Source organism: Megalobrama amblycephala, linkage group LG23, assembly GCF_018812025.1.
Source record: "Megalobrama amblycephala isolate DHTTF-2021 linkage group LG23, ASM1881202v1, whole genome shotgun sequence".
NCBI classification, from domain to species: Eukaryota; Metazoa; Chordata; class Actinopteri; order Cypriniformes; family Xenocyprididae; genus Megalobrama; species Megalobrama amblycephala.
The window spans coordinates 13,865,908-14,010,086 of record NC_063066.1 but is presented as its reverse complement, the minus strand read 5'-3'; the positions used below and the strand labels follow the sequence as shown (position 1 = coordinate 14,010,086).

The 144,179-nt window shown below is 37.7% G+C and overlaps 1 protein-coding gene and 3 long non-coding RNA genes across 7 annotated transcripts; 1 reads left to right on the top strand and 3 right to left on the bottom strand.

Annotated features, from left to right (window-relative positions):
* Positions 1-69,588: 69,588 nt before the first annotated feature.
* On the bottom strand, positions 69,589-123,538 carry LOC125259178. The gene is made up of 4 exons (XR_007182740.1): positions 123,142-123,538; positions 122,525-122,659; positions 77,112-77,185; positions 69,589-70,643 (listed from the first exon to the last, which is right to left on the bottom strand). It is a non-coding gene; the product is annotated as an uncharacterized LOC125259178 (long non-coding RNA).
* glra4a (glycine receptor, alpha 4a) lies at positions 99,116-143,204 on the top strand. Of its 4 annotated transcripts, XM_048176625.1 has the most exons (9): positions 99,116-99,473; positions 128,614-128,747; positions 130,179-130,246; positions 130,865-131,088; positions 132,636-132,718; positions 135,543-135,680; positions 135,923-136,137; positions 136,651-136,800; positions 142,258-143,204. In XM_048176625.1, exons 1-9 carry the CDS (start codon positions 99,406-99,408, stop codon positions 142,549-142,551), a joined length of 1,374 nt encoding a protein of 457 aa, XP_048032582.1. In that variant the 5' UTR covers positions 99,116-99,405; the 3' UTR covers positions 142,552-143,204. The 4 variants fall into 4 exon arrangements, with proteins under 4 accessions (XP_048032582.1, XP_048032581.1, XP_048032584.1 ...); XM_048176624.1 differs by lacking the exon at positions 99,116-99,473 and having other exon boundaries at positions 128,294-128,747; XM_048176627.1 differs by lacking the exons at positions 99,116-99,473; positions 128,614-128,747 and adding an exon at positions 129,214-129,271.
* Positions 100,011-101,584, bottom strand: LOC125259180. Its single transcript, XR_007182742.1, has 3 exons — positions 101,117-101,584; positions 100,925-100,990; positions 100,011-100,839 (listed from the first exon to the last, which is right to left on the bottom strand). It is a non-coding gene; the product is annotated as an uncharacterized LOC125259180 (long non-coding RNA).
* LOC125259179 lies at positions 128,754-129,835 on the bottom strand. The gene is made up of 3 exons (XR_007182741.1): positions 129,698-129,835; positions 128,983-129,072; positions 128,754-128,886 (listed from the first exon to the last, which is right to left on the bottom strand). It is a non-coding gene; the product is annotated as an uncharacterized LOC125259179 (long non-coding RNA).
* Positions 143,205-144,179: the final 975 nt, after the last annotated feature.

Below are 144,179 nucleotides of genomic sequence, written 5' to 3'. Positions count from 1 at the left end.
TTAGAAGCTGCACCTCTGTTAGGGTTATAGCTGCTTCAGGCCTTGTTGTAAGCTTAGTGTTTAGACCGGGAAGATAAAAAGAAATATGGTGTTACATTATTTATTTCCTTTCTATCACACTTCATAAAAGACCCACTGACTCCAATGGCTGGAGCTCTGGAAGAACTTGAACCTCTTGCAACATTTGCAGTGAGCAGACATTTAAAACTTTTTAGTGTTTCACCTTTCAGAGGAGATGCCTCAGAAACACTTAACCCTTCACTCCAGGGTAAATGTCTCTATTTGTCATTACTTATTCAGCACTGAGAAGAGGCCACTTTCTGATAACGGAGAGACTGGAGGTAGCTCAATACATTGAGTTCAGAGTAGTTAGGTGCTCTTTCACAGATGACTTGTCACTGCAGTTGTTGAAGGTATTATCAATAACTGCTGAAACAACACCACCTGGGCCTCGGGAATTAGCTTTGTGTTTGTAAAAAGAGGCGTGGAGTTGACGAAGGTTTGGGAGTGCTATGATGTGGGCATTTGTTCATTAAGTGCCACAAATGGTCAGCTGTTAACCATGTTAATCACCAGTGTAATCACTCGTACTGAGTCAGAAAGGACAAGAACCTATTCATACTGGGTAGGAACTTTCTATTCATCAAATAATCCTGAAAAATTGTTTACAAAAAAATATTGATAATAATAAGAAATGTTTCATATTAGCTCATACTTCAATCCAAAGAAATGTACAGTACTTAAACGCCTTAAAAAGAGAAAAATTAAAAAAATTAAATTCTGTCATTATTTACTCAGCCTCGCAACATTCCAGACATCAATTCCTTTCTTCTGCGGGATACAAGAAGATATTTCACAATGTCAATTTTGTGTTTGTGTCTGTATAATGAAATTCATTGTGGTCCCATGTTGTTTTGGATACCATTGACTTTCATTGTACAGACAAGAACAGTTAAAACATTCCTCAAAATATCTTCTTTTATGTTATGCAGAAGAAAGGAAGTCATACAGGTTTGGAAAAACATGAGGGTGAGTAAATGATGACAGAATTCTCATTTTAGGTGAACCATCCCTTTAATTTAAACACGCCTGGCATAAAAACACAGGTTTTTGTTGTTTACTGGCTTTCAAATGTGTTCCACTCAGCCACCATACTAGAAACCACTTGAAAAGTCTGTGGTAAAAGAGAGATAAATTAAACAAGAGAGCATATTTTATACATCTTATTCAGTCTACCTGTGTATTAGAACTCATATCAGTTCATTTTCATAAGCATGAAGTGCTATAGCACTATAGAACGTGGCATCTCATTGACTAAACAACATCAGCTTTCTTAGCTTAAGTAACACCTTATAAGATAATCGACTGCCCACAAACACTTGTGTGCTTTACCTCAGCAAGAATCAGGGCTACGAGGTTGCCATGGCAGCCGGCTACTTGAGGATTCTGCTCTGGGCCACTTTTCCTTTTGTACACGTGACCAAGAAGAGAGATTTGAAAAGTTACATTTACAGCTGAGTGCTAAACTATAAGTGAATCAAATTCTTCTACTGGCAACAAGGGTTATTCCCGCAAATATACTAGAATTATTTTGATTACATGATTCCTTCAAGTGTTTGGATGACATTTCCATTTCCTTTACCAGTTAACATGCCTAAAAATAGATGTATAATTGTACTTGAAAAGGAAACTGCTCTTAGAGCAGCATTTATCGTCTCATGATTTCTTTGTGCCTTTGGGAACAAGTTTCAGGTTCATCAAGTGTTTGGGAGTGTTGCAACTGTTTGTGGACATTATGTTGGTATGTTGTTTACTCACAACAGTTGGTCAAAATATAGTTCCTTAGAGAACTTAAAGTGGGAAACTCCTCTATGGGAGTTGGGTTTCCTCCCATATTGCATAAATCACCAAAAAAAACAAAAAAACAACTGTCATATGAAAACTGTATCCTGGCTATATTTTAAAGAGGCCCTATTGTTTAGGTTGGGATCAGTTTAAGCAGGACATACTTTCAACACAACAAAGTTTGGCAAACTATACAGACACACTTCACACAATTTCCTCAGTTAAAGAGTCATTATTGTACTCAAGATTAAATTTTCTTGGAAAGGAATGCTTGCAAATAGGACTTATGTGGCGACTTTGTATAATTCCATTATATCAAGCAATGAGACAGTGTGCAAGGGAAAAGCCTCAGCTGTTGTTTCTAATTTGTGAAAGTCATTAGTCTCTGTGTTGTGGGGGGCTTACAGAGGAAAGGCCACATTGCTGCTTTTATTTACAAGTAGAACTGAGGAAACTACTCAAACTGTATTTTCCTGGGCAAAAACTGCACCAGTGCACCTCTTAATTAGAAATCACTTAATGCTTGACATGATTGCAATCAAAAAGCTTTAATTAAAATGCAAATTTAGGGTCTGTATAATTGTTGCTAAGAAAGTTTCTGTTTCACTAGAGGATGATTTTTATTTATGGACATTCTCCAGAAATATATGCTCCATGCACTCTTCATAGTTCACACTGTATTGCCACAGTGTGGAAGAATGGGCCCATGTGGATTATTAAAGGCTTTTGTCTCAAAGACAGAAAAAAGCAAATTGCTTCAGGGTTCCATGAATACATTGTCTCTACATTCTCTGTATGCATGCAAAACATATCAACACAACCTTGCAGCTATTGCCATGATAACAGAGGATCGGAGTAAAATACACATAGATAGATAGATTACTCTTTGACTTGATGTTTTCATTTTGAAATAACATGTTTCAATCAAACAGGACTTTCACTTCCCATCACACTTTGCAAAGGAGCTTAATTGTGAGAGGAAGGGCCCTATCGTACACCCGGCGCAATGCGGCACCAGGCGACACAAGTGTTTTTTTGCAAGTTTCAGCCCAACGCAGTTATCATTTTCACGTCCTGCACCATGTTGTTTAAATAGCAAATGCATTTGACCCCATTTGCACGCCCATGGACGTGCTGCTCTGAAAACGAGATGTGTTCAGGTGCATTGTTGGCATGTTACTATTTTGAGGCAACTGAAATAGACTGCACTATTGACCAACCGAAACCTGGTCTACAGTCAATGGCGCAATATTTGTTTTGTTATTTAAAGAGCGCTTTAGTAATATGCTTCATTCAAGTTAAATGAACATCATTGATTCTAGTTAATTTTACATGGTTGATTGTATTTGGATTTACTTGTTTTGGTCACGTGGAACCACTGTCCATGATTGAATCATGTTCAGCCAAAGAGCTATTTTTTTTAGTGTAGATAGATAGATAGATAGATAGATAGATAGATAGATAGATAGATAGATAGATAGATAGATAGATAGATAGATAGATAGATAGATAGATAGATAGATAGATAGATAGATAGATAGATAGATAGAAATACAAAATATTTTCATATATAGTTTTTCTTTGGAAATCTTTTAATCAAAAGATTTCAAATTTTGGTTATCGATGAAGGTGTGCAACCTTTCCCATTGCGATGAAGTGAAGAAGTCCATGAACAGGAAGGCCAGATGGATTCTTGGTTTAAGAGAAGTGGTTCAAGATCAACAGGAAAAAGAAAGCAGAGACTGCTGCCACTTCGACCTCCCTCTCGTATCGTAAACTTCATTGTACTGCACACTAAACTCTGACTGAAGCAGAACACTTTCACACATGCTTTTAAAGACTTTTAAAGGTGCTTTGAACTGCTCAGGTTGTAATTCATCTATGGCTCCACATCGTCATACCTTTGTCTGGGGTTCATTATTAATGAACATTTGAAAGTGGATCTAAAAGCCTTTGCAGGAAATTACTGTTGGTAATCAGACTGGATATATTTGATTGCATTAGTGATCTACATTTTTTGCAATAACAAGATAATGAGACTCTGTCCAGTTGCTAGAGTGTTCCAATGTGTACCTGAAGATTTTGATTTAATTTCATTTAACGAGTATCCAAATTGATGCTCTAAATGGTCATCTAATTGGTAGACTGCTAATCAAAGAAAATAAAAGTGTAATAGAAGAAATCATCAAGTGGTTTAAGTTTACCAAGTAAATATGTTCTGTTGTCTCATTTGGACATATAAAGATATGTGCTTTTTTTCACTGGTAAATTAGTAATAAACTCTATACTAACCACTGTTATAGTTAGGATTGCAACATTTATACAGTGGTTTTATTCAGAATGCAGCATGCTTTTAAATACCATGCAAATAAAGGAAATATAAATAAGGAAGACCCAGAGTGTCCAAAAGATCCCCTTCAAAGGGCGGAAGAAGGAAGCAGCACAATCATGTGATCATGCTTTTATACAACAGTTCAATAAACAAATAAGTTAACGTTGAGCAACTTAGTCAACAAAAATAAATTTTGAAAAAGGCACAGTAGAACTGTCACAACACTAGCCCCATTTCATTTCTGAATGTTTTTTTTTTTTTTTTACAAATCGTTTGAGTGAATAATTCAAATTACTCCTTAATACTCTACTTTTTTTAGTTCCTGAATGAATCAGCATGTCACTTGTCACCACCTATTGGTGCAATGTTAATTTATTGAACAGAACTGAATCAAAACTGATCTGACTTGAGCTAAAAAGGACATTATTGCCTTCTGTAGATCTGTATCATTGGTTTACATCATTGAACAATTATTTCTATTACTGTAAAACTGTTTTAAAACAATCTGTATTATATATAGTGCTATATAAATAAAGGTGACTTGACTTAACATGACTAATGATGTAATCCGCAGAAAGATTTACTGAAAAATCCCCACCACCACCACTAAGGACTGATTCAAACAGAGAAAAAAGTCCCAGTGCTGTTGTGCTGTTAAATGAGCAATCTTGGAACACTTTTCGACCAATCAGATTCAAAGTATAACTGTTAAAAAAATATAAATAATTATCAGATTTTAGGTGAATTTTGTTTTGTGCAGTGAATTATAGCCTATGTCATATTAACAATATAGCATTTTGTTCAGCCTATGAAATGTTGGTGTTGGGACACCACTTGATGTCCTATACAAAATCAGGATCCTGAAGCAAAACCACTGCTCTAAAAGGCCACTCGATTTTCCCCATAGCTCTCATTCTCTGTGGGTCTCTCACCCCCTCTCTCTTTCACTTTTTTCATCAGAACAGTGCTGTCTCTCTCTAACTGGCCCTTCCAATGACCTCCCACCTACATTCATGATGCTTCCTGCATTCACAATGCCTGTTAAACCAATCCACTGAATGAAACTTCCCTAGAAGCTAGACAAAGTTTGCTTTCAGTGTTCCACAGATGGCTTTGGAGTTAATCTGATAACATTATCACCAGTGTAGGTATTGATTTGCAGATACTGCTATTACGCTATGCGTTCTTTCTTTTACAGCCTTGGCTCTAGTGGTCTGAGAAAGTCACAGAAAGCTCATGAGCTTTGCAAAACCGATTCTGCCATGGGCTTTTCATTTTGTACAGCGCCCCTATAGGGACACAGTGATGTGGAAAATAATGAGATGGGAGGATAAATTATATGTCAATGATTTTGCATTCTCTCGCAAATGTTTTGTGTTCCCCCGAGAAACTTTGCATTTGCTCACAAAACTTTCAAGTTCTCATAGCGCAAAGGTTTTGCGAGTGAAAGCAAAGTTTCTCGGGGGAACGCAAAACTTTTGTAAGGGAATGTGACAGCAATGAAATATAATTTTTTCTCTCATCTCATTTGTTTACATCACCATGTTCCTTTAGGGGCTCTGTAGTTTTGTGGAGTGTTACTACAACAAAAAAAGTCAACATATGGTTTGCCTCTAGTGGTTATGTGAAATATATTATTATGCTATAGTTGTATGCTAGCTGTGTATAAATTGGTGAACATGATTTCACCAAGTACATATACCTGGATCAACATATTTGTTGTTCCTGGAACAACATTCCAATCAACCAATTTTTTTGAGGGACAAGTTTACAGTTCATGTCCATTTTAGGCTTAAAACCAGGGTTAGGTGCTTCTACATCAGTGTTATTCATCATTTCTCTCTGATTTTAGGGATAAATTATGGGGTAGGGATAGGGTTAGGACTACATTTTCCAACAAAATATGTTGATCTAAGAATATGTCTTACTTACACTGCAAAATCACGATGACCGTGTGAATTATAGCATTTGAGGTGATCTCAATATGGCCAACATCCTGAGATAAAATAAAATAAATAAAATAAAAAATAGGTTTGTAATGCACTCAATCAAATTGTTATAACTTGTTCTTTCTCTGAAACAAATTTCCTCTTGGGCCAGTCTATTGTATAATAGTCTATCACAAACTCATGCTCTGTTCTGGTATGTAACAGCCATTAAATCAATTGTTTCACTCTGAAATACATCAGATTACGGAAGTAAAATGGGTTGCAATGAGCAATTCATGTTGAAGTTAATAAAGAACTGCACCTTTAAAAGTATTTCTACATGGTTGTGCAGATTGTGTCTCAGAGGAATTCGTAGAAAGGGGTGTCTAGCTGCATGAGTGCTGGTAGAAAACAATTTATCACAGGACCATTACAGAGTTTAGACTTTCTGCTACCCTTGCACACCTATTCCAGCCGCTCACAGATAGGAGAATTTATTGATCATGACATTGATCTCTGTCTGTATAATTCAATGTAAGCGTCTCACTGCAAGACAGAGGGGAAAAACTGTTCTTTCTTCACTGTAAAACCATTTTATGATTGATGCAACCCATGAAACACAACAAGTGAAAAAAGAAACTATCTAATTGAGGGTATAAGTGTGAAAAAGCACAATTCATAAGAAGATGAGTGTTAAGTTTTCGAAGTGAAATTCATGCACATGACAGTATATTATCACAGTTTATCTCACAGGCTTCAATATTTGTGGAAAAAACAATAACAGCAGGGAGTGCATTAACTCCATGCTGATTTCATGTACTTTGCCAAGTGCATATTGTCAAAACCAGATTTACTGGCAGCACAAACAGTGGACTAATATCAATTACCATTTCTTTATTTTATTTTTTTTCATCAGTTGGAGTGAGAAGTAACATAAAATGCTATTAAATAGTGTATTACAGAGAATCATACATTATAGTAGTGCACACAGAACAATTAAGGTCTCTATATAAAAGACTGAATGTTATGTTACAGCACCACTGAGAGGACAAAATTGAAATTACAGCAAAATAAAATTCAGAAAACAGATGTACATATGCTTAAAACATGAATATATGCACATATGTACATATTATAACTTATTTAATAAAAATATATAAATAATATGCATACAGTACAATTAAACTTACAATTTAACTGCTAAAAGAATAACCTGGTTATTTGCTTTAGGCTATTTTTGTGCCAATGCACTCATCTGGCACCGTAGCAGGGGAGCGTTGGCATTGGAACATGGATTCTATAAACCCATTAACTGTGCAGTCTCAACCCACCCACTTAGTCACACACTACAATAAAGCACCGATCAGTGGCCTTCTCTCCCAGGCTAGAAATAATACACCAACCAGCTACATGAGCCATTTCCAGCCAAATGACAACCATTCGACTGCAAATTACAGCGTTTAACCTTCATGAGGTCAAGAGTCTCTTCTAAGACTGGCTAAACTTTTTTTTTTTATAAGGAAACCTCTGGGCATTACACGTGAGTTGCTAAATATGTAAGACAACTCAAAGCTTATGGGATGACTTGAAGCCATAATAATAAGTAAATTCCCTCTGCATTAGATCTATGACAATATAGTTTAATATCTTTCTTATGCCTTCATTGCCCTCTAGGGGTAACTAACAAGCTGGCAAAACAAAGCTTTATTGCAGTGTTTTAATACTATTAGCTGCTCTCATTGATTTTAAAGTGCTTGAGATGTGACAGAGCAGCTCCTTTAGGAGAGCTTGTGTCTGGTTTCTGTCAAGGTCAGGAGTTATCAGTGCTAGACCGTGGCTCCTGTTAGTTGGTCCGGGTGGGAGCTATTGCCCGTTTAATGTTTACTTTCCTTTACGATATTAGAGGAGTTCAGAGTCTGTGCTGGTCCATTAGGATTAGATCTCTCACTCTCTATCTCCGTTTTTTCAATCTTTTCCTTTTTCCTTTCTCCTTGCACCTGTCAGCAGTTTCTACACAGGACGGCTAATCCCAGCCCCAGAGAAACTGTCACTAATGGCTTCAGGTACCACCACCAGGGTCTAAATAGAGCTAAGACCTCACAACCATTCACACGTATACATAAACCCCTTAGCTATATTCTTTAATCTCCCCTCTTGGAACAAACCCCCATCGTCATCGCCATTCGCTCCCATTCGCTAGCCCGTCTTGATGGTTATGGCCTCGGGTCTCTGTGGAGAATGGAAGTGCAATCACAGCCTTTCTGAAGGTTATTACCCAGACCTCACAGGCTTTTCATGGCCCCTCGGACGCGGGTTGGGAAATGACAATGGTCAGCTCTGCCGAGTCAGAGAAATGGTTGCGGTAGAACAAGCGCTTCACGCGTGGAGAAGCCGGAATTGCAGAGCAATAAAGGAGGGAGATGACTCTTTCCCTCATTTCGGAGCTGTATAGGTGCATCTGCCAGCACATCTTCGGTGGAACACAACAAAAACGGCGGAGGAGAATGTGTCAAGCCAGGACTTGAAGAATTGTGATGGAGTGCTTTCATTAAGGCGCAGAGGAGACTAAATCAGCATGACCTGTGAGATGAACAGGGATGTTTTGCTCACATAATGGCTGATGACACAATTTAAAGCTCACAAGACAGCTGGTCTAAATAAGGGGTTTTCAAACTAAAATATAAAAGCTAAAATTTTCATGTACTGTATACATGTCTTGTTTGAACAAATCAAATTGACAAATACTATATGATTATTAGAGTAGATAAAGTAGATAAATTATATGTATTATATCACTTATCATGTTTAAAATTTAATTGAATGGAGCTTTTTACACCAAATACCATTTCAAATCATTTACACAGTTAATTCTGACAGGCCTAAAATATATTTATTATTTAATTTTAAAAATATATACACTACTGCTATACTATGCTCATTACGGCTGCATGTATTTGATTAAAAATACAAAAACAATAATATTGTGAAATATTACAATTTAAAGGGTTAGTTCACCCAAAAATGAAAATGATGTCATTTATTTCTCACCCTCATGTCGTTCCACACCCGTAAGACCTTCTTTCATCTTCGGAACACAAATTAAGATATTTTTGATAAAATCCGATGGCTCAGTGAGGCCTCCATTGCCAGCAAGATAATTAACACTTTCAGATGCCCAGAAAGGTACTAAAAACATATTTAAAACAGTTCATGTAAGTACAAGTGGTTCAACCTTAATATTATAAAGCAATGAGAATACTTTTTGTGTGCCAAAAAAACAAAATAACAACTTTTCAACAATATCTAGTGATGGCCGATTTCAAAACACTGCTTCAAAGCTTTACAAATCATTTGTTTTGAATCAGTGTTTCGGATCGTGTATCAAACGTTACGTGAACTATTGAAATTTCGAAACACTTATGATGTAGCGAAGCCTTGTTTCCTGAGATCATGTGACTTTGGCGCTCCAAACCACTGATTCGAAACAAAAGATTCGCAAAGCTTCGAAGCTTCATAAAGCAGTGTTTTGAAATCGACCATCATTAGATATTGTTGAAAAGCCGCTATTTTGTGTTTTTGGCGCACAAAAAGTATTCTCGTCACTTCATAACATTAGGGTTGAACCACTGTAGTCTCATGAACTGTTTTAAATACGTCTTTAGTAGCTTTCTGGGCATTGAAACATTGTTAATTGTCTTGAAACATTGTTAATGCAGGCCTCACTGAGCCTTTAGATTTTATCAAAAATATCTTAATTTGTGTTCCGAAGATGAATGAAGGTCTTACGGGTGTGGAACGACATGAGGGTGAGTAATTAATGACAGAATTTTCATTTTTGGGTGAACTAACCCTTTAACATAACTATTTTCTATTTTAGGCTAAGTGTAATTTATTCCTGTGATGGCAAAGCTGAATTTTCAGTAGTGATTACTCTAGTCTTCAATGTCACATGATCCGGCAAAGTGGGCAGGCAGGCATGCAAAACCAAAAGTAGAACACAAAGCAAAGCAGAATATAACAATTTATTATTACCTTCCTGCAGCACAGCACCTTGGGGGTCCCAGGATCATGGTTTTGTAAACCCCTAGCCTTTAAACGGACCATAATCATGCTTTTTTTTAAGAAGCAAAAACTCACATAGCAGACCCGGGAAAATAGTCCCTCAGTTGTCCAGACATAATGTATCTCATCTAAATGTTTTTTTTTTTTTATGCCATTTCTGCCATTGCACCAGTGAAGGAAATGAATGATAATAGCAGGAGCAGAGAGAGGCGGCGGACTGCTACCCCTGGCTCAGAGCATTGAGGCAATAACTCAACCTAAATTTACATACCGAAAAAAAAAATATCTTACCAGACACTTAGAACTGAAGCCAAGCAGCTCCCAGTTTCACAGCCTCCACCAAACATCAATTATTACATTTTTGTTTGGATCAAGCTTTCAAAAGCCACCCAGATGAGAGGAAACGGCAAAGGGAGGGGCCTGATTCAGTCCACCCCAACTACCTATTACTTTTATCAGCCACACTAAGAAAAGCACAGACGATCAACGTTTCACATCCAACTGAAGCGGGGTGGAAAATCAATATTTGACGTGCAGCGTTGGGGGTGGGGGGGGGGGGGGGGTAAAAGTTAAAAATTATCCTCCCACCAACCAGTGTTTGTTTGTGAACTCGATGCATAAACACAAGAGACGACGAGCGAGCAGAGGGGGAGCCCCTGCCGAGCTTCTGACATCTGCAAACTTAGAAGTGAGAATCTGTGCTGAATTATAAATAAAGGCTGCAGGCAGTAAACATGGGATTATGAGGTAAAATATACGGAAAAGAAATTACGCCCGCGATATTGGAAAGCAAACCAAAGTGCAACCAGAGCTCTTGATGCATACTAGATAATTAACATTTTCTAAATGACTTCATCCATTGACAGCTGGATGCTTTTGTTATTACGCAGACGAGAATTTTTTGCCCCCACAGACTTGTAATCATCCTGTGGAGATGTCTGAACTGAGAAATCTAGCTTTGATTAATATATATGACCAAGATCATTGTCGGGTATTGATTTGTGTTCCCTTATGCAATTAATGCCTTCATGATCAGTTCAGAAGGGGGAAATTCAGCTCCGACACATGAGAAAGCAATAACGTGAGAGCACGAGAGACAGAGGAAGAGCAAGAGAGACCTGACAGGGGCCATAATGGAGCAGCTGCCTATCCATAAATTCACCTTTGAACACAACATCTGACTTACAGCCTATCTGCTAGAAAGATTCATTTTATCAAACACAATAACCTGGCAAATCAATGGAAATGAATTCACCCCTATTATTGTGCTTGTCATATCAGTGCCTTTGAAATATGTAATCGCCTGGTTTCACCAGTCAGTCTTCTAGAAAATAAATAAATAAATAAATAAATAAATAATGTCACCTTTACACAACGAGTTTGCCTAGGTTTATTTAGATGAACTAAGGACACGCTTACAGTAAAGGGTTAGTTCACCCAAAAATGAAAATTCTGTCATTAATTACTCACCCTCATGTCGTTCCAAACACAAATTAAGATATTTTTGATGAAATCCGATGGCTCAGTGAGGCCTCCATTGCCAGCAAGATAATTAACTCTTTCAGATGCCCAGAAAGTTAAAGACATATTTAAACAGTTCATGTGACTACAGTGATTCAACCTTAATGTTATAAAGTGACGAGAATATGTTTGTGCGCCAAAAAAAAAAAAAAAAAACAAATAACGACTTTATTCAACAATATCTAGTGATGGACGATTTCAAAACACTGCTTTGTGAAGCTTTGAAGCTTTACAAATCTTTTGTTTTGAATCAGTGGTTTGGAGCGCGTATCAAACTGCCAAAGTCACGCCCCCCAGTGGTGAACCACTGAAATTTCAAAACACATGACGTAACGAAGCCTCGTTTACTGAAATCATGTGACTTTCACGCTAAAAGTATTTAAATCACTTCATAACATTAAGGTTGAACCATTTTAGTCACATGAACTGTTTTAAATATGTCTTTAACTTTCTGGGCATCTGAAAGTGTTCATTATCTTGCTGGCAATAGAGGCCTCACTGAGCCATCAGATTTTATCAAAAATATCTTAATTTGTGTTACGAAGATGAACGAAGGACTTACGGGTGTGAACTAGCCCTTTAACAGACAGATGTGCAGGTAATTTAACATTATGTATTTAATTATAAATATAATCTTATAAAAACAAATCAAATATATATTTTAATATCGTTATTATTATACTATATTATTATATTATTAATATTACATTATATTATGAAAACTGGCACCATGGCCAACACGGCAATACTTCTAAAAGACTGCATAGAATGTGTGCACTGAAATATGTAATTTTAAGCAATGAAAGAGAATTAGAACCAGTATTATGTTTGACATCTCTAAAACTTTCTTGTCATTTATGTTCTGCTCAAGAGGTCCTTAAAATCAAGGTCATCTCTGCTGGTCGCCATTTCTCTTTATTTGTAAAAATCAATATAATCTATTTCTTAGTCCATTAAAAACCTAAGATGACAACTTTTTTGATGTGTGTGAAACAGTGTTGTTTCAACTCTGATTCAAGATGAGACTTGTTTAAACAGCCTTGAAATGATGTATTTGCAGCTCTGTTTTCACAGTTAATCTGTTATGTACTGTGAATAGGGCCTTGTCCTTGTGCAGCAACACACTAGAGACCTCTCATACACAGGCTGCATTTAATCAAAAGAGAGATAAATAATTTTCTTGATGTTTGAAGGTTTTCTGATTTGCATGTCTTGAATCAATTTAGAGATGTGGAGAAAGTTTTAAATCGCATGCATTTTGAAAGCACTTTCCAAGAATATTGTACAAAAGGCCTAAAACTATTACAAAAACAAGTTTATGTTTTTTAAAACAAACAGTCACTGAAAGGAGCTGCTTAATGTTGAAATTATAATTGTCAAATTTAGTATGGCTCAAACTAAATTTTATGAAATTTTTATTTTCATTTTCATTTTCATTTTATATGGGGTTTGTTATTTGAAGTAGCCTAACAGGGTAACATGAAGCAACAGGGTGCATACAAAATGCAGGACATATCAAAACATGACATTTTTGATCATTGAAATGAGCAAAATTAATATTCCAAAGATTGTCAAAATTAAGACATATGATTTTAATTGCATGGATACAGCCAAATGTCTCACAAAAACATGTGATTTGTGCCTCTAATGAGACAGCAAAGTGTACAGTTTTCATGGTATGTGTCAGTTTTACTAATTTTATTTATCAAGCCATAATTAGCAGTGCTTTTCTGACAGGTTTTCTATAATTATATGCAATACTTGTTTTATTCCTGTCTTTAAATGTAGTAATGAATGTAGTAATAAACAAGCTGAATGGCTTTCATTTGGTATATTAGAAAAGAGAACTAAAGTTTACTTCGGTGATTATATAAAGCTGGTGAACAAACACACACACACACACACACACAAAAGTCTTCTTATATCTTCTCCAGCTCTCAGAACAAGTGGACAGACAGAAAAAAAAAAAAAAAAAAAAATGAAATAAGGCTGATTTTTGTGTCACAGTGCCATCTAGTGGTTTCCTGACAAAAAAAAAATGAGATTTTCCCATGTAGTCTACGTGAATCTTTAACAAATCCTTCAGTATCTCTATAGTTCAGGTTAATTGCAAGCCATTGCTGTGTGGAGGGCCTGTGTACATTTTCTCTGAAGCACACCAATAAGCAAGTTACCAGTACAGTAGCCTATATACATGTATCCCCAATTATAATTTATTAGCGTTGCATATAAAAAAAAATGCATAAACTAAACTCTAAATGAAAATAAGGTAGGTCAAAAGGTGACTGCGGAGCTTATATGACATAACATGAGAAGCCGGCACATCCAAAAATGTATGAAATGTAGGTGCATGACCAAAAAAGGCCATAAAAATGAATATATATATATATATATATATATATATATATATATATATATATATATATATATATATATATATATATATATATATATATATAGGAGGGTAAATAAAACTTTTTGTAAAATCAAGCCAAGCTAACAAAGATGTCAGTGTTCAATATGGAGACACACACACACACACACACACACACACACACACACACACACACACACACACACACACACACACACACACACACACACACCATCATTTCAATAAATAATTAAAATAATTTCAAGGCCAGAATCTGAGCTTGGGTTCTGTGATGGTTTAAAGTATGTCATGGGTCAAACACCAAAGGACAATGACAATATGGTGGATATGTCGATCTACATACCTGCACACCTAAAGAATATACTTTATACATTAATAGTCAAGAAGTAGAAGTAAGTGGTTCCTCAAATTCATTACTATGAAAGCACATACAATTGAAAGCAGCTGGCAGAAACAAGTTTATGCAGGCAGCAAACATACAGAAGTGGTTCATCAATAAAGCAACTCAATTACAAACTCTTTCGCATGTGCCACCACTAGATGGCAGACTTTCTATTATTATCACACAGAATGAAAACTCAGGAAGAACAATAATGTATATATATCAAGGTGATATAATGTGCCATATATATATAAGCAATGTTTGAGATTTTGTCTACATATTAAAATAATAATAATGATAAAAAAATGCTTCAATCTTTAATTTTCCAGTGTGCTCTCTCTCATTTTTGGCATGTTTTAGCTATTACTAGCAACACTTCGGTCTGGCAATGGATGTTTTATTGCTAACAGTGCAGTGGTGCCAGACTCAACACAAGGGAGGTAATCACAACAAAGCAAATGTTTGAAACAGACCTCTGATTTGAATCAAGACTGCTCATTTAAAAAAAAAAAAAAAATTCTGGGTAGATTCATAATTTGTAACTGTTAAAAGTGTAAATGTGGCACATATGAAGCATTAATCAGTGATTGATGGGCTGGCAGGACATGAGCATCTCTGTTGTTGTTTCACATGGGCTGAGACAACTGGCTCTGTTATACTGGGAAGCTCTAACATCCATCTGTCCTATTTTCTGCATATGAATGCCAGAGACATACTCTTGAGATTCCAGAGAGGAAAAACCAGTTCCACACACCTGCCATCACATCCTGGTGGTACCAAACATCAGAGACAGGCACTGTGTAAGACCCATCCATGCTCACCGACTCCAAAATACCTAAAATAAGGGAATAAAACAAGTTTAAAGCTTTAACGGTAACACTTTACATTAAGGTTCCCTTTGTAAAGGGTTTATAAAGGTGTGTTAAGGAGTAATAAGTTGTTACAAATGCATTATAAATCATTAATAATGCAGTTATAACTGCATGAATAAAAAGGGCGACTTTAATGCAATACCTGCCAAATAGTGAGCTGTTTTTAACTCACATGTTATAAATGCTTAATAAATGTATTTATTAACACTTATTAAACTCAAAACCAGATTTCTGGATTATTTCATGATGCAGCAAAAATTTACTATCATAATTAGACTGAAGGGTGTTGTATTTGTGCTTTTCTTATTAATATCTCATGACTGCCACTTTTCTTACTATGTTGCTTACCAGAAGTTTCTGTCTTACCCATGATACTCTCCAAAAAGGTCATGATGCCTATCCACAGCAGTGTATAAAAACTGATTTCTTGTTTTTTAAAGATGAAATTCCAACTTTATTTTGAAAATAAAACAAAAGATAATAACCATAACTTGACAAGATATTAATAATGAAAAATTTAATTCCAGTTTTAGTTACCTGTGAACCTTAATGTAAAAACCTGTCAACCATTTATTGAGTTATAAACATTAAAGATGCCATCGAACGTTTTTTTACAAGAAGTAATATAAGTCTAAGGTGTCCCCTGAATGTGTCTGTGAAGTTTCAGCTCAAAATACCCCATAGATTTTTTTTAAATAATTTTTTTTAACTGCCTATTTTGGGGCATAATTATAAATGTGCCGATTTCAGGGCTGCGGCCCCTTTAATTGCTCCTGCTCCCCGCCCCCTCCCGAGCTCTCGACTCTATCATTGCATAAACAAAGTTTACACAGCTAATATAACCCTCAAAATGGATCTTTACAAAGTGTTTGTCATGCAGCATGTCTAATCGCGTAAGTACAGTGTTTATTTGGATGTTTACATTTGATTCTGAATGAGTTTGATAGTGTTCTGTGGCTAACGGCTAATGCTACACTGTTGGAGAGATTTATAAAGAATGAAGTTGTGTTTATGCATTATACAGACTGCAAGTGTTTAAAAAATGAAAATAGCGACGGCTCTTGTCTCCGTGAATACAGTAATAAACGATGGTAACTTTAACCACATTTAACAGTACATTAGCAACATGCTAACGAAACATTTAGAAAGACAATTTACAAATATCACTAAAATATCATGATATCATGGATCATGTCAGTTATTATTGCTCCATCTGCCGTTTTTCGCTGTTGTTATTGCTTGCTTACCTAGTCTGATGATTCGGCTGTGCACATCCAAACATTAATACTGGCTGCCCTTGTGTAATGCCTCGATCATGGGCTGGCATATGCAAATATTGGGGGCGTACACCTTGTTGAGATTCGCCTGTTCTTCAGAGGTCTTTTAAACAAATGAGATTTATATAAGAAGGAGGAAACAATGGAGTTTGAGACTCACTGTATGTCATTTCCATGTACTGAACTCTTGTTATTCAACTATGCCGAGGTAAATTCAATTTTCAATTCGATGGCACCTTTAATAACCTATGAAAGTGAACCTTAATGTAAAGTGGAAACCTGTGAACCATTTATTAATGAGTTATAAACATTAATAACCAATGGAAGTACAGGTTCACTTTCACAGGTGATTAATGTTTATAACTCATTAATAAATGGTTCACAGGTAACTAATACTGGAATAAAATTTTTCATCATTAATATCTCATCAAGTTATGGTTATTATCTTATATTTTATTTTCAAAATAAATAATTTCATCTTTAAAAAACAAGAAATCAGTTTTTATACACTGCTGTGGATAGGCATCATGACCTTTTTGGAGAGTATCATGGGTAAGACAGAAACTTCTGGTAAGCAACATAGTAAGAAAAGTGGCAGTCATGAGATATTAATAAGAAAAGCACAAATACAACACCCTTCAGTCTAATTATGAAAGTCAATTTTTGCTGCATCTTGATATAAACCAGGAATCTTGTTTTCAGTTAAATAAGTGTTAAAAATACATTTATTAAGCATTTATAACATGTGAGTTAAAAACGGCTCACTATTTGGCAGGTATTGCATTAAAGTCGCCCTTTTTATTCATGCAGTTATAACTGCATTATTAATGATTTATAATGCATTTGTAAATGACTTATTACTCCTTAACAAACACCTTTATAAACCCTTTACAAAGGGAACCTTAATGTAAAGTGTTTTAACAGTGATAATGTACAAATTCTTTGCACGTATACAAAGGGAAAAAAAGAGATGGTATGTTAATAAATCTTTTAAGAGTTCAGGGACATGTATTCTTGGTCACAGAGAGCTTGGAACAATCACAAAAGACACACTTTCATTTAGCCTGGCCTATTTTCCTGTGGAGGGACTTTACATGACTATGAGTCACATCACGGTTCAATTCCTTCATTTCTGTGACACAGTGACCACCTAGCATACCCCCCACTTCCACATCCTCATTTTTTATAACAGATGTCTCTGTTTATGTTTTTTTCAATTGGGCAGAGGATGGGGCAAAAGTCAAAGAACAGCTCTGCTGTGTGCCTTTTATTGTGGGGCACTAATGAGACAATAACAAAGCACAAGTGTTTCCATTCTGATTAAAATAGATGCTTTACATGGTCCTCTAGAAATGTTCTCATTTAGAAAACAAGATGGAGGTTTCGTTTTGGCATATACCTTATGAGCTACCGCTGAAATATTTCCATTGGGGGAAAAAACAAACAAAACAACAACAATACAGCCCAAGTGCTGGGCTTTCAAGGCTGGCTGAATCGAGACAGTTCGATTTGATCATTATAGAAAAGCCTAATGTACAATACTCACATTAAGCAGCCCACAGTCCTAGAATATTGATTTCCTTCACTGCAGAGAGCAACTTTAAAATTATTACAATTCATCATATGCTTTTTACATCACCACAGTCATCTAGAATTTCTTTCTAATAATTTGCTCAATTTTTTTGCTGTACAAATGAACTTCTCCTCGCTTCCATCAGTAGTAGAATGAGACTGCGACCTGAACATATGCAGATACAGTGAAAAACAGACACAGGCTTTACACATTCAAAGCAATGCAATACATAACTTGCAATACATTATATTTTATTCAGCGGCTATTATTACTGGAAACTTACATTTGCGAGTCAATTTGCCATGAACGTCCAATCATTTTTATAGCACAAATGGCAGGTGCCTTTAGGAAGTGCTTGGATTGCTTTTCTTATTGGTGGGGGCACATAATTCTCACAGATGGTCATTATATCTACTTCCTCTCCTCTGCAATAATGTAGCCTCTAGGAGTAGCGCAGGGGTTACTGCTGGTTATTAGGCAGTTCGTGGCTGACATATTTAACAGGCCAATGAGAAGAAAGAGATAACGTTTTTTTAGATTTGAGAATAGCTAGCCAGCTGAGGTCATACATTTGTTTGCCTGTAGAGGGCTCAGCTGCTTTAAAATAGTTTAACTGTGCATTTTCTCTCTGCTGTTCACACCAGAGCCATTCAGCTTCATATTACTTTGCTCCACCAGCATAAAATGTGCATGCTTACAGGAACACTAATCTCTACAATGGTAACTTTAAACAACACATTATCTTTCGAAATATGAATCAATTAAGCGGAGTGGCTGGGCGAGGCTTACCTTCCCCTGACCAGCAGACTTCAGACTATATAGTTATGGGTTATATAGCCTACTTTTCTCACTCAAACCAATGCCTACTGCTGCTGCTTTTGATTGCTTTTAGAGGGAAAAGCTGTGCGTAAACTACTGCTCTAGAATCAGTTTTCACTGTAATATTAGCATAATGGCAAAATATTTTGCAATCAAGCCAGTGCATATCTGTGCATATTTGCGCTCTGAAGAACGACAAGCTTTACAACATGTTTGTACAACACTGAGCAATGTAGCCAATCACAAACATACCTGCTGATTTCTTGAACACAATGACCAATCAGAGGTGTTTAAGTTAGCACTGAATAATAACTCTGGCGTTTAGAGAGGCGAGTGGATTCTGAGTTCTGCATGCTGGCAAATATCCCTTCATTATAACAAACAAATATGTAAATAAGAGAATCAGTGTGCAGCCAGTTTAATTTATTGTTCCAGAACTGTAGCAATAAATGTGATGAAATAAGATGAGTGACATTTTTAGTGCTCGCTTTCTGTCATGCCAAATCTTGCGTAACGTTTCACTTGTAACGTTACGTAATCTGTTAAAATTAACAGTGGTTTGTGAACATAGATGCTTTATTGACAAATAATTTATCCGTAGTGTTTATGTTGGGATTTTTAGGTTGTGCAGTGGCAAGAAACTTGAAACTATTTCAAGGAAATCTATTTAAATGTCTTTTTAAATGGGAAGCTTAGACTTTCCGTGGAGTCTCTCTTGTTACACATCAATGCAACATATGTTGGCTAGCCTAGCCTGTTTGTATTGCTATTTGGTATCATTTTTATTACTGTGTTGTTCTATGAATTGAAAAGCTTTGTGAAGTATATAGGCATAAATGCAAAAGAGTTTCATTTTTGGTGTAGCTTGGTCTAATTATGGACTAGCCTATTGGTGTTAATAGAACTTTGTCAATTTCAGTAATAATATGGGATGTTATTGTTTTGGTGAAAGTCTGTTTCTCAGATCATAAAAATGTGTGCCTCCCTATGAAAACAAAATGCCCCCCATTCAATAGCTGTGTTCTGGCGACGGCCCTGTGGCGATGTCACTTTGTAAAGAAACATTACACCTGCGCATGACGTCACTGTTTTCAGAATTTCGCATTTTTGTAGTTTACACCGAGACTACAATGGTAGCGTATTCAAAAACTTGTACTTTCAAACCTGTTTTCAAAAGTTTGCATTTTCAGGCCCCCAAAACGCAGCTGTCATGTAAATGAATGACCAAAACGTATAAAAAAATTTTCTGTTTTTAGTTGAAAACGTTGTGTTGTGTAAATGCCCCTAAATTTTATTGTGGCATTTAAGTTGATTTTAGTTTTTAGCATATTATTTTAATTTGTTTAATCAAAAAAAAAAAAAAAAAAAAAAAAATATATATATATATATATATATATATATATATATATATATATATATATATATATATACACACACATATATATGTCATATATATATGTACACATATACATATACATATATATACATATATTTAAAATAAAAGCTTTAATTACTTAATTAATGTGGCGGCTCAAAAATTTGACTAAAAGCTTGATTCAGTCTGTGGGCAGTCATACTTCATGCTTGGTGAAAGGTGGAATCCATTGTATTCATAACTTTTGTTTGCAATGAACATTCGCTAATCAGTTTTGCCGTTATGAAAGTGTAAGTGATCAACTGAGTCCTTGCAGTGCAACTGTTCCAAGTTCATTCTTAAGGTAAAGATGAGTAAAAAGTGAAAAAAAAAATTACTATGACATTATTAAACATTATTATAATTAGGGATACACTATTAAAAAATATGGCTACAGATAAGCAGATAATTATTTTCAATGTATGACTGTTAACCTATAAATTGCAGATATTGAAATTCTATAAATATCTATCTATCTATCTATCTATCTATCTATCTATCTATCTATATATATATATATATATATACAGAGAGAGAGAGAGAGAGAGAGAGAGAGAGAGAGAGAGAGAGAGAATCTCCAATTTATCAGTTATCAGGGCATGAAAATAATTATCTGCTTATCGGTATTGGCCACACTTTTAATATTGGTGCATTGCTAATTATAAATTTTATAATTTTAGCTGGAAATAAAGAAAGAATGATGTCTTACCCTATCTGGTTGTCTCTATCCCATAAATAGTTTGGCAGGCATATACAGTAGAAACAGCAGTGGTCATGGGGGAATCTCTGAATGTTTCTCCGCTCTGTATATTCTTATCTGGAAAAAGGCCTGCCTCTCACTTGCCAGTGTTTGCATCCCATGTGCCTCCCTGGCCTGGTAAAGGTTACACAACAAACAGCACTTGCTTTCTCTGCATATAAATGGGCAAAATGAGCTGGAGAGTTTCCAAAGTCACATTTGGAGATTCAAAACTGGCTAACACATTTCCCCGACACATCCCACTGCAGATTATTCATTCACAATGCATTTCCACAGCAATATGATGAGATAAAAATACTATGTGAAATGTGAAAAGGCCACAGTGAAACAGACCACAAGACGGTTGAAGGACTTTGCTGGTAAATACAAAGGTTGCTTTCATTAAAAGTACCTTTGAGAGACATATAGGAGGCAGCGGGTCACATGCACAACACTGACAGCATGACAATCTGTCTTAGGTTTAGCTAAAGTCCTGTAGCCGAAACAACTAAACAACACTGCAAGTGACTTAGTACACTGTTACAGAGCAAAACAAGTGCTGCCAAAACTCATGTGATGAATGATTTTCCTTTCTCAGATTCTCCCATCTCCCCTGTATTGTTTGTAGTGCGGAGATCAATATCTTGTCCTTTTTTCTTTTTTTATCTGTCTCTTTGCTGCCTCTGTGTACTCTTTAAAGGCCAACATGGGACCCCCGATCTTCAGCCCTGAGGTTCCTCCCCAATTATGAAGGCACTTTAATGAGAATATTCTTTTATCTCCTGGGGCTGGTCATGGGAAAGAGCTGAGCTGAAGCTTTTGGTCCAAGGGGTTTTTTGGCATATCTCTGATATATTCCAAGGAGAGCGTTGACTAAACTGTTTTACGCATTTTACTCATCTTAACCTTGAGAATGACACTGGAACAGGTGCACTGCAAGGACTCAATTGATCATATTCACTTTTATAATGCCTGTTCACACCAAGATCAAATAAATAGTGAATGTTCATTGTAAACAAGAGTTATTCCTACACTGTTAAATATTATTGTTGGTTTAACTTTAAAAAAAGTAAGTTACCTGGTTGCCTTAAAATTTCTAGTTCATTGAAATTAAACATTTGAGTTAATACAATGAAGGAGATTGGTTTGACAAATTGAAACTCAAAATATTCTATCTGAATCACATTAATTATCTAAGTTGATTTGACAAGAGATGAAAAGTTGTGATAACAAATCACGAAAATAATTGTATGGACCTATTCACATCAGACACGAAAATATGTGTGCCGACAGATTGATATGGTCATGATTTTGGTCACGTTTTATTGCATGATATCCCAGTAAAAATGGCAATAAACAAATGTTATGTAAGCTGTTTAATACATGGATACTTGTGGACATGAAATAATTGTTTTATAATTTTACTTGTACAGTCTCTTAAAGTTTCCTCTAAGAAAAAATAGTCATTGGACACACACAATGAATAAAAAATCAGCCTAGCAACAAATTGAACACTGCACCACTAATATTAAAACTGAAATCCTCTACGGTCATTTTCACTGCAATCAATAACTGAGACGCAAGATGACAGCATTTGCGTTTTTATAAAACAAGTGAGAATGAGTCAGTGTACAAGATATGAAACCAGTAGAGCCTGTTTCAGTTAACAGGGTGAGTGCGGTCTGATTTAATGTTGCCATGGACAACATCAATTATTTGGAAATATCCTTATAATAAGTAGTCGTATTCAAGACATTTCAAGTAAAGCATTTCTGACAGTACATACAGTTGTTTGTTTACATGTCTATTTAATTAGGTTTATGTATATTGTGTAATTTCCAGGTAAAAGGTCAATGAACAATAACACTGCATTTGCATGTCATTTTGACAGTGTGTGCATGTATGCGTCTTCTTTCTTAGCGTTCCTTCGGAGTTCTCTAATGGATTAGGCTTTTGTTAACAGGAGATGAGATAGAGAAACACATCCCCTACAGACCAGAAACCCTGAGGCCTCTGTGTGTTTGTCTAACAGCAGGGATAAATCCCTCATATTCTTCTGTACAAAAACAAGTCAAACTCAGGAAGTTTGCCCTGCAGGCCTTGTCATAAGGAACATCAGAAAAAAAACACTGAGAAGGAAAGAGAGAGAGAGAGATTTTTTTTTATTATTTTTTTTTAAAAATGCTCACACGGTTGACTAGCATCTACACTGGTAAAAAAAAAATACATACAAGTGGAATATGGTCATAAAAATAGCTCAAAAGACACAATGCTTCAGCTCAAATACCTTATTTATTGAAGCCAGAAATCAACTGTTATGGTCCTTTTTATATGGTTCACTCTACAATCATAACTCTAATCCTCTTATGATACAATACTTGCTGCTCATGCATTTATGAATGCAAGACTCAACACCGGCTATTCATGTTAGCTAGGAACATACAAATAACATAGATAACAATAAACAAGTGTCAGTATTTGGCCCACTATTGAGGAATGAGGGAGATGCTTTGCATTATGAAGGCTTATTTACGGTCGGTGCCATCAGAAAGCAATAAATATAGTGAATGAGTCATTTTAGGCGCACAATAACAGCTCCATTATAATCCACTAACTGCTGTCTGAAGGAACAATTTAGCTTTGATACATACAGTAAATCTCCGCAGGAAAAATGTATTCAGGTTGGACATGTGTTTACGCTGAAAGCTGTTGGAAATCAGCTCGGGTGTATAGGCAATGTGGCTTATTATATATCTCTATTGATCTCCTCAGTCAAAATTAGACTAGGAATGGGAAGTGGTTAAAAACTGTTTTGAAACAGGGGGACAGTATAGGATTTTGATCAGTTGTAGGGTCTACCATGCTGCGGCAATTATTTTAATTGAAGTTGCAGAGCCAATGACACTTAAATGTCATATATAGCTTCGAATAATGATGTATACAGTGCCACATTGTTTAAAGTCGGCGGACATGCAAAGAAAGAATCCTAGTTAAAATCCTAGTGTTTAGTCCATTAAAGGGATAGTTCACCCAAAAATGAAAATTCTGTCATGTACTCACCCTCATGTTGTTCCAAACCTATTTGAATTTCTGAACACAAATGAAGATATTTTTAAGAATGTCAGTAACCAAACAGATCTCGCCCCCATTTACTATCATAGTAGGAATAATAAATACTATGTAGTAAATGGGGACGAGATCTATTTGGTTACAAAAATCTTTCTTTGTGTACAGCAGAACAAAGAAATTCAAGTAGGTTTGGAACTGCTTGAGGGGGAGTAAATCATGACAGAATTTACATTTTTGGGTGAACTATCCCTTTAAAGGTGCCCAAGAATGCTTTTTCACAAGATGTAATATAAGTCTAAGGTGTCCCCTGAATGTGTCTGTGAAGTTTCAGCTCAAAATATCCCATAGATTTTTTTTTAATTAATTTTTTTAACTGCCTATTTTGGGGCATCATTAACTATGCACTGATTTTTTCAGCGCGCCGCCCCTTTAATTCGCGTGCTCCCTGCCACACGAGCTCTAGATTATATTACAGCACATTTACAAAGTTCACACAGCTAATATAACCCTCAAATGGATCTTTACAAGATGTTCGTCATGCATGCTGTATGCATGCTTCGAATTATGTGAGTAAAGTATTTATTTTGATGTTTATATTTGATTCTCTATGAGTTTGAGGCTGTGCTCCGTGGCTAACGGCTAATGCTACACTGTTGGAGAGATTTATAAAGAATGAAGTTGCGTTTATGAATTATACAAACTGCAAGTGTTTAAAAATAAAAATAGCGACGGCTCTCTTATCTCTGTGAATTCAGTAAGAAACGATGGTAACTTTAACCTCATTTAACAGTACATTAGCAACATGTTAACGAAACATTTAGAAAGACAATTTACAAATATCACTAAAAATATCATGCTATCATGGATCATGTCAGTTATTATTGCTCCATCTGCCATTTTCGCTGTTGTCCTTGCTTACCTAGTCTGTTGATTCACCTGTGCAGATCCAGACGTTACTGGCTGCCCTTGTCTAATGCCTTTCATAATGTTGGGAACATGGGCTGGCATATGCAAATATTGGGGCGTACACCCCGACTGTTACGTAACAGTCTGTGTTATGTTGAGATCCGCGTGTTTTCTGGAAGTCTTTTAAACAAATGAGATTTACATAAGAAAGAGAAAGCAATGGAGTTTGAAACTCAATGTATGTCTTTTCCATGTACTGAACTCTTGTTATTTAACTATGCCGAGGTCAATTAAAATTTTGAATCTAGGGCGCCTTTAATGCTGGATAAATGGAATCAAATGCATTTGATTCCATTTGCAAACCTAAACAGGCCCAGTGCAGGCTTGCCCAAGTGGGGCCCACAGCTTAGGGCTCTCTGTGAGCAGTCCACACTAGCAGATTGCCCACATTAAGCCCATGATGGCCCAGTGTGAGCCAGCCCGTTCGGGCCCAGAGCAAGTTTTGTAACTTTGGGCCCATGCAGGTTTTGTGTAGGCAGCTAACAGATCTGTCTAGATCTCAGCATCTTTACTTATTATAATCCAGTTTGACTATTTCTTTCATACAAAACTTTTAGATGTTGATGTTTTATTGAAAATAGTACATTTTATGGAGCTTTAGTTGGGCTCTTGACCCTTGACTTTTCAGCATCAGTTGTGCTCTGGCTGTTGTAACTCTGATTTTATGAAGTATATTTGTTTCAGCAAAAATTGCAAGAGAAATCCTAGTTAGATGAAGATGATTACTTATTGATGATTCAATCATCATGTAGTGGTCAGAATCAAAAGGGTTTACATTTTACAAAGTATTTAAGTAGCATGTGCCCCTGCCAGTCATTGACCATTTCTTTTTCTTTTTCTTTTTTTATTGATCTTCACCCAAAAAGGGCCAATGTTTTTGCCAATGATCAAATTCTCAGGGGCCCTGCGCAGGCAGCTTGCTGGGGGCCCTTACGCAAGCCCTAAGTGGGCCCGTAAAGGGCCAGTGAAGGCTTGTTTGCAGGGTCCACACTCTGACAACTAGCTTTGACATGACCATGCATGACCAACATTGTGAAAGTATTTTCTAAACAACCTGAAATACCACAAGGAGGAAATTTCTAGTATTTCTGCATGCATTTGTAACATGAAAAAATAGAAAGTCACAAAACCAAATCAATGAAGGGAAAAGGAAAATCAGCTTTAATTGGCTTTTAAGGAAAGCAGTGAATCACATTAGATCTAGTGTCAGCTCCCACCAGGCTGTTGCTGATAACAGCAGAAGGACTTCATGGCTCTAAACTCCTCTGATTGCTCTAACACCCAGAGTATTTACCATTTAGATCTATCAAGCCTTTCCTTGTCCAAAAGACAGAGAGGGACACAGAGGAGAAAGAGACGTGGCATGTGACAGAAGAGGACTTCTTCTCTCTATTCTTAAAGCACAGAGGGTCAAGTCAAGCAGAAGAGCATGCTAACATAACGGACAATCCTTTATGACCACAGCAAACCATGTTTATACCAATACAAGCATTAAAGAAGATGCTGCATGCTCGCATTTACAAGTCCTGAAAACATGATTTCAATTTTTCAATTTCCTATAGTGCAGCAGAGCAGTAGTGTTTCATCACAGCAGAATATTGAGCTCATGATGAAAGAATTGTGATTGCATTTATAAGGAATTATAAGGGTTTGTTTTGTTAAAGTTATTTACATGCATCACACTAATAAGTAATCAAAGAGTGATCAAAGCATATAACCTATGTATATTGTACTGTATATTAAAAGCACACTGTAAAATGACAAGAGCAACACTGAGGTTACTCCCTATAGGAGCTGAATAACTACAATAATCAATCATGCAGTGGCCCTTATCAGCACTATATAAAGGTAGAAAGAGGGACGCATCTGGTCATGGTCATAACACAACCATAAAAAGACCAATCAAACTATGTTACAGCCTGAAAAACATGTGGCTGACAATTTGTCAAATCCCAAGCAAACAGAGAAATCGACTGCGAGCAGCACCGCTCTGCCATGTATAAGCTTTGCCTGTAATGCTGTGCAGAAAATTAAATGTTTTTCAATGTTTTCGAACTGTTGTGGTATGGAGCACTCTGGGAGCACTCTCAGTGCATTCTGTCATCAAAAAAATAGTAGCCAGTTTTAATGACCAATTAAGTGTGTTTTTTGCTATCAAAGTCAGGACTTGCTGAACCACTGCTGCACTGTCATGAGATATGTCAGTACTATTTTGTTTAAGATATAATTTTAACATTACTTATTTGTAATCTTTATTTAAATATTCATGAATTCTATGATAGTAAATAAATAAATAAATAAATAAATAAATAAATAATACGATCCAAGGAGAAGGATCTCTCTGAAGTAATTCTTCAGGAAGTAATGAAAAACCACTATAGCAAAAGAGAACAATGTACATCTCAAAAGTTGGTAATTCTTATAAAATTACTACAAATGAAAAAAGAACTGATTACATTAAAATTAGACATTTGAGAGTTACATTTGATTATAAAACAAATGTTTCCAGGGTGCCATTATTCTCTGTGATATGGTCCAGTGCTGATTGCCAGTGAATGTATAAATTTGCAATTATGTATTTAAATCCCTTTGCTAATCCTGACCATTAATGCTGTTCCCCAGGGATAAAAAGCCCATTAGTGAGGTTCAGTTTTTTTTTTTTTTACAATACTTTCTTTTTCACCTTTTAAATTCTTTCTTTTCTCATTTTCCCAATATATTAAGATCACATGAAACAATAAATGAATGAAGTTCAATCTAAGTAAAAAAAAAAAACAAAAACAAAAAAAAAACACTGTGTACTGTACTGGTGTTAACTAAATGTGGATCATTGGGTAATACGTTACATCTCACTGACCTACATACCACTAGTGATTCTTCACTTGCTCTGTGTCTTCCACCAATTTGCTTTGCTCAACAGTGTGGAAATAAGAAACGATGGGCCCTAATAAGTGTCCAGTCTCAAAGCAGCCGTTTCAACCGCCATCTTTTACATGCACACTGGCTATTTATAGTTGATGAACATGGTGGATTAACGAGGATCCCAAGAGTCCAGTTGGAAGAAATTACTTTTAGGGTTTTGGCAAGGTCCAGTAGTCCATTTCAATGTTCACAGCCCAGCTGAGCATCAGGGTTGGGTTTAACATTGTTAACGCTGACTATATATAGACAGACACCATCTGATCGTGACTCTATGAGAACGAAAAGTACTGATAGAAGTCGACAGTAAAAATCAGCAAGAGGGAGTCCAGGTCTGGATTCTAGATTCTAAGTTTGATGGATTGTTTTGTGTTATGTCTGACAGCACCTATTGCATCAGCAATGTCAGTGCATTGTCTGGCGTAACACCTATTCAGTCTTGCATGGAATTGCACAGCAGTCCCTGAGACTGCTTTTAAGCATTCCAGGGCAGTGTAAGCCTGGAGAATTAGCTGGAACAGAGAAGTGCTCGGAGGACAGAGGGCAACCCTGATGTTTTAGGCAGCTTCGAGCCCTCATCATTAGCCCTGATGACTGTCTATGGCATGATCCCATGGTTGAAGTTTTTTTTACTTTTTTTTTTTTTTTTCATTTGTAATAACTAAAGAAGAGAATACTAGTTAGTAGGGATGCAACAATGCAGTTAGCCCACGGTTCAATACATACCTCGGTTTTTTAACCACGGTTTTCGGTTCGGTTCGGTTCAGTTCAGTTTGTTATTCTATGCTTAGGCAATAGGAACAGTAAGAGGTTAGTAGAAAAAGTAAAAACGATTTATTGCAATACTCCTTTATTTTATTTAAAAGCAAAGAAAAGTCCACTAGTTTCTAGTGTATTGTATAATATAAAATAATTTTTTATTTTAAAATTAACACTGACATCTCACAGCTGTTGGTAGCCCATGTACAAACTGTACAAACAAATTCTCCAAAGCTGTTTACCAAGCTTTCGATTAAATTTAATATTTGAAATCACCAATAAAATCTGACAACAACTGCCTCATTTTATTTTATTTTTTTTTCTCAAACGCTGGAATCATGACAAAAAATCTGTACTTTTCAGGCTGGATCAAGCTAATGCGCATGCGCAGACCTAAATGCGCGTCTCTTGTGCCTCATTTCGGAGACACTCGTCTGGCTGTTTCTATAGAAACCGGTGCTTCTAATGGCCGCTGCAGTGACGCGATGACTTTATCAGTCAGCGATTGGCTCTTATTTAGAAGGCGGGACTTATTCCACCATATTGCGCGTTTCACTTTCTCCCATTCAAAACAATACGAGTGACGCGTCTTGTGTTATTCTATAGTCTTTGATTATACTCAACGGCAAAACCGAAATGTCTCCACACTTTGAAAGACGCCGGCGCTTCCTCGTACTGTAGCCTCACTTCCCCGCCGCTCGCCATGTTAAAGTGTGGAATGATGGTTCAGCGCCCCCTAACTTTAGAGCATAGTGATTGAATATTTACTCGCGGGGAGGAGTACTCGTAGACTTACAGGCACACACAAACAGTCAATTCGGAGAGAAATAAAACGCACATAAATTATTTAAACGTAAAACCGAAAAAAACGCAATTCACAAGCGCGTATTGAACCGTGGATGTCGTACCGAACGGTTCAATATTATATTGAGAATTGTGGCATCCCTACTAGTTAGTCAGAACTGGGGAGCTATAAGTAATATAATAGTTATGTTCTGTTTCACTGTCTTATTTAGTTTATAGTCGTGCCTGTGTTCAAGTCATTCATTAGTTACATTAGTTATCCCTGTTCTGTTGATCATCATCCTGTTGTGTACATTGTCCCTCTGTTCCTTCAGTTCATTGTCTTGTGTTAACGTTATGTGGTTTTACTTACAATGATAGAATATAATTCTGCAAATTATAATTCACAACTCTGCATTCAACCATAAGGCCATTTTGTCATGAGCATTAAAAAGCGAATGTGAACAGTATAAGACAAACTGCAGGCTCTCTAATATTTAAAATTGTATTAATATAAAAAAAATCAAAACACCTTCAAGTGTTGCGCATCTGAACACAGAGTAGTTTTTAATGATTAAAAATGTACAGTATTGTTGAACAAATCATTAAAGTGAATGATTAAGTGATTCACTCATAAAGACATTGGCTGCATCCAAAATTGCTTACTCTTTTGAAACAAGTACTTACTTTGCGGGCGCTAAAAAAAGTATGTTCTTTTCATTATGAATGTGTGTAGAATGAAATTCGGACATACTACATTCGCCATGTTGTCATTATTATGTGACCTACCAGCATCACTTGTGTCACTGCCATTCACAATTCTTCTTCATGGTCTCATTGGATTGTAGTGTCCATCATATGCACACACTTTTCGTCAGAAAGAGTAGGTCATCCTGGTACTTTCTGCATACTCTTTTATGAGTACTGTGAATTAGGACATACTTCTTTTTTTTTCCATCTACTATATAGTAGGAAAGTATGCGATTTTGGACTCAGCCACCCACTTGATTCCTTCCTGAATGAATCAGTGTTGGTGAATGAATCGGTTGAATAAATGATCACTTGTCGCCAGGGCTCGATTTGAGGGGGGATGGCATCAATCCCCACTGTAAAGCCACCATCCCCCCTTACCATCCCCTTTAGATTAACAGGGTTATGTATTATGTAAATCTTATCATGTAAACGAAATGTTAAAATTCTTTCTATGATAATAAACAAACTATAACAGTGATTGACCAATCAGAACTCAGTATTGTAACGCACTGTGCGCAGTCTCGCCAGAGCTCTGATTCAAGCCAAAGTCCCTTTCAAGGAAAGTCTGTTCACTCGGCGGCCATATTTGCAACGCCTCCGGGCAGTTATTTCAGGCATCCAAGATAAAGTCCTATCTATTTGAATGGGAGAATCCTGAACTCTCAAAAACTGCTTGGCGAACATATTTCAAATCAGCAACAAAATCTACAATGAACTGAAATGTTGTTTCTTATGAGGAAAATAAAGTGAGTTGAATCCAAGCAACTCTAAAAGTTTTTAGAAAAGTTATAGAATAATCTGGCATCCTTCTGGAGGCACCAGTAAAATCCACAGAGTTAAATCAACTCTGCTCAGATAACATTTGGTCCCTCTCTGAATAGTGTTAAAATAACACTGAAGCAGAGTTAAAGTTAATGAGATAATTAAGCTATTAATTCAGGGATGATTGAAGATTAATGATGAACACCTGCTGTTAACAAGCAGAATAACTGAAGAAAAGAGAAACACAAGAACTACAAGTGACTTCAGCCAAAACCATTTAATTGAAATCAACTGAAGGTAGAAGACATTAAATCTCTCAAGATCTGATTAAAAGATCTGATTTACTTATTACTAACCAAATGGTTTTGGCTTCAGTTATTCTGCTTGTTAACAGCAGGTGTTCATCATTAATCTTCAATCATCCCTGAATTAATAGCTTAATTATCTCATTAACTTTAACTCTGCTTCAGTGTTATTTTAACACTATTCAGAGAGGGACCAAATGTTATCTGGGCAGAGTTGATTTAACTCTGTGGATTTTACTGTGCACCTGCACTTGAAGTATTGAGTGGTGTTGAATGCTCTGTTGATAATTTAAACATGTTAATTACACAAATAAAAGCTACTCAAATTTTCATCCAGATGATGAAAAAATTAAGCGTACGAAACCCTAAACGACCATGGAAATCAAGATACAAAAAATAACAATCCATGGCCTTAAGAAAATAACTTGCAATCACAAGAAAACAAGATAGAAAAAAATTATAATAATCCATGGCCTTTTAGGGCTTCCATACTAAACTACAATGATAAACACAGATATGAGCAATCAGCGTATGAATCTCAACAATGGTGACAACAAAATATTCAGACAATCAGATCAAAAAACAGAACAAAAACCACAGAAAAAAAAATAAAAGCAAATAGTTAGAATTAAAGAAAATAATAGGACAATTCAGCTGCATAATTTATTCATGCTGTGATGCATGCTGGGAGTTTTGTACTACGGTTCCCAGCATGCATTGTGGTATGACACTTTTGATTGTCACCTTTGTTGAGATCCATATGCTGATTCTTGATGTCTTTGTGTGTCATCTTAAAATAATTTTTGTGCTTTTTAATTTTCTGATCGATTTTGTTCCATTATATCATTTCAGTGATGTTCAGTTTTGTTCGGTTGTGAAATCTCAGTCGGTTTTATTTTGCTACGAGATTGCAATGATGGTCACTTTGTTCCTTTACGAAATCTCAATAGCAGTTTCGTTCCTTTACGAGATTTCAATGACGTGTTTTATTCAGTTATGAGATCACAGTATGTTTTGTTCTTTTATGAGATTTTAATGATAATTGGTTTTGTTCCATTAACAGAGTTCAATGATGGTTGGATTTATTCTGTTGCAATATTTCAATAACGGTTGTTTTATTCGGTTATGAGATTTCAATAACGATCAGTTTTTCTGTATTTTTGATCAAATAAATGCAAAACAACTAAAAATAGTAATGAAAAAATAGAGTGCTTCTACTATATCATTTTTGATGTGAAACTAGCAAACTAACTACCTGCATGGTATGTGATGTAATGTAGGGATTATTTTTGGCCCAGGGTTACACCCCTTATTTTCTGGGGTTTATTTTAACCCTTTATTCAGTACAGTTTATGGCAACTGTACTGGGGTATTGGGCAGTATGTGATGTATGGAGTGTTTTACACCAGGGTTACACCCTTTATACCGTACAGCTTACTGCAACTATACTGGGACATTAGGACCCACTCAGGCGACAGGTTGATCAGACCTGCTGGCCCCTCTAACACCTCTTCCCGCACTTAGTCTTCTATCCAGACAAAGACTGGGCTCAACCCTGCTTAGCTTCAGCAGGTATGAAGGTGAAAGCTTCATGTTGACTGCTACAGAGCTTCTCAAGCATTTTTCCAACCAGAGACCCTCTTACGTAGAAATATAAATTTCAACAATGGTGACATGCTTCAGACCACTAGATGATGACAACCTCTTCATCATCATGCCACAATGCATGCTGGGAACATAGTACAAAACTCCCAGCATGCATCACAGCATGAATAAATTATGCAGCTGAATTGCCCTTTTATTTTCTTTAATTCTAAATATTTGCTTTTATTTTTTGCTGTGGTTTTTGTTGTCTTTTAGTAGCTTTTTGTGATGTCCAGAGTTGATCTTGTCTGAATATTTTGTTGTCAACATTGTTGAAATTCATACGCTGATTGCTCATTTCTGTGTTTGTCATTGTAGATTATTATTTTTTGCTCATCTTCTAAATGATTTTTACAATACAGTGTGATCTCATGTTTCAGTAAAACAGGGTTTGTAATTTAAATGTATTAAGGTCAAAACACAATTATTACATTTCAAATGACATCAGTAATTCATGCTATTTTGCAATGATTATTATAAGGGCTAAGAGCCCAACTAATAGAAACACCAATCACCATTATGGTGACTACAAATGAAACAAATATGAGTGTTAACTTCTGTTAATTTTCAATAAGAACTTCTGTAGATGAATGACAGAAATAAAGTCAGACTAGTTAATAATATGTGAAGCTGGAATGCTGTTTGTGGAGTTGTTTAATCCTCTTTAGCTGAGATCTGTGGCCTCATTTATAAAATGTTGCACAGAAACCATCCTAAATTTGATCTTACGATCATTTCTCAGATGTACGTATGTGTGATTCATAGAATGAAAATACACACAGAAAACTAGCGTACGCCTTTCTTTCAGATCTGAAATCTATAAATCGCGAATGATCTTAAACTTGCGTGCAGCTGGTTTCAGTTCTCCGCGTTGTAAACAACACCTAATTAATGCCATTTACATATAAAAGATCACCAGTCATCATCCAAATCCTTTAATTTAGAATGACGAGCAAGAATAGCTTAGATTTCCAAAACCTGCAGTAGCTTAGATTTCCAAAACCTGACAAGGAAAGGTGCTTGTCGCCACCTACTGGCAAAATTATGTAACCTACTAAAAGAACAGGAAAACATTAACACAGACCAGCAAAGTGAAACATCCCAATGCTGTTGGACTGTAGCGTATCACCTCCTCTTCTATAGTTCTGCACTTTGACAAGAAGCAACAAAGAATTTTTTTAAATCGCTATGGGAAAAAATACCTGGGGCATTAATGCATTCTATAAAATCAGATGGCATGTGACCTGTTAGATTCAATAACTTACCCAATTTCCTTCTTGGTTGATGCTGTCATCCAGATGTATTGCTTATAATTGCTGGGGTTGAAATGCTTTCAAATGCTTTGGCTTTCTGCATCAAATTACGCTCAGAGGCCTCATTTATAAAGCGTGCATATGCACAGTACGCTTAAAGGTGCTAAAGAGGATCTTTTCGTCGACTGAGAAACCAAAGACTGTTACTGAGTTTTTGAAATGAGCGCATGCGTAAGAATTTTGAGGGAACGCCTCCCAAAACTCGTGCACGCGTATTGGAACATGAGGGTTTACCACCGGCATTCGCTGTGTCGTGTTAGTGGATTCATTATGTCGGACTCACCGCAGGTAACTCATAATCAGCAGTTGTTACTCCTGTCTCCTGACAAAAACATTGCATGCGGTGCCTGTGGAGTGTGGAAAATTACTGGAGCGCGCAGTTGCGCTCGTCTCTCACAAGGAACGTCATGGCAGTGATTGACAAGCCAGAGGGCCAATCCACGCACGTCTCTCACAAGGAACGTCATGGCAGTGATTGACAAGCCAGAGGGCCAATCGTTTAGGCGATGATCGCGTAAACGATTGGCTGATGTTTTTAAGGCCCTACCTCATGCACAGATGATGTATATTAATATTATTACTTTCAGTGCACCTAATAAATAGTCTTTTATCAGTTAGTAAAGACAGTTTCACGTAATATTGCAAAAATGTATAAAGCAAAACATCCTCTTTAGCACCTTTAAATCCACACCAATGCTCATATTTATGAAAACGGTCTTTGACGTAGAAAAGTGCTTAGTGCCACGTCAGGGTCTGTCTGAGCAGATGTACGCACCTTTCCTTGCCAGATTATTGCAGGTTTTTGGAAATTTATGTTCTTGCATCTCACCATTCTAAATTAAAGGATTTGGACGATGACTGGTGATCTTTTATATCTAAATGACATTAATCAGGTGTCGTTTACAACGTGGATTAATTAAACGATTCAGCTGCGCGCAAGTTCAAGATCATTTACGATTTATAGATTTCAGATCTGAAAGAGAGGCGTACACTTGTTTTTTTGTGTGTACGTTCATTCTATGAATCACACATATGCACATCTGAGAAATAATCTTAAGATCAAATTTAGGACGGTTTGTGTGCAACATTTTATAAATGAGGCCCCTGGTGTAGGTCTTTGCCAATTAACTCCAGCTTTTCTTTTTCTTGAAAATGGTGTGGATAATAAATTAGCAGCGATGTCCTCCTCACTTCGATTTTCCCCACAGCTGGCAGAACTTTTCATAAAGTTGGTGATAACAAGCCCACCCAGTTAGAGAGACCATATGATTGGTCAATTTTAAATTAGTCTCTCATTGGCTTGCTATTGCTTGACCCTCTGTAATTTCAAAGCTGGACCACCAATCAGAGAACTGAACGCGTTAGGCGGAAAAATTGTAATATGTCTACACAACACAACACAAAGTAAATAGGCAGTTTTGAAGGGTTTATTTTAGATTTAGAATTTATGATTTCCTAAAAAAACATTAGAACTGACAACTTTTTAAACTATTATTTAAAAGTTTGTGAATATTATTTTTTTACAATGGTTTAGGGCCTCTCTGATTGCCTAGGGCCCTGGCGGTTCCCCTCTGCTAGACTTCCTCTTTGTGGACAGGTTATGCTGCCCTTGTGTTTTGTCCTTTCACTTGAGAGGACTGATACAGTGACCAGCCATGCAAAACAGTCCATTCGCATCCAGGGACTGAGGTGATATTTTATATTTATCAGCTATTCACTGAAGATGCTGGGCTTGCTATACAGTCATGGCCTAGGGTAAAACACTGAGAGGTCTCTGGAAAGACTACTTTTACAAACAAGACTTTAAAGGTCAGTTTTTGAATATAAACATTACATTTTTCAGGCATTTACTAACAGATAATTAACCATGCGGACCAATATCTGAAGGGAAAACATTCAATACCAAACCTCTAAAAGAGGGTTATCAGACAGAAATCTCAGAAATCATTACAAAAAAATGTAATGAAAAATTAGATGCCAGCCACAAACAGTGGGAGGTGAAATTTTAATATATAGAAATCTATAAAGAAAAAGAGTCAAAAGCTGAATGCAAATCCAATGCATGAATTAATGCAGTTCCGTGCAGCAACGGATGTACTTTTAGTATTTATATGCTGTATATTGTGGAAGGACATATACCTGTATTATGCAAGGGCACGCATACACCTTGAAATATAGACTTGCAATTCCCATCCGTCCCTGTTGGGATCAGTCTGTCTGGAATCTGATCTGTAATAAGCTGCTGGTGGGACAAAGGGGCAAAAGGAACAATGTTCAAACGCAAGCATGTGAACATTAGCCTGTAGTAGGACAGTGTAACATAACACTTTATCTCCAGAGACTGTTCTTCTGAAGGGATGCTCAGGCAGCATTAAAAGCAGAGCCATTCTCTCTTGGTGCTTAAGCATTCACCTCTTTCATCTCATTGTCTTTGGATCGTACCCCGTGCCTCTGGCATTGTTTCAATTAGCTCTAAAAGGGCATCCCTTTGAGGAGTACACCAGGTCACATGCTGCCACCTCCGTTTCAATGTTTAATGGTGGCTGGCGAAGCACAAGGTCGAAGCAAAAGCCACCAGAAAGTTCAGACAGCTATTAAGATTATTTCCTGGCTCATTTTCTCCCGTATGGCAGTCTCCCCCTCCCTTCTGTTTAAAAAATGTCTTCATTTTGTTACTGCTTCCTCCTCAATCCATCTTTTCAGAGCAGCAGATTAACAAGGCAGAGCCGAATCTGCTGGCTGTGTGCATTTTCTTTGAGTACAGGGGTAGAGAGTCCTTATTGTGGGCTTATACAAGCTGTTCCTCCATGCATGAGCCGTGCTCCATAACTATGGAGACATTAAATATGCAGTAAAATGTGGCTTCAGGTACAGGAATATTCAGAAACATGTTGATTATTCAGGCTTGATGTCTACATGATGCACAGCTCTAATGATGTGTACTGTACCTCAGAGTTACTATATGGATTCTGAATGGAAATATTGAAGCGAGAGGTCAAGATTTGGTTGGTTGGTGTGGTCCAGATAGATCCTGCTGGTAGATACTACATCATGTCTTCCCATTTATTCTGACCAGAGGTCATGTTAACCGAATATTTTCTGAATTTATTTAGCAGTGATGGAAAAATCTGAAGGCCGTCCATCATTTTGACACTGAGATGATCTATTGTCAACCTGGTCTCATGGAAACACATACCTGTGGGAACGGGTTGTTTCCAACAGAAATGAACACTAGAGGCAGGGTCAGATTATGGATTAATAAAGACTTGTTTTTACGTCTCTTTGCACAATATTATGTTATGACTTCAAAATGCTTTTTACCAAAGTGCACAATTTGTAAACTAATATATTTTGGACTTTGCATCGCTTAACCAGCTCCATATGTTTCGCTTTTCTGACATAACAAATTTGCTCGATGGCTCAGCTGATACGGAGTTGTAGGCTATTTAGGACGAGAAAGCCTTGGGTATGAATCCGGGGAAAAGCGAGTCACAGTAAAAGAGCTCAAAGATGAGAGATCAAAACAAGCTAAAACGGCATGATTACGGATGCTTTTTATGTAACATTTGCTTTTGTTAACACTATTGGGTAGATTTAGGCGTAGTGTTGGTGGTATGTTATTTTAAAACGTAATGGAGCATTACACTTTTAGCGCCACTCACCAGACAAATTTCAAATCAGAACTGCGGTGATTCGTGTAAAAACCAACATCATAAAAACATACCATATTCATAACACGCTTTTAGCGCCACTCAGTGGACATTTCACAATGAAACTGCAGTGATATATACGTATTGGTACGTATTTTGCGACTCACAAAACCGTTCCCACAGGTACGTTTTTCTAACGAGACCAGGCTCTCTATTGTAACGTATAACTGCAATTCCCACCTCTGTCCAGTTGGTGGCGAGTGCGCTCTATTGTGGCAGCAAAGTGCGGGTTCAGCCTCCAGAACAAAATTAAATCTTCCACAAGAAGTCATCTGTCTGAGGTAAAGATGCAAAATCTAATGGCAATTGCCTCTGCATCAGTCTCACTTGATGCATTTGATTGCGCTCAGTCGAGCATCCAGTTTAAGTCGATACGGACCAGAGGAAAGATTTGAGTTAAAGGTGTAGTGTGTAAATTTTAGAGGATTCTAGCGGTGAAGTTGCGAATTGCTCAGTCCACCGCTCACCCCTCCCTTTCGAAGCACACAGAGAAGTTACGGTGGCCAACCCAGGACAAAGATGTTGTCTTCTGAGACAGCAGAGAGTAGCCAGTCAAGCAATGAGGTTTCTTCTTACTTCTAACAAAGAACAGTCTAGCTTCTAATAAACCAGACGACTGCTACTAGTACTTCTTCTTCGTGCGTATTCAACATAGTGACGATGCAAGCCGCCTCTAAAAACACCAACGAATAGGTGACAAAACAGAAACGGTGACGAAACGCGCTCTGTAGAGCAGTTTGTCCGTTTAGGGCTACTGTAGAAACATGTTGGCGCAAAATTCTAAGGTAATAAAAACATAACGGTTCATTATGTAAGGTCTTTATACACCACTGAAAACATAGTTATGTATAATATATTGCATTTCTGTCAGTAGATCCTCCTAAAATTTACACACTGCACCTTTAAGGCAGATTCAGAGCATCAATTGAGTTTAGTTCAGGGTTGTTGTTTTTGTTTACGTTTTGTTCGTATTATAATCTGAATTGTATTTCGTAATTTATTGTGTTCAATTCAGGCACAAAAGGTCGTGTTTATGGTACGTTTACATGACATAGATGTACTAAAAATGGTTTTCCGTCTTTAGTTGAAAATGGTGTTGTGTTAACAGCCCCTTAGTGGCCTCCTCTGTCACTGTAGAAAAACAAACACACAAACATTTATCTGCTTTGTGTGGTGTTGAATATGAAATGTGACGCAGTCTCTCTGATCATCTGTTCTCTTCATAAATAAATAAATGCATAATCTAGTTTATATGCTCGTGTTTTAGGTTCATGATTAAAAATGAAAACATGAACAAAAACAAAAGCTATTAATGCATCCTTGTTGAATAAAAGTGCAGATTTCTTTAAAAAAATAAAAAAATCTCGATCATAAAATATGTATTTTTAGCTGTAGTCTTTCTACTGCTTTTACTTTAAGTCAAAACTCACTCCTAGAACTTCTAGTTCTCCTGGGCCCTTGCACACAAACTTAAAACTTAAAATAAAAAAGCATAATTTGTATTCACATTATCTGAACAGTCTGCAAAGAGAAAAATAATATGACTCATCTTCTACAGAGTGTAAAGCTGTGCAGGATGGATTGGCAGAATAAGTACAAATGTCTTATCAACTCAAATACATTCGAGTTGGGAAGAATTGAGATTAGACAATGGAAATATGCATTAGAGACTCCATAACGTGTCGCAGAATCAAACCACTTGGAATCACAAACAACAGAACTGCAGTGGGTGCCATATTGTGACCCCATACTGATAAAATTGCACTGCAAAACCACTATCCAAAGTACTGATGCAAGAAGTAGGAGAAAACTTCTCTCTCCTTCACATATGTAAATATGGAGGCAAATAAGCCAGTCCATTGGTTGCGTTTCTCACTGTGTTCAATTCATTCCTCCCTGGAGCTATTTGCTGCATTGAATGAAAGGGGCCCTCAATGCTGTAAAATGTAATTTCTTCACCAGCCCGCCTGCAGCATGCACAGAAACACATTTCAATTTAGAAAGGCCTAAACAGCTTCATCAATTACACACTATACAGGTAACTCGGAGCATGCAAGGTCATCATTTATGTAATCAGAAAAACAATTCAAAATGAACATGTATATCTTATCCTGTTTTTTTTTTTTTTCTTCACACAGTGAAGGTGTTCATAACAAAACAAAGGTTTCACAAAGAACAATATGTGCAATCATTTCGAAAATGTCTAAGTTTAGGTAATGTTAAGGTTATTTTTCCTCAAAGGAAGACAAACTGAGCTGCATATTGTAATACTGTATAGGTATCTTTGTTGTTTAAAGTCATTTTTATACACATTTTATATTCAGTTTGGCTTTAAAGTAATGGTTAATCCCTAAAAATAAATTGTCATAATTTACTCACCTTTTAGTTGATCCAAAACCTTATGTGGAACAAAAAAAAAAAGAAGAAAAAAGTCAGTCAAGTCAAGTCACCTTTATTCATATGGCGCTTTTTACAATGACGATTGTTTCAAAGCAGCTTTACAGTGATAGCAGGAAAATTATGTAAAAATTTAGAAGCAAATAGTGTCATTGTCCAGCTTAAGTAAGCTCAGTATTGATTCATTTCCATTGTAAAAATTATTAGTTATTAATTTATTTAAAGGATTAGTTCACTTTCAAATTAAAATTTCCTGATAATTTACTCACCTTCATGTCATCCAAGATGTTCATGTCTTTCTCTCTTCATTCAAAAAGAAATCAAGGTTTTTGATGAAAACATTCGAGGATTATTCTCCTTATGGTGGACTTCAATGGACTCCACTGTTAAAGGTCAAAATTACAGTTTACAGCGATCCCAGATGAGAAATATGGGTCTTATCTACAGAAACCATTGCTCGTTTTCTTTAAAAAAATAAATAAAAATTATACGTTTTAACCATAAATGCTCATCTTGAACTAGCTCTCTTCTTCTTCTCTATTTGAATTCCAGCAGTGTAGACGCTGATAAGTGTATTACTGACTAAATTGTCTAAATTACTAAAATAATGCTAGCAATTGTATATTATATAACAATTAGTTATTGTTAAACTCTTTTTATTTTTTTTTATTTTTTTTGGGTGACCTATTCCCTAAATCTTCTATTCTCCAAACCATCATATTCATTTGCCACACATGAAATGTCAATATGCCAAAAGTACAGGGATCAGCTGATTTATTTAGCTCATGATTCATTCTTATACATCATAAAGAGAATATGGCAAAAACATAATGATGATTTCATACTGTAGGCAAAAGTACATACCTCATCTTTCCAGCTCATATAATTTCCAAATGGTTGCATCAATACAGTGTTTATCATTTATCGTTCATCATGCATTGTGGAATATTGATTGCCAGCATCTCTTCATATAAAATGCTAATGAAACAGTCATCAGGCATGAGTCAATTTCCACTGCGATGTAAAAACGGGCCCTTTTTTCCAATTTTAAACTCAGTCAATAAGTTCATAGTGCTGTGAGATGTTGTGTCTTAATGTGGATGTAGAACACTTCCACTTGGATGAACACTAAGCCCGGTGTGATGGCTTTCTCAGTCAATTGGTTCACAGCACCGTAAAAAGACCAAATCAATGTCCACAGACTTGGGCTGAAGTGCGTTTTATTGAGGTACAGACACAGTGGTGTGTCTGCTGATTGTCAATTTTTCAGGGCTAATTTCCCAGCATGCTTTTATACCCGAATCAAGGCTTTGATAAGGTAACAAGAGTGATAAGAATGATGTCACTGCCGAACTGTTCATTCAACTATAGTCGCATCATTATGGTGCACATTTGCAGTAAGCTGCTCTCTTCCAGTTTTGCTCTATATCAAATATGTGTTTTTCAAAGTTTGCAAATAGGTATAAACTTTTGGTTGTTGTGTATTATTAACTGTAGATGTCTCAACACTTATGGACAGCCTCATTACATATACAAAGCTAAGGAAAAAAGCTGATGAAAATGTATTTCATCAGCACAGATGTTTAGGTCTTGATTAATAAGGTAAGGTATTGTCTGATAGATAACTGTGCTTTGTCCCATTGCTCTCATTTTAGTTGCTTGCCTATAAGCTGATTAGTAAAACAGTGTTGGTAAGCGTGATGACTTGGGTTAATAGAATAATGCAACACAGGGCGTAGCAGCCTGAGAAAACATTATGCAAATATTTACCTTTTCACTTCAGCAGAGCAAGGCAGAGGAAATCTGCATCACATTTACATCACAATGCCTGGAGTTCAGGACCAACTGTTTCGAGCCAACAACAAAAAGTGTAAAATTAATATTTAAATAAATAAACAAAGCTGTTTTTTACTGTTAAGCCAACATTGCACATTTTAAAAAATACTGGGGGATTAACCATCCAGAGTTTTTAATTATTTTAAAGTCACCCTGAAATGATTAAGTCTCTAGGTTCAGGGCTCATTAATTGTTCATAATTTAACCCTCATTACATTATTGATGTTTAATGTATTTATCAGATACATTTTATGCCAGTATAACCTCTCAACACAGAAGCATCATGCCCAATGATTGAATTCAACTTTCTTATATATATATATATATATATATATATATATATATATATATATATATATATATATATATATATATATATGGGCATGATGCAAAACCCGCCCAATTGCGTTTCATGGGGGCTCCCACAGTATAAATTGTTTTCCGGGAGATAAAATCCACATTTTTGGTGGTTTTCCCTGGTAAAATTCACATTCCAGGGGTTAAATATTATGTTATTTGGGGTCGCTTCAACCTGTGGACATGAAAACCATCCCACAGCAACAGTGTAAAAGTAGCCACTGGCATGATGCTTCTGTGTTGAGAAGTTATAATGGCATAAAATGTATCTGATTAATACACTAACAACACTTCAATGACACAAGGTTTCTTCCTCATATACGTAAAGGGTTAGTTCACCCAAAAATGAAAATAATGTCATTTATTACTCACCCTCATGCCATTCCACACCCGTAAGACCTTTGGTAATCTTCAAAACGCAAATTAAGATATTTTTGTTGAAATCCGATGCTTCAGTGAGGCCTGCATAGCCAGCAATGACATTTCCTCTCTCAAGATCCATTAATGTACTAAAAACATATTCAAGACAGTTAATGTGAGTACAATGGTTCAATATTAATATTATAAAGCGACAAGAATATTTTTGGTGCTCCAAAAAAACAAAATAACGACTTATATAGTGATGACCGATTTCAAAACACTACTTCATGAAGCTTCGGAGCGTTATGAATCAGCGTGCCGAATCAGCGGTTTGACACTCGATCCGAATCATGATTCGACACGCTGATTCATAATGCTCCGATGCTTCCTGAAGAAGTGTTTTGAAATCATTATTTTGTTTTTTTGGCACACCAAAAATATTCTCGTCGCTTTATAATATTAATATGTTTTTAGTAATGGATCTTGAGAGGAAATGTCATTGCTGGCTATGCAGACCTCACTGAGCCATCGGATTTCAACAAAAATATCTTAATTTGTTTTCTGAAGATGAACGAAGGTGACGGATGACGTAATAAATGACATTATTTTCATTTTGGGGTGAGCTAACCCTTTAAACATATTAGGCATTTCTTTGCAAACATTATTTATAGTGAGAAGTACCATACATATAAACTGAATTGAAATTAAATTGAATTGAAAACCTTTGCTGAAGGTTTCCACAAGGCTGACACAGCCTGTCTATCCTTTATTGACATGCACCACAAGTCTATTGCTGTGGCATTCCTCCACTCAATGTCACTTTGAATCAAATTAGAACTCTTATAGAATGTCAATAAATGACCCTTGTTTGGAGCCAAATAAAAATAAATATCATACCATTAGGAGGCAGAAAGGCTGGGTGAGGATGAGGTGCTTTTAGAGGCTTGCATTACCTCATCCCATACAAATTACAATGATTTTTATCACTCGTTTTTCTTCCTTTGTGTTCCCGTGGGACTTTGACAAGGACTATGGACAAAGGGATCTACATCTCAGGAACCATTTAAGACTAGCTAACTACATTTTTCACTTTTGTGGGAAAAAAATGCTGTCCATTGCTCCCCAGTCTGCTGAGGATACATTGATATGGGAAGTCATTTGTTAAATCTAGTGGGGGAAGCTTAATGAACTCTCTCAGCAGCCTGTCAGATGAGTTTTGAGACAACTGCATTTCTGAAGTACACAGGAGCCATCAACTCGAACAATAATAAACCAGGTCCATCTTTTATCAGCGATTCAAAATGAAAAATGCAGAAATTAACTGGGGGGTTTGGCTGAGGTGTAACTGATGATGTGACACTTCAAGCTATTTGAATACAAACACATACGCAAAGGGGGTTCTCAATCTACACAACACCTGCAATGTTTTCATGTCTAAATTTGCTTATGCAGAATTTTATAATCTCCTTCCTGTCAAGTTATGCCTCACTTTTCTTTGATGCAAACCTAAAATGATGATTTAGCTCAAGCAAATGACTAGTTTGCAAGAAAACAGCTAGGTTTTGGATGCGAGGCATTTTATTGTTTTTTTGGCCTCCTTTTCTGAAAGCTTTCAAGTCTCCGCAGGAAATTTCTACATGTCTGAAGATCAAACGGAAAGGGCAGGAAATGCTGGTGTTCACATGCCCTTTATAATATACCTCTTCAGGCCATGATGTACGCAATCAGCCCTGCTCATTCACTTTGATCAGAGAGAGAGATCTATGTTACTCAGACATGGCAGCAGAGTTACATTGCAACACTCATTTTCTTCTGTGAGGTAGAGAATATGAGCACTGAACAAAGAAAGAAGAAGTGCTGGGAAATATAAGATAATCACAGCCAATGGCAAATCCTGTGGTAAGAAACACGACCAACACAAACTTAAAGCATTTTTATAATGTACATTCAACTTATTATACAGTATTATCAATAACACCTTTCCATCCCACAGCAATATGCTTAAGCTGCAAGGAACGATCAAGCTTTGAAGTGCAAAAATATGTAAGGAAAATATGCAAATGATTATTTTTAACTTTAGTCACAGCTATCCTACTAAACTTTTAACCCTAGTTTCTTAGCCAGACATTTGATTTGTGCATAAAATTTGGGCATCACAGTGGCGTATTTAGTCTTTTATATACTGTAGAGCGCGCCTGACTGACATGTAAAGCATCTAAAGTCAATTTGTTGTGTTTTTATGTAACGTTTTGGGTCGGGTTTATCTGGAATAGATTACACCAAAGAAGTCTGTAATACCTGGAGAAAGCTATCTGGTAGCATTCCCATTCATATCAATGGCAGTTTCTTGGCTGAAAAGTGAATTTGGAAATATGTGATTTCAGCCATTGCTTGCCATTTTTGTGTGCAATATGCATTCAGTGGTCAACGCCATTCATATGAACATCAAAGTCATACAGAATCAAAGTTTTATTCTATATGACTAGAATCAAAGTCGGTGTAAGTAACTACTTGCGCTTCTCACCGGCATTAGCAGCTTACTTCGATCATTTTCCAGTCTACATTTATAACTTCTCCTCACATCCAGTTATTAATATGCACAGGATAAACTAGTGTTGACCTAGTTTATTTCCAAGTGAGAATGTCACTCACGTCACCCCTAATATGCTCACTGTGGTACATTCCACATAAAGATGGACGTTAAGGTCGTATATCACTGAAATGGGAGACTATGAAATATGACTATTGATTGCTGAGGGGTGACAGCAGTCTTGAAGGCCTTATTAATCCTCAGAGAGCATTCAGTCGAGCAGGGCTTTTGAAACCCTGAGAAATGGGTCGTCATTACCGCTCAATTACCTCGAAGAACAATTTAGCATGTAATTACTAAAAGGGTTCATTTAACGTTGATAATATACATTTTAGAACAAAGGCATGTGCTAGTGATTAAACAACTATATCAAATTGGAGATAATTAAATGATTACAGAAATGAAATGGTGTTTCCAGGGGGTAAAAGTATTTGTTAAACTGTTAGTAGGCAGTAATTCATTTATCAGAGCACTTCATCAAACACACTTTGCTCAATACATTCCTCATATGAGATTATAAAGCAGTCAGAACTGTAAGATACAAAGTCACATTGAGATTTAAAATCAAAATAGTAAGATTTAAAGTCAAAATTTAATTTCAAGTCACAAATGTGAGATATAATAAAGCCACATTGTGAAATTTAAAGTCATATTGTGATATTTAAAGACACATTCTGAGATTTAAAATCACATTGTGCAATATAAAGTCAATTATATTGCAGTTATAACTTTATATTGCACAGTGTGATTTTAAATCTGATTTTAAATCAAAAGATGTAATAAGTCTAAGGTGTCCCCTGAATGTGTCTTTAAAGGCATCATTAACTATGCCGTAGTACATCTTTTCAAAAGCATAAACAAATGCTAATATAACCCTAATGGATCTTTACAACACTCAAAAAAATGAAGTCAGTTTATTTAAATAAAATAAGGAACCAACACAAATCTTTGTTTTTTACTTAATTCCCCAATTGTATTATGTTAAATGAAATTAAATTTGAATGTGTCTGTGAAGTTTCAGCTCAAAATACCCCATGTGTTTTTATAAAGGGAAATTTTTTTTATTAATTTTTTTAGTTTGTTACGATTTTTTTTGAGGTTACCATTATGCTGAAGTGTAGACCTTTGGGCATGGGTGGCTCATTAACTATGTTGTTCTCAACAAGCTTTAACTGTGCTAAAGCAGTGATGAGAAGTTCTTTACCTGATCATTACTTGCATGCTATAAATGTTACTTAGCATATGAAAAAGTGATATTTTAGTTTAGTTTTTATAGAAATATAAATAAATTAGTTTGAGGGCCAGCACATAATTTACACAGTCTACATATGGTCATCAGATTTATCCCTCTCAATGGTCATGAAACATGTATGTCTGTGTACAATATATATTTTTTTATATATATATATATATACGCTACAAACCTTTTAAATGTTCAAAATAACTAAACATTAAACACTTAAACACTAACAGGTCTTTCCATTTCTTAAAAGTGCAGAAAACTTGAGCAACACTGCACAAGGGCACCAGTCTGAATTGCAATGCACTGGTTGGATCAACAAGAATGAATTATGTTCAGGAAACATTCACAGAATATGTCAAATGAAACTGGTGTGATCTCATTCAAACAGAATTTTACTCATCATACAATAACCTATCTTAAGTTCAAATAAATCAGTTCAACTGTGTGGAAATAGGTGTCATAATTGAATTAAGTTAGACCAACAAGTTATTTTTTTGAGTGAAGATGTTCGTCATGCATACTGCGTGCATGCGTCGGATCATGTGAGTATAGTATTTTTTTGGATGCTTACATTTGATTCTGAATGAGTTTGAGGCTGTGCTCATGGCTAAAGCTAACATTACACACTGTTGGAGAGATTTATAAAGAATGAAGATGTTTATGCATTATACAGACTGCAAGTGTTTAAAAATGAAAATAGCGACGGCTCTTGTCTCCGCGAATACAGTAATAAACGATGGTAACTTTAACCACATTTAACAGTACATTAGCAACATGCTAACGAAACATTTAGAAAGATAATTTACAAATATCACTAAAAATATAATGTAATCATGGATCATGTCAGTTATTATTGCTCCTTCTGCCATTTTTCGCTATTGTTCTTGCTTGCTTACCTAGTCTGATGATTCAGCTGTGCACATCCAGATGTCCTGCCCTTGTGTAATGCCTTGAACATGGGCTGGCATATGCAAATATGAACTCTTGTTATTCAACTATGCCAAGGAAAATTCAATTTTTGATTCTAGGGTACCTTTAAATATCACAATATGACTTTAAATAGTCAAATACTCGAATATGAATACAAGAAATAAGGGGCTTATCTAATGAAGCAATTGTTCATTTTCTAAAAAAAAAAAAAAAAAAAAAAAAAATTATATTTTTTAACCACAAATGCTCGTCTTGCGCTAGCTCTGCGGTGCACCATGCATTACGTAATCACGTTGGATAGGTCACATGTGACGTAGGCGGTACTGCGGTAAGGGCGAAAAACTCCAACTTCAAAATCGTCCAACATCATTGTTTTACCTTTTTTTGTAAAGGCCGTTTGACTTTGCACGATTGCTTTGTAAAGACTTGCTTGGTACTTCCGTCTACGTCACGTGTTACCTTTCCGACGTGATTACATAATGCATGGCGCATCACAGAGCTAGTGCAAGACGAGCATTTGGTTAAAAAGTATGTAATTTTTATCTTTTTTTTTTTTTTAGAAAATGACCGATCGTTTCTCTAGATAAGACCCTTATTCTTTAGCTGGGATCGCGTAGAGCCCTTTGAAGCTGCAATGAAACTGCAATTTGGACCTTCAATCCATTGGTAACTGTTGAAGTCCACTATATGGAGAAAAATCCTGGAATGTTTTCCTCAAAAACCTTAATTTTTTGACTGAGGAAATCAAGACAAAAACATCTTGGATGACATTGGAGTGAGTAAATTATCAAGAAATTTTAATTCTGAAGTGAACTAATCCTTTAATGTTAAAATAATAATAACATTACAGTGTCCACACAGCAGTGGAACCGCAACCATAGGCACCACCTGACAGTGTCTCTTTTTAACCCAAAGGAGATATGTGGCACTGGAGTTCATGATGGATCCCACCAGTAAGCCACCAGATCCACCACATTACACCTTAATCCCCCCACCCACACAGCAACAGATGTATTTAACTCTCTTAATGTTTGTGAAAAAGAGAACGGATAAGACCTTGACATTCACATTCCCTATAATGTTTCATCCTCACCTACATATACATGTATTCACACATAAACTGCCGCTTATCTCACACAAGAGAGCTGCTACCTGTCTGAGCCTCCTGGGGCTCCGGCGTTGATTAATGACACAATCGACTCACTAATTAACACCTGCACTCAGAGTTTCTAAAATAAGCCAAAAGAAGAGCGGAGGGCCAGGTTATCGATTTCCTCTCGCTCCTCGCAGCCGGCAACACCTCCGAAGTTGATTCCAAGCAAGACAGCAAGGATGTAATTATTGTACTCTTTTACAATCACAAGTCTGTTGTTGTTCTAAGGTAGCATTTATCTCTGTGCTCTCTCCATCATGGTGCAATCGGTCAAGCAGAGCACATTGATAAACGATGCTATACCTTTAAATATGAGACATGCAGCAGATAACCACAATCTGTCGTACTATACAGCATCACTCCACTGTTGTGATTCAGAGACCTGAATTGGCTCTTTAAAGATGCCAAAATGTTGAAGAAAGTGTCAACTATCTGTCTAGATATGTGTGGATGCTTATATCTGCCACAAAATAAAGATAATTACCAATTCTGACCTTTTTTTCCCCCTCGCAGTTCTGAGAAAAAAGAGAGAGTTAAGTCATTATTACCTTTTTTTAATTCCGTTGCAGAAAAAAAAACAGGAGTGTGAGATGTAAACTCAGAATTCAGAGGAAAACAATCTTGTATCTCAATCTTGCAAGATGTAAATTTAGAATTCTGAGGGGATTGAAAATATGTACTCACAATTGTGAGAAAAAAAGTCAGAATTGTGAGAATGAGAGTTTTTATTTTGTGATAGAATCAATATTTGATAAATTATTACAGTAAAGCCATGATCTCTAGAAACAATGTTTCTTTTAATCAGAATTCTACTTGCTTTATATTTATTTGTGAACAAGATGAAATCTTTAATGAGCCTAATTTATAAATAAAGGAGGCACTGACAAAATGCAAATGACTTTTTTTTTAATTTTTTTTTTTATATTTCTAAAACGCAGGCTTTGCACTGAAATACTTTGTGCAAAAGTAGCACAAATACAGTTCTGTCATGAAACTAGATGGCGCAGACTTATCGGTCCTTAAATCCATATGAATCGAGTGGTTTAGTCCAAATTTTCTGGAGACTCAATTGCTTTTTATGATGAACATATTTAATTTAGGCTTTTACTCATATATATATAAACATTGATCAGTGAACAAACCTCTTCTAGAAGCTCAAATGTGCTGTGTAACACACGAGAATGAACCTCTATTGATTTGAATTTGAGCTTCCGGAAGAGGTTTGTTCTTGTGTGTCATCTTGTCGTTTATGTTCGCTGATAAAGGTTTATATGTAAAAGCCTAAATTAAATCTGTTCATCATAACAAGCGATCGGGTCTCTTCAGAAAATTTGGACTCGATTCATATGGATTCGTTTTACGATCTCTTTATGAACTTTTTGAAGCGTCAAAGTTTCAGTTGCAGAGGTAGTCCATATGGAAGGAAATCTGACAGCATTCTCATCAAAAAGATCTTCATTTGTGTTCCGAAGACGAACAAAAGTCTTACAGGTTTGAAACGACACGAGGGTGAGTAATTAATGACAAAATTTTCATTTTGGGCTGAACTAACCCTTTAACTCAATCTGATTGCATTCACATCATTCTCTATTGGGCACATGCTGATTGGTTCCTGCTGTATCCAATGAGTAGCCAATGAGCTTGCTACTCAACCTTCAAATACATGGTCAGCATTTGCTATAGCAGTGCAGAGTGCTTTCAGAAACCCTCCACCTTCCCCAGGTCCACTTGTATAGATCTGCTACAGGTAATTCATGTATGCTATATTGGTAACACTTTAGAATACTGATCCTTCATTAATGAGTAACTACACAGGAACAAATGAATAATGCATTATTAACACTCTAGTAACTACTATTAACTAACAATAAACTCTGATTAATGAATTAGTAAGTAATTGTACTCAGTTGTAGGTGGTAGTTCACTATTAACTAATCAGTAACTACTTATTTTTTTCATTCCTCCCAAAGAACTACTAAGAACTACTATATACAGGTTCATAATTAACATGAATGATGCATAATGTATAATTAATTCTAAAGTAAAGGCCTTGGTAACCCACTAGTAATGACTGAAGTATTACTAAATACATAAGGAATTACTAATTATTTGGATCAGTATTCTAAAGTGAAAAGCATGATAACTCTCTAGTAACTACTGAAGTCATTGTAAACTTTTGAGGTTTTTGTAAAGTATTGGATAGTAATAACTCAAGAGTTACTATATAACTCTAAAGTAACTACTTCTTATTAATTTAACTACTGAAGTCTTTGTAAACTTTTGAGGTTTTTGTATGTTTTTGTACAGTAATTCCTTATGATATATTTGGTAACACTTAAGTAATTACTAGTGGGTTACCATGATCTTCACTTTAGAATACTGATCCAAATAAATAGTAGTTCCTTTATAAGGATGTAGTAACACTTAAGTAATTACTAGTGGGTTACTATGATCTTCACTTTAGAATACTGATCCAAATAAAAAGTAGTTACTTTAGAGTTATATAGTAACTCTTGAGTTATTACTATCCAATACTTTACAAAAACCTCAAAAGTTTACAATGACTTCAGTAGTTACTAGAGAGTTATCATGCTTTTCACTTTAGAATACTGATCCAAATAATTAGTAATTCCTTCTTAAGTATTTAGTAATACTTCAGTCATTACTAGTGGGTTACCAAGGCCTTTACTCTAGAATTAATTATACATTATTCATTATTCACATTAATTACGAACATGTATATAGTAGTTCTTAGTAGTTCTCTGGGAGGTATGAAAAAAACAGTAGTTACTGATTAGCTAATAGTGAACTACCACCTTTAACTGAGCACTATTACTTACTAATTCATTCATCAGAGTTACTTGTTAGTTAATAGTAGTTACTAGAGTGTTAATAATGCATTACTCATTTGTTCCTGTGTAGTTATTCATTAATGAAGGATCAGTATTCTAAAGTGTTACCGCTATATTGTCTTATTTGCTCACAGCAGCATGTCATGTATGTATTGGCTCAAGTCCCATATATGCTCTGCAGCAGCAGCAATAACCAACCACAGCAGCAATAGCAGCATAGCAGATCTATTCCACCAAGAACAAATATCAGCTTTGTCATATTCAATACCATGCCGAACACTGAGAGTTGTCATGACAGAACTTTATAGAATTTGCCCCTCAGTCTTGTACTCATTAGTCCTGTTCTCATTAGAGGAAAAGCGTGATTAATGTTTTGGTTGACATAATTGAGAGACTGTTGCATAGAAAATGTCTGTGTAAACAGCAGAAAACTGTTGTTTAGAGATCCATTAGCATTGAGCTAAAGGCAGAGCAGACTTATTCATCATACTGTCACAGGTATAGATCATGGGTCAGAGTTCATCCTCTCTCTTCTGAACCTCATCACCTCAACTCCCTGGGGAGAGAATCTCCTCTATTCCTCCGTAATGAGATTGAGAACGAGGGCCGAGGGACACAGTCTCCAGTAATCCTGTATCATATGTTCGCTTTGCTCTGGAGCGAGGATATAAATGCTTTTCTAGACATGGAATAAAAAGGTAGGCAGATTTGAGGGAATCCAAGAGAAAAAGATCAGATTAAGGATACGCAACATGCAGTGCAATATTACACATTATGCTTAAAGGGATAGTTCACCCAAAAATGAAAATTTTATGTTTATCTGCTTACCCCCAGCGCATCCAAGATGTAGGTGACTTTGTTTCTTCAGTAGAACACAAATGATGATTTTTTTAACTCCAACCGCTGCTGTCTGTCAGTCAAATAATGGGAGTGAATGTTAACACAATCAATAAGAGTCGAAAAAACGTGCATAGACAAATTTTTGTCTAAACTATTTCTTTAAAGATGGTGAAAGGATTTATCAATTGCTAAATATGTATAGAAGAAGAGCATTTAATAAAGCAGGAGAGCTTACCAAAAGGATCTATAGTATGAAGTGTAAAGAAAAAAAGGTATTTATATTATATATCATAGTTACTAAGAAACATACTGTACGGATCTATAACAAAGCCTTAAACAAGACATCAAACTGCAATGTAAAAGGGTCTTTTGCAGCTCTAGGCAACTGAAAAAATGCCTAATTAGGAAGTGAAAGACATTACATTTCCAACACTCAAGCAAAAGAGAAACGTTTGATATACAAAAAAACAAAGCTGCCATAGGGATTTTCAAGAGCTGCAAACACAAACACAGGGCTGATGATTAAAACATTCAAAGCAATGTCCTTTTTTAATCATATTTTCCCACTGCTAAAGGCCCTTCATGAAAAATATACCAAAGTGAGATGTCAAACAACTTCAAACATGCAGGAACAGTCAAGCTTTGAATGTCTGATTAATTCATTTTGATTATGGAAACAGCGAGTTGTCACAAGTACAGCACATAAGAGTCTTGCTCAGTGTCTTCTGGCCTCAGACAAACTAATCAAACACCTTCTGTCCCCTGACCTAATATGCTCTCAGTCCTACAGCTGACATTAGTTTGCTCTTCTAAAGCAGATAGGTGGCAGAGGACCAAGATATAATTAAACTTAATTAACGTCAGCCTCTCCACTCTTTGGTTTTGTTAGTGACTTTATTACCGGGGGCACACAAGGAAGAACTCAGTTAGAGAAGCTTGTAAAGACAGAAATAGGCCAAACGTGGAAGTACTCTAATTTTGTTAACTGCATTGCCCACAGACAAATCTGGCACAGTATAAGCTGTGAAAATTTGCTAACTTTTCCTCATAGATGAAGTTATACGTCCTCATTCAAGCAACTAAAAATTGCCAAGCATCAAACCAATGACTTTGTATTGCAACAAATGCTATTTTCTTGCAATAGGTATTTTTGTGCTTCTTAAAACAAGAGTGCATAACAAAATTGCACAAGATTTGTTTTAATCTTGAATTATGTTAATTTTTCTTACCCTGTTGCAAATCTGTTTTAAGCATAAACTTCATAAAATTTTGCTAAATTTATGCTGAAAATAAACAAACTAACAACTTGCTTAATGGTCTAAGTGCCTCAAAAGAAAAACAAACTCACTCTGAAAAGATTCTTTGAAAGCAGGCCTCACTATCACACGCAATTTTGCTTCTTAGAGGATAGTTTACCCAAAAATGAAAATTCTGTCATCATTTACTCACCCCCATGTAATTCCAAACTCAGGGTACATTTACATGACAACGATATGCTTAAAACGGAGAAGTTTTTCCTTTGAGTTTTTCGCGTACAGACGACACCATTCTCAAAACGGTTCTGTCACGGGAAATAAAGAGGGATGCAAGTGCAAGTCAAAATATCTCATTTATTTGAGCTTCACGCCAGAAAGTCAGATGACAAACACACAGACAGCAGGAGAGCGGCGACACAGGGACCTTGGTGGGCCGCGGTGAGATGATCGTGGTGAAGTCCGTGGGAGTGAATCAGAAGTGAAGAATCCAACGATGAAACAGTAATCCAGAGTGAAGACACGACGAAACAACTCCAAACGGAAGCACACACGAGGAAACCAGGAAACAGAACAGGGAACTCCAACAACGATCTGACAAACACGAGACGAAAGACAAGGGAATAAATAGGCAGTCCAGATTGAACACAGCTGCCGCTGATCGGCAATCAGCGGCGACGCCCACATGAAACAATTAACGTGACAGCACAACATAAACACAGACCACAGAACGAGACTGCAGATCTTCAACCGTGACAGTACCCCCCCTCCTAGGAACGCCTCTCGGCGTTCCCAGGAGCACCTACCTGCCGATTGTAATCATCGATAAGGGAGTGATCCAGGATGTCCCTCGCAGGAACCCAACTTCTCTCCTCCGGACCGTAACCTTCCCAGTCCACCAAGTACTGAAATCCTCGTCCCCTCCTTCTCGAGTCCAGAATGCGATTAACCGAATTGGTGGGTTCCCCGTCTACGGATATACGGGAGGCTTCGACCGGTGGCGATCAGTCTTAGCCTTGGTGCGCGCCCCCACTTGGAGAAGAGTCTCACGGGCTCTCGTCCAAGTGCGGTGACACCTCTGGACAAAGGCGTGAGCGGAGGGGACCGCGACTTCGGATTCCAGACTGGGAAAGATAGGTGGCTGGTAACCTAAACTACATTCAAACGGTGAGAGGCCCGTGGAAGACACTGGTAACGAATTATGTGCGTACTCAATCATAGAGAGTTGCTGGCTCCAGGATGAAGGATTCTTGGAAACCAAACATCGCAACATTCTTTCCAAATCTTGGTTAGCTCTCTCGGTTTGACCATTGGACTGGGGATGGAACCCAGAAGAAAGACTAACAGTCGCCCCAGCAACTTACAAAACTCTTGCCAAAATTTGGACACAAATTGGGGCCCCTGTCGGAGACCACATCCATCGGGAGGCCATGTAACCGAAAGACGTGATCAACGACAGTTACCGCTGTCTCCTTAGCAGAGGGTAATTTAGGTAAAGGGATGAAATGCGCCGCCTTCGAGAACCGGTCCACCACGGTCAAAACAACCGTGTTCCCCTGGGAGGGTGGGAGGGCGGTGACAAAATCTAGCGCAATGTGGGACCAGGGTCTCGAAGGGACAGACAGCAGTTGGAGCAACCCATCTGGGGGACGATTGGAGGTCTTACCAGTGGCACAAATCGCGCAAGCCAAAACAAAACTGCGAATTTCACGAGCCATGGCAGGCCACCAGAATCGTTGCTTGACCAAAAAACTGGTGCGATTAACCCCTGGATGACAGGCTACGTTGGAACAATGCCCCCACTTGATAACACTGGACCTTAACCTCTCCGGCACAAATAAACGGTTCGGTGGGCATCTCGGCGGAGGCGTTACCCCTTCTAAGGCCGACTTGACCTTCGATTCGACCTCCCATGTCAGAGTGGAGACCACTAATGTCTCAGGAAGAATACACTCGGGAGTAGACGGGCGTTCGGAAGGATCAAAAATACGAGAAAGAGAATCGGGTTTGATGTTTTTAGAACCCGGGCGGTACGAGAGAGAAAAATCAAAACGTCCGAAAAAAAGTGCCCACCGAGCTTGCCTGGAGTTTAGTCTTTTAGCCGTTCTGATATACTTTAAGTTCTTATGGTCAGTCCAAACAATGAAAGGTACGCCCGAACCCTCCAACCAATGACGCCATTCTTCCAACGCTAACTTGACTGCCAGCAACTCTCTGTTACCAATGTCATAATTGCGTTCGGCTGGAGATAAACGATGAGAAAAAAACGCGCAGGGGTGGATCTTGTCGTCTGAAGGAGATCGCTGGGATAGAACTGCACCTACCCCCACCTCTGACGCAGCGACCTTCACCACGAACTGACGTGAAGGATCAGGGGCACTGAGGATGGGAGCCGAAACAAAGCGGCCTTTCAGTTTGGCGAATGCAGCCTCAGCTGCATCGGACCACCTGAACGCCGTTCTGGGGGAGGTCAAGGCTGTCAGAGGCGCGGCTAGTTGGCTGAAGTTGCGAATGAACCGCCGGTAAAAATTAGCGAAGCCCAGAAACCTCTGTAGGGCCTTACGGGAATCCGGGCTTGGCCAATCCACCACAGCCTTAACCTTGTCAGGATCCATGCGAATTCCCTCAGACGAGACGATGTACCCTAGGAAAGAAACAGACTGTGCATGAAAATCGCATTTCTCCGCCTTGACAAAAAGCCCATTCTCTAGCAGCCGCTGAAGCACTCGTCGGACGTGTTGAACATGTTCCTGGAGAGACGAGGAGAAAATCAATATGTCGTCCAGGTAGACATATATGAACTGGTCCACCATGTCTCTCAACACGTCATTGACGAGTGCCTGGAAGACCGCCGGGGAGTTGGAAAGCCCGAAGGGCATGACCAAGTATTCAAAGTGCCCCCTAGGGGTGTTAAAAGCGGTCTTCCATTCATCCCCCTCCCTAATGCGGACCAAATGATAAGCGTTCCTTAAATCCAATTTCGTGAAGACGGACGCTCCTTGCAACCTCTCGAAGGCTGAAGACATCAACGGCAAAGGATAAGTATTCTTTACCGTGATGTTATTCAACCCCCGGTAATCAATGCAAGGTCGCAAGGAACCATCCTTCTTTCCAACAAAAAAGAACCCCGCCCCCGCCGGAGAAGAGGAAGGGCGAATGAACTTAGCTGCTAGAGAATCAGAAATATATTTCTCCATGGCCTCCCTCTCGGGAACGGACAGAGAGTACAACTTGCCTTTAGGCGGAGACTTACCAGGAACTAAATCTATAGCACAGTCATAGGGACGATGCGGAGGAAGAGAAGCAGCTCGGGACTTACTGAACACTTCCTTCAGGTCTAGATACTCCGCGGGCACGTTTGACAGATCCGCAGCCTTTTCCTGTAACACAGAAGCAGACACAGAAGAACAAGCAGACACAAGACAAGACTTATGACACTGAGTGCTCCATTCCAAGACAGTGTGCTGACGCCAGTCCACCTTGGGGTTGTGTTGTGTGAGCCAGGGGTGTCCGAGAACAATGGGGGCCAGGGGTGAATCCATGAGAAGGAATGGAATAGACTCAGTATGATTGCCAGAAGTGATGAGGGTAATGGATGTGGTGGTGAGTGTTATGTTGGGTAGATCCTGGCCATTGAGAGCGTTGACGGAAATCTGTTTCGTGAGAGGAATGATGGGTAACTGAAAGCGATGTGCAAACTGTGTGTCCATGAAATTACCTTCAGCCCCCGAATCCAGTAGAGCGTGACAGGTGAGCGTGTGTGTGGCCCACCTCAGTCTAACCGGGAGAAGAGTGGATGGTGAGGACTTTTCAGCGGAGATCCCACCCGATAGTAGCCTCAACGTTACTACCGGGCTCGATCTTTTACCGGGCAGTTGTTCAAGAAGTGCCCAGCCCCTCCACAGTAAATGCACAGTCCTTGGGATCTCCGCGGCTCTCTCTCCTCCCGGGAAAGTCGAGCTCTCCCCACCTGCATGGGTTCCGGATCGAAAGCGGGGCCGACCGTGTCTCTGTTGTTGACTCCTCGAGCCTCTGCACCCCGGGATGCGAAGTCGGAACGAGGAAGATTCTCCAGACGGTTGATACGGGCATCCACCCGTAGTGCAAGATCAATCAGTCCATTAAGACTCTGAGGTAAATCCAAAACGTAGATCTCCTTTTGTACACGGTCGGCCAACCCATGCAGGAAGACGTCCCACTGCGCCTCCTCGTTCCAGTTGCACTCCGCCGCCAGTGTTCGGAACTCGATGGAATAATCTGCCACCGTGCGATCTCCTTGCTTGAGTCCCGTCAAACGTCGGGCTGCGTCCTTTCCTGTGACCGCACGGTCAAACACTCTCTTCATTTCGGCGGCGAGTGTCTGGAACGAGGAACAGCAAGGATCTTGATTCTCCACACCGCCGTTCCCCACAAAGCTGCCTGCCCGGTGAGCAAGGTTAAAACAAACGCCACCTTGGACTCCTCCCTTTCGAAGGTGCGTGGCTGTAGAGAAAAATACAGTGAACACTTGCGGGGGTTGTGGTGGGGGAACGGGCGGTGTGGGCGGCGCAGCGGGACCTCGAAGTTCTTGTAGCTGTTGGGAGAGCTCGGACACCTGTGTCACCAATGCCTGCACGGCGCGTCCGGTAGAGGAAATGCTCTCCTGCAGTTGATCCATCCGTGCAATGCTGTGGTTGATAAACTCCGTTAATGCTGCTGAACTTGCTGCATCCATGTTGTTGGTCAGATCGTTCTGTCATGGGAAATAAAGAGGGATGCAAGTGCAAGTCAAAATATCTCATTTATTTGAGCTTCACGCCAGAAAGTCAGATGACAAACACACAGACAGCAGGAGAGCGGCGACACAGGGACCTTGGTGGGCCGCGGTGAGATGATCGTGGTGAAGTCCGTGGGAGTGAATCAGAAGTGAAGAATCCAACGATGAAACAGTAATCCAGAGTGAAGACACGACAAACAACTCCAAACGGAAGCACACACGAGGAAACCAGGAAACAGAACAGGGAACTCCAACAACGATCTGACAAACACGAGACGAAAGACAAGGGAATAAATAGGCAGTCCAGATTGAACACAGCTGCCGCTGATCGGCAATCAGCGGCGACGCCCACATGAAACAATTAACGTGACAGCACAACATAAACACAGACCACAGAATGAGACTGCGGATCTTCAACCGTGACAGTTTCATTCCATTCATACGAATCTGTGAAAATGACTAAAAACGCTGTATTCTGCTGGCAGGCTATTAGATGGCGATGAAACACTTTAGACTGAACATGTAATACGCATGTGCATTCACGTTTTTGTTGTTTACATGGAGACCGTTTTCAAAAACTTGCACTTTGAAACCCATTTTCAAAAGTTTGCATTTTCAGGCCACCAAATCGCCGTTGTCGTGTAAATGAACGGCCAAAACACATAAAAAGTTTTCAGTTTTTAGTTGAAAACAGTGTCATGTAAACGGCCCCAAGTTTCCTTCTTCTGTGAAAAACAACAAGAGAAATTTTGAAGAACTGTAATTGGAATTGGCTGATTCAAGCTGTCCTAATGATTGATTCGTAAATTGGACTGATCAACTTGAATTTTGCCCTGTTTATCATACCAACTTATTATATGGTTTCAGAAGACTTGGAAAACAGTGTGCAAGTTATACAGGTGCTGGTCATATAATTAGAATATCATCAAAAAGTTGATTTATTTCACTAATTCCATTTAAAAAGTGAAACTTGTATATTATATGCATTCATTACACACAGACTGATATATTTCAAATGTTTATTTCTTTTAATTTTGATCATTATAACTGACAACTAGGGAAAATCCCAAATTCAGTATCTCAGAAAATTAGAATATTACTTAAGACCAATACAAAGGAAGGATTTTTAGAAATCTTGGCCAACTGAAAAGTATGAACATGAAAAGTATGAGCATGTACAGCACTCAATACTTAGTTGGGGCTCCTTTTGCCTGAATTACTGCAGAAATGCGGCATGGCATGGAGTCAATCAGTCTGTGGCACTGCTCAGGTGTTATGAGAGCCCAGGTTGCTCTGATAGTGGCCTTCAGCTCTTCTGCATTGTTGGGTCTGGCATATCACATCTTCCTCTTCACAATACCCCATAGATTTTCTATGGGGTTAAGGACAGGCAAGTTTGCTGGCCAATTAAGAACAGGGATACCAGGTACTGGTAGCTTTGGCACTGTGTGCAGGTGCCAAGTCCTGTTGGAAAATGAAATCTGCATCTCCATAAAGTTGGTCAGCAGCAGGAAGCATGAAGTGCTCTAAGACCTCCTGGTATACGGCTGCGTTGACCTTGGACCTCAGAAAACACAGTGGACCAACACCAGCAGATGACATAGCACCCCAAACCATCACTGACTGGAAACTTTACACTGGACCTCAAGCAACGTGGATTGTGTGCCTCTCCTCTCTTCCTCCAGACTCTGGGACCCTGACTTCCAAAGGAAACGCAAAATTTACTTTCATCAGAGAACATAACTTTGGACCACTCAGCAGCAGTCCAGTCCTTTTTGTCTTTAGCCCAGGTGAGACGCTTCTGACGCTGTCTGTTGTTCAAGAGTGGCTTGACTCAAGGAATGCGACAGCTGAAACCCATGTCTTGCATACGTCTGTGCGTGGTGGTTCTTGAAGCACTGACTCCAGCTGCAGTCCACTCTTTGTGAATCTCCCCCACATTTTTGAATGGGTTTTATTTCACAATCCTCTCCAGGGTGCGGTTATCCCTATTGCTTGTACACTTTTTTCTACCACATCTTTTCCTTCCCTTTGCCTCTCTATTAATTTGCTTGGACACAGAGCTCTGTGAACAGCCAGCCTCTTTTGCAATGACCTTTTGTGTCTTGCCCTCCTTGTGCAAGGTGTCAATGGTCGTCTTTTGGACAACTGTCAAGTCAGCAGTCTTCCCCATGATTGTGTAGCCTACAGAACTAGACTGAGAGACCATTTAAAGGCCTTTGCAGGTGTTTTGAGCTAATCAGCTGATTAGAGTGTGGCACCAGGTGCCTTCAATATTTTTCCTTTTCACAATATTCTAATTTTCTGAGATACTGAATTTGGGATTTTTCCTTAGTTGTCAGTTATAATCATCAAAATTAAAAGAAATAAACAATTGAAATATATCAGTCTGTGTGTAATGAATGAATATGATATACAAGTTTCACTTTTTGAATGGAATTAGTGAAATAAATCAACTTTTTGATGATATTCTAATTATATGACCAGCACCTGTATGTTACTTATGGTGCTTTTGTCCTTTTGAAAAGTTTAAAGTTTCAAAGAAATTGCACAGAAAAGAGCAAGCATTTCTTCAAAACCTTCCCTTACTGTATGTCATCCAAAATAAAAAGCCATACAGATTATGAACAACATAAGGTGGAATAAATTATGACAGAACTTTCATTTTTCTGTGAATTAAGTTTTTTTTTAATGCCAAAAAGCAAGATGCTCACCTTTGATTATGTCTCCCTTTTTTTGTTCTTCATTGCAAGTCTGTGCTGGAAATCTCTGTGCTCCTGTTCCTAAAAAAGGAATTGAGTTATATTGTTTTGATGGCATGACATCATGAACTTACGCATGAAATCACCCCCTGGACTTAAGAAATCAATGTTTTGAGAAAATAAAAAATCCTGCACAGCATATAGTTGCAACTTGCCTTTCCATTCATCTAGATATGGTGCAGAGCATCCTAAGCAAGAAAACATAGAATATTTATCATCACATTTAAAATTGACCCCCCTAGATTTGGTTTACTCAAAAATGTGATTCACTCCACAGAATATTAAACACATAGAATAGTATTTCACTTGCAGCAGACCACAATCCCAGCACTTCGAGAGAGTGAAGACAGTGATGTCTACACTAATTCACACTATATTAATCATTTGCTGCATCCTGGTATATTTGACACCTCCTCAGTATATGTGAAGGTGTCTTATTGAAAGTCAAAACGACAAATGGGTCTGACAGCCAGGGCTCCCTCTGCGTATGGTGAGACCTTGATAAAAATCGTTTTTTTTCTTCTTCTTCTTTTTTTTTTTTAACTGAATCTGAGATGAAACTGTTTTACACCAATTGATTACAGCAGGTTACGTTTTTTTCTCAAAACCTCACAAGAATCAAAGAATGAAACAGAAGCTTTCTACGTTATGCTATAGATCTTTCATGGATATTAGCACTGTGCTAATTAAAGGGACATGTTTTCAAACCATTTAAGGTGAGCCTCATGGGAAATCAAGAGCCCTAACTTAAACTGAGCAAGCAGTGGGGGTATTTGAGTGTTTACATGCCTGTCCTGCAGTGAAGGGGACCTAAGAACTAACAAAGCAAAAGGTATTCATCCGTGTATTCATGCTCAGCTCCACCTACAATTTGACTTCATCTAAAACAAAGTTTATGTTCTCTTGGATAAACTTTGGAAAAAGCAAAGTTATCTGCTGTTTAATGATTATTTCTCTTTATCTGTAAGTTTATTTAAGCATTTCTATTGCAACAATCATTGTCTCTATCTGCTTCACTCCAGCCTGCATACAGTGATGGATACATTTCATCTTATTTCCTGTCAACCATCTCAGCTCCAGAGATAATAAACCAAAGCAGCAAAATGATTTTCTCCAAAAAAGGGCTTGTAATAAATTGGTTACATAAACTGATACATAACTCATTGTTTTCACTGCATGTCTGGCAAAGGCAAGGCATATCTTTCTCTGTTAGGCAGAAAAATCAATGTTTGCCCTTCACAATATGATGAAAATCTAACAAGTAATAAAGCAGACTTTCCACAGTTTATGTGCATAGAAACACAGTTGACACAATTCTTCTCTTTTTAGTGAACAAAATAATCTATCTATCTATCTATCTATCTATCTATCTATCTATCTATCTATCTATCTATCTATCTATCTATCTATCTATCTATCTATCTATCTATCTATCTATCTATCTATCTATCATCTATCTGTGGCTCAGTGGCTTTTCTCAACCTTTATAATCAGAGTGGACAAGAACAGAGAGAAAAAAGAGACTGTACTCATCTATTAGGATGTCCCTGATAGAATCCATTCTGAGAGTCAATGAAAGAAGTTGATGAGCTGTTAGAAATCCAGTCCTGATGAAACCTTCGTAAACTCAGTCTTCAGCTTTAGGGCAGGTGTTTGCACTACAATAGTCCTTCTTTGGGTTCAATCTGTTGGGCTAAAAGTCTATCATTATATATCATTATACAAGCTAAACAAATGGCAGAGCTTGCAACCTGTCTTTAACCATGTGAGCAATATGAGACATTTAAATTGACCAATGAGCAATTAGGCAACTACAGATGGTTCCTACTGCACTACAGATGTTATGTGAGTGGGGAGACCACTGAGAAACAAACAGATCACCCCAGACAGCAGCTTTGTAAGCCTACAGATTCAAAATAGCCTTCTTGATGTGAAGGCAGAAGTGGTGCCGAATAAGTGAATCCTTTTATTATAGTTTCCCTGGCATACTTACTATTGATGGTATTAATTTACACACAATTCCAAGGACCATTCTCTCTCTCTCTCTCTCTCTCTCTCTCTCTCTCTCTCTTTTTTTAAATTTTTTTTTTTGGCCCAATAGTACTGATTTTCCCCTATAGAACAAAAGGACAAAACATGACAACAGTGCAACATCATCCATCAAACAATGGTAAGACATAAAAATGGAAATTAAAAGGGCCTGAAGGGTGAAGGTAAAAATATACCTAAAAAGTGAGCTGCCTGACGTTTTTGAAAATATTATGGACAATTACCTGCATGTCTGCACATTTCAGACAGTTACGAACACTTATTCAATAGCTTGTATCATGGTACACATTGCATGCTAATATGTTTTATTAGGAACTTTGTATATTTTGCTAATCAAATGGTTGTGTCATATATTGTACTGTATGTACTTAAAATATATAAATATATATACTTAAAATATGCATCATAAATAATGTTCAGTTTAGACTGCAGGAGGGAAAAAGCATTTTATGCAATCTATGTAGTTTGCTGGTTTTTAGTTGGTTTAGCCAGTCAGCAAACTGGTTTCCCTGATAAGTGCCCAAAACTCCTTTAAAACTAGCTAAATAGACCACCTAATCAGCTTAGGCTGGTTAGCACTATTTATTTTTTTCAGCAGGCTAAATAAATCTAGCATATATAGTTTATTTCTTGATTTTCATTACCATTTCTATTCATCTCTACCGCTCTGCTACTTTTTGTCTGTTCATGACTCTCACATTTGTGGCTTTCCTCGTCAAAACAATCCAATGTTAATTCCCCAAACTACAGAAATTTTATATAGGAAATGCTGGCACATGTGAATTGAGAACTCTCTAATCATGATGAGCTCTGGGAATTTTGGGAATTAACAGGTCCATGTTGAATTAATCCTTAGAGCTGTTGGTAAATGTCCAAGTGAATGTCTGTCCCCTCCTCACCTTTCCTGTCCCTTCCTCACCTCTCAAGGGCAAAGCTTTATCAGCATGGACCAGCTCTCTCACTTCGGCCGCTTATGCCCCAATCTACTGCTGAGTTATAGGGTACATCTTTCTGGCACCCTTCAAAGGGCAACGTGGTGTAGAGGCAGGGCCCAAGCCGATAGCCGGAGACACACCCCATCTGTCAATGTCAGACCCCACTCTACTTCTCCATCGCACCATTCTCCAGCTAGATGCCGCTTTCATTTACATGCATCTGAGCTGGTTGACACCCCATAATCCTGTCAGGAAAAAAGGTCTCTCCATTTGCTCTGGTATCGTTACGCAATAATAATTGCACAAACAGATACACTCCCATGATATTTCCCTGAATATAAAGAGCAGAAATCAATTAAAAAGAAAAGGTATGATTCAGACAATCAAGACAATTATTTTTAGAATCTGATTTCGATAACATATTAGACCTTTTCACAGTTAAAGTGTAAATTATACGTTTTCATCCCATTATAGGTGGAATAATGACTTCAGACTCCCAATCTTAGTAATGTATGAATGAAGAGACAGGCTCTGGAGATTATTATCTGTTTCTTAATTGAAATCCCAGTTCACTCACAGGCTTATCATATTCTCATCAACACCATAAGGCATCGGGGGTGTTGAGAATGGCATATACATTTCCAAAGCTGGGTAAAATATCCCAATTAAGAGAGATTTTTTTACCGAGACACTCTGCGGTGGGTGTTAATTAACTTCTTGCTGTATTCCGTGAATTAATTAATTAATTAAATAAATAAATAAATGGAGAAAAAAAGTTGGTTGTGAGATCCTGTGTGTCTTCTATTACCTTGCTCAAGTATAAAACCAGGTAAAAATAAACTATTCCTGTTCTGTTTATGTCAGGGTGTGAATAATGTGAGTTTTGTGGTGTTTGAATCAATTAATTAAGGCTTGAACCCCTCCAAATAAAGTCAAACAAAAGTTTGAGAGTCTTAAAAGTATTTTTTTTCTTTTTTTAATGTTTAAATTGGGGTGTAAATCAGGACTCTGAACCGGTTCACGGAACTATAAAAAACAAAAACTGGAAACGAACAAAATTTTAACAGGAATAAAAACTAAATCAAGTTTAAAGATATAATTAATATAATAAATTATTTTATCTTAAGTTTAATGTTTTAATTTGGCAGTCAACAAATTATAAATTCAAATAGTACAGCCTATTTAATGTTACATTGACGCATCCATCGTGAGTGAAATGCCCAAGCTCAGTTGTCAAGTCATCATAAATCGCAAAGGCAAAGGACTGGCATTAGCTTTTGGATCTCCGGAGTTAACCAACCATTAAAGCATTACATTTAAGTGAAAATGAATAGCAGGTAATATCCAGCATGGTGTGTGTTCTGAAACCAGCAAAAATTGCAGGTTAGTGTAGAATTGCTAATCAGGAAATAAAAAAACTCATTGTTTTAGCAAGGGTGAACGGCAAAAAAAAAATCAAATGCTATTTTTTAAACCTGTTTCAATCTATATTCATAAGTGGTTTGAAATGCTATTCAAAGCACATTTCTGGAAATCTGTTTCAGTCTGACTCTGATCTGATTTTGTGTGGTTTATGTGACTTTTTCATGGCACGTAAAATAAACATTTAAATCAGACGTTGTTATTAGGAAACATGCTGAAAGTTGCTGCAGAAACAAGGCTGTGTTGTTGCAAAGTGCCAGAGCAGAAAATTACAATATAATGGCAGTTGTGGCCTAATGATTACAGAGTCAGACCGATAACCCAAAGGTTGCGGGTTCGATTCTCAGTACCAGCAGAAAATGACACCAGGCGCCACAGCAAATGGCTGCCTACTGCTCTGGGTGTGGGTCCATGGTTTGCAGTGTGTGTGTGTGTGTTCACTATTCACTTCTCCTAATGTGGGTGTGTACTAACTTGGATGGGTTAAATGCAGAGGACAAATTCCAAGTGTGGGTTACCATAATTGGCCTTCATATGTCACTTTCACATTTTTTTTAACTTTCATATAATGGAGACATGTTTTCAAACCAGTGGAGATGACAGCATGGACTAAAGTCACACATCCCAGCCTCCTACCTTTCTGCCGCTGCCTCAGAAGATGCAGTGTCCAGCTCGGTGGCTACATATTGTCATGTTGTGAATAGGACAACATCTGTATTGCATATGGGCACAAGTGGATTGTATTGTGTCATATTGGCTACGACTAGACAGCAAATACCAGACACTCTTCTCCACTCCTCAAATACATGAGTCATTCAACGAAACGGGTGCCATTTGGGTCCGCAACGTTTGATCAGATGCATAAGGCACAAAAAATGTCCCAAAGTCTGTTTCCAAAGCTTAAAGTTATTAATTCAAGTGTTCTTTCTAACATGATATATAATAAAATGCTTTTTTTGAAGATTATTACATTTCAATTTTACATGATTTGTGCGCGTCCCTCAGTTTGACTTACCACCCCGTCACACTAACTTAAATAATGCACTGTTCCTTTAAATAACATCACAAAGCCTAAAGCCCCGTTCACACCGCCAGCGACTTTTTCGCTGCATGTCGCTAGTCTCCTACTGTGAAGTCGCTTGTGGGCGTTCCTAGTGCTGTCGCTCTAATGTCATTGGTAGACTGCACATCTGATCATATCTATAGAAAATGCAGTCACAAATGATATATAAAACTAAGAAATCATTCTAATTGGACAAGGAATTAGGTTTAAAATAATTAAAAGTAACATTCTGCTGTTGTAGAGTGTTGTGACTGCAGCTCGGTGCATTAAATAATTAACTAGATTAACGATCGGTCTATCAACAAATTAAACTCACTCATACTGTCAAAAATACTAAAATGTCATTCGAATTTGACAAATAATAAATTTTCTTGTCCCTAATAATCAACACAATGCAGGGGAAACTGTAATATGAACTGCAGCAGTGCTAAATTGCTCACAGCATCATATAATAACAACACAAAATGTATGAATCAAACTCACAAGACTGCCGACCGTTTCTTTTCCACGCATCATTTAATTATATCCATGTATGTACAGTCAAATCATATAAAACAGTGAAATCGCTCCGGAACTATCCCTGTCTGTCTTGCCTGCACTCGAGACGGTGACGTGAGCTCCAGAGAGCTTCATTCCTATTGGCTGTCGCTCGCGAAATTCGCTCCTGATTTGCATAAAGTTGAAATCTGAACTTTTGTCGCTTGTCTCTCGTCGCTTGCCACGCCTACATTCCGTCGCCAACGGTCACTGTCGCTCTTGTCGCCGGAAGTCGCCAGCGCTCCATTGAAATGAATGGGATCCTGTCGCTTTGTCGCTGCTTGTCGCCATAGACAGTAAAAGAAATGGACACAGCGACCCCATTGGAACTCTATTGAGTCAAGTGAAGCCCATTTTTAGCGTTTTTTAGCACTTCCGTTTCTGACGCGCAGACTCAAACTAAGCTTGATGACGTCAGCAACCTGTCTGACAGATGTAAATCTTCTAGTAGCTGTGCGTGCAAACTGCCATCGTTAATCTTGCAGAGACGGCGAGCTTGAGCGGGGAGTTCTTTGGCGTGAGTGAGCAGGAGCAAGTATTCTGATTAATTAGTTTGTATAGTATTTTAAAATGTAACGCCAGTACGCCAAATTAAGATAATCTCCCCGATTGCCTGCGAGCTTCTCCTCCTGTCTGTACGGTAATTTCTCTACTGTGCGACAGAGAGTCGAGTGGTTATGACGCAATCGTTAGCTTATTTTTACAAAAACTGTTTCTACGGGGCCATAATGTAACATAGAAGATAATGGAGCCCTTTATACATTGTCGTGTATCTTTGGAAATAAATAATGGACAAATGGAGTCTTTAAACGCCCCAGATGTAAAGTTATTCGCTGTCAAAGTGACGCCAAAATGAATGGGAGTCAATGGGATGCTAACGCAAGTGAAGTTCTGCTACAAGATGGCAGCACGCGGCCGACTTCAACTTCCGGTCGACTTCCTTGGGCACTGCTTGTCGCTGGCGGTGTGAACGGGGCTTAAGTGACATCATTTGAGCCTTATTGCCACCAAGAACAAAAGCAGGCAACTATGTTCATTTTTTTTTTTATTTGTTGCTTTTTCATGTTAGGCAGGGCCCGTCAAACTTAAACCTACCACCCCATCACGCAAAATAGATAGGGAAAACTGTTTTTTATTCATTTTTTTTACATTATTAATACAAAGAAAATTATATTTCAGATTGAATGCATGTATGCTAGGTGAAAAACTTGACCACATGGGAGATTTGTGGACATTTTTTTTTTTTTTTTTTGGCAGGGTTCCCTTGCTAAAATGTGCGTTCCAAGGGCTAAATACCATGTTATTTGGGCTCGCTTCAACCCGTGGACATGAAAAACAACCCGAGGCAACAGTGTAAAAGTAGCCCAATTACCTTATGTAGCCCCGCCCCTTTTCAGCGCTGCGCTCGTTGTCTTTTGACTTCCGGTTTGTATTTCCACAGCGATCTTACGTATTTATGAATGAAATGCTCATTTTAAAATCTTCCCAGTCTACTAACATTTGTTAAGACGTCTGCTTTAAACATACAATACTCATGATAACTTTTGTTAACTCTACAATAAGTAAATCCACTACACCAGCTAGTTATTCTTTGAAAGCAATGCCATAGAAATATACTAAGCTACCGCGAAAACGGAAGTTCAAAGACAATATTATAAAGATGGCGGCGCACTTGTTTCTCAGGTGAATAAGGTCTATAGGCTATTTTTTCCCAATTTCCACACAAACAACGCTTCAGCTCTTCAGTTACAGACTTCTGTGTGCTTGTTACTAGATTATTATATTTTGTGGCAGCCCACGAGTCATTTCTTTCTCCCACTTCCTGTGCACATTTCAGTATCTTCCCTCCCGCATCCGTACTCAGCAAATTTTAAAATTGTCCCGTACCATGGGATTGCAGATTTAAATGGTTTAAAAAGATTCAAACACCAGAAGCTGAATATTGTGAACAGAAATCATAGTTGCCTTTATGGGGCCAGTTGCCACAAACAAAAATAAATAAATTTAAAACATAATAATAATTAAAAATGCAAAATCTTGTTCTTATTTTTCATTGCATGATTTATTATTTATTATATAGTTCATTAATATTATTTACAAATTTAAATATACTAATTATTTTATTTCATGATTATTTATTGTATTTCAATGAAAATTGTATTTATTACCTAACCTGAGGAAGTAACCATAGCAACAACAGAGTGGTTGAACACTTTAACATCACCATTAGATGAAGCACTGAAAAAAACATAAACATTGCCATTATCATTTTCTTCTAGATCTAAAAAATTACAAACATACCATAAGATCTTTAAAATAGTTTACAAAAATGTGCCTCACCTGAAAGACATTTCCATTCAAACACTGGTTGTTGATGTACACTTTCTATGCTTCTCATAAGGAGAATAAACCAAAAGCTTTTCAATCCACTGATTGGTATGCTAGCAGGAGTGCAGGCTGTCTGGATTGCCGACATGTGAGGACGATTTCCTCATGCAATGTCACAGATTATCCTAAATAAGCCTGTCTAAGCCCATCATACCTGGCCAACCCACAAAGCCAATCAGTGCGGGTCTACGGCAGGTTTTTTCAGCTGGAAAAGACGCCCATTTTGGAAGCAAACATAGTCATCTACATTTCTTTGAAGTCTGATATTCACCTCTCCAGCAAATGCATGCTTATGAAGATTACAACAAGCATAACTTCAGGATATAGTCGTCACTGCGAAGATATGTCAATTTGCAAGCAAAGAAAATTGCATTAAAGGCTTTTCACGTACGCAGAGAGACACCTACACTTGTTCATAGCCTCAGATTCCCTGAGACCTGCCTGCTAACCTGCTGATTTGGGAAAGAGACACTTAAATGACTTAAATTCTCTAGGAAGTCAATTATGAGTTGCGTAATGGAGAGGTCAGGTCTGTGCTGACCAGCCAATTTTAAATTAGATATGGGGAAAAGGAACATGTCAAGGAGAGAAGAATAGAGAGAAAACGGGAGGGGGAGAGAGGTGACTGTGGAGGATACGCACCATGGAAGAAGTGCTGCGGGCACAAAGGCGGCAATAGAAATGGAATCGCACCTCTATCAGACCTCGGGCCCGTTCCAAGCGTGTTACCGTGTCACTCAGAGCCCTGTCAGACACTGAGACCTTGACACCATTAGCACTGTAAAAGAGAACGCAGGGTGCGTTTTAAAGACCTCACACAAACCTATTTCTAACAGTTATGGACTTTTTATGTGAAGACGTCCATGACATATGTGAGGTGATGCACTGTTGAAGTCTTTCTCACTGCATATTAACAAAACCAGTGGAATGGGCTCTTTAGGTGAACCTGTAAATTGTGACAGCAGGAAACTTGTGAAAGCTTTCGGGAGATAGTAGCAGCTATCCGACAATTTTAAGATGCGCGAATTGGTTGAGCTAGGCCCGAGGTGACATAGAAAAGCACTAAACAAATAAGTCCAATCACAAGGTGGAACTTTGAAGTTCTACTTTGCATACTGAATATATCACTCCTGCCTGAAATTGAGTCATCTTCATAAAAAATATTCAAAGAAATGCAGCTGTCATAGTTAGGGTGCATAAGCACGGTACATCTAAGAGTGCATACATAATAAACCGGCACCCAACTTCCATTAAATTGTCAAGAATGTTGGTATGTCGACCAACGATGAATCACATTAGCTACTTTTTAATTCTGCAACTTAGATCGTATTACGCTAAAGTATAAATTTTCACAACCTTACTAAGAACAGTTAGAGGTTCGATTTATTGGGTTAGAGCAATTTCATTCATGACATTTAACCAGATTTGCAGTCAAATTTCAATCACAAGAACATGAATGCACATGCATCACTTAAGATTAAGATGCCGTTTGACCTTATCTCATACATTTATTGTAGGCACAGTTCCCCTTTTTATGTAAAGGTTTATAGCATGTTTTTATTAAACATCCATCTCAGAGATAGTTCCATCCTGCTTTCTAAAGAGCAAAAGAAGAGCGAGCAGCACTGAAATATGGCTTATGATTGCATCTTTCTATCAGCTGCTGGCAAGGATTCTCCTGTTCTGAAGAGATTGAGAAAGGCAGATCTACACTGTTTGCCTATCTTCTGCTCTTAATAAATCTAGGCAAAGCCTGACAGGTAGATCCCCAATTCACATAAACACATGTGGCAAATCTCTTTGGGTTCTCCAAGCATGTGTGGGAGCTCTGTTCAAAAGAGAATTCAAGAGTATTTATTTACTCTTCACATGGTTGCCAAAAATTTGAATTCAAGAACTGTCTTGAAAAGGCCACATCATAAGGATGCTGAAGTGGGATATGAATTGGAGTGACAGGAAGGGGATTTACTGATGGAATCTTCCAACCCGCTTAACGTTGTTTGGCTACATTTTGAAGAGTTTGAAATTTTAAAGAGCATTCTGGATCATGGTGCAAAAAAACCCCAAATGTATTAAATACAACTAAATATTTAAACAAAATTTTTATACTTAAATTCAAATTACAAATTGGAATTAAAATTTTTTTTTGGAATTCTTCATAATTTAAAGGTGCCCTAGAATTAAATATTGAATTTACATTGGCATAGTTGAATAACAAGAGTTCAGTACATGGAAAAGACATACACTGAGTTTCAAACTCCATTGTTTCCTCCTTCTTATATAAATCTAATTTGTTTAAAAGACCTCCGAAGAACAGGCGAATCTCAACATAACACCGACTGTTACGTAACAGTCGGGATCATTAATATGTACACCCCCAATATTTGCATATGCCAGCCCATGATCAAGCCATTAGACAAGGGCAGAACGTCTGGATGTGCACAGCTGAATCATCAGACTAGGTAAGCAAGCAAGAACAATAGCGAAAAATGGCAGATGGAGCAATAATAACTGACATGATCCATGATAACATGATATTTTTAGTGATTTTTGTGAATTGTCTTTCTAAATGTTTCGTTAGCATTTTGCTAATGTACTGTTAAATGTGGTTAAAGTTACCATCGTTTATTACTGTATTCATGGAGACAAGAGAGCCGTCGCTATTTTCATTTTTAAACACTTGCAGTCTGTATAATGCATAAACACAACTTCATTCTTTATAAATCTCTCCAACAGTGTGTAATGTTAGCTTTAGCCACGCAGCATAGCCTCAAACTCATTCAGAATGAAATACATAATACATAATACATCCAAATAAATACTATACTTACATGATCCGATGTATGCAAGCAGCATGCATGACGAACATCTTGTAAAGATCCATTTTGAGGGTTATATTAGCTGTGTAAACTGTGTTTATGCTGTTCAAGGCAAGCGCGAGCTCCGGGGGAGCACAAGAATTAAAGGGGCCGCAACCTATATATCGGTGCATAGTTAATGATGCCCCAAAATAGGCAGTTAAAAAAAATAAATAAAAAAAAATCTATGGGGTATTTTAAGCTGAAACTTCACAGACACATTCAGGGGACACCTTAGACTTATATTACATCTTTTAAAAAGAAGTTCTAGGGCACCTTTAAGTCTCCAGTTTCCCGCATACTGATATAGTGAAAGTTGTTTAAGAGATGAAAAGTCACGAGGGCCTATTTGTTCTGTCTGATCAAAGATCATTGCATGTGTCTAAAATGTTTTGACCTTGTAGTCATGAGCTCAGATGAAGAAAAAAATTGTCTGTGTGTTTGTGTGCAGCTGTTGACAGCAGCCAGCCTAAGATCAAACAAGCAGTCAAACTGTCAACTCATTTCCCTTTTTGCCAAATACGGTACTGTAAGTCAACACTGTGTGACATGCCTGTTGTTTGGAGAATGCCTCTCCAGCTACCCTCATACCACAGATGCACATCGCAATGAATGGCAGAGCAAACAAGCATTCTCACACTGCACTATAAATAATGCTTGGAATTCAAACAGAAATTGAATTTAAAAATACTACAGTCAAACACGTTTAGTTAATAGATAAGAATATATATTTTTTTATAATATAAATTATATATACTATAATTATAATCTAATATAGTTTAAATACAATAATATTTTTTAAATGTGCCCTAGAACCAGTTTTTACAAGATGTAATATAAGTCTAAGGTGTCCCCTGAATGTGTCTGTGAAGTTTCAGCTCAAAATACCCCATAGATTTTTTTTTATTAATTTTTTTAACTGCCTATTTTGGGGCATCATTAACTTTGCACCTATTCAGGCTGCGGCCCCTTTAAATCTCACGCTCCCTGCCCCCCTGAGCTCTCGACTATAATACAGTGCATTTACAAAGTTAACACAGCTAATATAACCCTCAAATGGATCTTTACAAGATGTTCGTCATGCATGCTGCATGCATGCGTCGGATCATGTGAGTATAGTATTTATTTGGATGTTTACATTTGATTCTGAATGAGTTTGATAGTGCTCCGTGGCTAACGGCTAATGCTACACTTTTGGAGAGATTTATAAAGAATGAAGTTGTGTTTATGCATTATACAGACTGCAAGTGTTTAAAAAGGAAAATAGCGACGACTCTCTTGTCTCCGTGAAACGATGGTAACTTTAACCACATTTAACAGTACCTTAGCAACATGCTAACGAAACATTTAGAAAGACAATTCACAAATATCACTAAAAATATCATGAATCATGGATCATGTCAGTTATTATCGCTCCATCTGACATTTTTTGCTATTGCTATTGTTGCTTGCTTACCTAGTCTGATGATTCAGCTGTGCACAGATCCAGACGTTAATACTGCCTGCCCTTGTGTAATGCCTTAAACATGGGCTGGCATATGCAAATATTGGGGTCATACATATTAATGATCCCAACTGTTACATAACAGTCAGTGTTATGTTGAGATTCGCCTGTTTTTCGGAGGTCTTTTAAAAAAATGAGATTTACATAAGGAGGAAGCAGTGGAGTTTGAAACTCAATGTATGTCTTTTCCATGTACTGAACCCTTGTTATACAACTATGCCAAGGTAAATTCATTTTTTGATTCTAGGGCACCTTTAAAAAAAATTGATCCAAGAAGTATACCATTGTCACAGTTATTTCCTGTTTAGTTGTTTCTGTCATGTCTGTATTAGATTTCATTAGTTGTTATGGTGTCTAATAATCTCTGTCCAGCTGTTCCTGTTTAGTCTCCACATTTATATGGCCCTGTCCCATATGGCAGCCTAAACCCTCACAGTCTTCTGAGTCCGCACTTTCGTGACGTAATGCTGCTTTGACTGCCAGGTAGAAGTCGTCTGCGTAGCTCGCAGACTTGTGAGCTCAGCAGAAGTGCGCCTCAAGGGCACATAGTGGCTCGTGAGCACCCTTCTGAAAGCTAAATTGATGAATGGGACACCCTTCTGTCTCGTGGACTTAATGGACATGCGTATGCAGCAGCCATTTTAAGTCCACAAGACCGAAAGTGCACATGAAGTGTGCCATTTGGGACAGGGCCTATGTGTATTTATACTCCGTCCTTTGCTCAGTCCTCATCTGTTATTGTTTGCGTCTATGGGCTGTTTAGTTTGCCTTTGGCTCTACCTGTGTTTGCTTTGCTTTATTAAAGACTGTTGCTACTTAATCTTTCTTCATCTTCATTGGAACTAAACCATGACAGAATAACCAACCATCAAAAAAGACCAGAAAGTTTCTGGGGTATTTGGCCTGGATGCTCCAGGATGGCAGCCTCTCCCTCACAGCCAGTGACCCCGAGGCACCCACCGAGGTCATTTCGGAATCAGAGCCGGATTACATCAAAGCACAGAGCCAGGAATGGACCTAGACCTGATAGATCTGTGGTCCGCGGATCCAGTTCTTCTGCCAGTGCTCCTGCCTGATTCCCTGGTCCCATCTCGACCAGTCCCGACCAGTCCCCTGGATCTGTTGGCACCACTGGTGTTTGTCCAGCTCCTTGGCTCTGTTCCCGCCGCTAGCTCTGTGCGACTCATCTACCTCGCCTCGGGCTTCCCCTCCACTATCTCGGTATGAGGCTGAGTCCCTGGCTGCACCTCGGGCCTCCAGGCCCATGTCTCCACCTTGGCCGATCAGCCACTGGGCTCCCTCTTCACTCCAGGTCAGTGTCCGGTGAGCGATGTCCAGCTTCCACCATGGACTTCCGGGATTGCGGCGGTACCTACACCCTCCACCCCTACGGTGTCATTGGGCTTCTCCCCTCCTTTCTGCTCTGCCAGATCCTCCACTCACCCAGGATCCGCCAGCGTTGATCAGCTCCCGGATGCCGCCCAGCCCTTCAGCCGAAGCTCCACCCTGGCTCCTCCAACCGTCGGCACCACCATGGTGTTTCTCGCTGACTCCTCTGGGTCATCCCTGGCCATCACCAGCTTCATGCCCTTCACCAAAGCTCCCTCACTCCTCAGCTGGACAGTAATGTGCCTTTCCGAGACATGTTTCTGTCATGTCTGTATTAGTTTTCATTAGTTGCTATGGTGTCTTATTAGTTAATCTCTGTCCAGCTTTTCCTGTTTATTGTCCTCATTTGCTTTGTGTATTTATACTCCCTACTTTGTTCAGTATTCATCGGTTATTGTTTGTGTCTCTGTGATGTTTAATTGGATCCTTTGGATCTTCCTATGTTTGCTTTGCTTTATTAAAGACTGTTGCTTCTTCGTCTTCATTGTAACTAAACTGTGACAACCATACAGAAAATCTGCATTATATTTAACAAGAAAATCATATACTATAAAAATCATAAACTTTTGTAGAAAAATCTTGTGAAAAATGCTTTGTGATAAAAGGACATTCCCAGAAGTCACATAACATCAAGATCAAGATTATTTAAATAATGCTGGTATGAGTATATTGAAAATCTGCCAGTATTTTTTATGTATGTGTTTTTTTTTTTTTTTTTTTTTTTGCTGTTTTTTTTTTTTTTACAGTGTGTAATTTACGTTTACCAATACATAATCTACAGGCAGTTATATATTCTTCAGCACAAGTAATTTAGTCAAAAAAAAAATAAATAAAAAAATACTAAAACGTCTGTCACCCTAACTTCACACTGCAGTAAAAGATCAATACAAAAGCAGTAATGGAAAAATTATATATGCTATAACCTGTGGGGTAAAGTAGAGCTCTATTTTGGGGAACACATAGTAAGAATTAACAGCCTCATAAACCATAGAGATCACCCTAGTCCTTATGTGCAGCTTCTTCTAGGATCACATCTGGGGCCCACATCCTTCAGTGTCACACACACAGCTGTAAATCAATCAGTCAGTAACATTCAACCTCATGTTCTCCACACACGTCCATCACCTCAACAGCCACACAGCTGTGGGTGAAATTCCACTCCTCGCAGAGCGTGCTATGGTTACAGTTGCCATAGTGATACAGAGGGCAGGAAATAGCTAAAACAGTTGCAAAGAAAGAAATTTGAAGCTGTGCCTCAAATTATATACATTGCATGCTTTCAGTAAACACTATGTACTCAGCCATTTAATGTATGTATGTACAAAGGGTAGTATCGTCTCTAATGGAACACATTTTTTAATAACAAGTTTTTACAGCAAGTTGGCCAAGTATATAAATAAAAATAAGTGCCCCAAAATGGCATTTTACATATAGTACCTATTACAAAAATATTGAAAAACAACATGGGGTGATGATGATAAAGCATTCAACTTACATTTGTAAAGCATTGTCTTCTCCATATAAGTTTCAGTAGTTGCCACTTCTGACGACTTTAAAATAACTTGCCCTCTGCAACGTAGCAAAAACAGTGGACGTTAAGTACATAAAGTGTCCAAAATTACACATTTCATTTTTTCAAGTGAACAAACATAATCTGGGTACTCTTGGTATATTACATCTCATTGCATTTTAGTCACGCTACTTAAATTAGAATAGAACAAAAAGATGCAAAATGAGAGACCTTGAGTTCTTTTTGGTGGCCATCTACCCACCCACTCTTTATAGATGCAAACAATCATGAGCCAGTGCACAAATAACAAGCAATTTAATCATCTTTAAACAGTTTCCACTCTTCTGATGGATCCCTCAGCTGTCATACTCAGTCTTCCTCTTATTGAAGTGTTTTACCCTGGGTTGGCATGTTCACCCATTAGCCATATTTATTGAGGCAATATCTCACTCTGGAGACACAAGGAATGATAGTGTGGCCCCCAGCTGCTTTGCAATCAGGCCATTAGTCTAAATGTGTTTGTAGAAATGTGTAGAGCTCACACAAAAGTTATTACCGCCAGCCACAATTGCTTTATAATTTAGGCACATTCACTCATAATGAATGGTTTGGGGAATTTTTGGAACCTCGTCTTGGGAAAATTCACAACAATAATCTAATGTTAATATTCACATTCGTTAGAAAATAGCTGATGATACTGTTATGATTACTGTGATAATGGATTAATTGCTGGGATTAAGACAAACCTTTGTGAATGGGATTTTATCTCTCTTTCCCTGCCTTTTAAAACATATACACACAGCTTGTCCCAAATCCTACCTAATGAAGTCTACATCAATTAGGTTATTTCATGCTTGTGTGAAAGGATTATGTGACTTCAAATTGGGATGGTAAGCAGTACCTTCTCCTTGCCTGCAAATCAATTACAGATCCATCATTTGCATGTTTATCTGCTACCCAAATGGACACTGAATGCCACATTCTTCCAGCCAGAGCAGGGTGGTACGTGGACATTCTGTCTAATAAAAAAGATTAGATCCATCTGGAACAAAACTTGTTTAATTCTGCTTATTGAAATTTACTTTGCTTTTTTTCCCTGTTTTATTCAAATTTACTCTGCAGTTTATTTATTATTTAATAGGTTGAGAGGGTAAAGTAATTTGGTAAAAAACAAGGACACACAAGTGTTTTTGTGCATGGATATATAAAATAACTTTTCTTTAGCCAAAAGATATATACTGTAAATAAATAAGCTGTTCAATATTTTTTATCCACAGGGCATTAGGTAGCAAGAGTGTGTAATGGCAGTATCAAAAATTCTCTCTGAGGTGAACATGGTTTGCTCAGGTGAAGTGAGGAACGTGTCTCAAGGGGAGTGCTCATGGTGTGTTGAGGGATCTGGCAATGCTGTGACAGCTGTGGGAGTAAAGTGAGTGAAAGTGTGAAAGAGAGTCTTCTGAGGTGTTTTCTACCTTTCTAGGATGTCCCAGTGGCTCAACGGCCTGAAAGTGAGATGAAAGTGGAAAGTTTGAAAAGCTTGGACAAGAAGAGAAAATATTCAGGAATTCTATGTGGATACATGTCTTTGTGAGTACAACAACTTCTAAAATGAAGGAAAGAATATTCCAGGTTTTGTTCTATGAATATTAATTAGACCTCAGAAACAGTCTCCTGAGACAAAGGACTGCTGAAGTAATAAGACACACTGTTATGTTAAACAAATCAAATGCACTTCAGCAAGCAGAGAGCTCTCGATGGCTTTTCTTCATCAGTTTTTTACTGTACACCACAGTTTCAAACACACACACAACATGATCTCATTTAAGTATTGGTAGATATTCTCAAGTAACATTTATGCATACATTTTTGTATGTTTAAATATAAAATGTACACATATTGACAGCACCTAACACATAAAACTTAAGCTGTGCACGCATATCCATAATGTATATTATGAATGAACAGCTTTAGAAAGGTAAAGACCTTTTATATTTATCTTTTATATTATACATTTATTTGTATACATTTACATATTAATATATTTTATTAGATGACTGATTGATTGATTGATTGACCTTCGCAACAAGATTGTTGCACTATATACAAACCCGATTCCAAAAAAGTTGGGACACTGTACAAATTGTGAATAAAAAAGGAATGCAATAATTTACAAATCTCATAAACTTATATTTTATTCACAATAGAATATAGATAACATATCAAATGTTGAAAGTGAGACATTTTGAAATGTCATGCCAAATATTGGCTCATTTTGGATTTCATGAGAGCTACACATTCCAAAAATAGTTGGGACAGGTAGCAATAAGAGGCCGGAAACTGCAACTTGCAACTTATTAGGTCAATTGGCAACATGATTGGTTATAAAAAGAGCCTCTCAGAGTGGCAGTGTCTCTCAGAAGTCAAGATGGGCAGAGGATCACCAATTCCTCCAATGCTACGGTGAAAACTAGTGGAGCAATATCAGAAAGGAGTTTCTCAGAGAAAAATTGCAAAGAGTTTGAAGTTATCATCATCTACAGTGCATAATATCATCCAAAGATTCAGAGAATCTGGAACAATCTCTGTGCGTAAGGGTCAAGGCCGGAAAACCATACTGGATGCCCGTGATCTTCGGGCCCTTAGACGGCACTGCATCACATACAGGAATGCTACTGTAATGGAAATCACAACATGGGTTCAGGAATACTTCCAGAAAACATTGTCAGTGAACACAATCCACTGTGCCATTCGCCGCTGCTGGCTAAAACTCTATAGGTCTAAAAAGAAGCCATATCTAAACATGATCCAGAATCGCAGGCGTTTTCTCTGGGCCAAGGCTCATTTAAAATGGACTGTGGCAAAGTGGAAAACTGTTCTGTGGTCAGACGAATCAAAATTTGAAGTTCTTTTTGGAAAACTGGGACTAAAGAGGACAAGGACAACCCAAGTTGTTATCAGCGCTCAGTTCAGAAGCCTGCATCTCTGATGGTATGGGGTTGCATGACTGCGTGTGGCATGGGCAGCTTACACATCTGGAAAGGCACCATCAATGCTGAAAGGTATATCCAAGTTCTAGAACAGGGGTAGGCAAGTTCGGTCCTAGAGAGCCACTGTCCTGCAGAGTTTAGCTCCAACTCTGAAAACAACCTTCAGCTGCCTATAGCCTTAGTAATCCTGAAGAGCTTGATTAGCTTGTTCAGGTGTGTTTGATTAAGGTTGGAGCTAAACTCAGCAGGACAGCGGCTCTCTAGGACCGAACTTGCCTACCCCTGTTCTAGAACAACATATGCTCCCATCCAGACGTTGTCTCTTTCAGGAAAGACCTTGCATTTTCCAACATGACAATGCCAGACCACATACTGCATCAATTACAACATCATGGCTGCGTAGAAGAAGGATCCGGGTACTGAAATGGCCAGCCTGCAGTCCAGATCTTTCACCCATAGAAAACATTTGGTGCATCATTAACAGGAAGATGCAACAAAGAAGACCTAGGACAGCTGAGCAACTAGAAGCCTGTATTAGACAAGAATGGGACAACATTCCTATTCCTAAACTTGAGCAACTTGTCTCCTCAGTCCCCAGATGTTTGCAGACTGTTATAAAAAGAAGAGGGGATGCCATGGCCTTGGTAAACATGGCGTTGTCCCAACTTTTTTGAGATGTGTTGATGCCATGAAATTTAAAATCAACTTATTTTTCCCTTAAAATGATCCCAAGAACCAAGGACCACTCACAAAGAGCTCCAGAAAGACTTGGAGGCAGCAAAAATAAAAATAAAAAATACACACACACACACACACACACAATAGGCAATGCGCTCTACTGCCATGGCCTCCATGCATGCTCACCTCGGAAGGCTCCATTATTAAAGAAAAAGCATGATGAAGCTCATTTGAAGTTTGCTACATAACTTGGAAAAACCTGTGAATTAATGTAATCTGTAGTCTGGTCAGATGACACACAAAAAAAAAAAACTTTTTGGCAATAATACCACACAACCATGTTTAGAGGAGAAATGGCTCTGCATATGACTTTAAAATACCATACCAACAGTGAAATTTGGAGGTGGAAGCATCGTGGTATAGGACTGTTTTTTTTCTTCTCATGGTACTGGCAGAATCCATATTATTGAAGCGAAAATTAATGGAGCCATGTACGAATAAATGTACTTAGATTAATCTGTTGCCATCCACCAGGATGATGAGGATGAGATATGAGTTGACCGTCCAGGAGGACAACGATCCAAAGCATACTGCAAAGTAAACTCTGAATTAGTTCCAGATGAAAAATTTAAGTTGTTGGAATGGTCCAGTCTTAATCCCAGGGCCCCCCAGAATATTCAAGATTTAAAGACAGTTTGTTTGGAAGAATGGACCTAAATTGCACCAGAGTACTATGAGTGATTTGTTTATTCATACAGAAATAATTTTGAAGCTGTATTAAAGTATTAAATACAATTTTCAGCTAGCGTGTTCAAAACATTTTTTCCTGCATCATTTCATTTTTTAAAACATTTTTATGGATTTTAATATTATGATTTAACTGTGTCATTTTCTTGAGTTAATACCAATGTCTGGTCAAAATTTCATGTGAATTGCTGAATCGGGAGTGTGTTTAATTTAAAAAAAAAAATGATGTTGAATACTTATTTCCCCCATTGTGAGTGTGTGGGTAGGTAGATAAAGCATCATTTGCATTTCCAGGTGCAGATGGCACCTGGTTTGATATTTTGTTATTCAATGCAAAGATGTTCAGATATTTGAAGTGTGGTTTAAAGGTGGGGTAAGCCATTTGGAAGTTAGTCGAACAACAAAAAACGTTTAGCCAATCAGCATTAGTAGATGTGTTATGGTTGAGGAGACAGAATGAGCAAGAGGGAGATTTGAATAAATACTGCAGAAAGAGAGAAGAGACACAATACAAAAGAGCTCAAAAGAATATCACGTGAATGAAGGTTTATGACTGGGCAAGTGCTTTAGGAACCGTGTTAATATTACAAAAGCTTTCCAGCGCTGGACAGAGCTACATGGTCAGCCTGAAAACAGACACAGAGGCTGCTTTGATTCCGCTTCACATGTAAGTAACTCTGGGTTTGAGTGCCATTGATCGTCTCAAGCTGCTGTGCTGCTGGCTACTAACAACAAACTCTTGTTTGTATTTACTGTTGTGTACTGTACTGTACATTCATTTTTGTGCTTCATCATCTGCACTTTATTTTTCATGAAGCATTATTTTGTTGCGCGTCAGCTGTGATAAACAGACATCCACTCTCACATTGCATGTGTAACACTGGCCAGCTAGTGAGAGTTGAGCAGGTAAACCACTGCACACTGACGACCGCTAGAGAATGCGGTGTTTAGCGTCATTGTCAGTGCACTCGCCTCACCTGCCAGCAGTGATCGGGGCTTGAGACCGACTCGGAGCAGGGTGGTTAGGATTGGAGGGTGAGTTTTGGAGGCGGAGCAATGAAGAGAGGGGTGGGTTTGTTTGGGTTGATTTCAAATATCAACAATGTCCAACAGCGTTTTTGAAATATGACTTACCCCACCTTTAAGTGTCCAAAGTGTTTTTGCAATCCCTTCTGTTTCTGTTTTTTGAATGTATACTGTGACAAATATCAAAGCCGCCTTGAAAGTAAACAGGTTTACTTTCCTTTAATTAATCTCTCCTCCCTTATGAATCTGCAGACAAAAACATGGCACATACAGTGGGGCCTGGCGCGAAACCCAAATCAGCATAACATTCAGCTCTGCATATAATTCCTCCGCACACATCCCTCCCCTCACACTCCTCCCTTTCTGTCTTCTCTTCCTCCTCCTCCGGGGTGTCAGGGGATCTTTTAACAAAACAAATCCAAATGCAACGTTGAATTATTTCCACTTGACTCAATGATGTATGAAGGGAGCACTGCAATTAGCAGCTCTCTTTGATACTTCTCTCTCCAGTGATCCAGCAGACAAATGCATTACTATCCTTGCACCCCCTTTTCACCACTGCGGTCCACATATTTGGAGGTGGGTGGGAGTGAAATCTCAGCTAAACCCAAAAACTCCTTAATGCTAAGAGTTGTGCGCTCCTGGGAGCACCACACGTCTTTTGTTGGAGGCGAATGGAAAAGGGCTTAATGAATTATCCAGCTAAGGTTGGAGGCAATTAACCTACATTAGTTTGTGATGTGTTCCTAGCTGTCAAAGAGTACGCAAGACTGTTTGCTTCTGCAGTCAACTTAAACCAGAATGTGACACAGCGTGGGCTTCTGAAAAGCAAATTGTTTAAAAGTACAGCTTTATACTGTGGCTAGTGAAAGAAAACTGTTTGAGCTATCATTTTTGGCATTTTTATCTTCAATCCAATCTATAGGATGATATTTCCACCATGTTATTTTGTAAGTAATGAGGTCAGATATTGTATACCTACATAGGTCCTATAGTAGTGAGTCATAGGCATCAGCATGATGCCAAGAGGGTTGTTTTCTTCTGAAAGAGCGTGTGAAAATAGCAGACAGAAAACCGTATGCCATGTCAAAAATCGATAATTTAAAGGTGCCATCGAACGTTTTTTTTACAAGATGTAATATAAGTCTAAGGTGTCCCCTGAATGTGTCTGTGAAGTTTCAGCTCAAAATACCTCATAGATTTTTTTTTTATTCATTTTTTTAACTGCCTATTTTGGGGCATCATTAACTATGCACCGATATATAGGTTGCGGCCCCTTTAATTCTCGTGCTCCCCCGCCCACGGAGCTCACGCTTGCTTTAACCAGCATAAACACAGTTTACACAGCTAATGTAACCCTCAAAATGGATCTTTACAAAGTGTTTGTCATGCATACTGCATGCATGCGTCGGATTATGTGAGTATAGTATTTATTTGGATGTATTACATTTAATTCTGAATTAGTTTGAGGTTTTGCTCCGTGGCTAAAGCTAACATTACACACTGTTGGAGAGATTTATAAAGAATGAAGTTGTGTTTATGAATTATACAGACTGCAAGTGTTTAAAAATGAAAATAGCGACGGCTCTTGTCTCCATGAATACAGTAAGGAACAATGGTAACTTTAACCACATTTAACAGTACATTAGCAACATGCTAACGAAACATTTAGAAAGGCAATTTACAAATATCACTAAAAATATCATGATATCATGGATCATGTCAGTTATTATTGCTCCATCTGCCATTTTTCGCTGTTGTCCTTGCTTGCTTACCTAGTCTGATGATTCGGCTGTGTACATCCATACATTACTGGCTGCCCTTGTCTAATGCCTTGAACATGGGCTCATTGGGCTGGCATATGCAAATATTGGGGGCGTACACCCCGACTGTTACGTAACATTCGGTGTTATGTTGAGATTCGCCTGTTCTTCGGAGGTCTTTTAAACAAATGAGATTTATATAAGAAGGAGGAAACAATGGAGTTTGAGACTCACTGTATGTCATTTCCATGTACTGAACTCTTGTTATTTAACTATGCCAATATAAATTCAATTTTTAATTCTAGGGCACCTTTAATGCATTCATTTTATAGGAACGGTAGGTTTAGACACTATTAAATACTGTTTAAAGTTGGGAGTCAGTTACATTTTTTTCAAAGTTAATACTTTTATTCAACAAAGATACATTAAATTCATGAAAGAATCCTGAAAAAAGGCATGATTTCCACACAAAAAATATTACAACTGTTTTCAACTTTGATAATGATAAAGATGATGATAATGATTTCTTGAGCAATGAATCATCATATTAGAATTATTTATGAAGGATCATGTGACACTAAAGACTGGAGTAACGCATAATTCCCAGTCTGAGGACGTGAACAGCTCCGAATATAATGTCACATGCGATCTCAAGATTCCGGTAAATACGAGACGTGAACGCAGCATTATGGCTGCTGGAAATTCAGCTTTGCCATCACAGGACAAATTACATATTAAAATATATTAAAATAGATATTTTAAATTCTAATAATATTTTGAATTATTATTCTTTTTACTGTATTTTTGCAACAAAAAAAATCTTACTGACCACACCTTTTGAACTGTAGTATATAAAAATCCCCCTCTCATGGGTAAAACATAGGCAAAGAGTAACTTATCAAAGAGAAAGCTTAATATTCAGAAGCTGTATTTTCCAAAGCAACCGGATTTTCAGGTAGGAGGAAAAAAATGACCTTGAATGGATTATAAACCACCTGCTTGAGGAAAAAAAATCCCCACGATGTAACCTGAGTGTGCCCTAAAGAGAGCAAGGGTGTAGAGATGAAGCCTAACCTTTTGTACCTTGACAGATCTGTCTCTCTTAGACAGGCCTTTGTAAGAACAATGGCTCATGGCAACTGAACTTTAGAAATGGGCATCAGAGCACTGATGAACCATCCCAGCTCATTTAATAAATAGAAGTGCATTAGAGTCAGAATCAGACTCATTTGTATGTATAACAGAGCATATCGATGTATAACATTGTCGGAAATCATATGAAAGGTTTGTGTTTTCACAGAAGCAAGAGAATCATATGGGTTTGGAATGTCATGAGGGTGAAAAAAACAATGACAGAATACAAATAACTTAATATGATGCAGTTCTGGAAGTTATGTTATTTTGTCTTGACAAGGAAAGGTCATTTGAAGTCACAAACTAACAAAGGCAAACACTTGACAGCAAGAGCAAATATGTTTGGAATAAAGCAGACAGCCTTTTGTCCTTGTATCTGAAAAAACACATTAAATGAGCACTTAATTTAATGCACTAATTTTGATTAAACAGATCTCAGTATTTGAAAACATAGGTTAATTAAGGAAAATAGGAATTTATTATTTAATATTTAAAATGTTATTTTCCATACTCCTACAATTATCAACATCTAACTACTACTACAAAAAGAAGAAAAAACCCTTCAAAACCATGAATGGCAGATTTATAAAAAAAGACTTGTGGACCCATGTAGTCTAAAACTTGACTGTTCTGGTCATCACTTGGAGGAATGTTCAGTACTTATTCAAATGCAAGACTTCCAGCTTGTAGCCAGCCAATGCATGCAGTCTCAAACCATCTATGACATGGTTCCCCCCATGATGATACTAAACTATGTGAGAATCATTCTTCTGAGAGAAAAAAAGTCCACAGACACGTTTATCAGAAGTTCATTATCTGGCTTCATCTCAAACCTGGCCTTCTCTATATGACAGATTTACCAGCCAGGGGAAATTATGATACAAATTAATTTATGAATTCAAATATTATTCTCATATCTGCCTATTAAGTTTCTTTTCAGGAGCCCCTCTTCACCTTTCATGCACCAGTGTTCTTCCCTCCGTCAATAACAATCAGAGAAAAACAAATGAACTCTAAATCCCTTAATGCTCCTGACCACACAAGAATCCATAAACACAATGTTAACCAGGCCACATTCTGTGTTAATTTCACACTTGATCTGCTTAGTTTGTTTCTGTGCATTTGGCTTTATTAAAAAGTGCATGTCATTTTAAAGACATGAGAAACATAAATACAAGTTATCAATATGAAATTATAATGAAGGAGCAGACTGGATCCATTGGGATTCATCCATACAGAATCACAGCAGGACTCCGAGTTCACCCACTGCGTCACTCACATCATTGCATTTCATTTGGAGTCACTTGCTCTTTCAGTGCAGTGTGGTAAACCAATTTCACGTCCCTTTTTCATATATCAGCTGTTAGGGGACCTTATCTAAAATGCTTTACATGGCAAAAGAACACCATCATTCCTTGACAAACATGACAACATGACAGCTATTTTCCACAGCGGGCTCTTACTCACACAACCTAGATGACGCAGCCGATAAAGAACAACAGCAGCATAAACAATGAGGGAAAGTCAACATCTCGGACAAGACAGGATGCAGGATGGCCTTTAAAGCTATTCTCTGTAACCTTCAAAATACTGTTTGTTATACACAAGTATATGTTCTATCCTGGAGATACATATGCTTAATGAAAAATGTATGTTTGTGAAGATCGATTTGGTATAATTTTACAAGTAACCACACATCTGGGACAAACAAAACAAAAGGTTCTGGGAGTGCAGAAAGAAAAAAGTATTGAGGCAATTGGTGTATACTATTAACCAGAACATACTATTAACCCCCACGTAACAGTTACACTATGACGTCCTCACAGCCAGCAGCAAAAGTTCATGCTAGTAATTACTTAAATACTTTGGCACTTTGACAGTGTGATGCATCCAAGCAAGTCAATGTGGCTCAAGCTATTGAGTATTTTTACGGCAGATGGAAAAAAAGCTTCATGCCGATTTATGCTCACATATATTTAAAAGTGAAGATGCCATTTTATTTTACCACCATTAGATTTTATCCAGAAAATACTGGATGATCAGTCTTCTTTTCCATAAAATAATAATAATAATAATAAGTAAGCAATAAGGTACGAGAGGCTGTGCTGTATTGTGAATAAGTGAATTGTTGTGAACATGGAACAAGACACAACTGACAAATGCTTTGACTAGCACTGTCAGTCATGGGAAAACCCCTTAACTGTTAAAAGGACAAGATATTGCAGCTGACATTTAAACATATTTTTTATTATGAACATAGGACTGACCTGAAGGAAAATGCTGAATCTGAATGCAGGTAATACTTTCTCACAATACTCTTCTACTCTACAGTAAGCGCCAATGAACAATATAAATTGCGATCAAACTATGCTATGAGTCGTTGCTAAGGGTGTTGTGTAGAGATTCACAGAACCGTTGGGTGAAGCGGTCATATCAGAATCAAGGACCGTTTTATAATACATTTTATGTTACTCTAATATAATATTTAGGTGGGCATGGTTCCGGAAAAAAAAATAATTAATATAAAAACTTTACTTAGTATATATATAGCAGTAAAATATCTTTGGTTTTCTGGAAGCTGGCTGACCAGAATAAATTTGAGTTGTATTATTATTATTATTATTATTATTATTATTATTATTATTATTATAGTTGTGTTAGTTGAGGATTATTATTATTGTTGAGTTGAACAGGAGGAAACAAAGAGATAAACTAGACCATAAAGACAAATGGGCCTTTAAAAAGAACAGCACTGGTTGATTTATACTTGTCCTGCAGTGCTGTAAAAATGTACACATGCTGAGAACAAAGCAATTAGACTTACATCTCTTTGACGCAAATGCTCTAAGTTGCTCCCACCTAGTGCTTGAAGTCTTGCCAGCAAGCTGACGAGCGAGAGGAATATCTACAGGTAACAAGAACTCTGGGTTATCTTCATACGTAAGCCACACAATTGCTTATTTAAACATTTTCAATCAAACATGACAATGGACACTGCTGAGCAAGGGAAAAGTGGGAGAGAATGTAAATAGGGACAAAACACAGTGAAAGGGCCAGAGATCACAAAATTGGCATGCTAACTTGGCCTAGTTGTACTTGAAAGGCATTATCAGGTGTAGAAACACAATCAAGTTTCTTAAAATGAGCCACAGAAAGATTGAAAAGTGGAACATCAGTGAGGAAAAGACATTTAATGTCTATAAACTTCTTATCTGTTGGCCATGGAAAAAGTCATTGGCTTTCTTTATGCCACTGTCAAGTGCGGCTCCTGCAAGCAGGAAGATTGTGTATTTTCATGTGGGATGAATGTGCAACTCTGGGGGGGAAGATACAAAATTCCAATGAAACCTCAAGACGGAATTTCTTGAATGTAGATATAAAACAACACTTTTTTTTTTTTCTTTTCTTTTTTTTGAGTGTTGGGAATTCTGCCTTAACTTTCTATAAGTTGGCAGCCTGTTCTCTGACTTCTGCCACTGAGCAACCCAGAGCAAGTCATTTCATCATTACAATGTGACCTTTCCATGTCATGTTGAGCTTGTCCAGCTATTAATGAAAATGCAAAGCTCCCAGCATTCATAAACACCACAGCTGCTAGGCTCCATCAGAACCTGGCATGTAGGGAAAAGAGAAAGAGGTCAGCAGCAGAAAGGTCAACATAAGGGGGGAAAAAAGAGAAGGCCAGCAAACTATGTGACTGCAGGCCCATATATGCAATCCACCTTATTTTTAATGTAAGAGCAAACATGGCCATATTTACCTTGCAAAGCTTCCGGTGTCAATCGCTTCCAGCTGTAGAAAAATCGTTTGTTATGCTGCTTGATGTTGCAAACTGGTATTTGTTATCATTTTATTCTTTTACTGCAAATAGTTTTACCGTTTACTACACTTTGTAATTCTTCAATTGTTTACTACACTGGAAAAATATATATTCTTTAGACCAACTTAAAAAAATACTCTAATTGGTTGCAACCGAATGTATTAGTACTGGTTTGGTTCAAACCTTACATTTTGATTTAATATTAGTCAAAAATACTTATCTTCTTAAAGACAAAAACATTCATGAGTAAAAACAGAATTTATTAAAAAGATAATATTTTATGAATATATTTTCTTTACGGATAAGCAACAATATCACTTTAGATTAAACTAAAAACATTTTGTTAGTCAAAGTTTCATTTAGTTTACTTAATCTTAAAGGGTTCGGCCAATGAGTTGGCATTCTGACGTACAACCCGGAAGCTCTGCACTGTGTTTACTACATCAACAGCATAGGAGAATGACAGGGAAGAGAAGAAATTGTTGAATAAAGTCATTATTTTATTTTATTTTTCTGGTTTGTTTGTTTTTTTGTTTGTTTTTTTGCACACAAAGTATTCTTGTCGCTTTATAACATTAAGGTTGAACCACTGTAGTCACATGGACTATTTTAACGATGTCTTTACTACCTTTCTGGGCCTTGAAAGTGGTAATAATGTTGCAGTCTATCGGAGGTCAGAATGCTAACGCATTTCATAAAAAAATATCTCACGGGTGTGGAATGGCATGAGGGTGAGTACTTAATGACAGAATTTTCATTTTTGGGTGAACCAACCCTTTAATAAAGCCAACTTTGAAAAATGTTTATTGTGATGTCATCTTAAAATCTGCATCATATTTTTTGTTATAAAAACCCCAGAAAATGTAATAAAATACACAATTATATTTGCAGTCAGTAAAGCTATCCAGTATATGTTCTGCATATCAACACTCTGTTAAGCTATTTACTACTTAAAGGTTCCCTAGATTCAAAAATTGAATTTATCTTGGCATAGTTAAATAACAAGAGTTCAGTACATGGAAAAGACATACAGTGAGTCTCAAACTCCATTGTTTCCTCCTTCTTATATAAATCTCATTTGTTTAAAAGACCTCTGAAGAACAGGCGAATCTCAACATAACACCGACTGTTATGTAACAGTCGGGGTGTACGCCCCCAATATTTGCATATGCCAGCCCATGTTCCCAACATTATGAAGGGCATTAGACAAGGGCAGAACGATAACTGACATGATTCATGATAACATGATTGTGGCGAGGGGGGCGTGGTTCAGCGAGGTCTGCAACCGGAGAGAATAGCGGGAGACGCGTGGTAAGTGAGTGGGTTGAATACAAATCACGAACACCTGTTTCTCATTCCAGTGATTGGCGCGGAGACAGGATAAAACGCCGTGAGAAGCAGGAGTGTGTGAGAGAGAGGGGAACTGCTGACTGAGTCGTGTCGAGTTACCTGGAGTGAAGCCCTTGTGGATTGTGTATACCAAACCTGGAGTAAAGCCCTTTGTGGATGGTGTATACCGAACCTGGAGTGAAGCCCGTTGTGGATTGTTTATTTTCGTTGTTGTGCGCTGCACAGTCTTTCTGTTGAACTTTGTTGAAAGCTAATAAAAGTCTCAGTCAGCAGTTGCTCGTCGACCCTGTCCTCTTCCTTCCCCCACTACGAACTTAACTGTGTTACAATGATATTTTTAGTGATATTTGTAAATTGTCTTTCTAAATGTTTCATTAGCATGTTGCTAATGTACTGTTAAATGTGGTTAAAGTTACCATCGTTTCTTACTGTATTCACGGAGACAAGAGCCTTCGCTATTTTCATTTTTAAACACTTGCAGTCTGTATAATGCATAAACACAACTTCATTCTTTATAAATCTCTCCAACAGTGTAGCATTAGCCTCAAACTCATTCAGAATCAATGTAAACATCAAAATAAACACTGTACTTATGCGATTAGACATGCTGCATGACGAACACTTTGTAAAGATCCATTTTGAGGGTTATATTAGCTGTTTGAACTTTTTTTATGTTATTTAAGGCAAGCGCGAGCTCTTGGGGCGTGGAGCACGAGATTTAAAGGGCCACACACCCTGAATCGGCTCATTTCTAATTATGCCCCAAAATAGGCAGTTAAAAAAATGAATAAAAAAAAATCTATGGGGTATTTTGAGCTGAAACTTCACAGACACATTCAGGGGACACCTTAGACTTATATTACATCTTTTAAAAAAAGTTCTTGGGCACCTTTAAACAAAATTATTTATTATTTTGTTATTTAGAGAAACTAAATAAAACAGATTTAGAAAGCCATGATTTTTCAATATGAAAATGCACTTTAAATAAATAACACAGTTGTTTCACTTTTTAGTGTATAGCATCTAATGAATTAGAAGTCTCACACATTCACAGGAAATAGCTTGCATCCACGTTTGAAAAATAGGGTGGATTTGGCTGTTTGTGGCAAGAAGGAATTCCCAGCGATCCCAGTTTTATCTTCACTGTAGGATTGGTGGTGACTTTCTAGAAAGGTTATCATTCTGCTTGAATCTCATAGATTCCAATGTAACTATGTGTCAGCCAAAGGGAAGAAATATCAGCCTCAGAGCATAAAATGTGTGCAGCCATGAAGCATTATTTAAAATACTGAGATGTAAAAACATGACAAACACCTGTTATTATTCTAAAGTGACAAATGAAATGTGATGAGATGTCTTATCCTGCACATGTGTTTATTAAGATGGACCAGATACCAGTGGGGTTTCATTGAATTGAGGGGAGCAGGAGGGGTTTGCTGTATGATTTTGTACAACTTAGCAGTATGGGACTGACAAAGAGGAAACACCACACAATTACATTTGAGGCCTGCCTACATGCAGGCTTCAGTAACAGTACAAGTGGATCATACATTTCTATATAATGCAACAAAAGCAAATAATATCAATCAATTACCACTGAGCTGATACAGAGCATAGACTGGAGGATTATTATTTTTCATGTATGCTACATATTAACAGACAAGCCCATTCTTTTTCATTCCCACCATCCAGTGATTGAATTTATCAACACTTTAAATGAACTTAAATTAACTTTAAATCTCTGGCCACTCTGACATTTTCACAAATTAATTTATACCATCAAAATTCAAATATTTACATTGAACTTAAATAATACATATTTTTAATATTTCATTGAAATCTTAAATGTAATATTTAATATAGTATAATAGTGAACCTAAAAAAAATCTTCCACCAAGTAATATAGGTATTGACACTGTACATGATTGTAGATAGACTTAGCACATTAAAACTGAATTCTTGCATATATTGGATAATTTAATCTTAAACATGGCTCATCCAATCTGATTTAAAGGATTAGTTCACTTTCAAATAAAATTTTCCTGATAATTTACTCACCCCCATGTCATCCAAGATGTTCATGTCTTTCTTTCTTCAGTCGAAAAGAAATTAAGGTTTTTAATGAAAATATTCCAGGATTATTTTCCTTATAGTGGACTTCAATGAACTCCAAATGGTTGAAGGTCAAAATTACAGTTTCAGTGCAGCTTCAAAGGGCATATAAATTTACATATTTTTTTTTTTTTTTTTTCAACATGATCGATCGTTTCGCTAGATAAGAACCTTATTCCTCGTCTGGTATCATTTAAAGCCCTTTGAAGATGCAATTTTGACCTTCAATAGTGGAGGCCATTGAAGTCCACTATAAGGAGAATAATCCTGGAATGTTTTCATCAAAAACCTTCATTTCTTTTCAACTGAAGAAAGAAGGACATGGACATGTTGGATGACATGGGGGTGAGTAAATTTTCAGGAAGATTTTATTTGAAAGTGAAGTAATCCCTTAAAATAACTATGTTTACATCATACACTGTAAAGAATGACCGTGATTTTAACAGTAAAAGACTGTAAAAATGCTGCGGTGAAAAACTGGCAATTGGTTTACAGAAAGTTTCCGTACTATATACAGTGAATAACTGTAATAGATCTAACGGTACATTTAATGTAATTTTACGGTAAAATACTGTTAAATTCACAGTTTTTGGAAGTGAAAAATAACAATTCATTGTAAAATTTACAGTGAAAAACCATAAATTGACATTCCCACAATTCCCTGCATGACACTTCACATTTGATATATTTTCGTTGAAATAACTCTGTTTCTTCTTAGTTTTTCTCTTTTTTTTCTAATCAGTTATGTACATTAGGGTTTTATGTTACATATAATGTTGTTAAATTAATGTTTATTGCATTTTTAAAATTTCATGCATGTTACCACGATGGTGTTTAGTGTGTGTGTGAATGACACTGTGTGCACCTTCTATATATTAGTGTTGTCCTTCTCAGCTTGTGGAAAATCTGGTTGTGATTAACTTTGATTCATCATGTGACTCTTATCACCACTGTGTTTGGTGACTGTCAGTGTATTATAAAGGTACAAAACAGATATTAGTACTTCATTAGGTTGGTAAATTAACATTATATCAGTTAATGAAATACGTTATTTTACCGTAAATTTAACAGATTTTTTTTTACGTTGCTACTGTATTTTTTACGGTAAAGTTCTGGCAAATTTTTACCGTAAATTTTACTGGGATTTTTTTTTACAGTGTAATTTAAAGTGGTATTTAGTATTTCACTCCCACGCTGATTTCAAAGCCCAACCTTACATCTATTTTAAGTTGGTTTGGATGCTTGCCCATAACTGACTGTATAAAGTACTGAAGGAATTACATGTTTTCTGTCAACATTGATGTTCATGAAAGTGTTCTTCAATCAAGTGTAGAAATAACTCATTCAAATAGAGCAAGTGTAATCACAAAAAAAGAAGTTCCACAGAAGTATGAAAATGCATGTGAGAGCAGATAAAAGCCACAGAGATTGGATTTAAAGAGGAGAGTGGCATCTTTATGCATGAGGGCTTGAGATATGAGCAGGCACATACTCTTCACAGTGTGGAGAGATTCATGCTCCCTCAACAGCCTAACAAAACCTTCTGACACCCAAAATCGCATTCAGATTCATGTGAACACTTCTCTTAAATACCATTTACGATTTAGATCCCCGAATCTAAGACTAATTATATGGATCTATAAGAGCACTTAATCTTGACAAAATAACTAACTGTGGCGTTTTCATCTGTGGTTTTGCCGATTATTAATCTGAAGGTTTGATATGTAGCAGCAAGCAATTAGCAATCAAAAAAATTAAATGCAATGAAAAACAACTGACATTCTGAAGTAGTTTAAAAGAAGATATACTAAGGCTTTGTAAACTGTCTAAATACCATTGAAAAAGGAAACCACAAACCTTTTTTGAAATGAAGCAAGCTGCTGGCTATTTAGTGTGTCATTGTGGATCAGGAAAAGGGTCATCAAAGATACTTGAGACTGTAATTCAGCCCTCTCTAGATGGAAAATTACAATCAAGCTTAATTGTTATGTGCACCATATTCAAATTTCTGGTTCTCTTAAAGTGACAAAAAGTGATATCTGCATAGAGAGCCAAATAAGTTAAGATGTAAAACATCGCTCAGCTATGTAAGAATTTGATTAGCTGTCTAAATATCTAAATGCATATTTGCTTTTATGATAATTTTTATGTGGTAGTTTTAAGAATTTACAGCAGTTAGAATTTTTAAACATTTTATTTGAAGTCTTTCCAGTGTGATAATTCTGTCAATAGTTGTGGGATAAATCTTGGTAGCTACAACTGAGGAAAAAAAACTAAATTGCTCTACTATACAGCACATGGTTAAGATGGAAAAATATTCAATTTTTGGAATTGACAATTGCTCTCAAAAACTCTTTATAGTGATAACATATTCTTTACAAATGGGGAATTATTCTAATGTTGTTTCATGATTTTATTTATTTTCATGACTTGCATGCCTTATATCTATAACATACTGTACTGCTAAAAGGAGAAAATTATATTAAATATTAGTTAAAAAAATTGTTATCTTAATTTTTTGTCTTGTCAATCAGTTGTTTTAAAAAAAAGTATTTGCTAGTATTTGAATCTGTTGTAACCTCAGTTGGATCTTTGTCAACACATTAAAGTGTCAGATTAAAGTGTTTGTTCATTTTGAAAGAAATTTATTCTTTTATCAATTTATTGTGTTAAAATATCAACTGAACTATATGATATTCTTATTTACCTATTGGTTATATGTGCTTAATATTAAAAAGCAGGGTAGAGAATTAAGGAATTTAGGAATTTAATTGTTAATAATAGTGTGAAAACAGACAAAAAAATGTAGAGAATGTATTTTATCACTTAGCTCTTTTACTGAACATCATTATTACATAATTGAAGATTTTACACTATTATTGGATGGATCAAATTAAAATATCATGCTTTTTAGTGCGAATTAAATAAATCACAAAAACCTGTTTCCTTTTACGGTCCATTACCTGAGACCTTTGTTTACAAAAATATCCATTTACAGTAATGTCGTATTAAAAAACAAAACAAAAAAAAACTAACATCTAAAACATGTTTTGTTCTTTATCTCAAGAATCACTGCTATGTTTCCATCCAACTATTTTTATGCACATTTTGGGATATTGCATAAAAAATGCTGAATGGAAACAGCAAGTTGCACATAAATTATAAAAATGTGCATAAAAAAACATCTTAAATGAGTCAGATACATTTTTTTATCCGACAAGAAAACATGTGCATAAACTATGATGGAAGCACATATCCTGAATAAATTTCTCAATGCACATCAAAAAAGACGTGACACTGTGATGGTACGGCATAACTGGACCAACCAGTGGACAGATCTCGTTGTACAGCATCTGAAATGATGTTTTGGTTGTTCTGAAATGCATGAGCAAAGTCTGCCATCAAAGTGGTTCGGTATAATTAGCTCCCAGAACTGTCTTACACGACTGCGTTCCCAAACAGCAGGCATCCGCATCAGAAAGAAAGTTAACATGACCGCATTTATTTAGTTTCGTCTGCATGCTCTGTGGAGTGATATTACTATACGAAAATTATTATATACAGTGGCTTCTGTATAAACTTAACTTTTATGCGATATTCCAATTTTGCACATAAGTTAAAGGTGCCCTAGAATTGAAAATTGAATTTACCTTGGCATAGTTGAATAACAAGAGTTCAGTACATGGAAATGACATACAGTGAGTCTCAAACACCATTGTTTCCTCCTTCTTATGTAAATCTCATTTGTTTAAAAGACCTCCAAAGAACAGGCGAATCTCAACATAACACCGACTGTTACGTAACAGTCGGGATCATTAATATGTACGCCCCCAATAATTGCATATGCCAGCCCATGTTCAAGGCATTAGACAAGGGCAGGCAGTATTAACGTCTGGATCTGTGCACAGCTGAATCATCAGACTATGTAAGCAAGCAAGAACAATATATTTTAGTGATATTTGTAAATTGTCTTTCTAAATGTTTTGTTAGCATGTTGCTAATGTACTGTTAAATGTGGTTAAAGTTACCATCGTTTATTACTGTATTCACGGAGAAAAGAGCCGTCGCTATTTTCATTTTTAAACACTTGCAGTCTGTATAATGCATAAACACAACTTCATTCTTTATAAATCTCTCCAACAGAGTGTAATGTTAGCTTTAGCCACAGAGCACTATCAAACTCATTCAGAATCAAATGTAAACATTCAAATAAATACCATACTTACGCAATTAGACATGCTGCATGACAAACACTTTGTAAAGATCCATTTTGAGGGTTATATTAGCTGTGTGAACTTTGTTTATGCAACGATAGAGTCACGAGCTCAGGGGCGGGGAGCACGAGAATTTAAAGGGGCCGCAGCCTGAATCGGCGCATTTCTAATGATGCCCCAAAATAGGCAGTTAAAAAAATGTATTAAAAAAAATCTATGGTGTATTTTGAGCTGAAACTTCACAGACACATTCAGGGGACACCTTAGACTTATATTACATCTTGTAAAAAAACGTTCTAGGCACCTTTAAATTCACAACTTTGGATCGAAACATAGCTAGTGAGCTATATAAATATTCCCAGAAAAGCTACATTACAACAATACATTAATCAGTGTATCACTTCGTAATATGCACAAGACAAGTCTAAACCTTTTGGATCAGAATAGATTTGCGAATAAATGCTCATTGGAACTCACTGAGATCTGCAGTACTACAGTAGACTGAATCAAGAAGGTAACAGGACTCCTGGAGCTGTGAAGGACAGCAGATACACAACGGGTGTAAACGAATGACCTAACGACTTGATTTGTGGCCAAGAAATAGCAGCCAATAGGGCAGAGATGTCACAGCAATTGATATTCAACTATATTTGGTTTCCACTTGTATGCCCCTTCATGGTGTTTGGTCCCAGCAGAGTGACGAATGGATCTCCAGGCCCCATTTGTCAGCATTCCTATAGGGCTCTTTGTGTCAGCCTACAGCCATGTGAGCACCACACACAAGGGAAACCTGAGAGTCAGCTCAGCATAAAGGTGCTAAGCCAGTATTGGCACCTGCAGTCTTGACACCCCCAAGCTGAGGGTTACAAATACAGTCCAAATATTTTCACCTCACTAGCCAATGCTATTTATTCTAAAAAATATATACATTTTTGTCGGATGGATGGATGGACACCTTAAAACACAACATATCTCATTATATAGAGCAACATTTTTGGCTGGATATCATGATAATTTTCATTTCATTGTCATAAAGACGAAAACTAAGAGTGGTTGCTTGTGTTTTCAAGCTTCTTACTTCTGATTCATTCATTTAACAGGCTCTAATGCATTTTTCATAAGCCAGGCGGTGTACACCAGGAGCACAAAGATAATTGTAGAGGTGAGCGTTTAATCTCACGTTTTTTCCTCAGAAAAGATTAAAAAGAGCGAGACCTTTATCTCCTTAGGAGACGGTGGTATCAGCGGTGTCATCCGCTGAGAAGATGAATGACTCCCGCTGAGGTAATTTGATGGTCAGGAGCCACAAGTAATTTTTCATTCAGAATGAAATTTCTCATGTGGTGCCTTTTCATCTCAAGTTTACAAAGCCAAAAACAGCCCTTTCAAACAATTTTTTTTTCTTCAACACCCTGCTGAATGGAATTGTAATGCTGGTCCTTGCTGAGTAATACTGGTCTGAATTAGTCATATTTAAGGATTAGTTCACTTCTGAATGAAAATGTCCTGATAATTTACTCACACCCATGTCATCCAAGATGTTCATGTCTTTCTTTCTTCAGTCGAAAAGAAATTAAGGTTTTTGATGTGAACCTACAATTTCATAAAATGAATCTTTTGTAATACTAGTGGCACACTATAAACTTGTTTAAATGTAGAAATTCTTCAGTGAACCCTTGAAGCAGGTGTCATATATATATATATATATATATATATATATATATCCATTCATACATATTCATGTATATGCGTGTATATATCCCTTATCATGTCAAGTTGCATGGTATTTAAAATTATAAACCAGATTTCAAATATTAATACGAAAGCTAGCATATGTTGTAAGCACATCTCTTGCTCTTATGTTTTTGGGTCTCCTTCAATCCTTCAAGTACACACATCTGTGCAATGAAGCAAAGCCTTGAAGTGGTTCGTCCTCCTTACCAAGAGAAAGAGAGAGAGAAAAAACTAACATAAACAAAGCCAGAAAAACCTCCATCCCCCTCTCTGATCTCCTAGATCCTCCTCTTTCTGCTCCTCTTCTCAGTGGGCTCACAGCACGCCATCTCCCTGCCTTCAAATGCGCTGCTGGCCCTTTAAATCCTCTCCATTATAATTCCTGGAGCGAGCAGCTGGCCATAAAAAAGAACGAGAAAGAAAGGGAAAAGCACATAGTCTCTTCAAAACACAAACCCAGACACACAGACATGCTTGCGCTCTCACCTACACTCGCTGACATCTGAGGGGGGGGGTGGGACACTGTGGAGGATTTTCCAGCCAGCAGAAGTGAGCAGGGAGGAAAGCAGAAGAAGTTTCTTCACAGACAGGCTCGGATCACTCTGCAAGACAATGCATTCCTGTCGAGTTTTACCTGCTCCTCTTTGGATTTGGTAATTCTGTAGAGTGTAAGTTCTTCAAACGGACTGAGAAAGAGAGAGACTGAGCAAGAGAATGCTCCCTCAGGTCATAAGGATTTTATATGTCTTGCCTTTTTTCTTTTTCCAAGGGGGCTTTATCAGGTAAGAGAAGAAGTGGTTTTTAATAGCATGCATGTGTTGCTTGTGTGGTGTAGTGTTATTTGGTCTGTTCATTCTAAGAAATGTCACACTGAAATCTTTTGTGAGAGTATTTCATTTTTTTTTTTTTTTTTGAGAGAGAGAAATAGTTAGGTAAGATTTTGTGTCAAACCTGATATATATATATATATATATATATATATATATGCATCGCTCTGTAAATTGACTGTTGTATCTGGACACTTCAGCTGAAGCTTTAACTAGATAAGGTTATTATTTTAGAATTATGGCTGGTAAATGTAAACTTTCTCAACACAGATAACAGTCAGTCTATGGAAATGTGATTAATTTAAACTCAAACTGACAGAGTAAAAAAAATGCAGTGCTCCTGCCAATTTATGCAAATTTTGAAATTCCAAGAAACAATTTTTGAAAGAGCTGAAAGCTGCTGAAATAAGCTCCTTCTAAAATAAAATATCAAATTTCTTTAGTCTTTTCCTTATAAAATTAAAGGGAAAAAGTTTGATTCGTTTTGTATAGCAGATTTTTTTTATCATATTATTGATATGGAGTGCCTGAACAATATCCAGCAGCATAAAAATCATTAGCACACAGTATGGGTTGTGTCTCCATATTTTATTAACTCAAACAAAGCAAGACTATATAGAGAAACTCAGTGCTATTTAAATCTTATTGTGGCTCTTTTAAATAAAGTAAAACATTTAACAATATAAAGAAGGAACATTGAGTTCTTTTAAAAAAGCAAAATAAGATTTTCTCCCCCCTCTCTGAATGAAAAAAGTGAAAAGTTTTGCAGCGAGTGCACTCCCTGTTTCATGCCCCATTGCATCCAGGTGTGAACAGGCTGGAGCTAAATTTGCATAATCCCAAAGCCTGGGTCTGGCGACGAGCATCCGCTCTGAGAGAGCGAGAGAGACACTGGCGGAAACTCCGTCGAGAATCAGAGTGAGGGATGAAGAGAAGATTGAGTGAAGTCATTCAAGATGAGATTACAGGAAAAGTGCTGGGAGTCATGATGATGTAATGAAAGGTGAAGGTATGAGACAGCCAGGGACAGGGTGACTGGCAGAGGAACATGTTGTAGATGTTGTGGTATGTCACATGTTACATGCACACATGAGCATAGAGAGGCTTCAGTGTCTCTGAAGGGCCCGTGGTGTGACTTTCGGGTGGGAGATGACATCCCTTAGCGATCGTACTCACCGGCTCAGTGTGTCAACCTGCAGACACTGTGTGGGCGATTCAGAGCGGACAGAACATGGAGGCAGAGATGAGCGGTGTTTGGGCTGAGCTGTCCGACTCTGAGGTGAGGGGGCGACAATGGCTGTGAAAGGAGCCATGCAGAGACCTGGGTAGAAATCCAGCAGGTGGCTGATTAGCAGGTAGACAGGTCACATTGAGCGACAGGACCGCAGACATTGGCAAGAACTTACAAAATGCACTGTGAAGAAGAGTGACTCAGGACAGCCTCGGCATGTCTGTGTAGTCTTACAGGTCAGCTGTGTGGTGATTGAGTGAAGATAAATATGAGAAAGTCACTATCAGTTTTCACAGACATCTTTCAGTTTTATAATAAAAGTTTTGAACTGAGCATAACCTCAGGGAAAACATATAAAGAACATTACCTTGAGAAAAAGAGACTAACGTAGTTTGAAAGAGCAGCTGGCACTGTGTGAAACAAAGACATCTGTCAAGACAGAAACAGAGGGATTTGCAAGAGAATCTAAGATGCTGATATGGAAAACAAAGGGGTTTGTGCAGCTCACACTTTGTCTCTTATTAATAATTAAGCAGTACACAGATTTCAGTTTTCTGCTCATGGCTATACACAGATTTCAAGCAAGAGTACATCATTCCCACCAATCAGCAAGGAGAGTGTGCCAAATCTGACCCCAAAGTCACACCAGCACAGCTCCCTGCAGTAATAGAAATGCAGAGGTCAGGGGCCACTGAGCAAAACACTAGTTAGATTCATTGCACGAATCTCTGGAATACTTAATTCTGATTGGCTGCCTGAATCTGAAATATTTGTGAATAATAACAATCATCCAGGGCAACATTGTATTTCAAGAGCTCCATAGTCTAAATATTTTATTTTAAACTCTAATCAATATTCCACACACACACACACACACACACACACACACACACACACACACACACACACACACACATGCTCACTAACACAATTGTGTACTTGCTGAAAAAAAAAAGAATTAATTTCTTTTAAAAAAAATTAATAATAATAAAAAAAACAACAACTGACCCCACGGCAGAAACCTCAAAACCTCAAAAACACAAATCGAAGGCTACATTCATTCCGATTTGTGCCACTTCCATATGCGGTACTAAATCCGATACAGGTCAGATGTTTTGTAATGCGACCACAGTGTGAACAGTCATATCGGAATTCACACGATTTTTACGTCACTTGAGATCAACGTTCGTCACGATTCTGCGCTCATGGGAGTCTATTCAAAGATTTTACATACCCAACGTTATCAAGACGTCATCAACCTGCGAAAGGTAGTCAGTAGAAGATCATGGATTTTCATGACATCACATCGCACTTCAGCTTCTCATCAGATCTTCTGTCCAATCAAATGCTCTCTAGAATCTGAAGTCCCGCCCCCTCCTACACTATCAACAGAAACTGAATCTGCAGCTGAAATTGGTTACTTGCTCAAACATTTACTAGTTTCCACATGGTGAATGGCACATAGTGCACTATATAGAGAATAAGGAATGACTCAGACAGTGTAAATATGCTTTCCATTGACGCAAATGGAGTCCGTCTTCGCGTTAGTATAACGTGAACCGCCGCAGCGCGAGCACAGTCTGCTCTGGCCCAGGGACACGAGAGCACAGAGAGGATCATATCAACGAGTCGGCTCAGACCACGAAAGGTATCGGACCCATTTAAATTCTGCACAGAATGCTGTATATTAAAGTGAGAGAGCAGATTAGGAGGATAACTGTTAGATATTAAAAGGAAACAGAGGTTTTACTGAGTTTAACGGCTCTGGCAGAGCTGTGATATAAACAAAACACTATTGACTATAAAAAAAGGGGCGGGGCTGTTCATTATATCGCCTTGTCTTTCTGTTTCAGTTGAAATTACGTCAACACACTGAATAATGCGCGTTCCAAGACACTTCAGCAGGCCTTTAATGTTCTCTGTGTTTACTTCTGTATGACAGCGGGCTGTGTGTGTTGCCAAGTCCGTGATTTTCCTGCAGAATTGGGTTACTTTTTCATTGTTTGTACCTTTTCATATTTAAAAAGGTACTGGAAATCTGATATTGGCCACGTTTAAAACAACAATGTGAACAGCTATACAAAAAAAAAAAAAAAAAATCAGATCTGAGCAAAAATCAGAATTGAGCTTGAAGGCTTGCAGTGTGAATGTAGCCGAATTAAGTGGCACAAATCGGAATTTAAAATATTAAATTCCATGTGGTTTGTACTGTTCACACTGTCATGGCGAAAACAGATATTAGTCACATGAGGGCAAAAAAAAAAAGAATCAGATTTTGGCCACATTTACCTGCAGTGTGAATGTAGCCAATATTTCATTTATTTATGCGCCATATATCTCTATTTGGATACTGCTGCATACAAAGTATTTTGCTTGAAGCTCAATATATTAAAGACAGCACTTTTATCTTTAATAAATAATCATATTCTATAACTTTTTTAATGACTAATGTTAAGTTAATTTGAACAACTTTCTAGTGGATTTTTATCTTTAATAAATAATCATATTCTATAACTTTTTAAATGACTAACGTTAAGTTAATTTGAACAACTTTCTAGTGGATTTTTTAAAGTCTGCTAATCAGGATTCTACAAGCAACTCTAATACAATGTTATTCACCTGCTCACAGCAAACCAGTGCTTGCACCTCTCCCACAAATATTTGTCTGTCAGCCTCAGCAGCTCTACTGTGAAAACAAAGAGAGCATACAACAGTATGCAGAGCGGTAGATAGTGGGGCAGATTTAACCCAGGGTTTGCAACAAAACTGTGGGACAGCAGCACGAGTGGTTCAGTGATGTGAACATGAGCATACAGTCGAGAGGTGACAGACTGCTGTGCAGTAGTGTGAATGATTGTTCCTGGCCAATTTCACTCATCATCGAGGTGTGAGAAAAGTGCGTGCCCTTCGCTTTTTACCAAATGAAAAGGAGTACTGCATGTGGGGCACCTGAAAACTAAGAGGGGTCTAAAAGGACAAGAGATCTTGTTGAGAGATAAGCTGTGAGTGAGAAGCCGGTGCATTTATTCCCAAAAATAAACAATTCTCTTGCGTTTTTGGTACTTGACTCTTAACCTGGCAAAAATGATTTTTAGCTTGAGTGCATAGCCAGTGGGCTGTAGTGAAATGAGTTTCTTTCCACTGCCAGCTACCATACAACACCGCTGCATGAGAAGCACAACATGAAGTGTAACTAATCTGGTTGGGCCACAGTGCCTTATTTAAATGAAGGGCCTGTGGGATTCTCCTCCTGCTCATGGTTTGACAGATTGAAGCCCTGTTGGAAAAGCCCTACTGGAGGTTGCTACAGTGAGCTATTACTTTCAGTGCAATTAAAACCACATAAAGGAGTGATTTTAATTATGCAGTTACATGTAGTTATTATTAACTACATTATTATGTAGTCACAAATTCAGAGACAGCAAAACAGGTTAGAGTCCAACTAGATAGAATGACAGATAGATTGATAAAGAAATCTATACTCCATAGAAATCTATATACATCATTGCTCTGTTCCAGAATGTAATGAAAGGCAACTCATCTCATAGGAAGGCAGCATCAATATCACCATGGAACCATATACGTAACCAACATGGAACACTCTTACATAAGCAGCAAGTCTTTGCACTGCCCAAATAGCATTGTGTATGGGATTAGTTTGATGTTTGCATCTTGCAAACTAACAATACTCTCATAAGCATATAAAAATAAATAGCACAAAAAAGAGCTCCAACTTGCCTCAAAACACCTGCCTGGACGTTTCTAGTATGCCTAGTAAAACCTTGATTAGCTGGTTCATGTGTGTTTCAATAGGGATGGAGCTAAACTTTGCAGGACAGTGGCCCTCGAGGAGCAGGATTGGATTGGACACCCCTACTCTAGGTGGATCCAGGGGCATGGTCCCCTGTAAGAAAATGTTGTACATTTTAAAATTAGGATGTTGCCTTAAAATCTTGCCTCAGTAGTGAGCTTACTATTTTGGAACAGAGCATTTGTTTTGCTGCTGTGCATGCTGGTCAATTTGTCACATCCAATGATGGTACAACAAAGTTGTTTGGCTGAAGATCTCATAACAGCTGGGCAGCTTTGACTCATCTAATCCTGGGGTAAGATCTTTCAAAAAGATAATAGGAAGCAAACAGAGGTCTTGGCAGGAGGTGCTGTTTCTAATAAAAAAAAACTAATAAAATTGCAATGCCATTGAGAACAAATGAGTGCAATACCTGCAGATGTGGAAAATGAAGCATGCAAACAGCACTTCCCCATGTGCTACATGACACAAGGTCATTTACTTTAAGGATGGATAGTAAACACAAGTAACAACACCCACCAGGACACATCAGTCTCTCTGTCCCTCTATCTTTATCTTTTGCTCCACTTTCCTGTTCACTAGCCTATGTCACGCATGGCTGGTGAAGCAGTTTTGGGAGGTGGGTGAGGGGAGATGGAAGCTGAAGTGGGGATTACAACTGTGCTCGTCAGATAACACAATGTCAGGGAGCGAGGCGGCACTTTTTTCAGCATGAAATGAGAACACAAGCACACTGGAGCCATGTAATTCCTCTGAACGCTGAATAAATTATTACCCTCTGTGAGGGCACCCCTTGACTCCGGCCCACTATTGTAGGAACAAATTAAATTCAATAGTGCTAATCACAGCTTTTCAGTAAATGCCTGACTAACGCTCTGACCTCCAGACGGGCTCAGAAACTGGGCCGCGCCAACCCAGTGTTTGGTTTATTGATATTTCTGGTGTCATGGTAGTTACGAGAGCGCCGATGCTAGCGACTGGAGATTGGCTCCGCCGGTCAGTTGCCATGACAATTGTGGTTTATTGATCTATTTAGCTTATGGCCTTATCCATTAACCCTGCATGACAGCTGATTTTTTCCTAATGGAGAAAGGGAAGCAGCTACAGTTTCTCAAGAGAAAAGCAGAAGTAGCCAAGGAGGATGCGAACGGCCTAAGGTCATGCCAGAGGCATCTGAAATACCTTTATGAACATTAGCATGACTGATGGACTGGAGTACAACAGGTCATGAGGGATGGAGCCACTGAGTCTGAGTTGAGTGTATTTACCATAAATACTATTGCTATATACAAGACAAATAGAGATGTAGCCATTATAGAGAACATTATGTCAGTGCTTGTGACTGTACGGCATCAGTCTAATAAACAATTCAATGCTCCTGGTGCAAGTATAGGTCAATTTCTTTATTCTGAAAACAATCAAATTTGTCTATTTCCTTATGCCTACGGAAAATAGACTGTTTTTGTTTCTCTAGATTTAATAGTTTAATTAGGGAGTGGAATGCATCATAAGCTTGCCAAATCATGCCATTATGCATCATGACCGTGGTTAGTTGTCACACTTCTGACTCCAGTGATTATTTTTAGAGTTGACTTCTACTATAAAAAAGCAATGACATTTCCCCCACAATTGCCCAGGAAAAACAAATACAGTTTACTTAACACATGCTGATCCCTTATAGTGGGGTAAGTTGTCACAATGTAACTTGTCAATAAAAATTCTGTTATGCTTTTTAGCAGAATTTTAGCTCTAAAATTATGAAACAAAATTCACAAAACAAAAAAAAAAAAAAGTCAAATCATTATTTTGACCAACAGATATTGTAATTAATAAACTGTATACATTTATAGCATTTAAAACAGCTGGGAGAGCATAATAAATAAACAGAAAATAAATACATTTGTCCCAAGCAGACATTTGGGGGGGGGTATCTTCTGTTTGTTAACAGCTGAAGCCAATAGGATGAATTAAACATACATGAATATGTAGACTTGCTCTTTATCTGTCTGCACAACCAGCTGCAAAACCATGCCCCATCTATTACTCAAGAACTTTATCAGCTCATCGGGGTTTCCCACATCGCTTCCCCGTTTTCCCTTTCTTCTTTATTTTCACCCTCACCTTGATGTCCAAGAAGAAGGTTTCTGGCCACCAATCTTACTGGCCTAAGCCCGTCTACATCAGACACTGTTTGCTGCTCTGACAAATGGCTCCAGTGCAGAATTCCTGGAGGTCAGAGAGAATATTTGCATCTGACAATGGAACATTTCTGCCTGTGTCACTGTTGTGTTGTCAGTGTACCTTCTAGATCAGAGACTACATTCTCTGCTAGAGCACACCATGTAAGTACACAGAGCTATTAGGTAAATCAGTGCAGAACAATTCAAATCTAAAGCATGGTTTCGCAACCAACCTTGTAAGGATTTTTACACCAAAAGCTCTAGTGTGAATGCCTATGTAAAACTTTTGGAACATATAGAATTGGTTCCATTCATCAGCTGTTGACTGGATTTTGAGATGTGAACATTGCACTCAAAAGTGCAGGCAGATGAACGTGAGCTTGCGGGGACAGGGTTTAATTAGACTAATTGATTGGAGAAGTCCTGCATACGCCATGGTTTAGAACCAAAGGTGAACTAATCTTATAGCAAGAGGAGATTAGCTACTGTCTGATTTTACCCACTCGCTGTTTATTAGATTTCACAGGAAACAACACATTATAAGGAATGGAAAGATCACAGAAATTTGAAGAAAACTCATCAAGGTAAATGAACAAAAAAGGAAAAGAAAACTTCCACTCTACAGTTTTCTGTTTTTTAGTAGGAAGCAGTGTTGTCCTGCACATAGTCACATCGACTTATAGATGTGCTTCTGGGAGTGAGGCCAAACTTAGTCTAGACTTTGGAATCCTTTACTCCCCTAAGCAAAGTACTGGATGGACTTCATTCACTGAGTTTTTAAGATGCTTGTGAATGACATACCACCCACACTGTGAGTGAGCTTAGAGGGAGAGAGCAACTATACCTCTTTCTGTTTATACAAATTAATCACAGTTCTTCCTATATGAACCAGCTCCAAAATGTCCTTGTTTGCAGTAGGTCAACAGTGCTTAAAAAAAAAACAATTTGTCACCCCACCAGTGTTCAGTCGTAGTCTGATGCCTCGCACTGCAAGGGGCAATGGAGAGCGCTCCAATTAAATTGGTTATTTCAAGTGTGCTTGAGCAGACTATCTAAAGCCCCATGGGTCTCACTCCATAAAGGTGAAAGGAACATCCTGAGCTCACTACGCTAGGATGAGTGCCTGACACTGCATGTTGGATACTGGGTTCAAAATCCCATTCAGATGTACTACTAGTATCACATTTGAAAAAAACTCAGCACAGCAACACATAGCAACTACACAGCAACGATACTGTGCACAGTATGCAAATTGTTTTTACGCATGGGATATCCAGACGACACTGCATTCATCAAAGTTTTAAACTTCCACTGCAGCCTTCAAAAAATGATGAACATGCAAGCATTTGGAGCATTGCTTTTTAAGTTTTAAGAGCGTGAAATGATAAAATCCCAAGTTTCTAGCAATAGATGCATTTTACAAAACCTGACCAGAACAAACCATCAATCATTTAGTTAACCCTTCTTCTCGTTTCTTTGGCAGGGTTATTAAATTTTATATCAATGCACCAGTTCAGCTAAGGGGTTTTACTTGCATTTGTGTAGGTGTTTTTGATTCCCTTTGTGGTCCTTGCTGGAGGGGGGATCTGCCAGGTTTTTTGAATTGCTGGCAGTCGCGTCGTGACGTTTTTCTTGGGAAGCCAATCACGTTGGTGTGTTGACGGATGAATGGATGCGGAGTCAGGTTTGCAACTGCTACATTTGTCAGTAAAGAGTTAATTAATGTCACTGTTCTTGAAGAAGTTAAACTTGCAGCTGCTGCCGAACAATGTTGAGAGGCACACAGACTCAGATATTTTACATTTATGCTGCCTTCACATGCTATAGGAATTATTGTAAATATGAGTTTCTAGTAAATAATAGTTAAAAATTGTACATGAACGCCCTCTCAAGTTGTATTTACCACTGGGAAGCTTGTTATAATTTTGATATCCAAGTTCCCGAGTAGGGAGGGCCATTAACATGGAGGAGGAGAGAACGATTGCTGCTGTGACAAGTACTTTTTATAATATTTTTCCACAACAGCTACATTGCCTTGTCTTGTCATTAAAGTAGTGCATATTTACATATATAATTAGTCATTTTAAGGGTTATTGTATGTTTTATACACAGCGGAAATAGCCTGTATTTGATCGAGGTATTTCATCAGCACCAAGTCCTATAGAGGAAGGGAGAAGAGATGCATGATGAGGTTTAAGCAGTGATACATGGAAGGTAGGAGCAATTTTATATTGATGAGGTAGGTTTAAACGATACGTGGCATCATTGATTTGTCGCTGAATGGTCCAATGACTCTAGGACTCTGCTATGGATGGTAAGGGGGTGTTACTGATCTTCTTGCATCAGCCTGGCTCTTATGTCTGTCCCGTACTGTCCTCTGAAGGTGGATGTGAGCTGAGTCCCACACCCTCTTGCTCTCTTGGAACCAGTAGTTCACAGCTGGAAAGTCTGATGGTTCACCTGACCAGGGAAACAGGGGCAGTTGGTAATCGAGTATGCACTGAAAGGAAGTAAGCCCAGTGGTGGTCTAATGAAGGGAGTTCTGTGCATATTTGTCCCATGGTAGAAAACAGTTCCAGCTGTTTTGGTGGTCATGGCAGTATGACCGCTGACAACGTCCGGTTTCCTGAATTTTGCTCTCCGTTTGTCGATGCCAAGATGAGACAAGGGTCTGTTAGGAATGGGCAATAGTTGCAGCATGCCTTCTGGAAGGTGTCTGAGGGTTCTGGAAATGGTGCATGTGCAGCATTATTGGTGGCCCAGTATGTTCATGGAGGAGTGAGAGGGTTTGTTGGAAACCTGGATGCCCTGATCCTGGAGACGCACAAAGTTGATGGTACAAATGTGCGCTCTCTGGAGGCTATAGCAATCTTCATCCATCACCCACTGAATAGCACAAGCAAAGAGGGCTGGAGGGAGAGTAGGATCAGGCAATTGTGGAGGTTGGTCTGGAAAATGAAGATGGGAGAAATCGTCAGCTTTGGTGTTCTTTTGTCCAAGATGACAGGTAACCTTGAACTGGACCCGGGTGAAGAATAAGGCCCATTTGACTTGACATAGTGCAAGTCTGATGGCGAGGACAACGCAATTCCCGATGTCGTAATTTTGCTCTGCCGGGGTCAGTTTCTTGGAAAAGAAGGCACATGGATGAAGTACTGCTGACTCACTCTGCCGCTGAGAGAGCCGCTTTCACTCCAATGGTAGATGCATCCATTTCTACGACAAAGGGGAAGTCAGGATAGCGATGTTTAAGGATGGGAGCGGTACAGAAGGTATTCTTCAGCTGTTGGAAAGCGCTGGTGGCCGCTGGATTCCACGATAGAGACTGTGGTTAATGGTGCAGCGATTTGACTGAAATTGGCGATGAACTTACAACAGAAGTCCATCAATGATGTAATCAAGAAATTGGATGGAGGGCTGATGGAATTCACACTTTTCCAATTTCAGTTAAAGCTGGTACTCCCTGAGTCATTGAAAGATGTGTCTGCAGTGTTCATCCAGATTCCAAGAATAAATGAGAATGTCATCAATGTAGATGATAACAAATTGCTGGAGCATGTCTCGGAAAACCTTGTCCATGAAAGCCTGGGATACAGATGGTTAATTAGCCAGTCGGTACGGCATTCATCACCTTTCCTAATTCGGATGAGATTACAGGTGCTGAGCAGGTCCAGTTTGGAAAAAATGTGGGCACCTCTCAGTTGCTCCAGGGCTGATGGGACCAGGGAAAGAGGATTACAGTACTTGATGGTTTGGTCATTGAGAGCCCTGTAGTCAATGCATGGCCGCAAGCCTCCAAGCTTTTTGGCCATGAAGAAGAAGCTTGAAGAGGCAGATGGTTGGATGAATCCTTGTTTAAGGGCTTCTTTGATGTACTCATCCATGGTCTTCTGCTACGGGATCGACAGAGGATAGATTGGCTCCAGGTACCATCTCAATTGTGCAGTCCCATGGCCAATGAGGAGGAACTTTAGTGGCCAGCTGCTTACTGAAAACATCCTGGAACTCCCCATACTCCTCTGGAGAACACAACGCTGTGGATACATTCAGCCTTTTGATGGTGGTGGAATTTACAGAGATGGAGTCCTTGGGATGAATGAACAGAGATAATTTTCTGTGTCTTTTCGAAGGAAGTTGAAAGCAATTCTGGAAGTAATACTCACTCCATTTGAGAATATCTCCATTGGATCAGGAAATTGAAGGAGAATGTGTCTGTAGCCAGGGGAGACCCAGGATGATATCAGCAGTTGAACCCTCTAGCTCCAGTAATGAGATCTTCTCCCTATGCAGGTTGTGGATTGTAAGCGAGATGACAGGTGTACAGTGAGTTATCAGCCCTCTGCCCAGCAATTTTCCCAGGATGGAGTAAATATTTAAGCCTTTTGTACATGGGTATTTCTTGATGCTGGAGGAGATTCTTTGAAATAAACGTTCCCGCTGAGCCTGAGTCGAAAAGTGCCTGAGCTGTAACAGTACAAAGAGTTGTTGAGTAGTTACTGATATGGTTGTGCGTTGTAATGTAGAAACAATACTGCATATGTTCAAAAAGAAAAAACGTCTATTCGAAATATATGCAGCATGACTTACAGAGGCCACAGTGTACCACAAATTCTCAAAGAGTTCCTCTCCCAGAATCCCAGGAAGGCTTTGAAAACCGCACACTCAAGCCATTGTGGTCTTCAATTTATTTAACGTGAAGCAAAAGCACACAGTGATGGTGAGCGCAGGAACAGCTGGAGGCTCTAAAACGCAGCAAGTGACCTCTCCACACACTTTCTGCCCACACTGGCACCAGACCCACAGTTCTGGCTTCACAGACAGGTGGAGTGTTGTGGAAACCATGTGAAGATAGAATGAGTCAGGACCACCTGAGGGAGAGATAGTGAAAACAGAGAGATGAGTTGTGAAGTAACCAGCACAACTGCAAGCACATCACAGCCCCTGAGGCGACCAGACAGGAGGGCCTCATTACCTGAGCAAGCTAGAGAGTGTAGCAGATAAATGTGTGAGACAACAAGAAGCAGATCTTTGAGAGGATGGATGGTGTACAGAGACTCGTTTAAATCAGTGGAAATAATCCAGAACCTGATGAGAACTGACGCATCAATCCATATTCATACAGAACATTCACTTAATGAACCACATTTATCATCCTCTGGTAGCATGCTGCAGGTCCTAATTAGACATTTACTGTACATATGTACACGTGTGAAATGTGTTTTGGGGTAAGAGCAGGAAATGGTGTGGTCTTTCCCATAGAAGGGAAGCCGAAACAGGCTGCTGCTCAACTTCACTCATTAAGCTCTTCTGTTTCCTGGCCTTCATTTCTCTGTCACACCTGAATTCCAGCCCAATTTCTCTGAGCTCTCATTTCATTAACCTAAATGGGCATACAGAGAAAAATCACAACAGCACTCATCTGCCAGGAGCCTAATCTTTCTTCTCTGTGGTGACGTCTTTGCCTTGGAGACAGTGGAGCAGAGAGTTTACATTTAGGTCTCAAAAAAAAAAAAAAAAAAATTTAAAAATATGAATTTCAGACAAAATCTTCATTGCAATTTATAACAGATTCTGGATTCTGTATCAGGATTTTTTAAAGAATTAATACATTTATTCAGCAAGGATGCCAATGAAATTGATCAATATTGACAATAAAGACTTTAACACTGTTACTAAAGATTTCCATTTCATATAAATTTCTGTTCTTTTGAACTTTTATATTATTAAAGAATGTTTCTTGAGCACCAAATTGGCATGTGATTTCTGAAGGATCATCAATTTCACAGAATTACAGGACATGACATTATTTCACACTATTACTGTTTTTACTATATTTTGGATGGAATAAATGCAGCCTTGGTGAGCATAAGAGACTTATTTCCAAATCATTTTCAAATACAGTATGTATTTTCACTGAGAAAAAAAGACTTGATTTTCTTGTGTAAGGATGGGAAGAAAATCCAAAATTACAGATGAAATGACAAAAAAGTAAAAACTTGAGCATACCTAAATCACTCAATATTGAAAAGTATCAATAAATTGCAGTAGGCAGCAAGGCAGCTAATTAGGTTTTGGAACAGAGCTAACATGCGGGTCATTTCAGCATGTTTTTTTTTTTTTTTAACAAACATCAGTTACCACAAAAAAAGTGTAATGAACACTTTAAAAAAAGAAAAGGTCTAAAAGACTGAATGGCAGACTTACAATACTGAAATGCCATCCATGGTCCCTGCTGAGAGAGATGGGCCTGTGGGACCCTCTTGGGAGGGTGAATCTGATAGGCTTCACTGCTTATTGCTCTGACAGAGTCGATCACGTCACAAAAAGACCCATCAGAGCTCTATGTCAGAGCGCTGGCACCATCAGACAAGTAATCAGAGAAGTTGGAGTGCTGTCTTACAGACTGACAACAGACAATCCCCACTGAACCAAAGTCTGTCTCCGTAAGGGAATAAGATGAAAGCTGAGAGGACAACAGATATTGAAAAACTTTCTTTTTCTTTTATAATGGTGCTGTATCCTAATATTCATATATTTGTTTGTTTGTCTACAAATTAAGCTTGAAAGGCAGGTGGGCTCATTTGTTGTACATTTTTGTGAGATGAAGTACCAATTAGCTATGATATTGTTTGATTGCAATTAATGTAAATAGCCTTGGTGAATAAAAAAAATCTGTGGTTTTCACAAAAATTACTTGCACAACAAAGCCCATTCTATTAATTGATACTTTAGGGATTTATGTAACCAAGCAACACTGATGACTTTTTTTCTCTACATACTGTACCACCAATTATGTCTAATTTTTTGACAACGTAGTTGCTAGAAGATGAAATGTGCTTTCAGCTTCACACTTATTATTCAATTAATTCATTCTTTGATCAAAAAGAGAAAAATAAAGGCTACAGCAGACAGGCAGAAATGATTAGATTGGGAAAAAGCTGCTTAAAGTATCACGTTTCCCTGCAAATCAGTATAAACTTACAAAAATAGCTTCAGTGTCTTAATTATGCCACACCAGAGCATTAAGCTGATAGCTCGGGAAAGCTACAGCTAAACCACAGTTTAAACAAATTGTGAATCTGGGGGGAACGGTGGCTACGGGCAAAGAGGAAGATCAGATTAAAAATGAGACCATCACAGCATTAAACACATTTCTCAAGGTTTTCAGCAACACAGAATAAATTTAGCATTGAAACATGATCTAATCTAATGGGTCTTCTGAGATGTCACACCCAGCCTCCCCCAAGGTTAAAGATTGCATTATGAATTAAAATGTGCAATCTGTGGGTTGTGGTGAGTTTCAGCTGAGCTTGACTTTTAATAAAGTTATGAAGTGAGTTTTATACTTGCAATAAGCTAGTGAGATATACATTTCCATTGAGTTGCTTTTGCACCACATCATAGATCTAGTTTATAACAATGAGTTTTCTACAGACACTAATAATGATGCAGGATTTGTAAACAACGTGGAAAAAGCCTGCTTGGGAAAAAAGCTGTGAAGCAACACTAATGATTTTAGAGCTTTCAAGCTCTACTCTAAAACTAGATAGATGAAAAAACTTTTACATGTTAAAAAAAATGCTTGCAATATGCTCTGAATTCACCCTGAACATGTACGCATTCATTTTCATTGGCTAACATACTAGTTACCAAAATCAGTTCTGCTGCCATCTTGCATGGTGGGATATCAGTAACAATGTGGTAATGTAAATAAATAAATAAAACTTAAAAAAAATAAAATAAAATGCCTGAATCATTTAAACATTGCGCTGATTCACTAAATCTGATAACATTGACTATGTTTGCATGTGTACAAATAATGTGATTATTTCCAATAATCAGAGCAAGGACTTAATCGCAGTAAGATGTTTACATGACACAAGCAATCCTTTTTAGTCCCGTTTACATGCAATTTTCTTTATTCTGATTATTCGGTAAGAATTGTGGTTATTTTTTCTGCCATTATTCACATATTTCCCCAATGCTCTGCACAAATGATGAACTCACATACAGTAGGCATGTTACTGGGCACTGTTTTAATCTTCTTACATCAAATGCAAAACACATTTCCATGGATGTATTGGATTTTTTTCTGGTGATATGCCAACAAATGTCTTCAATTTTAATGTTTTCGACCATTAATATACTGAATTATATTCATGTCACTAAAATTGTGAACATAACCTCAGTTTCTTCAGCATCCTAAAAATGCGATGCCATCTTTACCCCTACGATTAAGAATCTGCGTATGACAGCATCATTTGTGTACGTCATAAACAAGCAAATAAGACATGCACTTTGGCCAGAGTGGAATGGACAAAATTAAAGTGTTTATACGCCTATTTATTGTGATTAAAATTGGCATACATCAAATATTTTACTATGATTATGGTTACTAAGATTATGAGTTTACATGGAGGTAAGTTTAATTGCAATATTGTCTAAATCTCATTATAATTGCATTATGTGGTTGCGTGTTGATGCCATCACACATTTTTAGGTAGGTCCAGTGAATGCACATACAGGTGCTGGTCATATAATTAGAATATCATAAAAAAGTTGATTTATTTCACTAATTCCATTCAAAAAGTGAAACTTGTATATTATATTCATTCATTACACACAGACTGATATATTTCAAATGTTTATTTCTTTTAATTTTGATGATTATAACTGACCACTAAGGATAATCCCAAATTCAGTATCTCAGAAAATTAGAATACTGTGAAAAGGTTCAATATTAAAGACACCTGGTGCCACACTCTAATCAGCTAATTAACTCAAAACACCTGCAAAGGTCTTTAAATGGTCTCTCAGTCTAGTTCTGTAGGCTACACAAACATGGGGAAGACTGCTGACTTGACAATTGTCCAAAAGACGACAATTGACACCTTGCACAAGGAGGGCAAGACACAAAAGGTCATTGCAAAAGAGGCTGGCTGTTCACAGAGCTCTGCGTCCAAGCAAATTAATAGAGAGGCGAAGGGAAGGAAAAGATGTAGTAGAAAAAAGTGTACAAGCAAGAGGATTGTGAAACAAAATCCATTCAAAAATGTGGGGGAGATTCACAAAGACTGGACTGCAGCTGGAGTCAGTGCTTCAAGAACCACTACGCACAGACGTGTGCAAGACATGGGTTCCAGCTGTCGCATTCCTTGTGTCAAGCCACTCTTGAACAACAGACAGCGTCAAAAGCGTCTCGCCTGGGCTAAAGACAACTTTAGCCTGCTGCTGACCAACTTTATAGAGATGCAGATTTCATTTTCCAACAGGACTTGGCACCTGCACACAGTGCCAAAGCTACCAGTACCTGGTTTAAGGACCATGGTATCCCTGTTCTTAATTGGCCAGCAAACTCGCCTGACCTTAACCCCATAGAAAATCTATGGGGTATTGTGAAGAGGAAGATGCGATATGCCAGACCCAACAATGCAGAAGAGCTGAAGGCCACTATCAGAGCAACCTGGGCTCTCATAACACCTGAGCAGTGCCACAGACTGATCGACTCCATGCCACGCCACATTGCTGCAGTAATTCAGGCAAACTAAGTATTGAGTGCTGTACATGCTCATGCTTTTCAGTTGGCCAAGATTTCTAAAAATCCTTTCTTTGTATTGGTCTTAAGTAATATTCTAATTTTCTGAGATACTGAATTTGGGATTTTCCTTAGTTGTCAGTTATAATGATCAAAATTAAAAGAAATAAACATTTGAAATATATCAGTCTGTGTGTAATGAATGAATATAATATACAAGTTTCACTTTTTGAATGGAATTAGTGAAATAAATCAACTTTTTGATGATATTCTAATTATATGACCAGCACCTATATATGTTCTACAGCTACCAAATGCTATAAAAATGATGATTTGCTCTTTTAACTGAAGGCACTAATTTCATTACAGCCACCATATTGAGTGCTCTGATTTCCGTATGGTCCGTCTCTTCTACTTTGTATTGTTTTTGCTAGTTCATACTTGAATGTCAGGCTAGAAAAAAATCACATTGAAGGCTTGCAAGATATTTCTGTGGTCAGAGTATTGCTGACAAATGTAGTTTATTCTATTCACTTCCATGTTCACAAAATGGCAGCTTTGACCTGTATGCGTGAGTCATGTCAGATTTCAAACGTTTTTTTTTTCTACTAAGGCATCTGTCCAATCAGTGCTTAAGGGCAGTGGGTGATTGAGTCCACATACCACCACAATATCCTCCTGTGTCTCCATGGACACAGGAACATTACCACAGAAGGGGCATAGATCACATCAGCCAAGAAAAATGCATCTCGGAAAATTGCAGGGTGAAAACCAAATCCTATTCCCTGAATGATGCTGATCAAAAGGAAAGCGTGAAAAAAAAAAAAGTATATTTCATGGGTATAACAAATGAAATAGAAAGACTGAAATTGACCGTTTTTGAAATTAGAGTGAATTGGGGTGGGGGGTGAGCAAGAAACTGACAATGCAGTAGAATCCATTCTATTTTAAATACACAGTCCATTTAACTTAATCGGTTATACTTAAACCCCAACCAGAAATATGGCACTTAAAAGACGTAAAGATCCAAAGTGAAAAATATGCTTGACTTCAAGCTTTCAAGGAAATGAGCAGAGATGTGTTTTGATGTCCCGGATGTCAGGACACATGAATTTATATTTCTCAGGGGCTCCCATCAGTTGAAATCGCGGTCCGGGGGTTCCCTCTCATTTGAAATTGCGGTTTAAATGTGTTAACCTGCCTTTTAAACTCCATCTCATATTATGCTAATTGCCCTAAAAACCTGGAAATCTGTCCATTAGTGTCTAATGACTATCATTTCCCTGCCTTTGGTAAAAAGTGGCCACTTTGAAAATTAATGTTTTCTGATCACTGGCTCCCTAATGAAAAGAAATTAGCAGCATATGTTTGCAAGTCATGAGCAAAGTGTATGCTGGGACTAATTGAAACTAGGGTGGTACTGTGATTATCATGCTCTGTGATATGCTTTCCGTAATGGTTAGTACTTGATTGGCTGAAGCTAGTTAAAACCAGCATCCAAAACCCAACCTATTTTCAAGCGGTTTACTGCAGTGTTACATTTGTTAAAGTTTCTCTTTTGCCATGACAAACTAGTTTAAAAATACTTGAAAATAGGTGAAAGTCATCATGGCTCCAGAATCCTGAAAGAGGTTGTTCAACCAAAAATTTAAATTATGTCGTTCCAAACCTGTTTGACTTTTTTTCTTCTGTGGAACACAAAATAATGTTTCAACTTTTTGTCCATACGATGAAACAATTTGAGACAATTTTCACAATGTGTTCCACAGAACAAAGAAAGAAATTCAGGTTTTTAATTACAAGATGGCCTTTCGGACGGATGTTAATTTCTTCAGTTAAATAAGAAACTGAAGGGTTGCTGTTGTCTAAAAGTTTAAAGCTTAGAACTGGATATATCCTACAGTTTGTTTTGAGACCTATATGGCTGTGAGACAATAATGATGGTTAATGAATCTTTTAATGAATATCAGTGGATTGTGAGTGTGTTCATATAAAACTAGTATCAAAGGGATAGTTCACTCAAAAATGAAAATTCTGTGATTGAAAAACACAAAAATCTGATGACTTTCTTCTGTGGAACATAAAAGAATATATTCTGAAATGTGAAAATCAAGTATTTTAAAAAATAATATTCTCTAGTCTCAACAGGTCCTGACAAAGTCTGTATTTTTAGCATTTATCTCAACATGAATATTATCCATACATCTGTAATAGTGTTTTCAGAGCCCACAAGGGAAACTTGCACTTGCCGAGGGTCACATGCGGCCCTGTACTTACTATGAAGAACATAAGGACTCAAATCATGTGTATCAGCAGAGTTAGACCTCTTATGAAGCTTCTCATTCCAGCATGTTGCCCCAAGGTCTGTCTGATAATATTGCAGCTGACTGGGCTGAAATCTAGCCAGATTTACTTTCCTTCAGAAGAGTTGGCAGATTATAGCACTATATAAAGCATGTGCAGAGGCTAAATCTTTCCCGTCACAATTAACCAACATAAAATATGAGAGCTGATACTACGCACATTTGAAGTGTACCAAAGATGTGATTTAAAACTTACTTTAATAGATGAATAGCAGAAATGTAATGTAAATATATTTGAAAGTAGTAAAGTAAATATGTTTGAAATTTACAGTTTTATCAACAACATGTACAAATAAATAGCATTTTATTATGTATCAGAGATGTAGCTGAGTATTGTTAAATTGCAAATCCAAATTATATTTACAATCTAAATTAGTTTTTGTTATTATAAGCTAAATCATGAAATCAACTGGGGCACATTAGGCTGCTGTCACTTTAAGATCTAATGCACAGATCCAATATACTGTTGCTATTACAGATATTACTATAACAGTTGCGCTCGTGTTTTGCAGTATCTTGTGCATGACGCAGCATTCAAAAAGCATGTTGCTCAAGTTAAAAAAAAGTTCAACTTTTAAAAACGTGTCTCTAGACCATGCCGTTTTTTGGGGGGGGGTTCCACTGCATCTCCACTTTCAATAGCAAAAACCCTTCTGTGTAAACTGGCCACATGCGTTTTATTTTTCAAATTTTTACGTTCACTTAAGACATAACCAACTATGTTTACAAGGATACTTGCCAATATTGGCATTTTGACAATTTTGTGTGAATGTGTCAGCTCAAATGTGAAAGAGGACTCAATTCAGTATTTGCTCGCTGTCTGAGAAGTGGCTTTCTGTGCGCGGGCTTCGGGTACGTGTTGCACGCACAAAACTTCTCTGAAAGCGAGCTCTGAATTGACTTCTCTTTCACTTCTTCTTGCGCTTGGATATTTAAATTGAAAAGGCTTAAAAATCATGCAAATGCTAAACCTCCGTGACAATGCAGCACAGTTTCATCTACTGTCCCGAGTGTCGTTTAGTGTCAGATGAGATTGTCAAGCCCTACTTATTGATAACACTTTATAGAAAATCATTATAATCGACAATGTCTATGACAATGTCATCACAAGGATTAATCTCAAGTTTGTGATAAAACGAGAAAATATCTGAGCTAGTGTTGACCGAGGAACGAGTGTTAAATATTCTTGTCATTCCTCAGACAGGGACTCAGGGATCAGACAGAGGTATTGGTCCCTGAAAGGTCAGGCTCATTAAAAGTCCCTTTCTTGCATCTCAATGATTCAAGAAAAAGCCCAAGCTTTCATTAAACAGGCCTCTGGTACCTCTGTAAAGCTTCCTGCAGAGCCATTACCAGCAACCCCAATGGCCTTTTGACCAGGCCGATAGATACTGCTCCTGTCAGACGAGAGGAAAACACTTCACATTAAGTTCAGTTAATTACTGTTTTTCTCCTCATTCATTTTCATATGAGCCCTTTTTTTTTGGTCAGGCTGATAGAGAAATTGTCTTGGAATTTCTAGCTCCTCATTTCATCTCTACAACAGTGGATCTGTGTTTATCAGCTGCCCTCCTGAGAATCCCCTGAGCAACCCCCCTTCACTGTATCCCATCATTTCCACACCTCAGGAACACTCCACTCGCACTTTGATGAGTAGCTCTCATGTTCACACAGTTACGTGACTGGATTGCTGCACTGGTACAGTTCTGTCTTATGGGAACGGATCTGAGATACTGTGAAGTGAGCAATGGGTAAAGGCAGTTATTATAAATTCATGACGGCTGAGGGGTCCGCCATCTCGAGGCTTACAGTAAAAAAAAAAAAAAAAATGTTGTGGTCATCACCCAACTGAAGGCAACAGCCTGGCATGAAACAAGCTTAGATCTGCCTCCGTCAACATCCCCCCAGTTATTTCCCAGCTCTCTGAAAAGTTTAGATTAGGGAATTTTATTCTAATCTTTAATTGTACCTCTTTCTAAACTTTTCTGCGTAGTCAATGAAAAATTAAGCATGCTATGATACATTATGCTGATGTATTCACCATCTGAAGCCATTTTTGATGAGTAAGAACTCATGGGGGGGAGGTAAAATTCAGTCATGAATCTTTCCACATAATCATGACAAAAATAAAAAGAAATATTGTAACAGACAGTGCGTAAGATTCAACACACAGGCACTGTACAGTGCAGTAAAACCTCCAGACAATCAGTTTCACAGGGCTGCAGGTCAAACATAGAATATAATTAATGACTTTTTAATTGAACACTGCTGACAGACTGCTTTTGTGAGAGATGGCAGTTAATCACATGTGACTGACTACCTTAGTCTGACAGATTTATTACACTGGTCACATCCACTTTTTTCTGTTTTATCATTCTCTCTGAGCTTGTCATCTTCGGCTATGTTTATTCCTGCCACAAATTCTGAGAAATAATTGCTAACATGGGAAATTGTATTAAAGGTGATCTGAGTTTTTATGTGTCAATAATTCAAGCACATTAAAGGGATAAATGTCATAGGCATTTGTCTTTCATTTTCTTCTCTACATGCAGCCCTGAAATAATTTAACTGAAATCATATTTCAGACAAATCATCATAGCGCATTCAAAGACAACTATAACAAAATAATTAAAAAACATTAAAGGGGTCATGAACTGCATTTTTTTATTATTTTATAATGTTTCCTGTGATGCACTTATAATGTTAATATGATTTTTACATAAAAATTGTCATAATTTAGAAATAAATGGACATTTTCTACTCTGATTTTAGCCCTCTGATTTAAACGCTCTGTTTGAAGGGGTGTGTAAAAACGCCCACTGTGGAACCCTCTCGAATACTTTTACTACTTTTTACTATTATAGCTGTCAAGATTAATGGATCGTGAAAAGTGATGATTATTGCATTATATGTGGACAAAGTCCCTGTAGATCTATTCACATCACATGAAAGGCTTCATCGATGAGCTTTGTAGCCGATGAAAGTCTGTTGATAGCGTGGATGCAGTGATCTCGTCGTTGCAGCATGATTTCAGCCCTCTCACGGTGCTTTCACCATAACTAATAACGCAAACATGATGTAAATACAGCAAATGTGGTTCATTATGCAGTTCAAACAGTCACTGATTATAACGTGAGTTTTGGCAAGTCAGATAAACTCGTGCTGTGTGATCGACAGCTTCGACCATTACAAAGAGAGTATCCTTTGAGCACTTTCTGTATGTAATTTAATCACAATTTAAAAATGCATAAATACTTACATACCAAACGATTTGTAATAACAGACAAAGCAATAGTGACCACGTAAAAAAAACAGTTACTCACACTTGTGCGGTGCTGTTTACTGTCAGATCCAATATAGTCAATCTTTATGAAAATCCTGCATCGAATTGTGCCTTGTTTGTAAACGAATCCACGGTAAAATTAAGTGAACAAAGGACCAAGTTCTTACTTACGCAGTCTGAAACTTCATTAAAAATAAAGTTCATCCACTCTTTCCTAATGTTGGGATCAGAAGGCAATGCAAAGACTGTGTTTATACAACTTGGCACTGCACAGTGTTTTGTTGTCTTCAAAGCCATCTTTATCATTTGGTTTCTGCGTAGACCTGCGTTTACCTCTCTCGTTATTTACCTACTGTAACCCCTCTATAGCTAAATACACAACTCTAGGTTCGTAAGAGGTTCAGACATTGCAACACAAATGAATGGACAGATTCACTGTAACAGTTTCAGTGTAACTTTAGTAGGAAAATGATATTGTACAAAGTCACAATAGAATGTAGCCGGTGTACAAACAAAATGAAATAAAACCCCCTTTTTAAAAGTGGCCAAAATCAAAAAATGTCCTCTAATGTCTGTAATATTCTTTGTTGGTAACAGTCCTACCACGTAATGTTTCTCAGGATTTGAAGTTCAAGTTCGCAGAGACTCCAGAAGACCCAGTTGGTTGGCTCGCCATCTAAGATTTCACACTCCTAACTGATCAACGAACAGAATCCCCTCCTTACTAAAAGACCCGACCTGAATTTACAAAACAGGTGACAGTAAAACATTTGTTTAAACATTAACATCAATTAGGCCTAATGATAATTATTTCTATGAAAATAACTTCCATATGTTACATATATGAACACTGTATGTGAAAACATCAATGAAATACTGATGCATTTCAATGAATTGGTCTGATAAAATAATAAAACAACATCATTCTAACTGCAAACATTGTACTATAGATCCCACAGTACAAAATAATAGGACAAAAACACTCATTGTGTATTATTTTCAATATACACTTAAATGCATACTTAAATCCCAATATTACAAATAGTGAACATTATAGAACTTCATATAGAACAAGATGAGATAAAAAAGACAAACATTTCACTGAAATTAGAGTAGTCGTTATGATTTTGAATGATTATGATGCAATAGCACATGGTTTAGCCCCGTAGGCTAATCAGATCAAAATCACTTAATATGACAAAATAATTGACAAAACTCACCAAGATAAGCAGGAAACCTGATTAATGAAACTGATGATCAATCGATGCTGTACCACTGCGATCTCTCTACTATATATATAACTTTTTTTCGATCAGCAGTAAGATGTGCTCTCACTCTCTCTACTTGGTGTGATCTGTTTTGTACATGGATCGGCACTGAGCCAATTCAACTAATGAACAATGCACCAAGGCGGGACAAAGGCAATACAACATTTTGATTGGCTTAGAGAGAGAGAGAGAAATCAAAGTGTTTGTTTTTTTTCCTTAAATATATTTTGTAACTGGGTTACACCACTACATGTGCAAATCGGTGGGTGAGGCTAAACAGGCAGTGATGTAGAAGCAGGCGTTGATCTTCTTCTGCGGAGGCAGTGTTTAGCCACACTATTACAAAAGAAAAGCCACACTATTACGTAAGAAAGTGATACATCCCACAAGCTGTTTTTAGACTAACAAGAAAGTTTTGAGTTCTGAAACTTACAGGATGTTTTTATAGTACAATTACCTTTTACATGTCAAAAGATCAAGGGAAATTTAATTTCTCTGATCATGACCCCTTTAAGTTCATGTTAAAATACAGATAAAATGATAAAGCAATATTATTTTATAAAATGCAAATTATAATTAGTAAGTTTTTACTTTTGTCATCCTCTAAGTACATGAAGAAATTGCATGGGTAAAGGTAAAAAACAAGGCAAAACTAATCCTCCTTATTATACTTCATGATATCTGGTATCAAGTGCAAATCCAAAGAAAGTATAACATAAGTCCATAGAAATGTGACTGATAAAACTTGCCACACACTATGCGACGTGCCAAGGGGTAAGCTGAAGACTGGCATTTTGACATTATTTTGTGTGTATTTCACTGTTTAAGTGCAATATGCAGCAAAAAAAGAAATCAATTTAGTACTGAGGTGCACTTTGGGTGTGAGCACAAAATCTGTGGGAATGAGTAAAATTCTGTGCAATACACGCAATCCTACACCAAAATTCAAGCCCTGTAAAACCAACAATATTCATCTGGAGCAAATGAAATGAGTGAGTAAGGGGAGGCAAGTTTATGTGTCAATTCGCTGCCGGAGAGATGAGAGAGCAAGAAAGCGCAGCTGGTATTGTGTATCTATTCTGCAGAAAATGAGTATTGGAAGAGTTTTGGATATTTCAGTATCAATGTGTATCGAAAAATCAATATTTCTGACAACATAACTTTGCACTTAGTTTATTATTTCAAATGCCTTTTTAAAAGACTACGATTGAAAAATGTATTTGTTATATATAAAATTCAACCCCCAAAGTAGTTAGTAGGAGTGACCGCATTACACGCCACTGCTGAAATCTGCCCGCATGTGGCGGGTGTTAATGTCAGGCCCTGCCAGTAACCCTTGTAGGCGGAAATTTCTATTCTAACCCTTTAACACGATTTTGATCTCTGTTTGCGAACAGATAATTTTAAGCCACTAAACTGAAATTTTCAGTCCAATGATCCAATAAGTGAATTCATTTAAACAATCAGTCCAAAAGAGCACTAATGTAAAGAAAAACAGGCTGATCAGAGATGGCAGAGAGAAAAGAGGCTCATGTTGCATTTTCAGTGAATTATTCATTCCATTTCACTACATTCATTTATTCGTTTCCACACATATTCAGGATAATGTTTTGATTTGTCATGTGTATGTTGCTGTATTTAGTACTTCTGAATGGATCTGTGTACTGTAGTAAGTATATGGGGGCAGTCGTGGCCTAATGGTTAGTGTCAGACTGATAAACCGAAGGTACTCTACTCACTGCTCCTAATGTGTGCACTAACTTGGATGGGTTAAATGCAGAGGACAAATTCCGAGTATGGGTTACCATACTTGGCCTTCACATGTCACTTTCACTTTCATATGCAGTCAGGTCAAGGCGGTTTGTTGGTTTTTAATTATTTATTAATTTATTTATTTATTGGCATCTCCATGTGGTCCTGTTCGGTATCTCACAACATGTCTAAAATATAAACAAGCAGGGGTGCACATAAGTTTTTCAGTCTGGTTCTCATAAGAGCACCTGGTTGGTGCTCACACTGCACATTGTGTGACCCATTAAATATAACTATAAAAAATAAAATAAATTTTTTTGTAAAATAAACAAAATAATAAATAAAGTGTGATAATACTATTTTATTTTTAAAAAATAGCACTAAAAGAATACAATTACTTTATAGTACACTTAAAAGGGACTTAAAGCAAGCTAGGGTTAATTGGGAAGAAGCCGAATCCCATGCAGCAAATTGCAACCAGTGGAATATGCTTGCTGCACAATGTGCCCTGTAGCACAGATAGACCTAAAGAAGAGACACTGTAAAAAATACAATGTTAATATTTACATTTTCTTCTTTTCTTTCTTACACATTCTTTTTTTCCATGTCGGTATGCAAATGAGAGGTCTGACCTTAAAAAAGTTTTTTTGTCATTTTGTTTAATGGGTGCTTTTGTGTGCATATATTTATAAATTATATGGACTGTCCATATCATTTGGCTATTTGGTTTCCTTTTGGAGTATCCAAATTTTTCCTTTTTTGGAAAAACATCTTAATTTACCCTGAAATGCAGTTTTGTGAGAATCACCCTTCAATCTGATAATTTACTTTGCTGGATGTAGCAAATGATGACAAAATTAACATGTTAAACAAGTTAAAGTGTGTATGCTTAATTAAAAAAAATGGGGTGTGATTAATCACAATAAAAAAATTTAATCTATTGACATCCCTAATAAAAATATACATGTTTTGTTTAAAAAAAAACATTAATGATGCACAATCCCAGCCAGGAAAAAGTTTAAAAGTTTTCAACAGCACATGTAATGGTATTTCTTGCAAAACTTGTATATATGAGATATACAGTTTGGAAATAGGCGGAGTGGTAACCAACTCCAGGATAAGGCTATGAGGAGCACTACCTCTTTAAAAACACAGTTACGTGTCACCTAGCAACAACATACACATCCCAGCACAAATGCTCCCGATAAATAATTTGTTATTAAAGCGACTACATTCACAAACCACTAGTTTATAATTTGAACAGAAAAGCAAGCATACTGTATATGTGTGATTTGGCATGGCAGCCAATTTGAATAATAAACCATTGCCTTATGTAATGCAGCAAATCAAAAGTTTTATTCAAATTCTGAATGGATTACAAGAGTTATAACTTACAAGTTAAGCTATAACGAGAGGATTTGCGAGAGTGCACAACTCAGCACTGGACAAAAACTGAGTGGATTCTAATTTAAACACCTCTGATTGGCCATTGCATTCAAAAAAATCAACAGATATGTTTGTCATTAGCCACATTGCTCAATGCTGCAAAAACATTTCATAAATAGAAACATAAAAACACTTTCACAATCTCTTTCACCAGTATGGTATTATTACAGAGAAAACTGATCCTAGACCAGCAGTTTGGGAAGCCTTTCCCTCTAAAAGCAATTAGAAGCAACAGCAATCAACCAGGGGAAAGCTAAGCCCTACACGCGCTCCACCTATGAGTTTGGAAAACATGCTTCATTTAATAATTCATAGCAAATCTTTGAACAAATAATGTTCATGGTTTTATTTTACTTTGACATGGAAAAGAATGCTTTTAGTATAAAAAAATGCTTATCACTTTTCTCAAGGCATCTCTCATTAGCAAATGTGTATCTATAAATATATGGTAGGCTATATAAATAATTTTTTTTCAAGGAAGGATCTGGATTCAACCACTTTATATAATTAAAATATTTTATTGTGCAATTACAGATGGAGAATATGTACTATACATCAATACTATACACTAAATGTACATCAATACCAATACACCCACCAGAGCTTCAAATGGATATTGTAAACATGTAGACAGTCTTATCACTTGCCTGAAATGACAAGTTGGTGCGTTTCAAATGCAACATAATCTCTTTGAAATATTTGAATACCAGACAACCAAAACAACCATGGATTACATCCAGCACAAACACGAGCAATGGACCTATGCCTGGCTTCTTGCCATGTTCTTTGTGTGCCCTAGCCACATATTATATAAACCATTTTACTGGGGATTAGAATGTAATCGGAACGTCTATAATACACTGTGGTGTTAAGAAGAACATTGATTGTTTAGGTGAGTCAGATAAAAAGGGAGAACGTAAAACCTATGGTCTCTCTCCTAGTGAAATAAAGAGTGAGAAAGGGGAAAGCCAACCTGTAAAGCGCTCATTGCCCGAGTTCAGAAAGACTTAGATATGAACTTGGCACACTTGTGCATATCAGCCATGAGGTTTATAAACACAATTTGATGCTGATGGTACTTGGATGCAAACGTGAGTCAGACACTCAAGGCTGAGAAACAAACTTGATCGCTGCCTCCCCACTTCTGCAACTCTTTAAAAATGCATGCTCCGCTCTAGCATAGTCTCATCATAAAATCTTCTGGAAAAAAGTGTGAACACGAGTTGGACCACACTAAAAAAGTGGGAGTTATTCATTTAGTAGCCTTTTTTTTTATTTTTCGGATAAACAAGAGCTGAGCTGGATGATGAGGAAGCCCTGAAGCCTGTGAGGCAAATTTAAACCCATATTGGGCTTTTTCTCGCTCCAAGAGAGATTAGTGTCTTTGGGGGAGAACACAGCCTCTGGTTACGCATTTTTTTCCCAAACACTATGCAATTCAAGTACAGCAATTCACCTGTGAGTTTCCACTAAAATTCACGCCACATTTTCTGTGGTAAAAACACTGAGAAAAACTCACTGATCAGAAAGTTTGGCACTGGGAGGAGACAGGGAGTCTGATGATCTTCTGTTGCTCAGGGGCTGGGGACTGGGGTCATGACTGATCTGCTTAAAACTGAATCAAAAGCACAGGGAGAAAACACTTCTTCTGAAGTGAAAGATCCAGAAAGAGAAAGATCCAGTCAAATCCAGGACTCCAGCCTCTGGGATCCACTTGCTCAAGCCACTTGCTTGGCAGGTCTGTCAGGGACAGACTGAGTCCCGCTGGAACTGGAATCAAAGTCTTCTCCCCCTAACTGCGACATTCACAGCATTTCAATTGAGCCATCAGTCTGTCAGACACAATGCCTCCCCCTGCCTAGGGATTTAGGGGGTTCGGTTTTTCTTTGCCATGATCACTGTGTCAGGCTTCTGTAGAAACAGCATGAAGAATGTATGTTTAATGCATTATGCCTCTGTATTCCCTGGGAAAAGACCAGTATTGTGGGTCACAAGTTTAATTTTGGATGCTGCTTTGCCACTTCCACCAGCTAGACTAACATGAAAATGCATGCTGGTCCTTTCAGCAAGTCTATTTGAACAGTTCTTTATAAAAGTTCCATTAAAACTATTTATGACGCTTTTCTCTGTCATTATCACTGACTGTATCTATTGTCCTTTATCTCACCTTTCTCTTTCTGGCTTCATTCTACATCTTTTCCTCTTTGCTTTCTGTATCTCTGGCAGACAGGGCTCCTGTAAAGAGGAGATAAAGTCCTCCAGCAGGCCAGGCCCGAAGCCTATGTCCCCATCGGATTTTCTGGACAAGCTGATGGGAAGAACCTCCGGCTATGACGCTCGCATCAGACCCAACTTCAAAGGTGTGACAGAACTTAAACAAACAGGCTTTTGTTGGGATATATGCAACATAACCTATAGCGTGAGACTGGAAGCAGCTTGACAGTAGTGGCTCCTGGAAACTTAAATGAGGTGACAGTAGATAGAACCCAGTGACCTGACCTGTGTGTTTTCAATACAAATAATAAAAAAAATATATATATATATATATATATATATATATATATATATATATACGTTATATATATTGGTACTCACACTTTACGTGACACTTTACGTGACACACTTATCCTAAAAGCTGTCCTCATCACTTTCCTCCTGACTGCTCTCCTCACTATCTTCTTTTCTCTAGAACATGGAAGATGATGATAATGATTTTTATTAAATTTTATTTTACTAACATTAATGACACAGACAACAGCAAGAATATTAGGCTGCGGTCACTTTAAGAAAGAAAGCACGGACCGAAATCGAATAACTGACACACATCCGGTTTCTTTCTCAACTGTTCACTTATGACATAACCAAAACAAAACTTGCGAGACAGGTATTTTGACATAATTTTGGGTGTATGTGTCCATTCAAGTGTAAGTAAACGCGAAAAAGGAATTAATTCGGTGTTCGAGCGCTGTCTCTTTCTCTCTCTCTCTCTCTCTCTATCTCTCTATCTGCGTGCGTGCGCGCGCGCGTTTAGGGGATGGGAGGCTGTGCGCACAGATAACAGCTCGAGAGTCCCGATTTTCGCCTCTTCTTACGCTTTTAAAATCGTTTGAATGTGTTAACGTAAATTGGCGAGACAAAACACGTCCAAATGATAAACTTTCACTCTATGATGGATACATTTAGCAGTTAATCCACGAATCACATGCGTGCCGAACCGTTGGACCTTATCCGTACGGATCACGGATTAACTGCGATCCGTTGCACACCTAATAATTAAAGAACACACTTATCATAATGATTGCCATCTTACCAGAGATGGAGAAAAATCCTACTCCAGTAAGTAAACGTGTCCAAGTGAACATGTCCTCAAAAATGTTGGTAACGTTACTCAAGAGCGCTTCCCTCCATGTTTTCTGGTGCGCTTCGATTTATATATATATATATGTGTGTGTGTGTGTGTGTGTGTGTGTGTGCATGTGCTGCTTGTTTATAGCTTTAATTTTTTTTTTAATTTTTAGTAAGGTTACTTTTTTTCGTTCTAATATATATTGTATGTTTGGTTTAAGTTAAGGTTAAGTTTAAGTTAATTTTAAGTTTACATTTCAATCTTACCTTACACAAACATTTTTTGTTCCACAAAAGAAATAAACTTAGATTTTTGTGATAACTATTTTTTGGTGAGCTAGCCCTTTAAGTTCCACTAGTCCCACTATTTATTTTTAATTTACTCTCCAAGCATTGACAAAAGTGTAAGTCTAAACATAAGAAACTTCTCTTCTCTATTTCAACAGGACCACCAGTAAATGTCACCTGTAATATTTTCATCAACAGCTTTGGATCCATTACTGAGACAACTATGGTATGTTACAACACTGATTCATTTTAGTTTAAAATCAAAGATTGAGCATTGAGCTCGTCTTTTCTGAAATGCAAAGCGGAATTTTTTTTGGGCAGCACGCTCTGTTGTATATTTCTATTATATTTCTGCCGGGTGAGTTCTAGTTGCTTGCCTGACTTCTTGAGGAGCAAATCACTTAGAAGTTTAGAGTCCAGTGGGTCAGCTGATGTGCTGATAATGAACTGTCCACCATGCAATTAAAAATGAAAAATTGGGAGAACAACCAGGAACTTAAGGGGGGAAAAAATGAAAGGGTAATACACCCATCCTCTAAAGCTTACACTTACAGCTAAGTGTCTCTGTCAGCATGTTTCAGTTGACCGTTACAGATTGCCGTTGTTAGCGGTCTGTTAGTCGGTTAATCTGAGACAGGTCACTGGAAATGGAGGACTTACAACAGAAATTAATGCCAGGGGAGAACAAGTTATTTACTTGCAATTCAAGAGCATATTTGATTTAGTCTGTGTTAGATTTGCAATTAAAAAAAGAACAATAGTTCTAAAAAGAACATGAATAATTAACAAGTCCAGAAATTAAATTAGATTTCAGGACCCAACACATTTATTCTTCTTCCTACAGGATTACAGGCTTAACGTCTTTCTACGCCAGCAGTGGAACGACCCTCGATTGGCCTATAGTGAATATCCTGATGCATCTCTAGACCTGGACCCTTCGATGTTAGACTCCATATGGAAACCTGACTTGTTCTTTGCTAATGAGAAAGGTGCAAACTTCCATGAAGTCACAACAGACAACAAGCTGCTGAGGATATTTCAGAATGGGAATGTGCTTTACAGCATTAGGTAAGCAGAGAAATCTAAACAGATTTCTGAGGACAAAGGGGAATTAACAAGAATTAGTGCAGAAGGGCGATAGGATTTTGCATGAAAAGATCCCTGCAAAATATGTTAAAGAAGTGAGTTGGGCTAAAATAAATAGGAATGGTTAACAGCACAATGATCGCAATGGAGTTTGTGCAATTATTAATCATAGAAAATATACAATACATAATATGATAGATGTTATGTGGCCTTCTATCTCCCTAGAAAAAAAATGTTATTAAGTTAGATCTAAGGATGGATGTAATTGCAATTAATAGTGCCAGGGTCCCTCTTTGGAAACACGTGTTGAGAAGCCAAAAAAGGTTTCCACATCAGAGTAAGTGTAGATATTTTGGTGTTTGAATTTAGGGTTATCACAGCACAAAAGAAATTGTCTCTTCAAAAAAAGCACTGGTGGCTTTGTCTTTCTCGGAGGCATTGCATTACAGCAGGTAATTACACTGTTTCCTCAATCCAAACTTTCAAATAGCGGTGACTGATGTTCAAGCCTAAAACTAATGTATCAGCAGCACGATAAACAAGTGGAAAGAAAAGATAGTTTGCTTTTACTAAGAAGGCATGTGATAAAAACTGAGCAATTCACGTCTCATTTAGGAATTCACTTTGCAATCACAAATCAAAGGGAAAAGTGTACCATGGATCATGCGGCGACAGTATTAACTGGGATTTTGATTAATGGTGCGTTCTGAAATTATTATTCTGCCTCTACAAGAATTGTTCACACATAAATAAAAATTAAAATTATTTCAGTTAATGCATGTTGTTCTAAAACTTTGTGGAACACAAAAGAAGATATTTTGAATAATGTACTGGTTGTTTTATGCACTTTCAATTACTGGGGTCTAGAGCTTTCAAGGTTGAAAACGCTCATTGAAATATTATGAAATATCATAAAAGTAGTCCATACAACTTATGCACTATATTCAAAGTCTTCTGAAGATTTATTGCCACAAATAGATCATAATTTAAGATGCATTTCCATCAAAATTTGCACCTCCAGTGAGCTGTTATCCATGGTGACCAGATCAGTAGTCAACAAATCATTCAAACCAGATCATTCAAATTCATTCAAAAATGTATATCTTTAAACGATTCATTCAAAAGATCCCACTCAAAAATATTGTTAATTCAGCTCATAAACAATCCAAATACTTCAAAATACTTAGAATATAGTATGTGAGTCATATGAACCACTTTTACGATACTTTTATGTCATTTTGTGTCATTTTAAAGCTTGAAAGCTCCATCCTCATTCACCTTAGTTCTATTGAAGTTGTCAGATAATTGTTAAAAAAAAACAAAAAAACATGAGAGCCAAGAAACGAGTATATATTTTTTCATTTTCAACTATCCTTTCTGTCTCCGCTTTTCCTCCTCAGTGTTCCTTGCAAGCTATTTTTTGGTCTTTCTCTATCCTCTACTTAACACCTTTTTCTGCCCTTTGTGGTTTCACTCTTTCCACTGACTATTCCCCACTTTCTGCTTTCCTGTTTTGCGCTCTGTCTCAGGCTAACACTCATCCTGTCTTGTCCCATGGACTTGAAGAATTTCCCTATGGACATTCAGACCTGTACCATGCAGCTAGAAAGCTGTGAGTACTCTATTCTTCTCTTCATCTCTCCATCCCCCATCTCTCCTCACCTTCCCCTCTTCACACTTTGCTGCATTCGATTCTTCTGACACTGTTTTAATATATGCACGATAGCTATGAAGGTGAAACACAATGAATGAATTATTCTACGTGTATTAAAAAGCCTCACTATGTATACTGTTGTGTATGGTGAATGTAAACACTACCATTTTATCATGTTTTTTAAAGAAAAGTCTCATATGCTCACAAGGCTGCATTTACTTGATAAACAATACAGTAAAAACAAAAATATTGTGAAATATTAATACAATTTAAAATAAGGTTTTTATTTTAATATATTTTAAAATGTAATTTATTCCTGTGTTGTCAATGCTACATTTTCAGCATCATACTCCAGTCGTCAGTGTCACATGATCTATCAGAAATCATTCTAACATGCTGATTTGGTGCTCAAGAAACATTTATCATTATTATCATCATCACACTTAAAAACAATTGCACTGCTTAATATTTTTGTGGAAACTATTTTGTCTTCTTTTTCAGAAGTTACTGACCCCAAACTTTAGAACAGTAGAGCATATCATGAACTGTTGCCATTAATATCCTGTTAAGACAGCAATGACAATTAAATTTCTGTTTATTTCTACTTGTGAGCCAGATAACCCTGAGCATTATGGGATAAAAAAAAATGTGCAGAAAAGAAATAGCTCAAAACAGTTTTCTATGTCTCATTGCACAAAAAGAGGAATAATCGGTAAGAGGAAGTATCAATGATACAGCATCCTCATTTTAAAATCGTGCAGTGTCCTTCCTTATTACCTTGATAAAAAGAGGGAGGCAAAGAAATAGACTATTCACCACCTCAGTGCCCTTAGAGCAGATAGCATCTTAACTCCCAGAACCAATTTAAAGGATATCAATAATGAAACTTTCATTTTGTGTCCCCTTTATTATGTGACCCACCTCAGTTGCCCGAGAGGATTTTATTTCACCTCCATGAGACAAAAGAACTCCCCCTTTTAACTACAAGAAGAGCCAAATGAGATGTCCGTGCAGAAATGCACTGCAGATGCCACTTGACACAGCTTGACATCTGGATTTGCATTTTGAATTATTTGATTTAAACCCCAATTCATTTGTGTTGTGACCAAAGACAGCACCTCTACATTGAGTGACTCATATGGTTTAAAAGATTTAGGCGACACACTACACCAAGACAGCATGTTTTACTGTCCTTTCTGCGTCCTCTGTATGTCTACAGTATTTATTCAATGAGTGGAAAAAGCCCTCCGTAGCCGCTGTTAAAATTGCCCTCTTCTAAGGAGTAGGTTCAGACAGAGTGAGACACACACAGGAAGATGGGCAGGTTTAACCGTCTAACAAAGCCGTTATGGAGGGCGTAATCATTTCCGATTAGACAAGAGCACCTTTTTAGGGCTGTGGAAGGGCACGCTGAACACTGTTTTGACAAGTGTTGGGACACAGCTGAAGGGTGGGATCACCTTGTCTGGAAAGGACACATCCAGGTAGAGAAATCCGATGATGGAGTGTTAAAGCAAAGGTGTAAGCAGAAAAAAAAAGGAGGAAAGTAAGTTCGGGCAACTTGGTAGGCAAAAGTGTTTTCAAGGGAATATATATTTCAAAAAGAATAACACAATGACATAGGCACAAAAAAAGAGGAATATTGAGAAAGTAGACAAATGTAAGATTATTGTAAACACACAATATGTGATTCTTTAGCATTAAGGCTTTAAATTTTTCTTTTATTATTATTATTATTATATAGATTAACAGGTGCTTCTGTGGATTATAATGGGCACACAAATCAAATATTCTTATATGACCCAGAGTGACACTGGAACGCATAAAAAAAGTCTTTATCTTCCTTTTTTAAAGGAAATTAATACTTTTATCGAGCAAGAATACATTCAACTGATCTAGAGTGAAAGCAAAGACATTTATAAATATATGTGAAATAAATGCTATTTATTTATTTTCCTTTGCATTCAAAGAATCCCCCCAAAAACGTACTTTCCACAAAAATATTAAGCAGCACAACTGTTTTTAATATTGATAATAATTCAAATATGGAGAACATAAAAATAATATATTGCATATAGTGCCTTTTAGATATAGTATAATGACACTTGAGGCTAGAATAGGCACAAAAAAAACAAAAAAACATTTCCTCATCTTGGAAAAACATTCATATTTCTTGTACTAGTTTGAATACAATGTTTGAAACCACACCAAACTTTTCAAAGACATCATGACATTCAAGGACTTCATCCTTTTTTCATGGGTTTGTTGTTTTGAAGACGGAGGGGGATGGGGAGGTTTGTGAATAATAGATGTCTTTGTAACATTCCTGTGGGTCTCTGATAGACATCAATATTATTCAGATTTGTCAAGTATTCTACACTGTTATTGCATGCCTCATGCATTTTTAATAGGCCCCTAATCTCACCGTGTACTACGGAGGGAGAGACCTGTTAGAAATTATGTGGGGGATGTGAAGAATTTGAGGCAAGGAGTGAAAAGAAAAAAATTATAATAATAATATGAGAAAGAAAGATTTCCAATTAATTTGCTCAAATACTTTATGTTGGTTGTATGCTGGATATAATCCAGAGTATATAAACATCGTCACTTTTCCAAGGTCCGTACAAGACATTCAATCTATCCATCTACCACTTTGGTTTTTTGTCTGTCAGGTGGCCTTTTATGCAGCATACAAAGTATTGGATGAGAGTGGACAGGTGCAATTCACACTTTTATGCACATATATGCATTTTTCTATCTCATTATCTCTCCCTTTTCACAGTTGGCTACACCATGAACGATCTGATCTTCGAGTGGCTTTCTGAAAGCCCAGTGCAGGTGGCAGATGATTTAACTCTTCCTCAGTTTTTACTAAAGGAGGAAAAAGATCTCGGCTACTGCACTAAGCATTACAACACAGGTACACATTCCACTACAACCTTCATACATGCCAAATAATATCCATATAAAAAAATCATCATATACACTGTTGTATACAGAATTGTTTTTAAGGTCCTCTAATGATTTTTTTAAATGAATTTATGGTGTTGCCCTTACATAAACCAGCAATATGACAATAAATAACTAGATGTGAACAACAGTGCATTAAAAGTTGCTATACATAGTTACTTACCTACTATGAAACTCTTTTTGTTCTCCTAGGTAAATTCACCTGTATTGAGGTGAAGTTTCACTTAGAGAGACAGATGGGCTACTATCTCATTCAGATGTACATCCCCAGCCTGCTGATTGTCATTCTGTCTTGGGTGTCTTTCTGGATCAACATGGATGCTGCCCCTGCTCGGGTAGGCTTGGGTATCACCACTGTGCTGACCATGACCACCCAGAGCTCTGGCTCACGAGCCTCTCTACCCAAGGTAAACAAAATGTTAAAAAAGGTTAAAAAAATAGAGAAACATTTCAGAAATCAGATGAGTGAAATAATGAGACAACCTTGGTGACGTTGTAGACGGTGTGAGTACTACCAGCCCTCAAAGTTTGAAGTGACTTTTGGTTTGCCCATCACTGTTAGGGGAGAATGCTGATCCTTGGAAAGTTAACATTTACAATAGGGTTTCAGCGCTACATGCTCAAACCCCTAATAATTGTAGAATTGCACAGAACCCATTTTAAACTATGAAATGTTTTCTTTGCCTATCATTTAGTCTACATGTTTATAAAAGTATGAGATTTTAAATATGAATTTAAACTATGTCCTCTTCAGATGCTGTAGCCCTTACGGCTCTTTGTAAAATATGCTGTTTTCTGTGGAAAGGTATCAACTCATAGGCTAATGAAAAGGATGTGCCCAAAGTCAACACAACCTCATTATTCCTAGCAATGCCCTTATTGATTATCTATTGATGTTGCTTTGACCTTGTGCATCCCAGGTGTCTTACGTAAAGGCCATTGACATCTGGATGGCTGTTTGTCTGCTGTTCGTGTTTGCTGCATTGTTGGAGTATGCAGCAGTCAACTTTGTCTCAAGGCAACACAAAGAGTTCATCAGGCTGCGCAAGAAGCAGCGAAGACAGAGAATAGTAAGTGTGATGAACACACTCACACACACACGGAAAAAAAAAAAAAACAGGCTGCTCTGTTACCCTGGATTACCACTTTGACTCGCATCTCTTCTCATTGTACTCAGCCACATCCAAACACTGGCAATGGCCACACTACAGCTGGCTGTCACATCTCGTGTGGGGGAATTCAGATCAGCCTGTTTCCATAGTGAGCAGTCCCCTGTGCTGAGCCCACTATTTGTGCCACCTTGTAAAGCCTTGCCACAGCCAATTTCCAAAGGCCAACAACCTGCTTCCTGATCCGAGATCACAGACACAGCCTGAAATGCTAAAGAGGCTACTCAATGAAAAGCTTAGAAAATACCCCCAGGGCTTCGGAGAGTAAAATCAATCTGAAAACATAAAATGTTAACAGATTTTAAATGTAATTTCTATGAATATTTCAATGTAAAATTCTTGACTAATAAACATCAAAGCCCAACAATCACATTTAAAACTGTTGGCTAAAACCTCTAGGGCACTTTCCAGAATTGTACAACAGCATTTGCTGTCCAAACTCACAGTGCTGGAGATTTACGAGTGTGTTCGTTGAATCTGAATCAATAATGAGAGAAAAATGAGAATTACTCCCTTTAAGAATGAGGCATTTCTCCTCCCCCTCCTGCCTCGGAAATCTTGGCGGCCATTACTCTTTGTCCTATTCTCTCCCGCCAAGAAAGTCTCTGGTCTGAATGATCAATCTGGGTGGTATCGATGCATGGGTCACTGGCTAAGAGAGCTGTTAGGCTGATGGACCAACAACTGGCCAGGATAATCAATACAACAAATCCTTGGCTTCATCCTGCTTTAATAACACTATAGACAAATTAGACCAAATGTTCCTGCTCAAGAAAACACTAACAGATGGGAGGGGACTGAGCAGACTTAGAGGATCTTGCCTGTTTTAGGGATGCGCAAAACTACATATTTTCAAAATTAACCAGTTGTGGGTTGCCTGAATGACTAGTTAACCTACTGGATGCAAGATAACCCTGGGTTTATATAAGACACGATTATTTTGTGCTAAGTAATACATTTACTTATTTATGTGCTAAATAAAAATACCCTGCGATTGTACTTTTAGTATACTAAACTGGTATACTTAAAGTCTGCTAAATTGGAACAACTAATTTTGTACTAAATGCACTTTAATTTTGTGGAAGTAGTGCTGAGGTCCAACTAAACATATACTTAAGTATATTTGATTGTGCAAAAGTAGAAATATTGCAAGTATACTTTAGGTACACTTTAAATATCTTGCATTTAAGATTAAGACTGCTCAAAAAAATTAAAGGAACACTTTTTAATCAGAGAATAGCATCAAGTCAGTTAAACTCCTGGGATATTGATCTGGTCAGTTAAGTAGCAGAGGGGGTTGTTTATCAGTTTCAGCTGCTTCGGTGTTATTGGAATTAAAAACAGACGCACTAGATGGACATCAATGAGACAACCCCCAAAACAGGAATGGTTTTACAGGTGGAGGCCACTGACATTTTTTTCCCTACTCATCTTTTCTGACTTTTTTTCACTAGTTTTGCATGTGGCTAGTGTCATTGTCACTACTGGTAGCATGAGGCAATACCTGGACCCTACAGAGGTTGCACAGGCAGTCCAACTCTTCCAGGATGGCACATCAATATGTGCCATTGCCAAAAGGTTTGCTGTGTCTCCCAGCACAGTCTCAAGAGCATGGAGGAGATTCCAGGAGACAGGCAGTTACTCTAGGAGAGCTGGACAGGGCCGTATAAGTTCCTTAACCCATCAGCAGGACCGGTATCTGCTCCTTTGTGCAAGGAGGAACAGGATGAGCACTGCCGGAGCCCTACAAAATGACCTCCAACAAGCCACTGGAGTGAATGTCTCTGACCAAACAATCAGAAACAGACTTCATAAGGGTGGCCTGAGGGCCCGACATCCTCTAGCGGGCCCTGTGCTCACTTCCCAGCAGCATGGAGCTCGATTGGCATTTGCCATTGAACACCAGAATTGGCAGGTCCACCACCATCACTGACCCACCACCAAACCGGTCACGTCTGTCACCAGGCAGCATAGGGTACTGACAATGGGTCAGAGGATTTCATCCCGATACCTAACGGCAGGCAGGGTGCCATTGTCTAGCCTGTAGAGGTCTGAGCGTCCCTCCATGGATATACCTCCCCAGACCATGACTAACCCACCACCAAATTGGTCATGCTGAACGATGTTACAGTCAGCATAACGTTCTCCATGGCTTCTCCAGACCCTTTCACGTCTGTCACCCTGTGCTTTTCACAGATGAAAGCAGGTTCACCCTGCAGCACAGGGTGACAGACGTGAAAGGGTCTGGAGAAGCCATGGAGAACGCTATGCTGACTGTAACATCGTTCAGCATGACCAATTTGGTGGTGGGTTAGTCATGGTCTGGGGAGGTATATCCATGGAGGGACGCTCAGACCTCTACAGGCTAGACAATGGCACCCTGCCTGCCGTTAGGTATCGGGATGAAATCCTCTGACCCATTGTCAGTACCCTACGCTGCCTGGTGCAGTGGGTCCTGGGTTCCTCCTGGTGCAAGACAATGCCCGGCCTCATGTGGCGAGAGTATGCAGGCAGTTCCTGGAGGATGAAGCAACTGATACCACTGAATGTCTCCCATGCTTGCCTGACCTAAATCCAATAGAACACCTCTGGGGCATTATGTTTCGGTCCATCTGACACCACCAGGTCGCACCTCAGACTGTCCAGGAGCTCAGTGATGCCCTTGTCCAGATCTGGGAGGAAATACCCCAGGATATTATTATTATTATAATTATTATTATTATTATTATTTCTATTTAGTTTTCAGTTTGAGTTTTACTTATTTTAGTGCACTTATTTCAGTTAGTTGCCAAGACAACATTATTGAATTTTATTTAAATTTTTTCATCTAATATTTATCTTTTATTTAATTTTTATTTCAATTACCGAAAACAATTTTAATAGTTTTGTTAAACAATAACCACTCTGAGCGTTGCTGCATTCAAAAACATCTAGTTGCATCTGATTTAAACATCAGCATGAACATTATCCACTTGTGTAAACTTTATCAGGTTCTCCTGAAGTGTCTAGAAGATGGTCGGATTTAGCTTGAGTGTGCACTTTATTGGAGTGTCCCTCATCAACTTGCAAAGAAGTGTACAGTCGCAAGCAGTGTTGCCTAGCAACTTGGTGCTGGAGAGCATCGGCATGATAGCTGTTGTCTTTTAAATTCTTGTTGAAGTATTTACACACTTGCCAATATTAATGAAAATGAGCCTGCTCAGCCTGCCTAGAAATGCTATGCATGTGATGGTTGAAAGTGCACTGAACTGTGCAAGATACATAAGAATGACAGATTGATGGATGGATGGATGTGCTCTATTGATCCCCAGAAGTTAATTTAGGGAAAGAACAAGACAGATGTTCCAAACTGTTATATAAGCGGAACTAAGGAACAAGACATTTCATTCTTCCTTGATGGAGGTTCGAACCAGGCAGCCAGGAAGCTTTGACTCGCTACGGAGAGTGAACAAGCTCCCTGGTAATAGCACCAGCAAACTCAACTAGCACTGCAGCACCTGTGCCAGGGTAAAAATCCCATCTGTGTCCCCATCTTATTTGCCCACGGGCAAACACTTGAGTCCCATAAACCCAGAATCCTACCATCCTCCCAGCCCAGTTCACAGCTGGTATAAACATACTTTTCAAGTGAAAATTGTCATTTATTCCTGATAGTAATGGGTCTCATGTGACCACTTGTGATTGGATATATAAAAGGATGTTAATGCCAGGTGTAATATGGGACATTAGTCTTCACACACTTCCCTTATACCCCTTAAATGTGTATAGCGATTCAAAAATTATTCTGCCAACAACAGCTTGGAAATTCCAACCTGATCTCACAGAATGTTACGAGGTGGCGATTACATATGAATTCATACAATGTGAATTTTACAAAAATGTATGATTAGTAGAAAAAAGTAAGCATGAAGATCCACCCTTAATATAATACATAACTTTGATTTGCATAATACAGATGTGCATGAATTAGCCACCAATTCACCAAAACGTGTTGGGAATTCAGCATATGTATTTAAGCACATTTTCAGATTACTCCTGTGCAAATGTGCACATTTGCTAAAGCTAATAAATAAATTTAGCAAATGCAGAAGCTTGTTTCATACTGAAAGGTTTTTGCAGCAGAATTCTTTTTACACGCTAGACTCAGATTCTGAGTCTGGATATGGCCTGGTCATGATTAATAAGGTAAGCAATGACCCAAGCTCTGTTCATAGGTGACATTAATTCACTTTAAGGGTGCCTTTATCTTTAACCAAACACATCATTAGTCCTAGGCACGTGATTGACTGGACTGTTTTTAAGCGCAAGCAGAGGATTTAATGAAGAACTAAAAGAGAACTTAATCTTCTTATCCTCTTGAGGAAAGGGGTAATTTGTCATAGATTGACAGATAAACTGAATCAAATGACTAATTTATTTGGCATTAGAGGCAAGAACTAAGCCAACGTGTGACGTGAAAAAGTAGAGGAGAATACTAAAGAACTAAAGTCTTTGTCAGGAAAAGCACTCTTGCGTCCATCTTCACAGATTTTTTTTTCTTTTTTTTTCTATTTAACAACATGCAAAATTGATCATAATCATTTGGATGCTGTATTTTTTTTTTCTTGTTTCCCAGTACAAATATCTAAATGTTCCTAAATCAAGATTAATTTACTTGCAAAATGACAAAGTAATAAGAAATTTATCAAAATTAAGTGAGTTTATGCTCAAAACAAAGAAAATATCTGCTAAATGAGGTAAGAAAAATAAACTTGTTTTCCCTTTTATTTAAGTTTACTATTCTTACTGCATAGGCAGATTTTGTTTCTTATTTTAAGCATAACTCACTATATTTTTTAGACTAAGTAAATACTTTTTTCATTTCTTATTCATTTTGCTTCATAAGTAAATGTTACTTGATTTAAGAATGTTTATATATTTGTACTGCAAACAAGACACAAATACAAGAAGATCACTTTTTGCAGTAAATGGACCATGGTAAAAAATAATACTAATATTAATAATAAATAAAATAATTTAAAAAATACTTGATTATATAAGCTTTTTTTTTTGTTATAATAATATGATGCAAAATAAAAATCCATAAAAAGGTGCACAGGTAGCATTAATAAAAGCATGTTATACATGCACTTGACATTTGACTTTTTACATATCTACAGTCAAGTATAACAGCTCCCCTAAAAACTAAACCAGTATGTGCTTTCCCACAAACAACTGCAATTTTTCATTGCTTTTATTTGTGAGTGCCCTGCAGTCCTATCAGTTCCTGTGATGGAATCACTTTTTAATGTGCTTTATCAAATTTTCTTTGATGCCTGTGCACTAAAAAACACTAAGAAAGCTTTTCTTCTGTTAAAGGAGGAGGAATTTGTTCGAGAAACCCGTGGCTTTTATTTCCGTGGGTACGGACTGGGCCACTGCTTACAAGCTAAAGATGGGACAGCTGTGGAAGGGTCCAACGTATTCACCCCACCACCCCCAGTGCAAGTACTGTACGACGGAGAGGCCATCCGGAAGCGTTTTGTGGACCGAGCCAAACGAATCGATACCATATCCAGAGCAGTATTTCCTCTCAGCTTCCTCATATTTAACGTCTTCTACTGGATCACCTACAAAGTGCTGCGACACGAGGACATCCACGCCAACCTGTAATCACTCCTGGTTACGCCACTTGTTCATATTACTGCTTATTTTCTTTCCTTATATGTCCTAATTTTAAACAAAACCGCCTGTCATATTCACACTAGAAGTGTATTTTAAAGGCATATTCACTTCAGAAATGCCATCAGTGCTAAAACCATGTGCTCAGGTGTGACTTCTGGATTTTAAAGTGCCCACTCAGAGCGAAGGGGGCTCGTAGATGCAAATGCTGCTGTTGGGGATCTGGCTCTCCTCTCTTTCACATCTTCATTCGAGTGGATTGCACTAATAGCCAGTGCTATTGTCCTCACTTTGTAGGCTCCATTTGAGTTATTAGCTGAAAGATTCTCGGTTGGATAGAAAATATTGACTTGAATTTTACCACAAGGCGCATCCTTGAACGAATGTTTTTGAAAACCTCAAAACAAATGTGTTTTTTACATCTTAAAATGCCAAACTAATGGGCTGTGAAGGGGAGGATAGGGATTTATTATTCATGGGTACAGTTACAGGGGAATGGTGTACTGTTTTACTAAATAATGAGATTATAAATATATATGACTGTATAAAGTGTATATATGCAGAGTTGTTCACAGACTGCAGACAGCACAAATGTGTATTTCTTTTTGTCTTTTGAATTTGAATAAATGGATATTCTACCAGGAGGTCAGAGTTGTTTTGTATTTTTGTACAAAAGCACAAAAAAGGTACTCTGGTGGGTATTGTAGAGTACCAGGATTGATGTATTACAAACTCTGTTCAGAGTCATTTTTCTGTTATTTTTCATTAACATTAATCATGCTATTTGGAAAATGTAAATATCTAAATCATTCCATCATGTGTTAAATCTCTTACACTAATGCCCGAAATAAACAGGTGATTTGTGACGCTCTGTCACTGTGGCAGCGTTAGCCTTTAATTGTCAACAAACAGAGACATGTATTGCACATCACAGCCATTCTTCATTATTGCTAGCCTCTCAGTCAAACATAAAAGCCGTCGTTTATTTTCCTATCCGGAGAGACGTTGGAGGATGTGCAGAGATGCAGGGTGAAGGAGAAAAGCCTTCGCGCTGAAGAAGGAAGGATGAGGATTTTAATGGGAATCACAAGGTGTTTTTTATCAGCTAATGAGTTTGAAAAGGACTCTGCGTTCTTTGCTAATGACAATGAATTAAGGCAGTCAACCTCTGCGCACAGCCCTTTGTCTGAGGAGTAACTAATCTAGTCTTCTGTATGCTAGTGTCTCAAGGGTGAGTGAGCATATGTACAGACGAGCCTGTGGAGAAGGAAAGAAAATGCTTAGTACAGGAAATGGTAGATGCAGAGAATTGCCACCCTTATTTGTTAACAGATTAACCCTGGTTTCTAATACTTAACCGAATGAACCAGAATGATTCACCAACAATGTTTAAAAAAAAAAAATGCTCATAATTTTTGATCAAAATGTCATAATTTGCCAGTGAAATTTCTCTCTGGTGGTGCGTGTGGAACTTCAACAATGATTTTAACAGTTTAAACCCAGCCCCTTTCTTACAATCGACTGCAAGCTCATAATCTCATATCTTTTTCCATTCAGTCAAAAACTGATGGATGAAACCAAGTCCACACTCTACTTTTTTTCTTTTTTAATCACTCGGA

Coding starts and splice junctions, on each gene's coding strand:
- glra4a (XM_048176624.1), top strand. CDS start 128,438: ATGCTGGTCCTTTCAGCAAGTCTATTTGAACAGTTCTTTATAAAAGTT. Junction 132,719..135,542: donor TACCATGCAGCTAGAAAGCT/GTGAGTACTCTA, acceptor CCCTTTTCACAG/TTGGCTACACCATGAACGAT. Junction 136,138..136,650: donor CACGAGCCTCTCTACCCAAG/GTAAACAAAATG, acceptor TGTGCATCCCAG/GTGTCTTACGTAAAGGCCAT.